Raw genomic sequence first — 144,179 nt, forward strand, 5'->3', positions numbered from 1 at the left:
ACAAATTGTGACCCGGAAGAGATTTTATATTCTCCTGGGACAGCTGATGAAAAAAATAGAGCGATTCTGGGAAAAACTAGACGGGTGGCAACTTCAGCATGATAGGACGTGCGCGCTCCCGCCGACGAAAATCAGTTTCTGGCAGATGATCACTTTTTGGCACCACACCGGTAACCAAATAACCGAACCAGGTTCACTACTGTTTGATGTAGTATCGTTTGTAATTAAACTGGGTCATAATCTTGCTTCCATTGTGTTATTTTTATTAATAACACGTCGTATATATTCACACCATTATTACAGTTTATCCAACTCCCGTTGGTCCCGGAGTTCACGCGAGTTCACCGTTGGCTTCCTTGACAACGGCCATAGCAACGGCACAAGTGTTTCGTTAAGGAGCTTCGTTATGATAACTTTGCACAACTACCGACATGAGTTCACCCAAGAAGAGAAGTAAAATCGATAGTTTAGTATTTTCACTACCACATCCACAGGTAAGCTTAGAAAACATAACATTCAAATATCGTTAGAGAAGCCAGGAAATGTCTATCCCGTTTAACCGACTGTGTTTGTGTGCCTAGTTAAGCTAACTTTTTCAGTTGGAAGTAAAATGTTGGCGCTTGACAATAAAACAGTTAGCGTCTTGCTTATATTACTTTTATATTGCCATTTTCCAGCTTGTTAAAGTTGCATATGGTTTTGGTCCAAACACCTCTCTATTTAGATGTGAAAATATGAAAATATAAATATAAATATAAATGTCAAAATAATGGCAAACTCCACTGTACAGGTCTACGGAAGACAGCCCTGGATGGAAACAAAACCTTCATTCTCGCCGTATCCCCCACTCACACAGAGACCCCAAGGAACTGAAGCAGCTGAGAAGAGTGGGTTTTAAAACTGAATTCACACAGAAGAGTATTCTATACTTCTTTATTTTAACCAAGGAAATTCTGTTTGAACTGCTGTGTGTGTGTGTGTGTGTGTGTGTTGAAGGAGATGGGCTCACTGAAGGGGCAGACAGCAGACCAGGTCAAAGTTACAGGGGTCAGAACCTGCTCCAGAGCAGAAAGGCCTCCAAGCACATCAGCAGTATTCGCACACAGCTCGGCAAAGAGCACAAAAATCTACGTGAAACTATGGTTAAATTCATATGGTGAGTTTCACAGTTTTTTCTAAGCTTAATTGCTGTCATTGTTTATGTTTCAATTCCTGTTTAATTCATTTCATGTCATTTGTGTCCTCTGTATTGTTCAGAACGATAGGAAGGACATAACTAACCAACTGACTAACTTACTAACTACTTAACCACTGCCATATGAATTTGAAATTGTACCTGTTTCTAATTGAATTGTTTTTATATCTTTTATATATGTAATCTTTAGTTTTATATCTTGTCATATTTTGTATTTTTACGTCATTTTAAACTGTTACTCAACATCATTGTAAATGAGGGCCACCCTTTATGATCTTCAAGTTTCAGTGACGGTAATTTATAGATCCTACCTGTGTGAAGCACAAGGAGCTCAGTGAGATGATGGTCACTAGCCATAGGTTTGGGTTTAAGTGTCACATTTTGACAATTTTCTCCCTCTTTAGCCCCCAGGAGGAGGATGAGGGGGATGATGATGGCAACCCTCCACCACGCAGCACTCCAAAATTTACAGTAAAGAATAACAGTGAAAAGCAATACACACTTGACACCACATATTATATGACATGCCCTCTTTTGTTGCGCAAGTTCCCATAATAAAGACATTGTGCCGTCGTTCTTTTACATAAGCTTTTCAAGACATTTGATATTGTAGCCTGTAAATTGCTGTGTTGTTTTGTGTGTGGTCTCACTGGCTGCAGTTACTAGATATGTTTCCTTCTTTGTGCTTAGTGCAGAGTTTTTAATGTATTTGTAATTCTAGCCAGTGGTAAGACCACACAATTAAACTAGGTGCATTGTTTTGACACACAGCATGGTAAATGAAATCAGCACTGGAATATTTACACACTGACTCATATGCTCTTCTAAAATGGAAGCTCACTGTCAATGAGGTCCTGAATGCAGTTATTTTTCTGTCACCAAATAATAAAATTGTTTGTTTTAAATGTTCTTACAGCCACTGAAAATGTTTTGTTATATTCTGTTTCATCAGAAATATAACTACTTCATCCAGAAAGGGTTAGACCTGAAGGATGTGGCTCCTCTGGAGGATTCCTGTCTGAAGAATATTAAGGGGATGATCCCCTGCCACCTGAGGAGCCTGAATGCGTCATTGGAGCTGTTGGTTGATCAAATAAAGGAGGACTATTTGTTCAGCATGAAGACAGCAATCTGTGTGTATTTTTTGTATTGGCTTTTAATAGATGCAAACATATAACATACATGCATGCATTTTACCTTTAAAATACACACTGTAGGCATTGAAAACATTTATGCATACAGAAATGTATAAATTACAAGGTTCTTCTTGATATTATAATTTAAATGAGTGAATTAAGTATTTTGAACATGTTCTATAGTATTAACACTGTTTCCCAAAAGGATCTGGTAATTTATTATGAATAAAAAATAGGGTAATGAAATATTTCTTGCTTAACAGGTTTTGTTTGTGATTGCAGTGAAATATACATTCAAAGATTCACGGGAAACTAATGAGGACAAAGTGGAGGATCTGCCCCCTCACAGACTTGAGTAAGTTAGCAGGACATGATGGAGAATGTTTCATGTTTCTCATGTCATAGAGAGTCCTTGTCTTCCTTTGTACGAGGAAAACCTGAGTGTCAGTGAAACATTTCTGGAAGCCTTTCAGATTATGAATTAACACATTAAGAAGTTTGTTCGTCACAGTACTTTTCTTATTTTTCCCTGTCAGAGTGGAGGTAGTGCCAAAACCATGGAACAAAGCCTTTGTCCATGCACGAAAGAGGATGAGAGATAAGCTTCACTCAATCAACCCAACTATGCTTCAGGTTCTACACCTTTGGCATGTCCATTACAAGTAAGTTGGCTGTGATACATCTGTTTGTTTATGTACTTAATGCTTTTTTTAGTGCCGCACTGAAGGCTTCCGCAGCTTCTTACCTTCATCGTTGACACAATAGGTAAACATTTATGACTTAAACAACCCGAATAACCACCAGGTGACATGGATCCCCACCAGACTGCAGAACATCTACTTACCTTCATTATTTACACATACATAAATAGTTATACATTCATGAAAAATGTTTTTCCAAAATGTATTTTTTACAAATACCTGCAGCTGCCTTAACTGCATTGACTCGGACAGATTAAAGATGAAATAAACATAACAAAGTGCTCATTAAAAGAATATGGTGATTTTTGTCAAATTTGTGCCACTACCACACCATCCTAAGTCCCCCCTGAAATAAAGTTGTTGTACTAGATCCATGTTTGACCATCATCTTACCCTCCTGGGTGACCTGCTTGCAGAAATCTCCGTCTGATAGATGTGGAGGAGTTCCACAGCAGAGAGGAGTCCATGGAGCTCTCTGTGTTTCAGCAGATTGTCAACAGACATGTTGACAATGCCAGAGGAATCCTTCTCAGAAAGTGAGTCCATGTCAAACCAGGCACCTGCTCTCAGCGAAATATCAACCAGAATCTGATTTTTTTGTTTTTGTGGATTTCATTCACAGATGTAAGGGATGTGCTTTGAATAGAGCCCAGGAGTGCAGAGAAGCATACATTAATCTTGAACGAGCTATTAAAAAAATCCATGCAGTATGATATTGCCCTTATGTAGTAACATCAAACGGTAGCCCTAAGAAGGACATCGCTATTTTTGCGATTTTACAGCCACATGTATAAGAATGTTACTAAATGTAATGGTATAATGAGCTTGCATTCCCTGAACTTAAACCATCAAATGCAGTACCAACTCTGCATCAGCATAGACGTTTTAATTGAGGCTCCCCACATATTTCAAACTTCACTTGAGTCTTGTCTAATAAAACCAAGTGTGTTGGGCAAAATGGGTGGTTCCTAAGGCCTGGATCATTGTTTCCTTCCTAAATGTTGCCTCTTTAGAAACTTGAAATCACCAGCCATTATGGTAACAATGGTATGATTGATGTGGATCAACCGTACTAGTCTGATGAATGAATTAGAAAGCATAAAACTTCAAGTACAATAGTACATTTTATTTCTTGCAAAGAAAATATTCATATTTTATTTCTTCCCAGGAAGGGTGGCTGGAGCTTGAAAATATTCGTCTTTTACTAAAGACGGGCATTGCAGAAAGGTTTGGGAACCTACTGTCCAAACCATCAAGCCACTTATTGTAGTGAACTCCTATGCCCCAGTTCCCCCCTTGGGAACAGCAAAGTTTAAATTTCCTATTTTATCATTTGACAATTTAATGTATGCCTCTGTGGTTTGAGTATTAACTGTTGAACTTTAATTGTTAACTGCTGAATTTAATTTATGTTGTTTTGCTGTTTTCTACACCAGTTGGCTTCCTGAAGTGCAAAATATCTATTACCAGGGCTGCAGGCGCAAGCTGGTGCCTACCTCCAGCAACATGCCAAAGCTATTGTCTTTCTTCAACTGTGCGGCTGCGCTGATGACATCCAAGCTGCAGAACCTTGCAATAGACTCAATGAGCGACTATACACACCTCATTTCCCCTGATGCGGTAGGAGAAAGTGTAAAAATGCCGGCTAGACAAATGCATAAACAGGTGGACACTTTTAATTGTGATTTTTTTCTGTCTTGTGTAGCGTTCAGAGCGGGCCTGTGAACACCCAGGCTTCGTATTGCATCTGATCCTGGAGGACAAGGAGATCAATTTTGAGCCCAGTCTCAAACTGTATGAGGAGGTCCTCCTTAATGTCTACGAGTTCATGCTCAGTTCTATCAGCATGGTACCTCGTGTGGAAACCAAACTGTTTCCTGAGTGGGTAAGATGTGTGTGTTTTGGTTTTGGTTTGTACATGCTGGTTAGTTAGATACAACTAGCTGAAATTAATTTTCTGAGTCTAATATAGTCCTACACTTAATCTTACCTTAGCTAGTTTTACCTAATAAATGTGAAACTAACTGTGTTAAAAAATTACAGTAAGTGAAGAGCTTAGATCCCTTGATTTTTCAACTGAGTATGCTACGCATGTTTCTTTCATCATACTTGTCCACCTTTATGTCATTTGTCAGTGTTTTTGAGTACAGTGAGAATTCATTGACAAGCTCATTGCTGTCCCGTGTGGCTCTTTGGGAAAAGCAGATTGGAACAGTCTCAACCATTAACCCACTGCAGCGACAATGGGTGTTTGTTGTCTAATTGCCATAGAAGGAAGGAATGAGTAAATTCTGGCTTGACCCAGCATATTATGGCAGAGAAGATGCCACGCATACCTTAGATTCAGGTTCTGTCATGTTTTCAAACAGTATATCATGTCTCTCATACAGTGGATGTGAGAGTCACAAACAGGGCAACACTAGAAATACATTTAATTTTCTGTACAAGACAATCCCCCTGCCTGTGCCTTTAAAATCTCATGTTGTTTTTGATTATATTTTACATGCAACACAGAGACAACACAAATTCTTATCACAGCTTCATATTTAGGAAGTGTTCTGATGCTGAATCTCAATGGGTGGTTGATTTTACCTGCAGTATGTTGTCTGGATGGATACCTTATTCTACATTTTGATATCACACTTGCTAATCCTGGCATTTCATCCATCATCTACCTTGACCACTCAACAAAAAACAAGTTTTCTGCTTGGATCAGTACCCCTCTTTTTGTATTCTTAGCCAGGTTCCACGTTTGGGAACACCCTGAAGCCCATCATCCTGCCAGAGATCCTGCAGGCCCAGCAGGAAGAAGTGCGCAGGGTGTTCTGGGCTGAGTGTGTCAGGCCCAAGGAATATGTCCACGAGTATGATAAATATGCCACACTGGTATCCAGGCAGGCAGAGGAAGATGTGGAGCAGTTCCTCAGTGAGCAGCATTCCTTCCAGGAAATCTTGGGAGAGGTGTTGCACTACCAGCAGCTTGCTGACCAAATCCAGTACACAGCATGCAAGGTACTTAGTCAGCAGGTTAGATTGAATGATTAGAATAGGTGCAATTTGACTAAAATTAGACCAAACATCTAACAAATCCTGAAAACCTAAACAATCAAAAAAATCTCAAGAGCTACAATTGATGTTTTCTAGACTCTATGTTTGTTTCAAAATCATTTCTTAAATGATGTGAAGTGATTGTGTTACTGATCAGTACTTTGGGCTCTAGGTGGTACGTCTTGGCATGTTCGAGGTTCAGTCACATGAGCTTATCAACTCTCTCGTCAAACGTGCTCAAGAGCTTCAACAGAAACTGGTGAATCGGATGCTAAAGGACCATCGGGAAATCAACGACAAGTCAGTTGGTTCACCGTTTTTCACTTTTTCTGTCCCCATCCATTTAAAAATGTCAAAATGCAACTGAAGCAAGCTATCATTTAAAATAAACCTGACAAGGATTAACAGAACGTATCTTTGATATGTACTGCTGAGATATGCAAGTAGAGGTTGCAGAGTCGATGAAATAAACATTGTGCAGGTCAAAGAGAATATGCGGTGGTACCCTTTTTGGTTTTAGGCCCACTGCTGTATTATCCCCTTCCAGTGGTCCTACATAGCTGAAGTTGTGCCATAAAAAGTAAATCTGTGTAACCCTTTGTAAATGCCACTAAACTCCTCTCACAGGCTCTGTAATGAATTTGAGAAGATTGCAGTGAAGGCACTGAGCACACCGCCTGACACGCAGACACTGATTGAGCTCAAGGTAACTACCCCAAATTCATGACAAACAGACCAGCCTGTTATGGTGTGCTATGTACGACTTAATGTCATTCACAGCCCTGTCCGCAAAACAACTAGACATGGCTTAACACATCCAGGAATCAGTAATAATAGATGAGAATTTTAATTTTAATTTGTGCTACAAGGTGCTTAATGTTAAGGGCTCATGGGTTAACTTAAACTTAAACACTTGTTTACTAGATAAGGAAGTCATAACTTAGTTTGTTGTTGCCCTGTAACCCCATCCAGGCCTTCATGAGTAAGGTGGAGGCCAATGAGATGCTCCTGTTGGAGCAAAGATTGGCAGACTCCAACACACAGCTGTGTTACCTGATGGACTTTGTCACCCTCTCACCATTGGACATGGAGCTCCACACAAAGACCATCAAGTGGCTTCAGCGCATGCCTTCCATCTTTAAGGAAAACCAACAGATCATTTCTGAAAAGACAGAGCAATATCAGAGGGATCTTAAGGTTTGTGCTTCTACTGTATATGTCAATCTAATGACCCACTGATCTGTAGACTGGAATCTGAATGACCCTTTGCATCAGAACTGAAGAACTAAATTGTTCATGTGAATGTAAAATGCTTTTCTGTATTCCAGATGTGCCGTGATCTTTTTGTGGAAGAACTGGAGAGCTACAGTTTACAAGTAGATGAGTTTACCTCGTACGGTGAGCTGACGGATCTCAGCACGTATTTGAAGAAATCCCAGGCTCTCAATGCAAAATTGGAGTTAGCCATGGAAAAGGTACATAAGGATTTCAATGCTTAAAAATATAGGAGTAAAGAAAAAGGGTGTCAGTCAGCCAATATGGCAGTAAATCATGCCTAGGAACTTATTTAAACTAAAACCTTTCATAGCCAGTGCAGAAGGGCCCTTTACACAGATGTGCACATTCCCCTTTTTGTGATATGATTCAAGGTTGAGAATTAATTGGTGGTCATGCTTCTGAATGAAAGACTTATATTCATTGTACAGTGGAATATTGCATTTTATTTGAAGTTGTATAACAGTGTATGCTGTCAAATATTTAACCACTAGAGGGCAGGATTGGCTTTAAATGTGTTCAAGGACAGGCGTTGTAAGAAGTTACATCAGGTGTTTGTTATCCATACATGATTAATTTACTCATCCATTAATCTCTTCTTTGTATGTCTTAATCTTTCGTCCATCTGTCATCCCACCTTTGCTTCTCTTCCAACCTTTCTGCTACTCTGGGAAGATTAATGATTTCAACATAGAGGAAGAGGCCTATGGCTGGTCTGTTTCCCAGTACCCAGAGCGCAAGAAGATCCATGACAAGCTCACACCCTTCCTGCGCCTCTATGAGACAGCCACTGATTTCCAGAACCAGTACGAGCAGTGGCTCAATGGACCGCTCTCAGGTGTGAACCCAGACAAGGTACCAAAATTTTGATTATCATACCAATAAGTATTTTACAATGAGAAGGACATATATTATCCTCATCATGCTGTTATACAAGCCCTGTCTATACAGTCCAAGTCCATACACGTACATTCAATTTCTAATGAGTTATGGTAAGATGTAATATGTAGTAGGTGTAAGATAATGAAAGCCAGTCTTGACCTTGATAATAAGCCAGGTTCATGGGGAGGACCTTAGGAATGCTGGGTATCTGGTGATTTCATATGTGGCCGTAGGGCCATTCATCCAGTCACAGGGAAGTCCTGAAAAAATGCTAATGTGCTGGAAAACTATATAAAACTAGACTCTACCGACGGAATGTTTTAAATTTGCTAGTGATGAAAGTTTAGTGTACAAAATCTTCATCAACAAGGCAGTTCTAAGACATAAGTCTAAAGACCTGTTTAAATAGGCATAAAGAGGCATCAAAAGAAACACAATACAAGCTAAAAATATTGTACTGTATTTTTTTTTTTTTTAAGTAAGATGAAATCAAAGAAAGAGAAAGAGAGTAAGAGGTAAACGTACAGTACAGTTACAGGGCAGTGTATAATTTTATTACTATTAAAGATATATCATAATGGGAAGTAGGCAATATCAGGGCTATTAATAATGCCATCATCTGCCTTCATATTAACATTGCTGATATGAAAAAGCTTATGGTACTTATTCTTGTATTTATACTTTTCTTCATTTATACGACTGTTGCTCCCCTCTCCGTCAGCCTTCATTCTCCAAGCAGACAGTAGCCTCCTTAAAATAATCACTCAGGTATTTTCAGTTGTTGGATGAGAGCCCGTAGCTATAGAGGGGTCGCTTCAGAGCAAAGTTCCACACAAACTTCACTTTTATTGCTGTCAGCATCGACTGCATTTTAAAGACTAAGCACTTCCTCCATCTCCATACCCAGCTGCTATCACTACTGCTATAACTGTCACTATTACCTCTTTGACTGCAGCCATTGCAACTAACCACCCCACTCATTTAAGCAAATACTCAAATACTCTGTTTTAGTTATTTAAATAGCAAATTGGGCTCTTACTGCAGTGCTCATATGTCTTTTTCTATAATAGTTTCTATTAAAATTACTGAGGTCATTCCGTGTCAAAATCCATTCTCTAATCTAGGTGGAAGGAGATGTTGGGAACTACTGGCGTACTTTGTACAAGCTGGAGAAAGGCTTCAGTGATGTTCCTAATGCACTAAGCATTGCCACCACCATGAAGACTAAGGTGGAGGAGTTCAAGGAGCACATTCCTATGGTGCAGGTAAGTCTTTTAACTGCGATTAGATATTTATAGGAGTTGAAATAACACACTCAATTACTTTGTCCTTCCATCATACTCAATAAATATCAATTAAAATGGGAATGTCTGTCCACTACATTATTTAAGTCTCTTGTGCTACTCCTCCCTCATAGGTATTGTGCAACCCAGGCTTACGTGAACGCCACTGGGATGCCATGTCGGAGGCGGCTGGTGTCTCCCTGCAGCCAGCTGATGGTCAGGCCTGTGTGGCTAACTTCATATCCATGCAACTTGACCAGCACCTGAGCAGCTTTGAAGGCATCAGCGAGGCAGCCAGCAAGGAGTACTCTTTGGAGAAGGCCATGGAGAAGATGGCCAGCGAGTGGGGTGACATGGAGTTCGTGCTCCTGGCGTACCGAGAGACAGGCACCTCCATCCTATCATCTGTGGATGATGTGCAGATGCTGTTGGACGACCACATTGTGAAGACACAAACCATGAGGGGCTCACCATTCATTAAGCCTTTCGAGGTGGAGATACAGTAAGAGATGAGGAGATTTGCTTAAGAATTATTTTCTTAGCTTCTTTAAAAAAATAGATTCTGTAATGTTATTAAGTGTGTACACATGGTAGGACTAATTTGTTATTGTGTCAAGTTAATGATGAATTCTGATATTTATAAAACTCGGCCCTATGTTTGTATATTTGGTGTATAAATGAGTTTTGGAATTTAACCAGTAGGTGCAGAGCAATGAACATAATGTATTCCTTGTGGGCAACTTTGACCATCAGAGTGCGTCCACTAAAAGGTATTTTTTGCCAGATTGTTATTCTAAGTGACAGGTTTATATAAATTATTCCTACAGAGACGGACTGTCTCTACTAAAGAGAAAACTCCTCTTTGTTCGAAGCAAAAAGAAAAAATAAACAAACAAATAACAACACAGATTTTTATATTTAGAAGCTGATAGTGAGTTAATCACTTCTGTCCAGAAGGACTTGGCCTGCTGGAAAATCCTGCAGCAGTCATGCCAGCAAAGATAAGAGGAGCTTTTTTTAATGTTTGGAAGGGGTAATATAAAGTTTATGTAAAAGTTTTAATTGCATGATTCTGAATCTTACTGACTTAGATATTACTAAAGAGTTTTATCTTGCAGGGGTGAGTGATATCCCTATGTTGGCTCATAATGGGTCTCAGCTGGAGCATTAATAATTGTAGAATAGTGAATCAACAAACTAAACCGACATGATACCTCTGACTGAAGCTACACAACCTGAATTGTTTGTCTGTCTCAGACTTGTAGTGAAAATATTCTTTGTGAAACTTGGAAAACAACGGTTTCACTCAAGCACACTGTATAATTCTTTCATTTCTATTCAGTTTTTTTTATCTGTATCTCAGTTCAGCAAATGATAACATTTTCCCATCCACTATAACTTGTGATATTATTGCAATATTATGTTGCTCCCAGGCACAGTTTGACACAGGATTCCCTGCAGCTTTTAAAAATGCAATGTGCCATATTTGGCAGGATGCCAAAGCAGTTATTGTAACATTTTTTGTACTATCGCATGAGAACTTTATAATGCAATTATCTAACTTTGTGGGTGGGCGAGGATGATATCATAACGTGGATAAAGAAATGTTTTTTTAGCGTATTCAGAGCCGGTCGCAACTGTTTTTATACTGTATGTCTTCAATACAGATCAGATAATGTTTGGCATTTAAGGCAAGATAATGTTAAAAACATATCTAGGATTCCAAAACCCCTTTACCTTAGAGTGGTGATAATTTGTAGTGATTCGCTCCAGGTTTATTATCCCTCCAAACAAAAGCTCCAAAAAGGGAATATTTTGTAAATGTAGGTAACAATTTTTGTCTTTTCACTTTAATATAGTCATGTTGTCTTGTAGGGAATGGGAAGGCAAGTTGCTGCTCCTCCAAGAGATCCTGGATGAATGGTTAAAGGTGCAGTCCACTTGGCTTTACCTGGAGCCCATCTTCAGCTCCCCAGACATCATGACTCAGATGCCTGAAGAGGGACGTCGTTTCACAACTGTTGACAAAACCTGGAGGGAAACCATGAAACAAGTTTCCCTGGTAAGTTGTTAGACTGAATTTGCTTTTGTTATGTTTGATTTTGTTCCTTAATGATGTTATTATTGTAGCAGGATGCGATAATGGTTAGGAAGACTATCTATAATACATGAAGATTTCTTTGAAGGGGCATTAGTCAAAAAAAATTGCCCCCTTCTTTGGTGGATCAATAGACTATCATGTCACATATCACTTTTGGCTGACCTTTTGTTCAAAGACTCATTCCACACAGTGTAACAGGTTGTAAAATCACTTAGCTTTAAAATCCTGCAAGTAGGCAGTGGACAGAACAAACAAAATGCCATAAGCAAGGAAAATTTTCTTGCAGTAATATGATCAGAGAAAAAAAAAATCATAACTATTGATGTTTTATTTAGAGACAATTAATGATTGTACTAGGTAGTGTTAGGATTGTCAGCCTCTTTTACGCAGTTTTGTTTCTCAAATCAGATGCAATCATCTTGCCCTCCAAACAATAACACTTATTTCAGCGTTACTCCACGGACTGTTGCTCTATGGCTCTGATGCGCTTTTATCACTATGGATTTGAGTAACACAAAGACCCTTTGAAAACCAATAGCAGCAGGCAGAGTGGCCGGACTGAGACGCATCTGTAGAGATCTGATTTAGAGCTCATATTAAATCACCTCCAAATGTGGTTCTGGATTTGATTTGCTAAAATCACAGTGTGTATTTGCTATTTTTTGCTCCTAAATTCAATCTGGATATAATCTGGATATACCAAAAACATTATAATGTTTTATGATATTAATACATTTATAAGGAGTGCAATGGTGTCACTGTCAAGGCTTTTCACCCAGAAAAAATAAATACCCTTATTGAATAAACAAACTATAAAGTCTGAATCTAAGTAGTTAGGATGTACTCAAACATTTTTCAACACCAACTCAAGTAAATTGTTCCCACAGTAATAGAGTGGAGAGTTAGAGGAGCACATCATGACATACTTCCCCTAAACCCAAATACTCAGCTACTTAAAATCTTGGTTGAACAGGGACACATTCAATGGATCCAGTACACACTGCCATTTCCTACAGAATGGCTGCTGTATTTTTTATCATTTCTTCATAACTAGAGTGATATTGATCCTCCATAACTATACCACGTTTCAGTAATGCACCATTAACCAACAGTTGGAAATATTTATGTACTGCAAGCCTGATCAGTAGGTTTACCGGACATGTCAGCAAAAAGCTGGTTTTAATGTTCGTGTTAGGGCACTGTGGAAAACAAAAATCAAACATAATATCATGACTGGCATTTTTTGGCATATGCTAGACTGAAAAACATACAAAGAGATTATAATGTCACCTCACCAAGAACCACATCGTAAAACTGTTGGTGGGAAACACAATTCCTCTGCAGTGATTGTGTTGTGTTTATAACTATGTTTAACACTGCGTCACAACTTACTGGACACAGTTCAAGCCTGGTATATCAAGGAGTAGTGTACTAATAATAATAGAATGACAGAATGAAAATTTTGAAGACAATAGAAGCTGACTAGCTCGGGCAAAACCAACCTAAACAAACTAACATGCACAATTGTGAGAGTGACAACAGAGAATTAGATACAGAAGAGAGCAAGAGGCTCGCAAGTATATAGTAAAAGCAGAAGGGAATCTTAAGACTGAGATAAGGAGGGCAAGACAGTGCAGGCTGAAGAGGGAATCACCAGGAAAAGGATAGAGAACTGGAAAGAAACAACAGAACGAGGATAAAAAGTCAGTGTTGCACCAGCATCCTCAAAGAGTTTCCAAAGGGTAATTGGCGTCCTCAGTAGACCTGAAATGAGACACATCAATTTCAGGCAGTGTCCTCCAGAAAGCCCAGCCTGACTGCACCATCAAATAGAAATTATGGATTTTGTCTGGAAGAGGCAGGGCTACACTGAGCCACAAAGAAAATGAGGTCACCAAGGGACAGGGAGCCTACACACACAGATGCGCATGCGTATTGTCTAGTCCACTGTGAGTTGTGTACACTCTGTTATGAAGAAAGTTGGCACAAATGTTGGTATAGAAGCTTTTACACTTGCATTTTGCTCACACCTTTTCAGGAAAATAGGGCACCATTTCTTTTTTTAGGCTTTTTTCAGTGAAGTGATCACTTTACTGTATGTTTGTTTGGAAATCATTCTTACATAACGCTAATGTTGACAAGGGCCGCCAGAATCTACAAAAAAGAAGTTATTTGTAGCAGCTTTAATAAAAGTCATATAAATGTCAGACAACATTTAGATGCTGTTACTTAGGTCCCCTGTCAAACATGGATCCTTTTGTTGAGTGATCGGTAGACACACCAAACACACTAAGAACACTTTTATATTGATGTGCATCCATTTTTTTAATCAATGCAAAAAAAAAAAAAAATGCTTTGTCACAAGCATTTTTCTGTTTGTGTGTATTTGTGTGTGTGTGTGTGTGTGTGTGTGTGTTTGTAGGGCAGGGAGACAGACTGATATTGCTGATGATGGAAAGAAAAAAAATATTATTATGTGTATTATTGTAATTTCAATATTGAAAGAAATTATTTCAGTCTCCCACTCATCTGTACACAGTTAGTCTGCCACAAAGGTTACATTCCTTTGTGCGCTTTTTTATTAAATTGCAGATCTTTAAGTCACTGCAAAGTGCAGGAAACACAACATACTTATATAATATTACATATAAACACAACTTTCTTTCTCTTTTTCTTTCTCTCAGTCTTCTTTCCTGTCTTTCATAATGTCATCTCTATAGAAAACTATAGTATCTCAGCAGTCTGTATAGCACCTGACTAAAGAGTGTGCTGTGGTTACAAGACTGGTTGATATTGTTTGCGAGAAATGTAAACAAGAAAACTGACTTCTTCTTCTTCCTTTTTTTTTTTAAAGTACAAGTTTAAGTACAGATCATTTTTCTCCTCATTTTGCAACCAACACACTAGCTGGAGTTACATGGACATGTTTCTTCGACATGAAATCCATCTGATTAGAGATTCTAACTTAACTATGGAGCGAAAACAAAGTGTGCTGAGATTTACATGCCCCAGATAATTTAATCAGAATTGTGAAGCTTACAGTCTGCTTATAGCTTATGGACACAGAAAATAGACAAGGCTGCCACAGTGACAGTTTCTGTTCCTGAAGCAATGTCACCTTAAGTTAGCCCCTATGTAAGGTGAACATGCACAGACAGAATATATTTATTCAAACTAGAGAGAAATGATGGAAGTGGGCATGTGAAGGTTTTTTATTCCCTTATATTATCCTGGTTTATGCCCCCCTTCTTGATCTGATTGATCCTAACTAGCCTAATCTAGATGAATGTTCAGCCTCTTCCAAATGAGCTACTACTGTGGCATTTTTTTCTTATTGGGCTATTGCTCTAATTGTTAGTGGAATATTAAGGTTCATGTAAATGCAGTTACTGAATGGTTACCAATATGGACATAACTGTGACCACCAGTGATGATTGTTAAGTATTCTCCTCATTGTCATCATTTGTTTCTCTAAATGAGAATATCCCTAACGTAGCTGCTCCCCAGGATAAAATTGTGATTTTCACTTTGCCCTTCTTCTGTAATCATGCTTATCTTGCAGAATCTAATGATTCCAATTCACCATGCCATGTAGGGCAGTTACAGAATGAACACCCCTCTGTGTTCGCTCACACTGCATCAAAATCTGACAAAGAATACATCCCTTCATTTCGTCCATAGCATCTGTCAGCAGGGCATGAAATTGGAATCATCTCACCTCCATACTACCAAAGAACAGTGTGAGCAAGAAAGCAGGCTACAGTGCAGCCCTCAGATCACATCGGGGTCTTTGTTGGGGTTGTTGTCATCAGATCAACCACTGGGAGCTGCTCAAGATCCACTGATCTTCCAGTACCTCCCAGCTTCCTGTCTTAACTCCCTTTTCCCCCACTTTTCCCCTATTGCTCCCTGCTTTAAGGTGTCATTTATCTACCATTGCATGCACAATTGCAGATAAAAATACGGCAATATCAGTTTAAAAGAATTATTTCTATGATCCTGCTTCCTCTCAACGTCACAGCATACCACACCAATGCCCCTCTAATGAGCTGTGGAAGGGAGAAACAACATCGACCATCTGAGCTCATACGGATGATGACTGACATATTGTTTACTAGTAGACTGATGGGTTCACACAGTAACAGCACTGTAATAATCAGGCAAAAGAATAGCTCACTTAAAATTACTCTCACACTCGTGCAGACATAATACTCTGCTTTGTCCTGGGTGTGAAGCGTGTGTAACATGAGAACAATGAAAAATATTTTCTTTAGATTTTGTTTTCGCCGCATAGATAACAGACTTGCTTCATATCTTCTGGGGACAGTGCTTGTCGCCCATTGAAGCCATCTGTTTTGTGCATGAAAACCACATTATCACACATAATACATGCATTAGAACATTGTTATCCCTTCAGCGTGCTCATGAATAGCTTCCCGCTGGCACACTGAATATAAAAATAGCCCTCTTATTACTTTCACTCTTAGAGAATGGGCCAAAATCACAAGACTGATGAAATCTTTGAAAAGCCAGGATCACAGTTCATCAATCAGACACCCTCAGCTTGTATAATTGGATGATCCACTGAAATGCAGTCAAGGCTTTTTATCATTTTATTTAGTGTCAGTAACTGTTTTTTTTCAGGCATACTATTGCAGCATTAATATGATTCAAATGGTTTTAATGTCTGTTCATTATTTCTATCATATGATGAGCCCATATTAGAAAAAGCTCCTTTGACAAGAACCAACAACCACTGCCTCAACCTGAGTCACCCTGAGAAATCAATACGAAATCATGAGAGATCAAAAAATTATTAACTTATTCGAGAAACTCTTTGTGATTCTGCTTTTGAAGAGAACTTCAAAACAGATAAATAGTTTCATTCAGTGGCCTAGGCCTCTTTTTAATGGACAGTGACCTCTTATCCGATACAAAACAGAAGTGTTGCAATGCACGAATGTACATCCTCCTCTTTGCTGCTTTTCCAGCAGTATTGATTGTAGATTTTTTCAGAGCATCTGCTAATGTAGAATTATTTGTATTACACACACAGCCCAACACCGAATATCTGCTGTGTCAGTTGCTTTTGTATTACTAGCATCGATGGTGTAATTTGGCGATATCATATCTAATAGCTTGTATTGTCATGTTATTTGTATGTAGATGGTATCATGTAAACATTTCACCTTGCATATCATTAGAAGATGTGAAAGCTCTTGGATGGAGTTACAAAGCAAAAACAGACTTGAGGTTAATTTAGCACATCAGACAAAGATGAAAGCATCCTGTCCTTTTGTAGGTGAGCTCTTCAACTATATCAGCTGTTTCACTTATGGTTAAGTGTATCCATTTTCAAAAAGGTAAAAACCATGCTGACAAGTGTTGCATCCTTTAGAAGAGTGTTGTTACCCCTTGCAGGGTGAAATAGCCAACTGGGTTAATGAGGATTTAAAACTCTAAAGTTTCCTGTTTTCAACATCTCAACCTTCCATTTCTGTCCAGAGTTGTTTGTAATAAGGCAGAGATAGCATGCTCGCATGTAACTGTTTTTTTTTTTTTCACTTTTGTTCCCACCGTCTCTGTGTTCTGCTCCTTCCTGCATTTATTTCATTCAATTCGGAGGGTGATATCAGACTTTACGCTTCATTTCAGCATCGCCAACATTTTCATACGAGCAGGTTCAGGCATTCACTGTCCAACCTTGAAGATTAGATAGAGTTTTTATTTAGGCACTTCCTGGGGGTGACAGTTCGAGAGGATATTGAATTAGTGTACAGATGGGATGCTATCAGAGCTGAAATATTTCATAGGTGCCAGACAGGCCTCAGGTGAAATCTCTATTACCATCCCATCATAGATTTTTTTTTTTTTTTTTTACGGCCGCTGTGTGACAAGTGGGCCTTACTGTGGAACACAAAAATGGATGTTGCTAAAGGAAGATAGTGCAGTGTTTTAGTGTTACCTGCAAGGCAGTGGGTGACAACTGCTGACAACACTGCATTTGCTGGAAAAATATGAATACATCAACCTTTTGTCATATGTTTCCTTAATAAAGTTCACTACATTGCTAACACTAAAAATGTGCCTGATACAATGGAGTTAAAGTTAGTTTGTAATTGGGAAAGAAACTGTCAGCTGCTTTGTAATTGGTGATGTCATTTGAGTGGAAAGTGAGTGCAATAAGATTGCTGCGTTCTTTCAGATATCATGGCCTTGACTGATCCATTAGAAAAAGCTTTACAATCCAGAGAGACAAAGGAAACTCAGCTTTAGGTATTTGATAGCTGTTTGTGCCAGTTTACCACTGCCAAACCAGAGATCATATACTGAGAACTTGATATGAGATTTATCAGCTAACAGGAATGTTGCTGTTGTTCACTGAGAACCTTCATCAACATCTAACAACATGGACGTTATTGTTGACAATGAAATAGCCAATGTTGTTGAAAGTATATTGAAAGTACTTAACCCAAAGTGAATAATTGGTTAAACACTGTTCCCACCTATCTGTGACAGGACAAGCATGTGTTGGCCGTGATAGCCATCGACAAGATGCTGGAGAGGCTAAAAAAGTCCAACGAGCTTCTGGAGATGATCCTCAAAGGTCTCAATAACTACCTGGAGAAGAAGCGTCTCTATTTCCCACGGTTCTTCTTTCTGTCCAATGAAGAGCTGCTAGAAATCCTCTCTGAGACCAAAGACCCCACAAGGTAAACAGCTTAAACATGCAGGCATTATGGTGCACACAGCCATAAATATGTAATGTGTTATAATTATCTGTGATAACAATTAACAGCATCAGTGGATATCTGTGTATGTAGAAAAAAAAATACCTAACATTATTCAGCTCACTAATACGCCTTAACAAACCTCCAAAGTGGTTCTCCAGTCCTCAGTGATGACCAAACCTTGTCTCAGTTCACCCAGAGCATTTGCTTAATAATGAATGTAATTCCACACAAAAGATGTTCCAGCCTCTTGCTCGCTTCATGCCATTTCTATTTCTCTTTACGTTTCTGCTCTGCAATTCCTCTGTTCTCTCTTTCACTTCTGGGAGTTGTCATCACATCAGTGCAGATGCACACAATCATGAGCTCCTCTGTAAAGACGGGATTTCTTCAGTCGGCTGGGGAGGGCAGTGTAATGACGGGAAAGTGCTAGTTTGATTTTTTTTTTTTTTATACACTGGTTGCTGAATGTTACGCAACACTGACAAAGGGCTTGCTTTTATTACAGGATATAAAGGAGGCAAAGCACAAAAAAGTTGTAATGTTTTCACATCAGAATACTTGTTCCTATTTCCTGTTTTCCCTGAATGTTTTTTGCACAGTGAGTATAGCAACAGAAACATAGAGATGTGAACCCGTATAGAAGCTAGGAAAGACTGTTTACTGTGTGACATTTAAGAAGGGTTGGTAACAATAAGAAGGGCCTCGGAGGACATTGCACTTAAGTTGCAGTCACATTACTCAGGACCACTTCATGGGGCTGACAGTTGGAGAGGATATTTTTATTAAGAAGATATATTATATAGGATATATCACAGATCCTCCTTAGATATATAATATATACGAATTTTATAATATATAGAATGTCAGATTCCTTTGTAATGTATTTTGTTGAGTTGTATACTTGAGTTATAAAAGTTTCCAACAATGTTCAAACCCAGAAAAATCCACAAGTTTACTCATGGTAGTTAAAAACATGGCCTTGTCTGTGAACATTTGTCAGAAAGATTTTCATCAGCAATGGTGGTTGTTTGTGTGCTCAACACCAGCAAAGCAAGTTCGACTGCAGGATCATTTGTGTTTGTACGAGTTACTTGTGCAAGTGATTCTTCGCCCCAAACAGCCAGATTACTAACTGAACATTGGCTATAAGCTAGCATGCAATGGCCCAGACATAGGGTGTGTATGTGTCTGTCTGTGTGTTTTAATTCAGGTGAATTCAGCACTCACCAGAGACTTCTAACTCCGTCTCTCCTTCTCTCCTCTTCTCGGAAATGCAGTTTGTCTTATAAAGTACATTTCCCCTCCTGCTTTAGTCAGCCGTCACCATAACAGAACATAAGAACACAATAATGGAGGTCAGCTAGGTGGGTCACTGCTGCAGTCAGGTTTATCAGCAGGAGTGAAGATAAAGCCGCTTTTTAATCCGGAAATTTCAAAAGTAATCTCTGAGCTCTCCTCCCGTCAGTAAACGGCTCCAGCTCAGGCAGAGTCTGATGTAAAAACTCTAGGGGTCTATTCCTCCAGAAGGTGTGGCTCTGCACTTGCCTCCCTCCTCAAGCTGGCTGACTTTAAGCAGCTGTAAGACTGATAAAAATAATTTGAGACCTTGTAAATAGTAGTTTACCAAAGTAGTATGGACTCAAATGAGTTGTAGCTTTGAGACAAAGTCCTTCTTCTCATGCTTAATGTCAGCATGTCTTTAATGTTATTTGTGCATTGCCAAGAGTTTTCATTGTTCATTTTCAAAAACATAATTTCACAGGAGGGGGACAGGCATTCAAACTGGGCGCATCATTACTCTTTTATATCATAAATGCAAATTTTTACATCATTATCTGCAAAAATCAGCATGTACACTCATTTTAGATTTGGACTAATAAACTACCCTCACTCTAGGGGTAACATACCCAATAAAAACTCTGTAGAAGATATGTAGAATTTTAATGTAATTGTGGCATCTTTCAAACTATTGTTTTATTTCTATTCAGTTTTATTTTATTTTTGTAGTAGTTTCAATTGAATACAAGTCTTCATCAGAAAAATTGCAACAGCAACATCAGTAGTCACCCGTTATGGTTTACGCTGGATTCATTCATATACAGTTCTGCTGTGCTCTCAGATACATTTGTTTGTACACAGTCACATACTTGTGTGCATTTAGTGTGAGTAAAGTTTGGATGGGACCAGTGAATTAAGCTGCATTGGTTTAATTGAGTACAATAAATTAGCAAAATGTCCACACTGTCACTTTCCAGTTCAGTGTTATTCAGTTGGATCAGATATACTGTAGTGTTCACAAATACCTGATTCAGTTTTCTTCCCTTGCTCTCCTCCAGGGTCCAGCCACATCTGAAGAAGTGCTTTGAAGGCATTGCTAATGTAGTATTCACCGACGTGCTGGACATCACCCACATGAAAAGCAGTGAGGGTGAGGTGGTGCAGCTGCTGGATATCATTTCCACCTCCAAAGCCAGGGGTCAGGTGGAGAAATGGCTTCTGGAACTTGAGAATGGCATGATTGCCTCGCTGCATAAGGTGATGTGTGGATTATTAATGATTGTTATCTTTAAAGCTTCTTTATTCTCCCATGTTCAAATAGGATTAGACGCACTCAACTCAACATTTGACACCAAAACTGAACTCTGAGATTCAAGGGCTTTCCCCTATGCTTATTATTCTATTCCGTGATACATGTGGGACCATGGGAGTTAAATCCTCTGTTGCTGCTGGGTCCATTGTAGGTAATTGGGGAGGCAATTGAGGCATACCCCAAAGAGTTGAGGAATGACTGGGTGCGTGCTTGGCCAGGCCAGACGGTGCTCTGCGTCTCACAGGTCTACTGGACGAAGGACATTCATGAAGCCATCATTTCGGGACAGAAGGTGATCAACTACTTATTGTATACGATGACATGCAAATTGTGTTTTCTCAATCGTGTTTGGGTAAGGTCCATTTTCATATTATTTTGTTGCCATACATAAGCTCACTTCAGTTTAGCCCCAGTTGTGTGTCTGATGTACAGAACAGTGTACACAGACATACAAGCCATAGTGATCTGTTTTCCTTAAAAATAAATGAGTGTCTTGGAAGAACCCAGAAAACTCAGAAGTTGAAAAGCAAGCGAGCAAGCCAGCATGCTTTTCTGAAACTCATCATCAAACAGTATGCTCTCAAGTTCCATGTTGTCTGTATCAAATCTGTAACCATGGCGACGCATGATGTGAAGTATGTCATGTCAGACACAATGCGTTAGACTGCCTGAAAGATTTAAAAGGTTGTCAAGATGAGGTCAAGAATGTCTGATCACTTTTGGATAAACTCCATGACAAACAGATTACCTTTCAATCAGTGTGCTACTTACAATAAAGACTCCAGATTCCAGTTGGCACTTTCTACAAGCTGTTATCCAATTCAAAACAGTCCAGCTTTAAACACAGAGTAGGTACGGGACTCGCTGGTCTGAATGAGGATTACAAACTGTTTTCAATCTGTCACATCAAATGAACTGCACCAATATCTCATAAACTGACACATCTTTTTTATGCTGCCATAACCAGTTGTGGTTTCCAAACCTCTTTGAATCACAGGTTATATGTACTGTATTTTTGAAATAGCCTCCAAACACAAGTTTTTACATTTCCCTCATAAGATGAAGATCATGCCCAGTCAGCGATAGCTCTGATAAAAGAAGGAAAAGTATGGTGTTCATCTCTTGGACAGCTTGACAGTGATCGACGTAATAGTTGTTTGCAGGCATCAAACGTGTGACCTTCATAGATGGGGTCTTGATAGCATATTCCCTGTCTTGATAAAATCCAGCATGCTCTATCTTCTGTTTAATCATGCTTCTCTCCCTCAGGCGTTAGATGCCTACCTGGAGCAGAACAACAAACAGATTGACGACATTGTGGCACTCGTACGAGGCAAGCTCTCCAAGCAGAACCGGGTGACCCTCGGAGCCCTTGTTGTGCTGGACGTCCATGCCAGGGACGTGCTCGCCACACTGGTGCAAAAGGGGATCAGTGACGAGAATGACTTTGAGTGGCTTAGTCAACTGCGCTACTACTGGGTGGTATGTAATAGAGGAATGGGTTGTTTGGGGATTCATTTCAACTGTCTGATTGACTTCTGAACTCTGCATCACACTTGTGCAGGAAAACCACCTCCAGACCAAGATGATCAATGCTGGTTTACCTTATGGTTATGAATACCTGGGCAACACTCCACGTCTGGTCATTACCCCACTCACTGACCGCTGCTACCGGTAAAGATACTATACAAGACCACTCAACAAATGTATTTTTCAGGATGCTTGTAGCTACTTCAAAACAATCACTGCTTCACTTCGCTAATTAATAACTGTCCCTGTATTGCAGTTTAAAATCCACCCTCATTGCAGTATACGAAAATATAAGGTTCCAGTGATTTTTATCACTCAAAAGCTCAACCAGATTCCACAATATTGCTTCCCTGCAGTGAAGCTTGCAGTCACTTCAACATCTCATAAAGTTTTTTGACAGCAAGCTAGAGTGGACAGATGTCTATTTTGATAGATAGAAATATATGTACATAGCACAGTGAGGAGACACATAAAACACTGACAGGACATAAGGTATTCATTAGCCTTCTCTTGTCCATTCCTCCTTTTTCAGCACTTTGTTTGGTGCCCTCCACCTACATTTGGGAGGGGCCCCTGAGGGCCCAGCTGGCACGGGAAAAACTGAGACAACCAAAGACTTGGCCAAAGCTGTGGCCAAGCAGTGTGTAGTCTTCAACTGCTCTGATGGACTGGACTACATCGCTCTGGGCAAGTTCTTTAAAGTGGGTAAAACTCTTTCACTATGAGTCAGAATTACTAGAATTTTCTCACTGCTTGCTCTGCAAACTTTATCTCTCACACACAGCTGTGACTGAACACATCAGCAAAAGCCGATACACACTGTTTCCTACACAGTAGAGAAACCAAGCATGTAGAAGAAATAGTTTACTAAGCAGATATTCACTCTTCAGATGGAAGTGTGCCAGAACAGATACTTCTACTATAGAATATACCAGTAGTCTCACTATCAACACATCAAGGAGTCCCATGCTTTAATGTCACTGTATACAAAACACAACAATGTATACTTAATAATACATGGTAATACCATAGTAAAAGTGTGTTTGCCGACCATTATGCATCAAATACACTATATACGCAATAAATGTAGTATATGTAATATATGCCACACCTATTTTGTGTCAAAAAATGTTTTTGTTAACACTGAAATTGCCTACACCTTACTGAAATGTCCTCCCACTTGCCACTCAAACAGTTGTGTTCATGTGTGTCTGTGTGCGTGTTACCAGGGCCTTTTGTCGTGTGGAGCTTGGGCCTGCTTTGATGAGTTTAATCGCATTGACTTGGAGGTGCTGTCTGTGGTGGCTCAACAGATTCTCACTATACAGCGAGGTTTGTGCTGTTATTTTTTTATATATCATTTTTGACTTCTCTGCTTTTTTTTCTCCTTTGATCTTTGCATAAGCATTCAGTATACCGGAAACAATTTTGGCATATTCTCACTAGTAAAAAAAAAAAAGAAAAGAAAAGAAGCAGGTTTATGACTACAAAGAGATGCAACACAGAGCCGAGGCAGTTTGTGAAGGCTGGCCAGCCGAACTTCAAGCATAGCTTTGTTCAACGCAGCACAACAGTGTGTCCTGTGCTACAGGCGTTGAATGACTTGCACCATAAGATGCAAGAGCCAAAGGGAATACAGATGTTTCTTTGCTCAAAACTAAAGCTGGAAAATACTAATAGGTTTCTGTTACTTAACTTGAATCAAAAATGTGTTGTGTGAAGTGTGATGTAAAGGTTACAAAGCCATCTCAAGCAAATTTTGGATTTGGGGCAAAATTAAATGGACTTGAAACTGCTTATCTGACCTAAGCAGCAGTTTGTGACAAATTTAAAAGCCAAGTCTATCGTCTGGATTTGTCATCTATTGAAATGGTGTACACTTGTGTATCTACATAGTATCTATGGATATAATCCCCTGAGTGTGCTCATTACAAAAAAGTGACCAAAGTACAAGTTAAAAAAAACACTGTATCTAACTGCCTCTGTGTGTCCAGGGATTGCTGCCCACGCTGAGATGCTGATGTTTGAAGGGACAGAGCTAAAACTGGACCCCTCCTGTGCTGTGTTCATTACTATGAATCCCGGGTACGCTGGTCGCTCTGAGCTACCAGACAACCTCAAGGTAGACTCAGTTTCTCAGCCATTCATTTCTATCTAAATGTCCAAACAATGAGTCACATTCACATGACTGTGAGGAGTTTAAATCACAGCATTGAGCTCAAAACATAGTCTTCAAATTTTACTGATGTAAGCTGTGGTTTTCGACGTAAAAATGTAAAATGTTTTGGAACTAAAAACTGTCTCCTTCACCAGGCTCTGTTCAGGACTGTGGCTATGATGGTTCCGGACTATGCAATGATCGCGGAGATTGTGCTCTACTCGTGCGGATTTGTGACTGCGCGGCCCCTGTCTGTGAAAATTGTAGCCACTTATCGACTCTGTTCTGAGCAGCTTTCCTCGCAGCATCACTATGACTATGGGATGAGAGCTGTCAAGTCTGTGTTGACTGCAGCTGGAAACCTCAAGGTATCTCAATACTGATTCATTATAATATGATAGGATGGAATTTTTGGTTGATTTACTGAAACACTTGACCTGATATATACTTTACATATTATATCTTTCAGTGTGTTTGATATTGACTGAGCACAGACACTAAGCCTGTTTCCTTTTTTAATTTTAAAGCCCACTCTCAGAGTACAGGGGTGTCATTAAGACACTGACTACCTCTTTGCAGTGATTTTACAGTGACATTTGTCTTCATTTAGGTCTGCAATTCAACCACTTCTTATTACATTTCTGTTATGGGGATTTTTTACTTGTATTTTCTCATCTTCTCATCATTTTCTCCTCTTTGGGTGTGTTGAACCACAGCTTGCTTTTCCAGAGGAGAATGAAGACACCCTGTTGCTGAGATCTATTATCGACGTCAATCTACCCAAGTTCCTGGACCATGATCTGAAGCTGTTTGAGGTGCGACAGAGTTGAGCTCCTCCTGTCTTGATTAATGGAGCGATACACATCAAGTGATGTCTGCCCATGTTAATTCCAGTCAGTTCATTTGGAACCATGACACTCAAGGACAATTTAAGTCTGTTTAAGTCACAAAGGTTCACTGGATTGTGTGTGTGTGTGTGTGTGTGTGTGTGTGTGCCAGTTTCTGAAAATGTGTGTGATCAAGGTGAAACTGTGTATGCATGGGAATAAGGTTGTGTTTAAAACTGTGTTAAAGTATTTGTGTTTACTCATTCAGCTCAATCTTCTCCTTTACTATCCCCCATCTACTCTACCTTTCCATCTCAGGGTATCACCTCTGACCTCTTCCCGGGGGTCCAGCTCCCAAAACGAGACTACCGTGTCCTGCTGGAGGCCATCGAGGAAAACTGCCAGCGTATGAACCTGCAAGTCACCGATTTCTTTATTGAGAAAATCTTGCAGATCTATGAGATGATGATTGTGAGGCATGGTTTCATGCTGGTGGGTGAGCCCTTTGGAGGCAAGACCAGTGCCTATCGTGTGCTGGCAGCAGCCCTTCACGACGTCTGTGAAAAGGTATGATACCCTGGGCTGTAGAGGAAAATGACCACTGTGTTCTTCATCTGTTGACGATAACAATTAAGACATCAAATCTTGGTATTCAAACTGTGGTATTTGGCAACATTTTGAAAGAATAGTGAATAAATCAATTGCAATAAAAGTGGAGAAAAATTGGATGTTGAGCTGTATGTCAGCATACTCTGTTCCATGTCTCCTTGCATGGTACTTATTCTTGATCAATAACTGTTCTACACTACTTTGTTTCTATTCGTTGCGTTCCCGTAGTTGTCCTTGAGATCCAACTTATTTATAATCCTCTTGTCAGGTATTAACTTGGTCAATTTGTCAGGAATCGCCATTTTCAGGTGGTTAACCAAGCATTTTTTAATTGTATTTTATTACAAATTTTGTTGGGGTCTCCTGAGTCCTTGGGACATGAAATTGCTTAGTCAGTAAAATAAAATTTTAAAAAATGATAGAAACCTTCATGTCAAGTAAAAATATGCATTACACTCAATATCCAAGGCTTATCTGAGTTACATGTTTGTCCCAAGTAAACACATCCATCCAATTTGTCAGAGCTGTAGTCTTTGTTTAGTAGTTATCGATCTCACGGTGAAGAGCAGAACTGGCTTGTTGTATTTACATGGCTGAGAGGGCTGAGAGGCATCCCACCAAGGAGACAGATGAAGGCCTGCTGATGGAACGCCTGGGAATGCCACATTTATCATCGTCATTCTTGTTGCTGCACATCCACTGATCATGTCCAACCCTCCCTCCCCTTCCTCTCCTTTTCTGTTGTTTTTTTTCTTTTTATTCTTCAGCAGCTCACTATACTCATTGTTTTTAACTCAAAGTGACACCTTGTCTGAAAAGCTGTTTGTTGCAGTTTTTGCTTCCTTTTCCTCCATTAGCAGAAGTCCTGTCATATGGACACTAATCTTCAAGCGATTCAGTCGTGCCAAAGACAAGTTTGTCAAATTAGTGGCCCGTCATGCTCATTTCTGCAGTTTTTTTTAATTTATACACTATATGTGTGTATCTATTTTTTGTGCATCCCATTCTTGAGTTTATGATATCTATGTGTCTTCTTTATGTCTGTTTCCGCACCAGGGTTTGATGGATGAGAACCAGGTGCAGATCACAGTAATCAATCCTAAATCCATCACTATGGGCCAGCTGTATGGGCAGTTTGACCCCGTCTCTCACGAGTGGTCTGACGGCATTCTCGCGGTTAGCTACAGATCCTTTGCTGCTTCTCAGGTACGATGACTGCTCAGAGTAGACTGTATTGGTTTAAACTTTTTGAGGATCAACACAAGGAAAATAACACACTCTTGTATAACTTGTGAGGACCAAGTTGATTGAACGATACAGATGTGCAGGGTTAGTCACACACCATCTGTTCTTCTTTGTGAAACAAAGCACCTGAAGTCCAACATAATTGCACATTATTCATCCATGTTGATATATGTGGTAAGATTTACATATTTATGAAATATGTCACGCTGCACAAACTCCTGTATGGAGCCAACTGAGCATAGGAACTATGGGAGCCCTAACATCACATGTTGGCTCCCACTGCTTTTGATCTGCTTAATACTGTGTATATTCATGTGGACCAGTGTTTTTTTATGCAAATCCTGTGGGGGAGACTGTGTAAAGTTGATTAATCATCTCCAATGGAAGAAAAGAAAATGGTGTCTCATTCAGAAATACAAAAACCAAGACCAGACCGCATGGCGTACTTTGAAATCGTCTTTAGGTTTTATTGAAGCATCTGTATTGAATGTCACCAAAGCAAAATCTTCAGAGCCATGTTATGTGTTATGTTATGTATCAAAACAAGCTCTAGTTTTTATATTTTGTCTCATATTCTTGATACTCACAGACACATTTAATGAATGTCTTTCTATTGAAAATTACTTACGTAGTAAACAAACACAAAGCAAAAATACTGTTTTTTTTTTTGTTTGTTTTGTGTAATTTAACATGCCTTACAGACAGTTTAGAAGTGTGGTTCACTGGAACTACGTTTGAATTGTGTCCTGTCAGTCAGTCAGAATTAGACAGTGCTTTGTGTTGAATTGATATACAACAAATGTTAACAGTCCTCTGGGTTTGTTATGGTGGAACTTAAATCTGAAAACCTTCTAGGTGTTTATCAGAGAGGCTCCCTCAGTCATGATGGAAGGTGGGTAATCCACATCATTTATCCTCATGGAGATACCACACCTCCTGGTGAATGAGGACATGGCTGAGGAGCCGAGCTAGGAAGGTGACTTACTTTTGGGATCCTCTGAGCAATTTTTCAAGGTCATGGATTGAGTCTGTGATGAGGATTCCTCTCTGTGATTATACAGGCAGACACATATACACACACAGCCCTTCTGAGATGTAAAACACAGGCAGATACTGTACTGTTTGTAGTCACTTTTCACAAATTTGCCAACCAATACTATGCTTCATAATACTTGCATTTTAAACATTTTTTGTATCCACAAATCTCATCGTCTTGGATTATTAAACACACAACCTTCTCCTGAAACTGTTGTGCACAGCAAATGGCTCCCCCCACAACAGTATTGACTGATGCACTTTTTCCACATGTCAGAACAGTCGGGACTTTGTTTTGGTGAAGGAAGTTTAGCTTTAGAAGAAGCTTTAGAGTAATATTAACATTTTATAAAGATGTTTCTCAGAGGAACATGCAGTGCGATGTCTATCATGCTGTTCAGCATCAGCTGGACGACAGTCAGACGGGTTTCTTTTTGATGTAAGCTTCCAGCATTTTAAATATATGTCATACTGAGCTTCTGACATTAGATCTTTAAACTTCTGTATGATGTTCTGCTGTTTACACTTCTGATCCTCAGTCATCTGCATTTTGTTTACTTAACAAAAACTTAATCTTAGCCCCATTAACATAAGAGTTTTCTTATTCTGATTACCAAAGGCATTAGCTGAATTTACCACCATTGTTAGGATGACATTGCAGTGACTGTTTCTATCCCTTTTTCTGTATCGGAATGATGTCGATGTGTTTTTGTTCCCATATTTGAATGATGCTGTGAAAAATGAGCACACTGAACAGTTTCAGAAGAAAATGATTTGGGTATAAATGGCCTCTATATTACGGACATTGAAGCTACAATTAAAGTTTATTGTAACTGGAATTGTAGCATTTGTTTACCCTAGAGAAGAGGTGAAATGGTCGGAGGATCTAGAATAAGTATCATCATGTTTCAGTGTGTTTCAGTTCAAATCCACTTAGTGCTGGATGCTCAGTTAACTTGTTACTATGTGACTGGAATTGTTGTACAGAGGTATCAGTTGTTAGCTATCCTGACCTTATCAAGTCATGTGTCCTATTCAAATTTGATCCACTTCTATGAAAATTACCATTATCCGTCAAATAATGGTATATCAACGTAATGACAGTAAGTGATACGTAATATCAGCATAGATCACAGGCTTTAAAACCAATCCTGTCTCTATGGAAACAGGCATTTGAAGCAACGTTGTGCCACTAGATAAGGCAAAAAATATCTCTGTCTCAGCTACTTTGTGCTGCTGCTCAAAATAGACATTCAAGCTACCTACAGTACTTGTAAAGCAGCACTGAGATGACAGTAGAATTATTCTGTTCCTTGAAGCCATGTGCTACCTCCATAACAAGTAATTGAGAAAACTGCTGCTGCACTTCCTCCTATGGCTTCAAACCTTCAAGCAAGTTATACTTGAGACGCACTAGGATGTGCCCAGAGATTCAACATGCTCAAATGTTTCATGTTATAGGGAGCTGTGCAGCCAGAAGATGAGACTTAGATTCATTATTGTCTCCTCAGTCTCAGTTTACGAGTTTAGGATGGATTGTTGTACAATAGGCATGACATTCCAATTAATTTCAAGCTGGTGGAAAGAAAGGCTGCAGTGACAGGGTAAACAAAAGAAACATTCTGCTGTCTTGTTAAATTTAGATCTTTAATAACTCTCTTTCATTCATACACACACACTCACACACACGGACAGTGATTTACTGATGGCAGTGGGTGCACATCATAACGGAAAATCATTTGTTTGCCGTATTCTCAAATTGTTTCCAAATGAACTTGTCATTTTAAAAACTGTGTTGGTATATAAAGTTGTCATTGTACAAATTGTTTTTTTGTCAATGAATAAGGAGTGTGAGGAGTGATTATGACAGCCGAGGCAGTACATACTGATGCAATGAAAATAGAAAACAAGAACAAGGCTGGTCTTAATTCAGTTTCAAAAAACTCATTTTCCTCCTCTGGGTAGAAGTCTCTCTTTGTTTTGCATCTTTTTTTTCCTGCATCGCATTTTACTAAACTAATTCTTTGTGTGCTAATCTGGAGTCAGCAGCAGTGTAGTGTATTAAACTCACTGCATATACACAGTGCAATTTTCGTGCTTTTTTTTTTTTTTTTTTCAGTGCCAACGCTCTCTGTCAGATCATTACATTACGGCGTACTCACTTTCCTCTCAAGTACCAGATGGCCCCAGCTCAGGCATCTCCATTTGTTTATATTTCAACAAATCAATTTAAAGCACAGCCCTTGCCAGTCCATTTAACTGGGGAATAGACTCTTGTTGTCATCCCCCATTATGACAGTGTAGGTGTTAATTTCATTCATTTAGCAAAGATTCTTCACTAGCATTATAATGCACAGGAGATGTTTCGTGACCTTGAAAGTAAGCACACAGATTTCTGTCAGAGGGAAGGTAATGGAAACAGTATGTGCATACGATTAAAGGATACTGGCACTGTCTTCATAAACCAAGTGGTATAATGTCAGTTCTTTTTGTGCACTTTTAAGCCCCCCTTCTAAACTTTAAAGCTCCTTGAATACTTAAGATATTTAGCATATTTTAGTTTGTCTTTTCCTTGAAGTAAAAATCCTTCTCCTCAGAGTTTAAAAGTGTTTATCTGTCAGACTGTTTTTCTGCCTCCTTACATCCATACATTCCACCTTCCATCTGTCAAGCTGCCTCGTCATCAATTATTACACAGTTTTACACTTATAGCTATATTTGTTTGATAGGGAATGTGTATTTCCCTTTTGGTTAGGTAGAATAAAGAATGTAGTAGGTAACCAATGTGGTCAATGTGGTGACTGTTTCTGACCTTTCTTGAGATGTAATTGTGCCATAAAGTGTGCTGAAAATGTGTCTTCAGCGTGTGAGCAAGCATATTTCTTTCTCCTCGCAGAGCCCCGACAGAAAATGGCTCATCTTTGACGGCCCAGTGGACGCAGTGTGGATTGAGAATATGAACACAGTGCTTGACGACAACAAGAAGCTGTGTCTGATGAGCGGTGAGATCATTCAGATGTCGCCACAAATGAGCCTCATCTTTGAGCCCATGGACCTGGAGGTGGCATCGCCAGCCACAGTGAGAAACACCTTCACTTTGATTTAGGGTTGGAGAGGCTGGAAAATGTATTGTTATTTAGAATGGTACATTTCTCTCTACACAGATGGCAGTTTATCTTCTGCAACTGGTTTTGAGCACATTCTTTTTTAAGAATAGCCCATCGCTCTCTAACCAACATCACCTCATCATCCTTCCAATGACACACAAATGCCCTTCATGCCTGTCTTTATTGCATGCTTTCTTGAGTATTCTTTCTAAATGGTCATGCCCTGGTGCTGTCTGCTTTCACTGTCTGTTATCTACCTGAATAGAGTAGAATTTGTCAAAAAACGGAACAACTGTACAAAACCTTTGTGGGTTTTATTTCCTTGGGTCTGCCTTTTGAGATCATATTTAGTCTTTGATTTTTATTAATGTGTCTAAAGTGTGTGTCTAAATGGCTATAATGAATGCTATTAATCACAGACAAACACAAGGAAGTACTCTGTTCAAGAGTCTATTAGTATATTTTTGATTGACCTCAAAATATCTTCGTGCATTTAACCGTTCCAGGACTTCATGTCCTACCAGAGTGAAATCACATAACTACTTTTTCCCTTTTTCTCTGATTGCATTCCCCACTGAGGCCATGTGAAATGTTTTGCAGGTCGTGTTTTTGCTCAAGGAGATAACCAACAAATTATAAATGCAGTCAGTCATAAAACTTTAAAACTTGCAAACAAAAACATCACAGGCTTTGAAATAAATTGCGATTCCTTGTATAGATCTAGAGAATACGTTAAAAAAAAAAAAAACATTGAAAAAAAAATTGTACCTCTCCTTATGGTCCTTTGTTGTGAGGCAGTAACAAAAGCGCTCGATTTCAATACATAGATGCCTTGAGAGAATACCTTTGCATCTCCCTGGCTCTATGTGTTTATTAAGCAGACTTCAATTTTTTATTCTCTGTAGCCTGCCAGCTGTTCCTTTCAACATACTGAATGCAGAGGCATCAACATTTTTTGTGATCACAGCGAACTCCCCCTACTTTGTGCAGGGTCCCTTTTGTGCACTGTTAATCTCTCCTTCTCTTCCTTTCCTTCATTTTTCCTTTCTCACTGTCTTTTTTTTGTCTATGAAAGTTACTAACCCTACCCTTTATATACTCTTTTAAAGACACACTCTTTTCTTTCACTATTTCATATCTGCATGCCTCTTAGCTACTGCTCATACATTATGTCTTCACCGTACTCAGCTTATCTTTCCTCTTTTCTTCTAACTTTACCGCCACTGAAGCTATTGCTTGGGTGGGTTTCGAAGCTATGGGATCTAATTTAAAAGCTTCTCTATAGTAAAAGGTAGTAATCTAGCTATCGGATTGCCATTAAATATGGTATCACATATGCAGGAAACTTGTATACAGTATGCACTAGTTTAAAGGATATGATATGAACTATTTGGATGAAGTCCATAAATATAAAGATAAAATTAAGGCTCCAAACCACCACAATTCTAATTTGTCTTATTGATAATGGTGATGATATCTTAATAATCATTAATAGAGATCATCACACTGCACTGGGCATAGTATCCTTATAAATTGGTTGTTCTTTGAGTACCACTGGTTCAGATGTGTGTTTTAAGATGTGATGTGTGTTTATGGCAGGTGTCTCGCTGTGGTATGATCTACATGGAGCCTCATATGCTTGGTTGGAGGCCCTTCTTACTGTCCTGGCTCAATACCCTGCCCACTACAGTCAACGAAGTGCACAGAGACCTCATCACTGCCCTTTTTGATCGCATAGTGCCTGCCTGCTTACAGCTCATTCGAAAGGCCACCAAGGTGCTAAACCATCCTCAGTTAATACAGTGTACTTCCCTGATGGAGTTGGTTGGCAAATAGAATAATTGTCTTTCCTTGAATAAGGGAATTTTTCACTGTGTCTCTACAGTATGAGGATGTTTCTTTGGTTATTGATATTATGTCTGTGTGTTTCTTCCTGCATGTTTTAGCAGAAAAGTTGACTTTTAAATAGTTCCATTTTAGTTTAGCTTCTCTTTTTCTTGCAGCACTGTCTCTTGATTGACAAGTTTAGTCAACTGTGCGAACCTTCTAATGAGTTCTGAGTGCAGCACTGTACTCAGACATCACTTCTCCTCGAGTTTTGATGTGTTTTTATTTCTCTTCCACTGCTCTCAGGAGCTGTCGCCGACCTCTGACACCAATCTAGTCAAGTCCCTGATGAATCTGATGGACTGTATGATGGATGAGTTTCATGATGAAGCAAAGATGAAGAGCATGAACGAAAACGATATTTGCTCCTGGTTGGAGGTTTGTGAACACACCCACTGCTACTATTGCTCGTGCTACGAATAATTATTATTGTTTAATTAACAATGATAAGTTATTCATTGAATATGTTAAACCACAGGTGGTTACAGCAACATAAATGCCCATTATGGGTTATTAGACAGCATTAATGTGTTAATTAAGGTTTATTAAGCCCAGTGTTCTGGAAGCATCCTGCCAGGTACAATATACACACATAACATAACCAAGCCTCTGTTTCTGAGGTCTGAGTATCAAACATCTACTTGCATAATGCAACAACAAAGCAAACGTACAACAGTTGAACCACAATAGCTTAGAAACACTAATAGAAATGATAGAATGATAGAGATGATAGAAATCACCAATTTGTTACCATTTCATCTTCTGTCAAAAAGTTGCACTTGAACACACAGTAAAGACTCTAGCTGACCATTTATTCTGTGCGTGTATGAGAGGAAATAAGTAGTAAGAACTCTAAACAGTGTTGTTATATGCTCAGAATACAAATCGAGAATATTTCTGGTTTAAAAGAATTGCAATGTCAAGTTTTGTTTTCCCCACTGATGTTGTAAGCCTGTGGTTTTGCTTGTGAGTGCAGAAAACCGTGGTGGAGACAAAAAAGGCTTACATAAGTGAGAAACTGCTCTAAATGGGTAAAATGACCGGTTTACTTGACTGGATAGCAAGAGAAAAGAGACAAGAGCCACTGGTGCCAGATACACTGCAAAACTACAGAGGACACTGACCAAATTTGACAACATATTGACGGACCAGTCTCCCCTGTTTTGACCTAGTATGGTAGTGAAAACAGGCAAACTTTCTACGTTCTGTTTTTCCTTCTCATCAGTTCCCAAATTCTGCAAATGCCTTTATCACAGCCTAGTTAGAGCAAATGTTGTAACACATGTATGACATGATCAAATTGTGTGGTACAAGTAATCTGTAGCTGTAAAGTGCAATTGAATAACAACAGTTCCAACTTATTTATTTGTCTATTTGGATGGATCCCCATTAGCCACTAATATGGTAGAGGCTTTTCTTCCTGGGATCCACACAAGTGCAAATTACATGGTAATATAAAACAACTAAAAATCCAAGACACAAAGAAACAAACAAAAAACAATAATAAAACAATAAAACTTCTAATGACAAAAACAATAACACAGTACCCACATTGTCTCTATAGTCAGTGACATATTTGATACAGTTTGTAAAGCAAAGGTAATGAAATGAAATAAACATAAAACATGACCAGAAATGTCTCTCACTAATGATCATATATTCAGTAATTAGTAAAACCCACCCTGTTTAAAGGGCAGCTGGTGTTCTGTTGCATTAGATATTTCATCCAAACTTTTTAAAAACAGTTTTACTTGTTAACTTTTAATGTCTGATGGTAAGGTATTCTATAGTTTCATCCTTTTGTACATGACAGTAAATCTCCCTCATTAGTTTTTGAGACAGGAAGTAAAAAACAGCCTCCTTATGCCTCTCTGTTATCAAAGTTATGGGCCTTCCTGGTATAGTGTTAATATTTAAGAGGGATCATTTTACATCTGTAGCTTGATTGAGTGATGTTCAGCGTAAGACATTCTGCTGTTAGTTCTGTATTCCCTCATGAAATACATGAGTTCACAGCTCAAGTTGTGAACTGAAAACAATAGAATCTATCCAATGCACAGCCAAACTCTTTGTTTAACCAAACAGTAAACCCAGATATAGCAGCCCCCAAAAAGCCTGCCCCTTTCTCTCTTTTACATACTGTATCGAACAAGTCTGCCTCCGAACAGGCCCACAAAGCGTGGAAAAGTTTTAGCAGATGAGTGCTTTTTCTGCCCCCCTGCATGAGTTCCAATCGATTTTTTTTGGTCCTGAATCCTGTCTTTTGAAAGCACTGCTATTATCCCCCTGTGGCACACTGCACTGATGAATGCCTTTCAACCTCTTTCTCCCATGTTTCTCAGCCATTCATTATCAAAGTGTTGAATTAATCAGCCTTTAAACAGCAGGCGCTATCATGAGGCTGCTAAGCTGATGATAGCTCATGAGGCCATTGGAATTTTCAATGCCTACAGGATTCCTGTTGTTTTTCCCAACAAAGACATCTGTGCTCCGTGGATTCTGGTGTTTGCCTCATAGAATAACATGTGTACTGTACATTTGAATCAGTTCAATGATTTTAATCTTGTCTGTGCAATGAGAATGTTGACAAACTATCTCTATTAAGATACTTTTATGAGAGTATCTATTTAGTAACCTGATAACTGGATACTCAGCAATAATCTAGAAACACTTTACTGAACATAAATGTCTATATTGTAGGAACAGATTGTAAAATATAATGAATAACAGAATGTACAAAAAAATGCAGCTGTAAAGTAGGTGATTTTATGTTACCTTTAAAAAAAAAACACCTAAAACATTAATTGTATCATGTGTTACAAGGTCCATGTTTATCCAGTTATAATATTCTACTTAAGCAGCCAGTGTGAAGCATTAATGCCTTCATCCAACTAACAATTTGACCCACAAAAGCAATAAAGGCTGTCCTTATTTTTTTTTTCTTTTACGCAGGGCATCTTTGTGTTCTGCCTGGTGTGGTCTGTAGGTTCCAGCTGTGATGATATCGGCCGAAACAAGTTTGATGCTGTGGTTAGGGAGCTACTGAATAGCTCTCTAAGTGAAGAAACCCGAGCCTGCCATGGCATCCTGGCCACTGTAGAGGCTCCAGCTAAACAGCTCACAGTGCCACTGCCCACTGATGGAACAGTGTACCAATATCGCTTCATTAAAGAGGTACGGCTGCTTCTGATAATTGTTAAGTGGAAAGAACTGCGCTGCATTTTTATACCTCCACGGCGGCGATATCTGTGGCCGAAGGTGTAATGTAATTCGAGCTGTCAATCCATACATCCGTCCATCCGTCTCATTCTTGTGAACGCAATATCTCAAGAAAGCCTTTAGGGAAATTCTTCAAATGTGGTTGGAAAGATGAACTGATTAGATGTTGGTGGTCAGAGGTCAGTGTAAATTGGCACGAAAACCAAATATATCCCTGTCATAAAAAAGAATACGAATGATTATGCCATGCTATACAGTATTTTTTGACCCCAATAAATGACAAAACCATTTATGGTCTTGACAGAGTTACATACTGTTATTTCATTTTTCTTTTTCCACAGAGAGCAAAAGAGGCATGCTCATTATTTATCTTTGTGTGACCTTTATTGTGTCTCGCTTCAGTCTCAGTCACACAGCACCACCTGCACCTAATTATTTGCCAGTTAACTCGTATTTTGTTTTAATTATGTGATGGAAAATTCAGTTTCATATCAGTGTTACATACCTGTTCCCCCATCTAAGGAGATTTGAGATATTTTGTAAATGTGTTTTGGAAATGTGTTGAAAGTCCACTGTAACGTTTTCAAACCCCCAAAGGTTTTAGAGAGAAAATAACCTGGAATTGATCTAAACTGTGTGACATGTATGCATTGCATTTATTAGAAATTATCCAGGCTATATTGAATATAAAATGGGTTTGGTCAAGATAATCTCTTATTTTACAACTTCATTAGAGGGAAGGAGTTAGTATGGATTTAACAAAGAAGTCTGGCTATACAAGACTATTATGGATTTCTCTTTAGTATCAACGGCTGAGGGATGGTCGATGCCACATCTAGCTTCAAAGCCATATACCAAATATACATCATGTTGATATTTTGTAGGCTATTGAGGGAAAAGGTCATATAAGATTAGAGACCTTTTATGTACAAATACCTGAATGGTCTGTCTCTCACAGTGTAGGCAAATCCATGTGGGTGCTCCGTTTTGTCATACTTTAACATCTACAGCCAAAAACTAGATATTATGTGTCCACTTGATATGTTTTGTTTGAGTAGAAGCACAATTAATTTTCATATCTTAAATGCAACTCCTAGTCCTTTTTTTATCCCTCTGCAGGGCCCAGGCAGGTGGGAGCTCTGGACAGATGAGCTAAAGACTGCTCCCCCCATATACAAGGACATGCAGTTCAATGAGATCATCGTGCCCACTGAGAACACAGTGCGCTACATGGCACTGATGGAGCTCCTCGTCACCCACCAGAAGCCCGCTATATTCATCGGTCCCACTGGTACCGGCAAGAGTGTCTATATTACAGTGAGTCATCTGCTTTCTATTATTTTATTAATGTGACATTTGGAAAGCACTTTAGTATTGAGCAGTGTTGAGCAGAAATGAATTTTAGGATAGAATGATGCAGATACACCACATCCAGCAGATTTAATCGACCACGGCTATTTAAAGGTCATATTAATATCATTTTTAACTAAATTAATCTTTTTTTTTTAAGAGTACGTTTATAGAGCTTGGAGAAAGGTGGAGAATAATAGTGTCTGTTTCCCTCAAAAACCATTATGATTGTGAATTAAAAGTTTTAATCAGGTCCAAAGTGATTGTTTTGTTTATCTCTGTGTAAGAATTCTGACAGTTGTTTCCAGCTGATAAAAAGGTTGCTAACAATATCATAACGCCAATGGTGTTGGTATAAGTTTGCACTAAGCATACCGTACTGCTTTAATGTTAGCTAGCTAGCGTAACTATTATAAAATCATGCTTGTTTCTGTGGCTGATATCTATGAGTGAGTACAAAAGGGGCCTGTCAGGCCTTGGTGGAGGTGTGCGCTCTACTAAATGCCGTTCTACAACATTTGTTGTAACACCATTTTTGCGTGTCATGATTATTTTTTTTAAGGTTCAGACAATCCACAGTAATTACTGAAATAGTATAAAAAGGTACTTTGCAGAGTTTAGTTTTTTGCAAAAAATCATTTGGTGTATCCGTAAGGCAACATGTATTTTCTTCCTCACTAAAATTACTTTTTAGATATTCCTAAACCTTCATTGTTACATGTATATGTGCTAGCCTGCAGTGTTCTATATTTTGACGTTTGCTAGCATATTACTATGCTTCATGGTGCATTTACCATCACCATTGATCATCGAAATAGCAGGAAACCTTCGGCATGAATGTGAATCATGCTGCCTGTATCCCCATGCATGTGAGTCCCAAGATACAAACTAAACTGGGACCCATTCATCATAACATTGCCCACTGTGCTACATGTGGTCTAAAACCTCCACAGGGTCCCTTTAATTTGCTTGAGCTAAATTGGTCTTTTTTAAATTTCTCCGTTCGTCTTTTTTTCTGCCCATCGTCTGCTCTCCAGGGGAATTGGGGATTGGACTTCAAGCAATTTTTATTAGCAGAAATGATTATTTTCATAACCAGAAAAACACTGTCATTCTGTTGGTTGAGTGAACATTTGTTTCCAAGCAGTGTAGTCCCAGCCTCAGGAAACTTAAGCAAGTGCTCCTGACACACAAATTATTTGGAGGCAACACAGCCACAGACACCAGGTGTGAAACAGCCACCTTGGAGGAATACTGAGTATCTCTCCGCAGACCTTCAGCTATTTATATCAAGGACTAATCCCCCCTCCTTCCCATTGCTTCATTAGTTCCTCCATTAGTGTGCTCAAACTTGAGACTCTGGGGTGAATAGAGATCATCTCACTGGGGAGCCTGCCTGTGTGGTGGAGCAGCCCTGTCCCGTGCAACCAGCAGACCGTGGCTGAATCCCAAATCTGGCAGGAGTGATAAAGGAGCACCAGCTACTCAGACTATAAGAATGTGACTGGCACGATGCCCGCACCAATACCATCAGACATCTGTACACAAGGCTCCTTCACCTGCCTCAGTGGACTCTTGAGTGAGACAGACAGAAGCTGTGCCACTGGTTTATAATTTAGTCAAGAGGATGATGATGCACTACGGCTGCAGCATGTGATCATTCTCATCACAAGCCCCCTTTAATTATGCAGGTCATTACCCACATGATTTCACAATTGTGTAAGAGCACTGTGATCACGCTAATACACATGTGCACAAAGGAAGCATGAGGACTCACCACATACGGTACATAATAAAATACCATGAAAATAGATCAAATCCTTATAAAAGACATCAAATCACCCGTGACAACGTTCTCTGTTCTACGTTCTCTGCTCATAGAAACACAAAAGGCCAGTTGTCCAAAAGGCCATCTTATCAAAATGACCTTTTATGAAAGCCTCTTAAAGCTTTTAGTGAAATGCCCTTTTGTAAACCTTCATGCAAAATCAAAAACTCATTGATTTTACCCTTTTGACCTGCAGAACATTACTTTAGATATTTCCTCAGAGGACAGTTAGCCCCCTACTTCATTTCACAGTCATTTTCAGCGATTAACTTAGATCCAGCTTTTATCTAATGAAATTCCAGCTAAATGCCACATTTAATTAGATTATAAAGCTTATCACAACCATTTTTCGGGATCAAATACGAAATTGTCATTTTATGTGTACTCTACCTGTACAGGCTATATTTGGCTTGCTGATACAGAACAGAGAGTGAAATTACTTTGAAGCGTTTTCAACCAAATGTACATTTTCTATTTGTCAAGTATGCAATTATCAAACTTGCTTGAAGTCCCCATGATTTTTCTAAATATCCCCATAAATACATACATACAGTCGATTAATTGTATCGTACAACAACAGTGTGTACTTCATTAGTAAATCTTTATACAAACTGTGTAAATATTCCATTTATTGTCATACAGTGCTTTTTTTCAGAGTGTCTCTTTTCCTGAGAGATTTGGTGATAATCTTTGTTTGTATTTCTAATATCTCTTGCCCAGGACTTCCTATTGAATCAGCTGCAGAAGGATGTGTACAGCCCATTATTTATCAACTTTTCAGCTCAGACCACAGCTGCTCAGACTCAGAACATTATTATGTCCAAGCTAGATAAGCGGCGCAAAGGAGTGTTCGGTCCTCCATTGGGAAAGAAAATGGTACGGCCTCTTTCTTGTGTTCATTAGATGTTTTATCTTGGAATGGCTTGTTTGTATTTCAGTTTTCACTGTGGTGAGTCACTAAAATGCTGTCAGTTGTAATGATTTGTTGTCCTTTTTTAAAGCAAGCATTATTTTATTCTTATGTGTAAAAACATGTTTTTTTTTACAAAAAGACTATAGTTTTAATTATGTTGTGGCATTATCAGTTTTTCATCTTGTGTTCTAATGTCATACTTTGTCAGGTGATATTTGTGGACGACGTGAACATGCCAGCCAGGGAGGTTTATGGTGCCCAGCCCCCTGTGGAGCTGCTGCGTCAGTGGCTGGACCACTGGAACTGGTATGACACGAAGGACTGCTCCATGATCAACTTGGTGGATATCCAGGTCATTTGCGCCATGGGACCACCTGGTGAGTAGCAACTGTGGTTTTATCAGAAGTATATTGTCAAAGCAGTTATAATGAATCAGAGCCCTAGATTGGTTGATGGACTGCAGATGTTTAGGTGGGTAGAGCGAATACTTTCTTTTACTCTAAACGGCTGCTGAGGTGTTGTCAAGTCAGTGTCACAAACCACTACCTGCTGTTTTGTGGAGCTCCTCACTGCCTTAAGCTGCTCACAGATAGCAAGTGTTTACCACTTCCACCTCCACGACAACCACTGCCGGTGTAAATGTGAGACCATCCCTGTCCACTGAGGCAGCTGGCAGCGACAGCTGTCGGAGAAAGAGGCTGGGTGCCACACTCAGGTGCCAACACAGCTACAGTATTTGCTCCTGATGCCTGTGCTGACAGTTGTTCAGCTTTTCTAAGCTGCTGCCCAGTATAGCCATGGCAGCCACTGAACCCACACCAGGGAAAACAATGGAGGAACCCATTTTTACTGGTGTCCAAGTATATTGAATTACAAATGTAAACGTGTGTGTTGAATTGAGACCAGTGCTATGTCCTGGTAACTCCAACATCAATGAACCATAGAGCTAGCAAGTACTGTTTACTCCACAGAGAATGCCCCCTTTGTGGACTCTGTTGACTGAGATTCAGACTTAGATCAAATCATGATTGGATTCCCTGTGTGCTATGCCATTGGGGGACATATTGTTGATCTTGAAAATGTGTGAGCAAATTCTGAACCCTAGTTACCCTTTTAAATGTACATCACTATGAACATGAGAGCAACATGTAGTTTATTTTGTCATCTAAAATGATGTGGTTCTCTTAATATAATGATGCATTCCAAATCTGAAATAATAATAGTGTTTAATATAAAAAAATAGACAAGAACAGAATAGCTCAATTGTTTGTTTGTTTTTTTTTGCTCACAAAAAGACATACAGTAGAAATAAGTTATACAAAAAAGGTACACTGACTCATAGTGTTAGAGTAACAGAAACAGTTCAGTGGAGGCATACCTACAGTATGAGGAATGTTATCTGTGACCTGCTTGTATTTCAGGTGGAGGGAGGAACCCTGTCACCCCTCGGTACCTGCGCCACTTCAACATGATCACCATTAATGATTTTGACGAGAAGACTATGTATACAATCTTCTCCAGGATCACAGACTGGCATTTCACGATTAGGTATGTTTATAACCAGGGATCTATATATCATCCATTAAGCTACTCTGGTGCACATAAACTGCATCAATTTCAGTCTTTGGTAAATTATATTAGAACTACAACTTTTTAAGGACCCGGGATAGTATCCCACCACTTTTATCAACACAATGAATTCTAAATTAACCAAACAAAGATTCAAATATTGTCTCTAAAAATGCCATTGTTGTAAAGTAAGATTTTAATGTATTATTCCACTTTAGAAGAGAAATAATTATATTATTATAACTGACTGGCGACTTTGAGTTAGGAGGATACATTGTTCTAGACATGAGTTTCTGTTTCAGTAATCACAGAACTAAATATGTTCTTTTTCCTCCCCTCTCATGACACTGCTACAGTGTTTACCTAAGAGACCTTAAGTCCGGAAGCAATTCAATTTATTGGATTGGTTTCAAATCTATCCAACCACTCCTGCAAACAGGAGTATCACCTGCATTCTAAGAAGATATCATTTTAACACTTTGACATATACTGGTGTTTTGGAAATTCAGTGTTAATGCATTAATATGATAGAAAAGTATCCTTGATCATACATGTTTTATTTGTTTAACATATACATGTTTCACTGATATATTTTTCAATAAACTGTGGGAAATATGTTGGAATGGAGTCTTAACAATCATTCCACCATTTTGTCAACAGGTTTACTTTTCCCAAGCCATTTGCAGCTCTGACCTCTCAGATTGTTAACAGTACCATGTCAGTGTACAAAGAGTCCACCAAGAACCTGCTACCAACCCCTACAAAGTCCCATTACTTGTTCAATCTGCGCGATGTCTCTCGTGTCATTCAGGGCATCTGCCTGTCGCGGCCAGAGACTGCAGATGAACCATCTGTCATCAAACGCCTCTTGGTGCATGAGGTATTGTTCTACACAACAACAGTGAAAAATACCTGACAGCTATGTAACTAAATCAGAAACATGCAAATGCAAAATAAATATCATAATGCTGGTGAGAAGATTCCTTTGTACTTTTCACTCAAACTCACACTTTCCTTGTCTTGTTGATCCTCAGGTCCTGAGGGTTTACTATGATCGACTGGTTCAGGATGCGGATCGTGCCTGGCTCGTGAGCCATTTACAGGTGGTGTCTCAGAATCACATGGAGGAGGACTTCCATCAGCTCTTTCAACATCTAGACCAGGACTGTGATGGAAATGTCACTGAGGATGACCTGCGCAGCCTTATGTTCTGTGACTTTCACGACCCCAAGGGTGAGGACCACACCTACAGAGAGGTGCACAACCTCGACCAGCTCCGACAAGTGGTGGAGTCTCACCTGGAGGAGTTCAACAACATCAGCAAAGCACCTATGAATCTAGTGCTCTTCCGTTTTGCCATTGAACACGTGTGCCGTATTTCCCGCATCCTAAAGCAGCCAAGTGGTCACGCCTTGCTGGTTGGCGTGGGTGGGAGTGGGCGCCAGTCTCTCACCCGTTTGGCTGCCTACATGGCTGAGGCAGAGCTTTTCCAGGTGGAAATCTCCAAGACCTACGGCACCACAGAGTGGCATGACGACCTGAAGCTTATCATGAGGAAGTCTACACAGGGTGAAGCTCATGGAGTTTTCCTTTTCACAGACACTCAAATCAAAACGGAGTCTTTCCTTGAGGACATTGGCAACCTACTCAACACTGGTGAGGTAAAGTATATTGGGGGGGGTCCTGCATTGATGTGTGAGTCGAGGTATGGATAACATGTACAAACTGATCCGAAGATGGATTAATTGAATAGAGATAAATCGGTGCAAATGTGTTCCGTTTAACAAAGCCAGCACCCAAAAACAGACCAATCTATTGACTTTTGTTTCCAGGTGCCTAACCTGTTTGCAGTTGATGAGAAGCAGGAAATCTGTGAGCGAATGCGTGTGTTGGACCGGCAACGTGACCGTGACAAGCAGACGGATGGCAGCCCTTTGTCCCTCTTCAACATGTTTGTGGAGCGCTGTCGCACACAGCTGCATGTGGTGTTGGCCATGAGTCCCATTGGAGACGCGTTTAGGAACCGTTTGAGACGTTTCCCCGCCCTCATTAACTGCTGCACCATTAACTGGTTCCAGGTGTGTGTGTGCACCGTATGTTATATGAGTTCTGATGTGCTGTTGGTCACACCTATAGATGCCACAGGTAGTTAATCAAATGATGAGGACGATATACAGTGCATTATCACAGGTGATGAATATGAAATTTGTAAGGAAAGATGTATACAGTCTGTGGTTTTTCATTTCAACCCACAACATCATGTGGGATTGATCTCCCAAATCCTTATCCACGCTTCCGTCAGTAAAAGTTTATGACATTAACAGAAAACTGTAGTAGAGATTAAAGTACACTTCATACACAGCAGCAGTACAGCATATTTCCTTCCTTATCAGACCTGGCCCGAGGATGCCCTGCAGGCTGTGGCCTGTCGCTTCCTGGAGGATGTTGAGATGACGGATGAGTCCCGAGAAGGCTGCATCAACATGTGCAAGAGCTTCCACACGTCAACCATAGAACTATCAGCTCGCTTTTTGTCTGAGTTGCAGCGCCACAACTATGTCACACCAACCTCATACCTGGAACTCATTTCCACCTTCAAGGCCCTGCTGGAGACTAAAAGAGCGTAAGATTTAAGATATACTGTAAGGGGACATTGGAATTTTAGCTGTTGTTTAATGTTTTGTTACTTCCTGTAGCAATAAAGGACTTTAGATACAAAAAAACGTGTTTCCATTTGTAGGACTAATCTGTTTCTGTCTTTGTCTTTTGCCCAGTGAGGTTATGAAGCTAAAACGCCGATACGAGGTTGGCCTCGAGAAGCTAGAGTCAGCAGCAGACCAGGTGGCCACTATGCAAGTTGAGCTGGAGGCTCTACAGCCACAGCTGCTTGTTGCCAGCAAGGAGGTAGATGAGATGATGGTGGTGATTGAGCACGAATCTGTTGAAGTGGCTGAGACAGAGAAGGTGGTGAAGGTGGACGAGGCTGTAGCCAACGAACAAGCCATGGGTGCCAAGGCCATCAAGGATGAGTGTGATGCTGACTTGGCCATAGCCATGCCTATCCTTGAGGCTGCCCTCACTGCCTTGGATACGCTCACCACTCAGGTAAAAGGAGCAGCATGTTATATGGCAACATCAGGCTCAAATGTCAGGTGTACTGGAATAGAATTGTGAAGAGGGCATATAAAGATGTGTTTTTTTATGTACAGGATATCACAGTGGTGAAGTCCATGAAATGCCCACCTACAGCTGTCAAGCTTGTGATGGAGGCAATTTGCATTCTCAAAGGCGTCAAGCCAGATCGTGTGCCTGACCCCTCAGGCACTGGTAAAAAAGTGGAGGATTTCTGGCCCCCGGCCAAAAAGCTGCTGGGAGACATGAAGTTTCTTCAAGGCCTCCACGAGTACGACAAAGACAACATTCCACCAAATCTCATTGCCATCATCCGCAACAAGTACATAACCAACCCAGACTTTGTACCAGAGAAGATTCGAACCGCATCCCGTGCAGCCGAAGGCTTGTGTAGCTGGGTTTGTGCCATGGATAAGTATGACACGTAAGTAATGTGTTTTTCCTCCTGTGTTATCAGTTATAAAAATTGATGCAGATTCACAAAGGTTGAGAGAGTTTTTCATCAGTCTGAGTGAATAACATGAAGCTTGGTTATTGGTGACTTCAAAGGAATAATCACTTTCCTGGTGCAAGTGTGATTAATATAACGGGCCAAATCAAGATGCAAGTCATTTAAAGGGAAATGTTCACATCATTATTGTTCTGACAGTCCTAAATGTTACCCACATGTATAGCTAAAGGTTGTCATTAATATCCAGTGTAGGCTCACAAGAATCTAATTTACGCTAACAGTTAATAGAAAGCACTGTGTTTCATATTGATGCTGCTCTTACACGGTCAACTACAATGAGCATGCTAATAACATCACATAGCATAAAGGCTATCATATTAAATCATATGCAATTTATCATATAAAAGCCATCAGCTCATCCAACTCCTTCAAGAATCTGCACTATCTAAGACAAACCTTATCCTGAAGGTTATTACATCCTTCTCCTGTGTGAAATGCTTCTTGTGTCTCTCAGAGTGGCCAAGGTGGTGGCTCCAAAGAAGGAGAAGCTGGCACAGGCTGAGGGGGAGCTGAAGGTGGCCATGGAGAGCCTCCACAAAAAGCAGGCTGCCCTCAAAGAAGTCCAAGATAAACTTGCAAAGCTTCAGGAGACTTTGGAGGCTAACAAAAACAAGAAGGCTGAGCTAGAGAATCAGGTTTGTCCTTTTTATCTCAGTTTAGTTTATTATGTTGTAGATAGTTAAAAATTCTGTTTAATAGTTTTCCTTGTCTGAGTTTGAAGAAAGAAAAAAACATTTCACCTGTGTAATGTAAGAAAACATTTGTGTAACTACAGCTCCAATTGAAACATGATAACAAAAAGGATGATGTGCCACTGCCATGCAAAAATACAACCTGTTGAGGTTAATGATAGACCTTCAACTACTACCGAAATACACAAAGTTGCTCTGATCAGCAGGAAATTCATTCTTTTCCTTGATCTGGGACGGCAGCCACAGTGCAACAAATGTTTGCTATCCTCCTCCGATCATATCCTCCAGGTGGATCTTTGCAGTAAGAAGCTGGAGCGAGCAGAGCAGCTTATTGGAGGCCTGGGTGGAGAAAAGACACGCTGGAGCGAAATGGCCTTCAATCTGGGAGAGCTCTACAATAACCTGACTGGGGACATCCTTATCTCAGCGGGCATTGTGGCTTACCTGGGAGCCTTTACGTCCAGCTACAGACAGGTAAGCTGATGGAGGAGGTGCACGCTTGGAAACTGATAGTAACAGAATATGACCTAAGTGAAATGAGGTACATGATATTGATATCAATGGTCCACACTTGGTGAATGTACAACACTGTGTTTTCCCTATATTTCTACCTGTGTTTGTAAAGTCTGTTCACAGAGACATAGCTGCTATATTTCCAGTTAACAATGTTTTGTTTTGAGAATAATGAGTTGTTTCTATTAAGCACTCTGTAACCAATGCAAATCCCAACACTGTTTTTAGGCCAATAAAGGCCAAATGCTTGCGATCACTTTGGTGGGAAGTAAACACTCTGGAGGTCCCCAGACACTTTGCTTTTCCCCTGTGCTGAGCCTCACATGTCTTGGAAACCAAGCCAGTGTTTAAAGGTCATCTTTGGCACACAGAGGGCCATTGTGATGCTGGAAAAAAGAATTCAGTGGAATGAATGTGTTATGCTTTGTTTCAAAGCCACTCTCTTTAAATCTGACTACATATGCCTCGTTATTGTTTTTAATGATCGTTTTACATGAGTCTTTAAAGTTGAAATGTTCATAGGTAGTCAGGTGAAAATGAAGTCATTACCAGTGAATGTACTCCTCTGCAGGATCAGACAGAGGAGTGGATGAATCTTTGTAAGAACAGGGAGATCCCGTGCTCCCCCAACATGTCTCTGATGAACTCTCTGGGGGATCCGGTCAAGATTCGTTCATGGACCATCGCTGGCCTGCCATCAGACAGCTTCTCCATAGATAACGGTATCATAATCTCGTGAGTATTAAAGACAATCTCTGCAGAGGAAAGTGCATCAGTATTTGCTTTGCACTCAGATTTCAGATGTCTCAAGCAGTATTTGCTTTGTACTCAGATTTCAGATGTCTCAAGCAACATTTTGCTGCCTCTGATCTGATGTACATTTTCCTACTTAACTTATATTTGTATATTTTAACCCGAAGTGGCTTGCTGAGCATGAATGATTTCACCAAAGCTTCTGATTTTGTGTTGCTCACTGTGCGCAAGGAATGGATTCCTAGGTGCTCCTGTGTGCAACTGTCTGTTTTTGACAGTAAGCATACGTGGACCACGTACTACAATTAAAGGATTGCGATTCCATCGCCCACAAGTATGACGGGACTTTGTAACCTCTACTAAACTTAGCTTTAACTTAGCTTTAATCTTAAGGAGCCATAAAAAAGTGGAATATCGAAAGGCATCTGCTTGTTTGTGTAAACGACGCGGCAACATTGCTTTTTAATCACAATACTATGGCCCCTGGTGTGCCACCCAACTGTGAGCTGTCTAACTGTGCTCCGAGTGAATGTTCACCCCCTCTGTACATCTCAATTCTTGTCCTCCAACAAGCCCTCCTGCTGCTGTGATGTCTCATCCTCCTCTGACGAGGCAGCACTATTTGATCCGGCACTACTGTGTGTGATTGTGTGTGTGTGTGTGTGTGTGTGTGTGTGTGTGTGTGTGTGTTTGTGTGTGTGTGTGTGTGTGCGTGTGTGTGTTTGTAGTAATGCCAGGCGGTGGCCTCTGATGATTGATCCCCAGGGCCAGGCCAACAAGTGGGTGAAAAACATGGAGAAAGCCAATAGCCTGCATATCATTAAACTGAGTGATGCTGACTTTGTACGCACTCTGGAGAACTGCATCCAGTTTGGCACGCCAGGTAAGCACAAGTATTTCTCTGGTTTGATGCCTCTGCTTTTGCTGTCTTGTCTGTGTCTGTGTATGTGCGTGCCCGTCTGTGTGTGTGTGTGTGTGTGTGTGTGTGTGTGTGTGTGTGTGTGTGTGTGTGTGTGTGTGTGTGTATGTGTGTGTGTGTATGTGTGTGCCTCACCCACATTGTTGCAGTTCCTGTCACTGCCTGCCGAGGTCTCTCTTCACCACAGGGACTGATAATAGCTAAGCATGGGCTGTGTTTTTCCTTTGTTCTCTTTTCTGCAGTGGGAGAATTCATAAAAACACATTTCTGAGTGAGATGTTTCAATGAACCTTCGTGACTATTAGTATGGCAGACTGCATACAAAATCCCAGAAGAAATCAGTTATGTTTGTCTGACCATATTGACATGTGTAGGGAGATGTGGCTGTTTTTTGTGCTTTTTTTCAGTGTGACTATACTTATGTCTTATGGGATTTTAAGAGGGTATGAGAGGGAACAGCAAGAGATGAGTTAGAGTAAGACACAGGCAGAGGCAGCTTTATAGCCATTAAAAAGACATCTAAATAATGACCCATCTCAGCCAGCCACTGGCTCTTTGCTTACTGGCAGACTACAAGGCTTACAGTTCAGAGACTAGCATGTCCTTGCAGGGTGCAAAATACTCCCCAGAGGATACTGTTCCACCCTCCACAAACAATCCTCCATACTTCCCAGTTTTATGGTTTCTTGTCACTGGTATTGCAGCCTGTAATCCTGGCTATGTGCTAGTGGTTGAATGTATGTCTCCCTGTCTAATCTCTTGATAGGCTAGGCTTTATTATGTGATGCAAGTTTCTGTTTAATCCGCTGAGATAATTGCAATATCGGTGTGATAATGCAGAACGAAATGATGTGGAGAAGGGTGACCTGATTTGATTCCCTATCTTGTGAGAGAAAGTTCATCAGCTGTCACTGGCACTGAACGTTGTATAAAAACTTAGTTACCAGACCACCTCCAGGCATAATGTCAATTATAGATGTGCTAATGTTCTTAACACGAGAACAGCATTATCATACTTAATGTGAAGGTAGAAATGAATAATGATGTCATGGGAACAAGGCATCTGTAACCGGTAATGCTTCACTTGATTCACTGATTTCTTGGTTTTGGGCACGAGTGCACACAAGTTTCTAGGTCTGGCATGGAAGTTAAATGTCGAGTGCTAATCTCAGGGAGCTGAAATATGCTGAGGGTGTAAGCCCTTACAAGTTTTAATGTAATGAAGTTTGTAAGGGATGCATTAGTTCAACTAAAGTAAGTTGGTGTGAAAGGTAGTTTGTGTGCAGGCTTTCATTGAAGGGAAATGTCTCTGACAGCTCCAGCAAAGATATTAATTACCAGTATTTGATTTAAAAAGAACTTTTAAAGAAACATTTTGAAGTGTTTTCTTGAGGCAGGATTATGTACACAATGACAGGAAGTAAAAGGGACAAATTAAGACAAGCCAAATAATTATATTAGATGCTAAGAAAAGCCACTTTGTAAATACATTATGAGCTGAACTGGTGCTAAATGAAAGTTTAATAATGATCCAGGAACCAGCACAGCAACAGCAGGATCACCCCTTAGTTATTAGCCTAGATGCAAAAGCTAAAAAATACCCTCATTTAGTGATTTTTTAAAAATTTTTTTATCAATAGTCAAGTACAGGTATCAATAGTACTAAAACCAGTGCTGCAGTGTTTGGTAAGGTTTGAATGATTCGGGAAACAATGCTATGTCTTGATTTGTAATCCTGCTGCCGAACTTTGTCTCATTTGAAGATGTGCAAATGACTCAACTGTTAATGCAGATAGTGGTTGAACTTGACAGCACCAAAATGTGATTGCTTGTAAATGTGTGTTTTTAAATAAAAGCCCTAAAAATAGTTGGCTAACCTGGTAAGAAAATATCGATAAGGACTGAATGATTTCTTTCAGTGCTGCTGGAGAATGTTGGTGAGGAGCTGGACCCTATCCTGGAGCCCCTGCTGCTGAGACAGACCTTTAAACAGGGTGGTGCCATGTGTATCCGCCTGGGAGACTCTACCATTGAATATGCTCCCGACTTCCGCTTCTACATTACTACCAAGCTGCGCAACCCACACTACCTGCCTGAGACCTCTGTTAAGGTGCTGTAGTGGTAAACTGCCTCAGGCGCTGCTATATTTTTTAGTATCCCACTACACTTCCACTGGCTTCACATTATAGAAACACATTTCATTATTAACATGGAAAATAGACTGAGTCCAAGCTTTTCTGCTGCATTCAAAGGGTCACATTTGACACTGTCTTGGCCTATCACAAATTAACAAGTCAGCTGGCTACAGTTTGACAAAGGAGATAGGGTAATGGACCTGTTCACTCTTTATTTGTGTGTTTGAAGCCCTATAAAGCAACCTGCAACCTCCATCCACACCTACATCAGTCACACACTAACAAACATAGTCAGTATGACACGCATGAGCCTGCACACGCCTTTTATGTGACAGTGTAATTAGAGCAGTTTTAACTGTTTGCAGCAGGTGTTAGTTGCATTGTTATGAGCCCTTTGTAGTCCTCCATGCGTCCTCTACTCACCACTTGACTGGAGCGAGGAGCTAAGGATAGATGAATCTTCCACAACAAAGCTGCTGCCAGAACAGAAGGGAATAATAGAACACATGTTCTCACCGGAACCAACACCGACATCTGCATTCACATCACCATCACACCTAATAGCAACAGTCAACCCGGTTTGTTATGTCCTGATTGTTATTAATCTAGGTAATAGATCATGGGGTGCTGTACGTTCCGTTGGTACCACAAAAATTTCATTTTTCACTTCATTATGGAACAGGTCTTTTCTGGACCCACATCATGGGTGGTGATTTGTTGCCAGTCAGTTTTCACTTTTGAATCTTAATGACTTTGGTCTGACTTTTTCCTCAGTGCCTAATGGCAATTTGGCAATCAAGCACTGGCATCTAGTCAAAACATTAAATTGTATTGGTATGTTCAAAATATAATTAGATAGCGATAATGAATATTTAAAATGGTTTCAATGCCTATTCTATGCTCTATGTATCTATGCACCACTACTAGCTGCATTTTATCGCTCTCCAGTTCTGTGTCAACGCTAAATTGTACAATGCTTTTTCACTAGTTTGTTTATAATATGGTACCTGCAAAACTAAAAAGCAGGTTGGTTCTAACACTGAATAATTATTTAGACATATTTTTTTTTTCCTACAAATAGATGAGCCCTACTTTCCTTTGTAAGTTCCCACATATTCTTTCATACCGCTCAAATAGCACATTTTTACCCCAGAAACACAAAGATTCATGATTCTTTGCGTCCACCTCCCCTATGGAATACAGTCTCCAATGAAAAAAAAAGAAATTGCAAGAAAAGAAGCATTAAAGGAAATTGCATTACAGAATTACAGTGAGGCACGGGGTTGGAGAGCACTACTGAAGATCACATTTCAGGCATCTATTTGCAGGGGCCCTGCTCCTTATGAGCAGCTATTAGATACATTCAACTCATTTTTCACAACTGGCTCAATCTTTTTTTCTTTTCTTTTTTTTTTGCCTACAGTACAGTACACTATGAGGCGTCCATTATTCCCATTAAGCCCTATTTGAAATGCAATACTTTCAAATACAAGAGGGCAAGCATCTAGAAAACCAGCCCTTAAGGAGCTCAAGGGACGGAGGGAAGCGAAGGAGGGGGGTGTATGTGTGAAAAGGACAAACGGGAGATTTATATGGGCTCTGAGTCTTTACCACCAGCTGAGTGGGTCCGCAGCATCAATAGAAATGGAATTAGGCCCCGGAGAAGTGCACTCGTTTATTAGGGCAGAGAGTAGATAGCAGATATAGGCTTTTAACCTCCGAGTAAGTGCAGAGCAGAATGACTAAGGCTGTGGTAAAAGAAACACTCCTTCACTTCTAGCTGCAACACTTTTCACATAGAAGAAAAAGAAATAAATGCATCCCACCTGTACTTTGCCAAGGCCGGAGTGGTTATTGGAATTGATTGGATGGAGGAGGCTCATGGAGAGGCACTGTTGCCAAGATGATCAACACTGTGCTGCAAAGTACCTCACTTAATTGTCTGAGAACAAGGGTGGTATGAGACACCGCCACCCTGAAACATACACACTCATTTGTACATTAACTGTAGAGCTGCAATGATTAGTTGATTAGTTGATCAAAAGTAAATTAATCAGTAATTATATTGATAAACTGTTAATTTTTATTAATCAAAAATCCCAAGCTTCTTAAATGTAAATATTAACAGTTTTTCTTCAAAGATTAATTGATCAATCTGAAAATGATCAGCAGATAATTTTTTGATGAAAAGTAGTTGCAGCCCTAGTTTTAAATGTATGCCTGTGTATTTCTTCTTGTGCCCTGCAGGTTACTCTTCTGAACTTTATGATCACACCAGAGGGCATCCAGGATCAGCTGCTAGGCATTGTGGTCGCCCGGGAAAGGCCTGACCTAGAGGAGGAGAAACAGGCTCTTATCCTGCAGGGAGCCGAGAATAAAAGGTAGAGTGGTGCGCACCAGCTTCAGGTATGTGTTAATGATGTAAAATGTATCCAGCCTCTTGGTGCAAACTTGTCCTTTGCATTTCATCATCGTCAGACAACTGAAGGAGATTGAGGACAAAATCTTAGAGGTGCTCTCCTCCTCTGAGGGAAACATCCTGGAGGATGAGACGGCTGTCAAGATCCTCTCCTGCTCCAAAGTACTTGCCAATGAAATCACAGAAAAGCAGGCGGTGGCTGAGGTGACGGAGCAGAAGATTGATGAGACGCGCATGGGCTACACCCCCATCGCTGTGCATTCAGCCATCTTGTTCTTCTCTATCGCTGACCTGGCCAACATCGAGCCCATGTACCAGTACTCCCTCACCTGGTTTATTAACCTCTTCATCAGCTCCATCGACAACTCAGATAAGAGTGACAACTTGGAGCAGAGGTGAGCGGGGCTGAAAAATGCCTAGTCCAATGAATGTTCCCAGAAGTCACTTAAGCAGGTCATCAAACAATATCTTGGATGTTTCTTTCCACTTGAAGAAACAGATTTGACTTGTAAATGATTTGAAAACAATGAATGTAAGACCAGTAGTGGTGCATGAGTGTGGGTGATTTTGTGTGATGTTTGGTTTGGAATGACATTACTAAAATGCTATCATATGTATCTTCTTTAGGCTGCAGATCCTGAAAGACCACTTTACCTACTCACTATATGTCAATGTGTGTCGCTCACTGTTTGAGAAGGACAAGCTGCTCTTTTCCTTCTGCCTCAGTGTCAATCTGCTCATGCACAACAAGCTGGTAGGATGACACACACACTTCACCCACGCACAGGTTTACAGCAAGTCACTTAAAAACGTGTGTTTGAGAACACATTCAATATTGTTGTTCAGTTGGTGTGTTAGTTTGTGGTTAGCTAATCAAACACAGATTTTTCACGGTCCTCTCTGTGATTGCTTTAAACTATTTGTATTTTGTATTTTTAATGTGCATAGGATTTTTAACCAAATGGTCAGGCTATGTGTTAACCCTTCAATAGCTGCATGATAGTGATTAATGTCACAGGTGGATGAGGGTGAGTGGCGCTTTCTTCTGACGGGAGGCGTGGGCCTGGACAACCCTCACGCCAATCCCTGCACCTGGCTCCCCAAGAAGTCGTGGGATGAGCTTTGCCGCTTGGATGAACTCAAGTGTTTCAAGGGTCTGCGTCTTGACGTGGCTCCCCTCAGGAACGAGTGGAAGAAGGTCTATGACAGCCAAGTGAGTGTCATCAAGTAGGCTGTCTGGTGTGGGTGTCGTTTCTGTGTTGGTGATGATGATGGAATGATTGGTGCGGTTATGTAGCAGAGAACTGGGGGTTAATGCCCACATTTAAAATCAGCATGAACAGAAAGATGCCATTAAATAAAAATACCCAAGAGAAACAGAGGGAGAAAAAAGTCTATGAATTTTACAAAAATGCATATTTGGGAGATGTCTTACTGTAGAAACTATAAATGTGTTGATTCCATCTTAAATGTGGCTGTGCTTAGCAGTTTAAACTGAGTCACGTAAGTCCACTGCCCATAAGACCACCAGAATATTTGGACTCTGTAGGTTTCACCAGACGTAAGTCTATAGCTCAAATGGTAAAGATATTTAGGGTTTTTCCCAGATATATTGTCAACACAGTATATTTAAACACTAAGGCCTATACATACAATCCTAGGCAGAACTACTTGGCAACAGCTTGAGGTATTGTTTGCCTTTGAAGAGAGTAAACCTTACATCAGTGCCACCGTGTGTGTTGTGCACCGCTAGGATTTAACAGGCAAGATGTAATGACCATTTCAAAGTGTGCCCAATCAGATTATGGCTGACTCATGAGGTTAAATGTGGAGAAAACACTTATCACTAATGACGTATTGGTGTTGAGCACTGAACACTGAACCTAACTCAGTGGCAGCCATAGGTCAGACTGCTTGTCATTTAGGCTAAGATTCTAACAGAAGTTGTTTGTCGCTTTCCTGGAGTGTGGATCAGAGAAAAAAATATTTTTGTGGAATGCAGACAAGCATCAGCAGTGTTTGTAAGGTGTGAGAGGAACAGGAACAAGGACAGAGTGAACAGGTTCAACCTATTTACCTGTGGGTTTTGCGCATGAACCACACGCGCGCTTCGCCCATTCTGCAGCTCAGCAGGAAAGCTCATTCGGATCGCACAGCACTCATGCATATATTATACTAACAATTAAATGCTGGACATGTTGTTTCTGTTTTTCTTTTCTTACTTTATTGATGATGATATGTTCTGGTTTCTTTCTTGTGACAAATATACTTATTGTAAGTCACTTCGGACAAAAGCGTCTGCTAAATGCTCTAAATGTAAATGTAGCTCATGGCTAGCCTGGTTGCATGACAACTTCAGTACATATCTCTGTAACACATAATGTCAGAACTGTTCTGCTGATAATTTTAGTTGATTTTGTTTTAAATATTTAACACAAACATCATAAATATTGCACCTTTAAATTGAGTATAGATAAGTGGGAAAGGAAGAAAAAGAGTGGGAGGAAAATAATTTGCCTGACGCACACAGACACCTTCCCTCCATCTTTGAATGATAAATAATCTAAAATTGAAGTTTTATCCAATTACGTCTTTTTTGTACCTGTTGTGCTCGTCACATCTATGCAATCTAGACGCAAGAGCAGCTGTTTAATCAACGTGTGTGTGCACGCAAACAAACATGCGTGCAGCACACATGCTTGTCTCATTGATGACACACACATGCACAATGACACACACACACAACCTTTGATTTATAATCAACAGAATCAGCCACAACACTTCTGTCTAATTAAATCGAGTTTGTTCCAGTTGTGGAATTCACATTTATTCAATCTTGATGCAAGAACAGCTGTTCAATCAAGCACACAGGCACTCAGGCTCACACACACGAACACACCACTGCACACACAGAGAATCCCCAGGAGATCCTAAATAGGTGTATCCGTCTCAAAGCACCTGCCAACACACATAGCCAGAAGTCTCTCGATAAACAGCCTGGGGAAAATAATTCCAAAAGTTCCGGCTACCATTGCTCATTTCCTCTGGTACACTTGTTCCACAAATTAATCAAACATTTTGGTCTGACCCAGTACCCAGTGGTTTTTCAGTTTCCCCACCTCTTTCTTCTTCTTCTTTTTTTCCTTTTCTACAGTCTTTGCTTGTTCATACATATTTATTTATCTCCCCGCATTACTCTCCTCCCCATTCACATTACAGATTGCCCCTCTTTTGCTTAATTACATTGCTTAATCTTGCAACAGCTCGATACAATGCAACCCGACCCCGGAACTTTCCCCATCCTCTCCAAGGAAAGCTGACAAAAAGGCACTCAGCTGCATGTTAGCTGAGGTAACCTAATGAGGGACAAGCCTCCTTCACTGATGAATAAAAATGACAGAATTTGAAACAGCATTAAAATCTATCAATTAATCATCTGTGTGGCTTTTTTACTTTATTGTGCTGTCAGACAGTCCCTTTAGTGTCAGCATTTTCATTTGGGCTAAGGCAACAGAATAACGACATGACAACAAGCATGGAAGACATGAAACCTGATCATCTTCAAATATATAGTTTAATATTACGAAGCTGATAGATTTCAATACTATAGATAAGCAAATGTACTCTGTATGATGATTGTCAATTTTTATACCACATTGTTCCTTTGAACCGGTATATCGCTGCAACCCTAGAGGAATCTGAAGTAACTCAGTCTGAATTCAGGATGGCCTGTGTTGTGCATATCTGCAGAACCCCCATCAGACTCCCTTCCCTGAGAAATGGCAGGAGAAGCTGACCCAGTTTCAGAGGATGCTGGTGGTCCGTTGCCTGAGACCGGACAAGGTCAGTTCATATGCTGTTGACAATATGATATTATGAGGATATTGAGTTGTAACTTGTATCATATTTTCAGGAGGATACATCAGGTTGTAAGGACTACCTCACTGTGCACACATTAAACACACTCCATTTATGTTGCCCTCAGGTTATTCCCATGGTGCAGGAATTTGTCTCCAACAGTTTGGGTCGCCCCTTCATCGAGGCGCCACCCTTCAACCTGAGTAAGGCCTTCGTTGATAGCCACTGCTGTGCCCCCCTCATCTTCATTCTCTCCCCCGGATCTGACCCCATGGCTGCATTGCTCAAGTTCGGAGATGAAAAGGTACGGAGACACCTGGGAAATTCAGCAGCTTTGAAGCCTGCTGTGTGTACAAACTCAAAATGAAAGCAGAAATTGAATCCTCCTGATATCCCAGGCTCCCACACACATCTTAAAAGCACTGGAAATGTTTTTTGTCTCCTATCTGGTCAAAAAGCAGCTACATAAGTGTGTGTGTGTGTGTGTGTGTACCTCTGTTCTTATCCCGTAGGGCTTTACAGGTAACAAGCTGACCTCGCTCTCTCTGGGCCAAGGCCAGGGTCCTATTGCTATGCGTATGATTGAGACAGCCATTAAAGAGGGCACCTGGGTGGTTCTGCAGAACTGCCACTTAGCCACCTCGTGGATGTCGACACTGGAGAGAGTCTGTGAGGTCAGAACACGCACTTAGGCTTTCCACTCACCACAGGAGAACAGCCCTAATGCAGGTATTTGAATATTTTTTTCACTTGTGGCTGTGTGCAGGAGCTGAACCTAGACACGACACACCCGGACTTCAGGCTGTGGCTGACGAGCTACCCATCTCCCACCTTCCCAGTTGCGGTGCTTCAAAATGGGGTGAAGATGACCAATGAGGCTCCGAAAGGCCTGCGCGCCAACATTGCACGCTCCTTCCTCATGGACCCCATCTCTGACCCGGAGTTTTTTGGCAGCTGCAGCAAGCCGGTCAGTGTGTGCTTGCATGTCTCTTGTGTGTGCCTAGATATCTTGCTGTGCATATTTATCATACCTACAACAGTGGGTGTCCTGAGCTCCTTTGTGTCTGCTATCACCCCTACTGTGTATTTCAGAGTGTTTGTTTTAGCTGTGTTCATCTAATTATTTACCAAAGATCACGCCTTCCATTTATGCTTATCCACCTGCCAGGCAGTGTTCAAGAAGCTACTATATGGCTTGTGTTTCTTCCACGCCCTGATCCAAGAGAGGAGAAAGTTTGGACCTATAGGCTGGAACATTCCTTACGAGTTCAATGAGACCGACCTCCGGATCTCTGTAAAGCAGCTACACATGTTCCTTGAACAATACCAGGTAGTTAATTTTTAAGTTTCTTTCCACTAACTGATGATTTATCGTATTGTTCTCCTGTAATTCAGTTAAAATAAGTTATGAGTAACCTTATAAGATCCTTTCTCCAGTCACAAAATACATATTGTTATATATATATGTATGTATATATATATATATATATATATATATATATATATATATATATATATATATATATATATATATATATATGTATGTATATATATATATATATATATATATATATATACACACACACAGTAGATGCACTCCCGTGAACTGACTTCATGGAATAAAACTCTAAAACTGTCACATACAGATGCCAACAACACCATCCGCACCCACATATATATTTTCAACATCTAAGCCCATAATAGAAATTCTGGCTTTTACAAGTGGGCTCCTCTTCACTCAAGTATCAGCTTTCATGAGCTATATTCAAAAACCCTCTTGACATTTTTCCACAAACAGATAGCACTCCAAACCTCCACTATTCCCTGTTTCCCTGCTGCAGCTGAGAAAAAGTGGCAGGGAATAAACTACTGAGGGGATTTTTTTTGAACGGAGTGACATTTTCATCTTGTAACCAAGTGTCGCCCACTGAATTTGTAAGTGGAAGCCTCCTCCAGAAAATGCCACAGTGGCCACAGCCCCACCCTTTCACCTCCTACTATGTCAGTTTCCATTCCAAGTCAGTGTCATAAAGTGAATTTCAGCCAGGTGCACACAATACAAGAAGAAGATTAAACACATACATTGAAATCCCGCAGTTCCTATTTAAATGTGCAACCCTAACCTAACGCATTGTTCCTGTTCAAAATGCATGAGTTCTTGTTTCCCCGCAGGAAGTGCCATTTGATGCCATCCGCTACATGACTGGCGAGTGTAACTATGGAGGCCGTGTGACGGATGACTGGGACAGAAGGACCCTGCGCACCATCCTCTCTAACTTCTACACCTCGAAAGTCACCGAGGACCCTGATTACAAGTTTGATCCCAGTGGGCTCTACTATGCACCGGCTGAGGAAGACGTAAGAAAAATCCCAAAAAATAGCTTTAAATCTTTTCGAACTCTGCTCTTAGAATTTCAATTTTATCATTAGATTTGCAGATTTATAGAGATAAGAAAATGCCAAATATAAATACCAGGGAGAATTAGTTGAAGGAAGTGTTTTTGGATGCAAATCACAGTCACATTTAAAAGGTTACAGTTTTACCACAAGGAGGAGCTGCTGAACATGAAGTAGTTCTTTAACCTTAATATCACTAAAGAAAGGCAAGGGTTTATTTTTAATTTTATATATTACAGTAACTTGATTTGTTTTTTCAATCCTGTAATAACAAGCCTAAACTTCCTTATTCGAAGTGTTTATTCTACACAAACTAAATATTCTGCCTGTGTGATCACGATCACCACATGCACAGCTCTAGCTACTTTTATGGAAGAGCTGTTTTTGTCTATTCACAGTAGACTGACCTTTTTGAGATGTCATACATCTCAGCATAGAGATGTTACGCAGCATGTTATTTAAATATAAATATTGAAAGTCTTCTTTAAAATGCCGTCCAACACAGTGGTTGAGAGAGCAGAACTGAGAATGTTTCCTTGACCACGTACCCATCAGTGCCTTAAAAACTCAAGAAAAGTGAAAGCCACTTTAATGTGCTTGTTTTTAAACCAAGTATATCACAGGACTCACTGTTGCTCAGCACTGTCGTTGAGCTACCTTTAAAAAGTCATTAGGAGATAAAATGTGTGTAACAAGGCACAGCAGGCAGCCACCATCAGTGTGAGTTGATGTATTTGTTAACACAAGTGCAATCTATGGCGCGCTCCATTTTATTTGGCATTTTGTTCTCCAGTGCTGCACCCCCCTCCAACCACATCTTTTATTCATGAAGTCACATTTACATAGTCATTATAATAAATGTCAGCAATCTAAGGAGCCGACTTGTTTTTCAATGAGTGTTATTACTCGAGATGTTTCCTGATGTTGCGTTGAAAATTGTCCTTTCCCTTCACTCTCCCTCTGTTTCCTGCCTCTCTGTTTTGCAGTACAATAGCTACATAGAATACACCAAGTCGCTGCCGCTCAACCCGTCGCCGGAGATTTTCGGCATGAACGCCAACGCAGATATCACCAAAGATCAGGCTGAGACGCAACTACTGTTTGACAGCATCTTGCTCACACAGGTAAACACACATGGATGTAGCGATGGAGAGTAACTACATAAATTTACAAGTCATGCACTGAAGTACAGTTTTGTCTTTTTTTCTTCAGTATCTCTATTCCACTCCACTGCATTTCAGAGGGAAATTATTAGCCATGTATATTTTGAAGCGGATACTACTACTACTACTACTACTACTACTACTACTGTTACTAGGCAATACAGACAAACTCACCGACAAACATTTATTTGAGCCATTGTAACTTTATACTTTGGGAACATGATGAATAAACAACAGAAATATACAAAAATGTGAATGTTACTTCAAAGCTATTCACACCGGCAGTGATGTGAATTTGATTGACAGTGTTTTTTCGTATGCGATTTTGCTACACAGGTATATTATCACGTTTAAATTAAGCTTACCACTAAGCAGGGACTGGTAGACAAACAGTGCCAGCTTACAAAGCTATGAGAGGGCCATGGGCACTCCAGACGACTATGATGTATCAATACGCTAAAACACAAAAGTTACAAACAATCTGATCGCAGCAGCTACAGATCAGCTCTCATGTTCCGCAAGGTAAAATGACTGTTTTTATCAAAGCAGTCTGGTGGATTTGACTCCACAGATATAACAGCTTCAGCTCCCTGTTGGTGAATCCAACAGTTACTGCAGTCTGCCTGTGCACAGAGCAATCGATGTCACTCATCCCAAGTCACCGTCGTCATATTGTCTTCATGATTTTTCATATATTACAAGCTGATGACAAACATAAACAATCAACAGGTTGTGACATGAGTTTTGACGTGACGTCTGTCTTGCACAGGATTGGTTGGTTGATGAATACTACTGCTCAAACTAATGAAGACAGAAGGCCAGGATTTCATGCAGTATTGTGTCTCTCTGCCATTAAATGACCTGGATATTTATATCCGTGAATAAATTAAAAAAATGTCAGACATGAAACAGCAGCGTGGCATGGATACAGCGGGGAAACAAAAGAGAGCACTGATTTTCAGCCCCAGCTGCTTTGGGTCGCTTCCCAAAATAATCTGCCCCGTCTTGGCCCAAATCCCAGATGCTCAGGTGGAGTGTCGCCACTCAGCTGGTACCTTTTTCAAATTGTCGACAGCATGCATCACACTCTCGCCCAGCACATGCATAACATGCACACAACAAAACAACAACACCAAACAAATAAGTAAACACATTAACACACACGCACCGAGGCAGTGACAGGCACTGTTTGACATAGACGCACACAGCATCAACATGCTTCCCATAAGTTTCCACTGACTTTTATAACTATCTTCGCCAGCCTTAAATATTTTATTGCCCTCCATCAAAATGTACTATGCAACATTAATTAAAGAGAAAAACTATGAATAAATATTTCAGTTGTTTGTGGAGAGACTCCTCAAAGAACAATAAAAATCTCTCTTATTACGATGTCTTCCTTTGACACTGCAAAGACTCACAGTGGCTTTGGCGGAGCTGTGTGATCCCACATCATTATATCTCAGCTCTGCAGAGTTAGACTAGGTTAGCTTGTTGAGGATTATATCTTAACTCTTCCCGGCTCCAGTCAATGTCGGCTGCGAATCAAATCTAACAGATTTCAAGTCAAGACCTACTTGGAGAAAACATAAGAGCAGCTTCTCCTGCAAAGTGGAGAGAGTTTTTTTTACATATCCATGTATCCATTTATTCTTTTTTTTATTTTAAGATATGGAGCGGCGCTTCTCATTTAACAAAGGTTTCTCACCCTGCTGAAACTTGTCTAAACTCCAGTGGGAATTAAACTTGATGTTAAATAAGTGCAAGTGAGCTACATACACAACAACATCACACTCTTGGTGTATGTGTTGCTGTGTGCACACTCTGTATGGATCCTAAACAGTCTAATTCCCCTGATTTAATTTCTGAAAGATACCAATATACAGCATGCTGTCACAAACACTAAGAGTATGTTCAGACAGCCACAGACCTGGCTTTCTGCAAACAAATAGAAAATCATTTCCACAGGCATTGCCACTCCAAGCTAAAATTAGAGCTCAATGGAGTCTGGCATTTATTCATATAAACTCCTTTCAACAAGATTAATAATGGCTTCAGTCATGTGTGGACTTTATTAGCATCTAATACGTTCTCATCAGTCTCAATGACCGATAAACAGGGAGAGGCTTCAAATGGAATGAAAAAGCTATTTGTCATTCCCGTACTGTAACCCCAATGCCATTAGCCAATGATTATCCATTACCGCTGGCTGGTGACTGAGCATCAAATAGGTAAATGGTGCAAGTTGAGCCGAGAGGAAGGCGGAAGAATCACAGATTAGAGTGAGTGATTATCAGCATGAACGATTATCAGAATTGTTGATAAGATTGTGTCAGATTTCTGTGTGTGTGTGTGTGTGTGTGTGTGTGTGTGTGTGTGTGGGGGGGGGGGGGGGGGTTGGTGTGAAGCCTACCATCTTATGAGGCCCTGTGTGTGTGTGTGTGTGTGTGTGTGTGTGTGTGTGTGTCAGAGGGATCCCAATAAATATATGCATAGGATCTCATCGTCACTTGGAGCAGTATTCTAGCCAGAGAAATGTCAAATTTAGAAAAGGAAAATTAAATTAAGATTTAAATCGCATGACTGATATTCTGTGTCATTCCACAGCATATATCTAAAGACGGTGAAATATAAGCAAAGACAAGTCAGAAGTCACAACCTCTTAAAATCAGGGTCTTTCAGGGACCAAATTAGCGCCAGTGCAAAAGACTCCTTAAAAGGGAATACATAATTTGACAAGTCAAAGGACAGCAAAAGATAATTTCTCCCCAAAAAACGATGAACTGTCACACCGATCTGAGCCACAAGTCCTGCCTCCGCTTCTCATCCATCCTCTGTCGCTCTGTGTCTCTGATCAGTCCCGCTCGTCGGGCGGAGACGCCAAATCCTCAGATGACATGGTCTTTGATGTGGCAGCTGACATCCTGAGCAAGCTGCCGGCAGACTTCGACTTGGAGGCAGTGATGAGGCGCTTCCCCACCAGCTACAATCAGAGCATGAACACAGTGCTGGTGCAGGAGATGGGCCGCTTCAACAACCTGCTCAGCACCATCCGAGACTCCTGTGTCAACATTCAGAAGGCCATTAAGGTGAGCGGGAGGAGCTGGTAGAGGTGACCACATGTGAGATTCATGTTCATGTTAACAGTAGTTGTTAAGTCTTGAACTCAATCTTGGTCCTGTTCCCAAGGATCATCGTTGTTTGGATATTTATAGCGTGATGTACGGCCAAATGCACTGTAATTATACTAAATTTGTTTGTTTTAGATACACAGTAAGGCCAAATGATGAATCATCATTGATTTTACATTTCTGTACAGTGAAAGCAATATTGCATTAGAGGAGGCACACCTCTGCTGAATGATTACAGTGGAAACTCCGGTAATACATCTTCAGAAATCAGATACCGTAAGCGCTCTGCACAACGCTCCAAGTGCACTAATCTAACACCATAATATTCTATTACAAGGAAACACTCGGACAGTAATTGTGAAAGTTTAGGGCAATTAACCATTGTACAGAACTGCTTCCTCCTGAAAATCTATGTACAGTCTGTTGCTTTATTTTGTATCGTGCAAGCTCTGCTATTAGATTATGCACCAGAAAAAGTTATAAACCACTGAGCTGTAAAAAAAAAAAGAAAAAAAGAAACTGATACTTTACAGAGATGTGGTCGACCCTGTGGGAATGACGAGTATGAAGCAGCCACCTAAACTTCTAATTCATCAACTCGCACTCCTGACCTTCTCTCGGAAAGTGCTCTTTTCTGCTGTAGCAGAGAAAAGAACTGAGCTCACTTTGCAGACATTTAATCATACTGCTTTCTTTGGCAGAGGCCATAGACAGAACCAAATAATCTACATCAGGCTGCAACAAATGATTATTGTCATTAGCGATTATTCCGCTTATTATTACCAGCAGTGAGTGCATCAGCTGGACATGTATTCACTTTGTGAATCTGTTTGTGTGTGTCATCACATAACCCTAATACAGAAGTGATTTGGAGTATTTTTTATATACATATGATATGGTGTGACCCTGTCGCAAGATGGTCTCTTGTTTTAATCATGAATTGTTTAATCGTTAAGTTTAGTTTGAAAATTCTCATCTCATTTTCCCAGAACCCAAAGTGACGTCTTCAGATTGCTTATTCGCTGACTGTTTGCAGGAACTAGCTATTTTTTTATGTTGGTGTTTTTGAAAGGTTTAATTGATTATCAAAACAGCAACTTTCTAAACTAAACTAAACGCTGCAGCTCTAATCTACAGCCCTACCAGCGCCGCTTTGAGGCTGTTCCAAAGCACAGCAAAGCTTTAGGCTAACAGCTAACCTGTTAACTGACAATGGCATACTGACTGCATTTATATAGCACTTTTCTTATCTCACCAGCCACTCAAACCACATTTCATTCAGCATACAAGCATGAATACACTGGTGGCGCTGACTGCTCAGAAGCACAGTCACACACTGTTAGAGCAACCACCGGGAGCAGCTCGGGGGATGTTGAATGCAGCCACAGACCCTCCAATTGGTGGAAGACGTTGTTAACATGACAACGATCAGCAGGTATCATGTAATCATTAGATCATCTTCGGTCAGGTGTCATACCAAGATCTTTAGAGTTACATTCATGCTCTCTGCATCATGAATATCGGCCCCAAATCTGATGTTAATCCATGTGATAGTCCTCATTAAATTTAAGTCTGAACCAGAGAGGTGGTCCAGCCAGCTGAAAATGGCCACCCCCAGAGCCATGTCGTTAGCATATCATAAAAATATGAACGTGTTTGTGATGTCAGATTTCTAAAGGAATAGTTTTAAACTTTAGTGGTTTTGCAGTCAGTGGATTCATGAAGAAGGAAAAAGGAGGGTGATAGTTGACAGTAACCACCACAGCTGCACGTGATGAGCTAAGACTCTCAGCAATTAGGCAGACTCCTGAATATATTTATTTTAAAGTCTTGATATCATTTTAATCAGTGTGTTTTTAAAATTGCTAGCAAAAGATGCTTAAAGAAATGAAACTGTCTTTTTAGACCATAACATCCTCAAGCAAAAATAAAATCAGCGACTTTGTATTTCCAAACGTTTGGAGCTTTGGTAGGTGCCAGGACACTGCCAACAATTACACCACATTAGAGTAAGACTGCAATTATTTGGCTCATAAAATGAGTTCATGTAATCTGAACACAGTATGTACGTAAGCGAATACGTGTAGAATCACACTCCTAATTAAACCACATTCAAAAAGGTATAAAAACTAAAACACAAGTGTGCATCTTTTTATTCAATTTAGTAAACAAACTTCAGACACACTCCCTCTCCTCCTGAGACGCACCAGTCTCAGGGGACTGAAGTGGAGAGAGCATCGAGAGTCAGGAAGGGGAATGAGCACATCAGCTTTCATACTGGTATCAAAAGCCCCCTGCAGAGCGATAAGGGTTGCCATTATGTGGCTGTCTGTCACCTTTCTCCAGAGAGGTTTATAAGCGACAAGCTTGAATATCTCTGATATTCAATTCAGTGTTAGAAAAGCGCTTTAGCAACTTCACATTCTCAAATAGCGACGGTGTTAATCAGTCGTTTGTGGGTGAATATTTGCAGTTGCATGTGTATGAGTGTTTGTGTGTGTGTTCCTGTGCAGGGGCTGGTGGTGATGTCTGCAGAGCTGGAGGAGGTGGTTAGCAGCATCTTGACGGGTCGTATCCCCGGCATGTGGATGAAGAAGTCCTACCCCAGCCTCAAACCGCTGGGGAGCTACGTTAATGACTTCCTGGAGCGTCTCAAGTTCTTACAGGTGCTGAAACCAGCTACAAGGCTCAAAATCAGATGCTGAGAAGTGAAATAAGTTTTTTGGGGTTTGACATCACTACTGAGTGAAAAAGCCTTTGGGAGTACAAGAACAAATCACTCTCTGATCATTTGTCAATACAGGAAACCTCCTGTGGCAGAACTAAATAATTAGGAGCATATGAAAAACTAAAAGTATTTTATGATCCCACAATTGAAGCACATAGACAAACTAAAATAAAATAGTAGACACACATTCAGATGATTAAGGTGACCATAACCATTAATTAACCGTAAGTTCTGGATGAGACAGTCAGTTGTTTATAGGTCAGCCCAACTTACATAAAAATATAAGCAAAAAACTTGAAAGTAGGGGATGGAATGCCCAATATCCACTTCTTGGACAATAAATAACAAACAAATGCCTCCTAAAGCACCAGGGAAATAAAATGCAAAACTAAAGGTGTATAGGGGCTTAGATTTCAAGGGGTTCTCACATATACACACTTCCCTCACTTTAAGTGATGTGGGCAGCCAAGAAAACCCAACAGGGCCTCAATAGACCAGAGTTTCTGACTGCCAGTCTGAGGGGACTGAGGTTCACGTCAGGTCAGGGACAGATTCAGAATGAGAGTGAGAGCCATTGGTGTGCTATTCCCCACCTCTCTTATGCCTTCACAAAAAGGGCATCAACACACCGTGATTGGCTGGGAGGGAAATGCCTCAAGCTGGAGTCAGTCTCCTCCAGTCCCCTGCAATTAGTCACAAGGGAAAATCAGCCCCAAACAAAGAAAAATAACAAGTCTCGAACAGTTGGACTGCTGCAACATTAAAGCGATGCACATTTCACATAGTGGTGATTTAAGAATGTCAAGAATGTTCCCATTAAAGGGCAATTCTGGCATTTTTAAACCTGAGCCTCATGTTTACATGTTTTTTAGCGTGTAAATGATTCATATTAAACAAAAGCTTTGGGCCAACTGCAACCAGCAAAGTCACGTCCATCAAGAGTGCTTGTTTTTTTTGCCACTGACAGGCTGAAGTGTCTTACAGAAATGATTCCTATGGGGACAGACCTTTTTGTTAAACAATAGTGCACATTTTGTTACCAGAAAACACAAATAATCGTTCAAGGAGAAGTCTGACTCTGAGGTGAGTTGTTACTGTTGTTCCCAAATGAAGACTGTCAAAATCAGTGAAAATGTCGGTCCTGATTTGGAAATGAATTCTGGCTGGCAGTTCCTCCTGGAGAAAGTCCAGACTCCTCTCTTAAACTCCTTCCACCGTCGTCTTTCTGCCACACATCTCCCCTTTTCCTTGACTTTTGTTTCTGTTTACAAAATGCAATGTTCTAACAGATGAGGTCTATCTCTGTAGGAATGATTTCCATAATCAGACATCAGAGTCAGACACTCAGAATAACAACCTCAGTCTAATGTAGTGAGTTTGACAAGTTGCCTCAGCAGATTACACTGCAGCCCTGATGCTGCCAACTGAGGCGATCTGCTGGACTGATCCCAAACACTTTATCAAACAAGAATCCTTTACACACCAAAATGTCAAATACAAGGCACAGGTTTGAAAATATCAGACTTCCCCTCAAAGGCTGGGCAGTAGGCAGGCTTTCTCACATAAAACAAAAGCCGATATAAAATCTCTTTGAGAGTGATTGAGTTGCCGGAATCATCTGGATCTACCACAGTGCTTCTTGTCATACACTCTCTCCCTGGAACAACGTTTGGCCCCTCAGAGATGAGGAGCTGGTGTCACATGTTAAGTTAGCGCCCGCTGTACCCTCTAAAACGACCTGAAACGCCGCCTTAAGCTGTGTCATTCTTCAGTTGCATAAGACCACATCAATCAATAACACATTGGAGTTAGAGGAGATCTAGAAATGCCTTTCAACTGTGGGCAGATCTGAGGCAAGAAACACATGCAGACACACGAGCTACTGTATCATGTGAGTCTGCAAAAGTGACCTTGATCACCTAACAGTCAGTTCCCATGGGGGAGAGGTACTGTATCCCTCCTGTTCATCGTTACTCGTGGAATGAAAAGAATGCCTGTGACTCCCCCACAGGGTGAGCCGAAAAGTCACGGGTTTCTTGTCTGACACAGCTCGCTTCCTTTAGCACAATACCTCGAGATTTTAGGGAAACTTGTTTGCTGTTTTTACTGCTGCTGGGAGAAAAACATCTCAGCGTGTTCTATAGAAGTATTCAGATCGAGTAGCACACTGTGAAAAACACTCCACTACAAGTTAAAACGTGTAAGATCAGATGTAGAGATGTAAAATGATGCTATAGAGCATTATAATGGCAGTTTTGAAGACAGATTTAAAGGTACGTATGCAAGAAATAAGCATATTTATGCTCAATGTGGATCGACAAGTTAATAGATAAAACAATACTGTAAAAAGGGATGGTCTAGCTTGAACTTTTGTTTAGTGAAATGTGCTTTAGCTACATAGTTCTAGCTTCAAATCATTGGGAACGCAGCAGGTTCTGCTAGAAACAACTAAACTGAACTAAACTGTGATGAACTTGGCTGCAACATCACACATTTTACAAAGGCGTTTCATTCCTCCCTCCTAACTTATAAAAATGGACTGGCATGGTTGTGGGTAAGTGGGTACTTTAATCCACATGCTGTGGCCTGTGGATTAGAGTACTAATTCCTCCTGGACAGAAGTGATTAACTCAGTATCTGCATCTATCTATATAAATCTCTCTGCTCGTCCTGTTTGTCTGTTTGCTGGGGTCCAGGGCTGCACAGCTTGACTTCCGAAAAAAAGGCAAACCGTTTTAATCTGCAGAGAGAGTGATTCTGTTGAGCTGTAAGGCTCATAAGTATATTTGTTTTGGCTGTGTTCATGGTAGCGTTGGCTCATTTTTTGTTTTTTGTTCATCCGTGCATTTTTACACATATCATGGATTAACCCCGTACAGTCATGGTCTTCTTTGACCTGCTGTGTTTTCAGGACTGGGACGATAAGGGGACGCCTGCTGTGTTCTGGGTGTCGGGATTCTTCTTCACTCAGGCCTTCCTCACAGGCAGCCAGCAGAACTACGCCAGGAAACACACCGTCCCCATTGACCTGCTCGGCTTCGACTTCCAGGTCCTGGATGACAAACAATACAAACATCCCCCTGAGGACGGTAGGATACTAAGTGGGGTTGGTGGAGAAGACAGAGTGAGATAGGGTGGTAGTTAAATTGTAAAAGCAGAGCATAAGGACGGCTTTTGATTGGTTAAATGTCCAGGAGTATAGAAGAAGAAGGAAAGACTCAGAAAGAGATTAAAAGCAAGTGTTTTTTTAAGCGCAAGTGAAATGAGCGGTGGGTGTGAGAAGAAACAAAACCTGACATTAGTCTGACGGAATATAAGCGAGTAAGTTGAAGCAAATCCTCGCCGCGTCTCGTCTGCATGCCGGCCTGCGTCAGCCCCTCGCTGTGCCTCCAGCGCTGCTCTGAGATTCTCAGTCTAACTCTCACATAATGCCTCACCCTCAATCAGTCCCCAGCTGGAGCCTCATCACAATAACACAGCCTACAGTTCACTGCCAGGCTCCAAATCTCACAGTGTGTTTGTGCATGTGTGTGTGTGTGTGTTACTGATTGTCAGCTATCTCCGAATCTAGCCCCCCCCAGGCTATTAATAGGACAGCTCACATGCCTTTCTGAAAAGACAGTGACGGAGCACAGAGGTGCGTTCAGCTTGGTCCATAAAGGTTTTACGGGTTCTGGAAGAGCCAGCAGACACGGTAGTCACGGGACAGAAGGTTCTGGTGATGCTAATTTCTCTGTACCGCTAATTGTCTCTGTGTTGTGTGCGTGACACTCAGGGGTGTACATCAGAGGGCTGTTCCTCGACGGCGCCCGCTGGGACAGACACACCAAACTTCTCGCTGAGTCGCACCCCAAAGTGCTGCACGATCCCATGCCTGTGGTGAGGAGCACACACACTGTACACACACACTGTACACACACACTGTACACACACACTGTACACACAGGTATCAGGTGCAGATATTTGTTTTGTTTTGCCGTGACATGAAGATGTAGCGAGGGATGTTTGAATCCAACTCTCCTCAAGAGGACTGAAGAAACTGTTGTATCTTCCTAAAATCAGCTTCCAGCAGTCCGTGCAGCTGGGTTTCATTTTTGTGGGCATTTTTGTATTTTGCCATTTTTCATGGACATATTCAGCAAACTGCAAGAGGACAGTGATGGCATTCTCTTGAGTCCTGCTTGGTTCGTTGTATGTCCAACCTACCTGAAATGTAGTTGTGAAGGTGTATTTTTGTATTTTTTGTTCTTTTATGTTGACAATTAATATTATTATTATTTTTTTTTTTTAATGAAAATATTTATAAAGATAATAAGTTCTTAGTCCCGAGAACGCTGTGCAAATTTTCATGTGAATTTTTATGCGTCTTCACAGTGAATCAACTTTTCATCGCTCTTTATGTAGTGTTGATACGAGCCAACTCCTCCTGTCTTTTTCAAGCATGCTAATCTGTTAAATCAGCTGCTGTAGATGAGTTGAGTTTGCTGTTGGCCGTGTTTTTCCCGAGCAGATGCACCGGGATGTATTTTTATTGAAAGTCGGGCACGCTGACTTGGAAATATTGACTTCCGACTTGCAGGGGATTGCAGCATAAGCTCTGGGTGAATGTGTCTTGCTGAAATGCACCCTGGGAGTCGTGCTTTTGTACTTTTTAAAAAAAATTTTTATCACAGAACCAGATATTTTGAACACAGTTGTTAATCTTTTCTACTCACAATTCAACCAGGAGAGCTGTAGAAGTAATCATGTTAAACTGAACGCAGATAAATACTGAGTGGGCGCCTTCAGTTAAATAGCTGAACAAGTCTGAGATCCAGGATTTGATTTTTAAGGTCTGGAACCAGGTGACCTACAAATACTGATGAGAAACAGGCGATGAAACACCTCACGGTCCATTCAGCAGATGTTCTGGAGCTTTTAATGTCATCACTTCTCATCCGTGTCGGCTTTCACTCAAAGTTACATTTTTTTACAACTCATGCGTGGATAGCAAGTACACAAAAAAATATATATTTTGAATATCTATAGTTCTGATTAAACAAACGTGATATCGTTAAAACTCCAGACCAGCTGACAATCAGCTGTTTCTGAGGTCAGGAATGAACTCTCAGTTTTCATCCTCAGATGAAGCACGAATCCTCTGCAGGGTTTGATTTCTGTACAAGTTACATGACGTTCAGATGATGAATTCTCTTGTATGATTTGAACTGGAATAAAAGTTGACGAGTTCATCTGTTTGTCTAAAAGTTCAGGTTTTAGTCTTCGTCTTCCGGGAGAACTCTAGTTAACGATCAGTCGGGATCTGAGCTCTTTTTTACTTATTAAAAATTTTTCAAGGCAGCACATTTTTTTTTGTGTGAAAGTACAAATATGCAGAGAGAAATGTGTGGTTTTACATTTTCTATATTGTTCGGGTGTGACTCCTCATTACTATCAAGCCTTGGTGTAAGATAACTTGGAAGTGTATGGTGGGAAAAAAAAAAAGAAATCACTGCAGGCAACAAGGCAATAAAAAATAGTTGCATAACATTTTCTTACATAAAGTTGGAGGGAGGAGGTTTATTGATTCTGCTGCTGCGAATCCCTCTGGGTGTGAAACGAGACGAGAGATAATATCTGTTCATGTATCAAATTATGAAAATGGGGCAGATTCCATCATTATTCAGCCTGTAAACTCCTGCGAGGCGGCAGCTTTCCTTCTCCTCTCTCATCAGAGACCGATACTGCGAGTCTCGGAGGAGCGAGCGAACAACAAGCGTCATCCTGTCGCTGCAGCTGCACCCAGGAGGACGTTTCCAGCTCCTTGTTCTCTGGACCTGATACCGAGCAGCAGCAGCAGCATTCAGCCTGCAGGAAGCCCGGCTCCTTTTGCTCTCTCATCCTTTTTATTAATTAACCGAGCTTGATACGGTGTATGAAAGCAGACTGACAGAGTGATGGAGAAGCGGCGCCGGTGGCAGAGAGCAGCGACTGATCAAGTTTTTTCTTTTTTTTTTCCCTCCCTTTTATTCTTCTCTCCCTCTGTTCTCTCGTCTCCACAATACATCCAGCGACTATGAATAATGCACAAGACTTTTTTAATATTCAGACATTTCAGGGCAAGTTATTAACAGAATCAGTTTTTGACAAGAGCAGAACTTAATTAAAAATGTGTTTATTATTTGTGGTGGTGGGGGAGGGGGATCACAACAGAGGCTGGCTTTGAAATGCAAATCCTAACAGAGACGGCCGTTATGGAACCACATGAGTACTTTTCTGGCTGCGGCTCGACAAACTGTTTTTGTTTTTTCTTTTAAAGATGTTTTCTCTCTCTCTCTCTCTTTTTTTTCGAGTGGCCCAGTTTATCCCCTTTTGCTAAACCCAGACTTCTTAATAGCCCAGAGGGGACGACTGCTCGTTAACGCTATTGTTTTATAAGTTTACGTCCCCACACTTCCAATTAGTAAGATAACGTTTGGATAAAATATGTGAGAGATTCGGGTTAGTTTCCTGCTGAGTTTCATGTTGAGCCTTCTGTCCTGACTTCTGAAGCTTAAAGGAAACGTTCACCCAAATATTAAAACTAAGTAATCTACTCAGCTCCATGCAGAAGGAACGTCAGGGGACGTTTCACAGAAGGAAGATATAGGTGGAGTAGATGTGGACTTGTTTTAAAACGTATTAAAACAAACTGACCGAACATAAAATGGCTCCATACGTTTCATCTGGAAGCCCTCGTTGTTCACACCCTCAATTCAAGCTTGTGTGTCTTCTTCTGAATGGTGTAAAGTCTTTTGAAATAAATTCAGATTCGAATGTTGGATCTCTGAGCTTCCAGACATTCATGTTGCAAAACATCTCCATCTTCTTCAGTTGCTCCAGGAGGATGCCGTCAGTGTGTCGCTCCAGAAAAACCTGACTTTTTATCGCTCTGACTACATGAATGACAGAATTTTAATTTTTGGGTGAACTGTTACTTTAAACACACTCCTATCAGTGTGTTTCTTTCACCACAGCTTCGCCCATCATCATGAATTTTTCATCTAATCAAGACTGTTCACTCTGGTGGGCGTCAGCAGAGGCGTACACAGTTTCACTGCCAGCTTAATTATTCCACTCGTCAAATGTTCTGAATGTGAAAAAGCTTCTGAACGACAGTGACTGTCTGCTAAAGAAGCGAGCGGAGGGCAAATGGTGGCAGCTTCAGATTTAATAACTGCTCTCTCTCTCTCTCTCTCTCTCTCTCTCTCTCTCTCTCTCTCTGTCAGATGTGGCTGAAGCCCATCAAGCGACAGGACATCCCGCAGAGGATGTGTTACCTGTCGCCCGTCTACAAGACCAGCGAGCGCCGCGGCACCCTGTCCACCACCGGCCACTCCACCAACTACGTCATCGCCATGACGCTCGACACCGACGTGGCCGCTGAGCACTGGATCAGACGAGGGGTGGCTCTGCTCTGCCAGCTCAGCTCATAGTTGATTTTGTTTGACGTTTAATTAAAAGACAGAGGCTGAAGTAGTCTCTCTGTCGCGTTGCACATAACTATCCAGCAAATCCAACAATCCGACACTGAGCACAAGTTCTTTCATGTTGATTTACTTGATTGTATGTAACCTTAAAAGGTTAAATATGTTTTCTTACTGTCGTGCCATTTATCCATCGAGATCTGAGATTTAGACGTAAACACAGTACAGATTTCATTCTTCTGTCGCCGACTTTACGTTGTGGTAAATCACCTTCCTCTGCTCCAGGAAAGGTTTACAAATAAAAAAAAAAATCTCCATGGATCAAATTCAACAGTTTGTCCAGCCATTACTGACCATGTTTGGGGTTGGAGGAGTCTCATTGACAGAAATGTTTTGCTGCAATACCACCGAGCAGCTCCACAGTTTCCAGGTCTAAATAGTAGATGTGTGGCAGTGACGTTAGCAGCTTCATGTTGAGGCTAGGTGGCTACGCTAACTAACTCGAAGGTGACCGAGTCATGATTTCTACAAACAGACATTACTGTTGAGTTTTTTCAATTATATTTGTTATGTTTTAGTGTTATTTAGTTCCCTTCTATTCAATAGAAGGCCGGCATCTCCACAGCTGATAAACTCACAAAACAAACGAGGAAAATAGTCACGTCCGCACATTACAGCAGCCACACATTTCTGATAATTGAATTCACCATGTTGTACTTTATTTCAGGCTTGATTGCAGAGTTACACTGAGACCACGCTGAGACTTCCATTATGCACAGCTACTGAGCTCTGACAGCTCCTCCAGCAGCCGCGGTGCCGCAGAAACTCGGCAGAACCTTACGCATCTATTTGGTTTCTAAATGTATGCATCGCTCACTGAGCCTTCACATTTATTTAAGAATCAACTTAGCTAAACCTGCTGATGTGGGAGCAGAAACTGAGGCAGGAGACGAGCAGAGCAGCCAGAGGCAGAAGAACATTACTGATGGATGTGTTCTGCTGCTGTGGTTTCGCAGCTGTACACCAGCTTGTCTCGGTAACATTATGCCAGAACCATCAGAGATCAGGAGTCCAGGAACTTTTCAGAGTTTATTTTCCTTTTGTAATGGGGGGGGGGGAGATGCACAGACAGGCAAACAGTGAGGATGTCACATTTTGCATTTTATATCCAGATTACTAAACAAATATACATACAACAAAGCAAAAATAATCATGGACCTTCATTTAACAGACAGTCTTTGCCTCATAAACAGTGAAGAAACGTGTTCTTTGGGGCATAGTGTCATCAAGTGTCACCAAGTCTTACAGCTCAGTTCTGATTTAAACTCTACAAAGAATACAACTTAAAAGAGAAATACTGTTTTTTTTTTAAAAAAAAAGGAGCCAGAATCTTTTAAAAGAAACAACCAAAAAAAACAAACACAATCCTCTGAATATTGTAGGAAACAACTGAATTCATGTCAAGTAAGACAGAAAATGATGAACTTGTTGTTCAAAGAAAAATACATTCAGGTCTCGTTAAACAGTGTGTGCACCGGCATTAAATATGAACAAGAGATTAAATAATAAAATGCCAGGAAAAAAAAAGGAAAAGGAAAGAAGATTTACGAGCTCTCGCAGCTGCTTGGTTAGAAACACCCGGTGCACTACACCCCAAAGACTTTCTCATGATCTTCACATAGTTCATTCAAAAAAAAAGTAACAAAGGCTGTCAGTATTTTAACTTTGCAGAACAAAGAATGAAAAACAAATTTACACTCGACACAACGTCTGTACCGTTTTCCACTCATGCTTCATGCATGATTCACCCAGTTAAGACAAAGACGATGGATGTCACACAGTGACAGGATAAATGAAGCCACACATGATCTCTGTGTGCTCCAGCAGCTGAAGCTAGGCGAGCTAGCTTAGCATGTGAGCTGCAGAACAGCCAGTGGAATGTCAGGGTGGGAGGGGGGGCGGAGGGGACAGGATGGGAGTGACGATGCATGGGGCAGTATCAAGCACCAGCCACTGAAAAATCCACACTCAGGCCAGTTTTTGGCACAATCAGCAGTGTGATTTCAACATATCATAACAGATAATAATCATTATAGTCTTACGGTTTAATAACTCCATTATAAGTGCAGGGAATGCCGTCGTTTGAAAGCACAGTTTATCGTTCTGTTGTCTTTTGCCTAGTCTGTCTCAGATTGTCAGGAAGTTAGTAAGTTCCTTTACAGAAGTACTTTGAAAACTATTATTTAACAGGAACAATTAGCTTTTAGCTGCTCACTGACACTACTGACGCTATAAAGACCTCCTGTATTTACAGTACAATAAAAATAATGAGACAACTCAACCTCCTAGTGTGTTTAAAAACGTCCACAGGTGGCGGCGCGGTTGGACAAAAGCACCTTTAAGGAACTCAAAGAGGCACCCTAAATAAATCTAGTAAACTACAACACTTTTTTGATAAGTTTGACAAGTTTTTTTTCTGGATTCACATTTTGAAGATTCTAACAAGGATGTGTCTCCTCTGGCTACAGATTGTCAAACTCTTAAAATAATAATAATAAAAAAAAAGGTTTGTGAGACATTTTTGAAACATCTAGTCTCTAAACAAAAACACGGAGGAGTCTTAAATACTATTTTTTTCTTTTGGCAGCTGTGTTAGATATCACTATGAAAATAACATTAAAAAATTAAAAAAATATCAAATTAGACGATTAAACACAACTTTGATGAGTAAATAAAGTTGTAAAAAAAAAAACAAAAAACAAAGAAACACTGAGTTCGAGGAACACGTTTCTGTTTTCGACGTGGTCTGCAGGTGAAGCGAGGAGGAGCCGGCAGTGTCGATTCCCGATGTAGCAGCTAGCTAAACTGAGTTCTGGCGGTGTGACGGTTACGCGGTGCGGCTGCGACGGCGCTCCAGTGGCCAGGGCTTGGCACAGAGAGACACACGCGAGACGTCTGATACGCACAGCGCGATGACACTGAAAGTTGATGGTAGATGCGGGGTGGAACACACGCCACAGATGTACGAGGCATGGATGATGGGACACAGCACAGAGCGGATCGGAGATGGAGCGGTGGGGTACGACGACGACGACACTCTAACAACAGGTGATGATGCATAGGCGGCGAGCTGCTGGGCTGTGACAGCTGCATCTCTGCAGGAACACACCTCCCGCACCACCTTCCCATCTACAGCTCTCTCTCTCTCTCTTTTTTTTTGTCTTTAAAGACGTTTAGTGTTTATTGGTTCAGAGAGGAGGAGGTGCTCTCTGGTAGGAGCGCAGCCTCGCTCTTCTTCTCCTTGTGTCGCAGGGAGCAGACAGATCGGAGCTGACAGAGGAGAGCTGACAGAGGAGCAGAGTGTGAACATCACTGGCAGAGTCATGAGATATGCATAAGCTACCGCGGCTTGTTTGGAATGGAGGCATGGGCCGTGAACAAGACTCACATCGCATGCAAGACTGGGCCGTTACATCGCAAACAAAGCATGTTAAGGCCAAGAAGAACAATATTAACACATCCAGCTCTCCCCTTCTCCCCTCTCGCGTCCTCCACTAGAAGCCAAAATCGAAAACGATTTGGTCTTCGAAGATGGCGATGAGCAGCATGATGCCGAACCCGGTCAGCATGCCCAGGTTCTGCAGGACGAAGTGTCCCAGCTGGCAGCGTTTGTGGTCCTCGCTGTCCCCGTGGAGCATTTCTGGCAGCTATGAAAGACACAAAAGTAACCGGTTGGGATCAGAAGACAAGACTTTCCTGGAATTAGCATTGCAGATCTGGAGAGGAGAGGGAGGAGAGGGAGGAGAGGGGGGAGACGTCTCAGGGCCCACGTGGGAGAGGAGACAGTGAAAGTTAAAGCTGATGTTGTTGAGGGACAATTATCACTCTGGGGCTGCTGAGTGCCAACTTACCATATCCACCAGAGCTACATAAAGGAACATGCCAGCTGTGATGGCGAAGATCCAGCTCGTGACATTGTGCGTGTACTGGCCCACAGCTGTGCCAATCAGCATGCCGACGTAGGCCATGAGGGCGGACAGCAGATTGTAGACAATGGCCTGCTTCACAGACATCCCGGCTTTCAGCAGCACCGCAAAGTCACCTGTCAGCCAGAAGAGACACACACACACACACACACACACACAAAACACACTCAATTACAGCTTTCCCCATCCATCCTCTCACTCTGACGCACAGGATCCAACACACTCCAAGAATAATTCACCTAAAACACAGACTCTAATTCTACAGAGAGGCGATGTCACGCCCCCTCCAACAGAAGACACTTGATAACCACTCCAGGGACATGATGTACAGTTGTGAATGGAGAGACACAAAACTGTTGTGATCTCTTTTTGCCAGTTTGTCATAAAATGAATTAAATACGTCTGCTGAAGTTTGTGATCAGAAAGATGACACACTGAATGGCTGCTTGACTCACAAATGACTAACTCTCCTTCAGCTATATTGAAATCTTCAGTTATTCTAGACTTTTTTTAAAAAGTTTTTGTTCTTTACAACAACCAAGACTTTCATACATCACATATGTGATTCATGGCACAATTCAAACATCATTCTGTTGTGTCAACGTAGTGTTCATCATGTATTCAGTGTAGTTTAGTCAGAAAGACTCTTCCCAGTCCCTCACAGGAACTCATGCTGTGACCAAACAGCTTCATGATGATGAAACTTAAAAAACACTTCCAGGAGGTCGTGACTAATCATGATGATAATAACACTCCGCCTCCAAGCTAACACTCATCACGCCTTTCCCATCAACAAACTTGTGCGTGTGTGTGTGGGAAAGTCCATGAGAGCTGTACACTCACTGCTACTACTAGCGCCTGAGTGGGAGTGTCCAGGACTCGCTCTTTAATCTAATCAGACTTTAACTTATTTAATTTATCAACGTAGAATCGACATGATTTCCAACTTTCCATTACATGCGACACTTCGTCTGATGAAAGTGTAGGTCAGTGTTTTCGGCACATCATTTCATTTGAGTGCAGTCTCTGTTGTGAATGATTCTGCTCATCAACAAGCTGTTTATGCATGTGACAGGAAGTGACGTACAGCAGCAGCAGGTCCAGTCTGTGTTTACAGTCTGCAGAGTGACACGCTGCCCTGTGAACACGTCGCTGAGCGGCTCGACACGTTTTGTTTTTTTTTTTGATGAGGTGAACTTGCTCGAAGCAAACTCCCACCATGCATCCTGCCAACGCGTTCTGTCTTGAAGCAGGTGAACTCTTTCCAAGAAATATGTCTTTAACTCCCATCCTGATACACTTATGATTACATATGCACGCTGTAGCCTCTCTACCCTCTTCAATCATTGCCGGGCCAAATGCGGGAAGAGGCCCAAGTCTCAGCGGAAATGCCCTGGATTTGGAGAGAGAGATGAATACTGAAAAGGGGGTGGCCTACATTTCCTGCGCCGTGTAACAAGCGGCCTCTTTTCCTTACTAATTACCACAATGAATATATTACCACTTCTCTCTCATCCATCAATCAAACCCGGAGAAGAAGGCGGGGGGAGTTAAAGAGAGACAGTCCACACACACCTCACTTAAAAGTGCTTTTTTTTTTTCTCTCCCCCTCTTCAACTTACTCCGGCACTTCCTGCCTCCCCGGTTCCAAACCGTCAGACACTCAGACACGCCTGCCGCCGCCTCATCTACTGCAATTAACACACCCATCACTGCCAATTAGCTTCACTCTGGGTGGTTAAAGAACCCTCATAATCATCATCTTTGCCATCCAGCTGCCAGTCGGGGGATGGCTTTTGTTTTGAAGAGGAGCTGTGAGGTGCACTCATCAAACTGCTGGGTTTGTCTGACAAGCGGCTCGACAGGGGTGAAGGCACTGCAGCAAGTGGCTCCTGAAGAACGGGCGCCGAATCAACAGGAAATGTGAAATTACACGGGGAGAGACTGATCTTGAAAATCGTCCTCGTGCTGCAGTTAGCCATCTGGAAACTTGAGTGGAAATAGCAATAAAAAGGACAGAAATGCTGGATAAGATTCAAAGCTTCTGGGCGCCTTGAAGCCCCGAGACACAACTGAATGAAACCGCTAAATGTTGAACATCACAGGTTTTAGTTTCAGCCTTCACACAGACGCTTTCAACACATTTTGCCTTTTTCCCTCATCTCAACAAAACAACAACAATAGCACAGGAAGCTGTGAGTCAACACAAGAGGGAGCAGGCAGGCAAACGAAGGCTATTACTCACCGCTTCACACTCTGCCGTAATTGACACCACTCTATTCATCAAGCACACAAACGAGGCATGGAAGCCGCACGGTGGCAAGACACATCATTAGTACTGATCTGCTGCTGGATGGCCCCATTGTCTGTCTTCTTCACCCCGCTCCCGCCACCTTTTTGCTCTCACTATAAACAAACTGGCAGAGGAGAGAGCTGCGAGAGAGAAGAGAGCAACACTACTCTGAATGAAAAATGTTCACAGTCGCTGAATCAAAAGTGTCCTCGGAGACATCAGATCTGAATGCAAATGAACGCAGCGGCAGCTGTACCGTCTTTTGAGTCTGACTCTACTGAACAATGTGCACCAGGTACGGTACATCATCTCGCTGCTGTCACACAAAAAGACATTAATCTAGAAAAAAAAAAAAAAGGTGAATTTTGTGTGAGCGAAGAGAGGAGCGATGATTACTGACACCGCTGTGTTTGTAACGGGCTCCTAGGGACCGAGGGTCGTGAGACCAACTCGGATTAAAGTTTCGGTTCGAGTAAGAGAAGGAGCTGTTTTGCATGAGACGCTGTTGACGTTGTCATTATGTGAGTCACTCTGCGAAGCCCCTCACAAAGCAGCTTTGTTCAACTTGTTGAGTAAATGGAGAGTGCAGTGTCTACTGTGTAATGAGAAAATAACTTGTTTTGTTTAGTTTTCTTTTCTTTTTTTTTCACATCTCGGTGCAAACGACTTACCAAGTTCATGAGGTAATTCGTGGCAGAAAACAGCCACAGATGTGCTGATGCCTCCTGTCAGGTTCGCACTGAACGCTGCACCTGGAGAGACAAAAAGTTCAGGAAATGTCAGCGAGTGAAAAAAAAAGGCATTTTGACATTTTGTGAAATATGATTGGCTAGGCACTGTGACTTCCTGGAGTCTAATCCAGGAGAAAGTCACTGCAGCTGGGTGGTTATTGTCCTTTCGCACAGGACAAAAAAGACAAACACCCACTAACATCTGGCTTTTGTCTTTAATGTGAACGGGTGCAATCGGCTTTTACTCCCACATCATATCTCAGCAGTAGTCACAGGTGTTTATTTGCTCCACTGTGATGGAAACACAGCACTCAGGTGGACACGCCAGCTTCACCCCCGTCAGGCACGACGGTCTGACGTGTGTTGAAGCAAACGACGCCGGCTTTTTTTTGACGTTTCCATCCATCTCATTGTTCAGTTGGTGCCAACATTTTAAGAGTCAACTCAAGTAGAAGATATTTTAAAAAGTAAGTGTTGTAACACTGTCAGCGGCTTCTGTGTCGCTACCCGATCTCTGCTGTCAGCTGCCTGCTCGGTGCTGCACATGTATAACTCAAAACTGAAATCAGAGCGGTGAGATGTCTCACTCCGTAGCTACGTTCATCATCAGCTCTGGTAAAAAAAACAAAAAAAAACGATGCGTCTAATTCAGAATGTAAAACAAGTTGAATTCCTTCTGGATGTAGTCTGAGGAGGTACATGATCAGTTCCCACTTCTGGGCAGAAGTCGTATTAGTCACACACACAACACTCCATAAAACCACACTGTGTTCACTAGTATGTAAGTTATGTCTTCATCGCAGAGGTCCTAACAGTAACTCTTACCTATAGCCAGGCCGTCGCTGAAGTTGTGCATGCCGTCGCCCATGATGACCATCCAGGCGATGCTGGCTATACCAGCGTCCTTCATCTCCTGGTCCGAGTGGCAGTTCCCACCGTGAGAGTGGCCGTGCGAGTGTCCGTGCTTCTTGACTTTGCGTCCGTTCTCTTTCGTGGGTGACGGCTGGTCTGGTCGGGGTTTTGTGGGTGCCAGTGGCGTCTTGTTGGTGGGCGAGTCGGGCGTCTGGAGCTCCGTCAGCTGCGTGTCGTTGTGCCCGTTGTCGCAGGAGACGGCGGTGCTGTCGTGGTCTGGAGGAGAGAGCAGATGTTAAGGTGACCGCCACAAAAACAAAGTGCTGTAAAGACTGTTATGGTTTCTTACCTTCGCTGAGAGGCTTCAGGTGCAGCCACTCTGCATCTGAGCGACGGTTTAACTTGTGATCCGACAGCTTCCTGCCAATCTTGCCCTCCTCGCTCGACTTCTTCATGCCCTGTGAGCAGAGACAGTGTTATGATTTCTGTCACCACCAGAACCAAACTGATCCAAACAGCACCTATCGCTTGATCAAGTTTATTTTACCCCGTGGTCTTTGTAGTGCTTAAACATGCCGATACAGTGTTCAATGATGAAGAGGAGGTAGATGCCGGCCAGCGCCGTGAGCCCCTTCCACACTCCATCAAACTTTTCTACCAGATCGACGTCATTGCTTGCCGCAGGTTCGCCGTGGTCGTGGTGTCCTTGAGACTGCAGACAGGGAGTGAGGAAGGAGGATCGCACATTCATCAGAACATGGATTTTATTTCCTAGAGTCACACAGATCAAATCCCTGAGGCCTCGTCTGGCTGATAAAGAACAGAACGAGCAGAGGATGGTTGATGATCACTGACACTTCCTGTGTGACCGCTCACAGATCGACCCGGTGTGTTCAGACAGATGAAGTGAACTGGGTCAGCAGTCGCATGTGATGACATGAGTATGAACACTGATGTCTGAAGGATGTTAAGATACATACTTTGGAATCTATGATTAGAAGAGAGCCTTTGTGTTTAAGTTCCCTTTGACTGGAATAATCTGCCTGTAAACAGTCGATCCACATCATCTTTCATCAGTTCTTTTAATTGAAATGTATACATACCAACCCTGATTTGTTTTCAAGGCTCTACAAAAAGTTTTTTAACCCACCGAACACAGATTGTGTCCTGGATGTCTGGTGTACTCACGTGAGGCAGTAGATGGAGGAGGGCGTCGCCGCTGAGCGTGCCCACTGCCAGCGCCACCAGGAAGGTGAGCAGGAACTTGAAGCAGGATTGGTTGAGGATGGGTACGAGCACCACACCCAGCAGAGACAGCAGGCTGATGATGGTGATGGACACGAAACCCCACAGCCAAACCCACACTGGAGAAAGAGACGGAGAGAGGCATTATTATTTACTCTGCATTCGCTGCACCGCGAGGGTCAGGAGCCACATCCACTGTTCTGGAGATGTAGTGTGGCTGTTCAGCTGTGAAAAGACAGAAGAACGGACCTGTACGGTCGGTTCAGAAGCTGTCACGCTAAACAGCCACAGCTTTACTGTCAGCCTGCCCCTGACGGAAGGTATTTCTCCCATCCTGTCTGTTCACATATGATGGAATCCTCCAGAGGTTTTCAATCCGTGTGTCCTTGTGATGACACATGACGCCTAAAGCGAAAAATGTGAAGTGACATTTCAGCAGAATTTTGCCCGCCTCATTTTTCATTCAAGGCCACGGACGAGACACATGAAGCAGAAGAGGAGAAAGTCGGAAAGGTACACTATCATTTAAACTGTCAGTCCAGCTGTCAGCGCAGGACGCGTTTCAAAACTGCACAACATTGAGCGAGAAAAACTTTGTTTGTGGCGGAGGACAAAGTCTTTAATGTTGTATGAAATTCAATGTCACACCACAGCTGGTGGTGTGTTTGCTAAAGCGACGCCGGGTCCCTCACTGCTGACATTCAGCTGTAGGACGTCTATTGACTAAAACGCAGTGTGCATGTAATGCACATCTTCCAGGCTATTGAGCGCATTCAGTGAGGCATTCAAGGAATGCTCCAGAAATACAGCACAGAAAGGTGAAGCACATGTCACTTCCTCACAGATTTAGCAGGTTATTTTGGTCAGGAGTTCCCAAACTTTTTCATGTCAGACACTCAATCTGAGGAGAGTGTCTTAAGGAATCTCCACAAATTATTCTTTAGTTTTGTGTCTGAAGAAAAAAAAAAATCTTCACAGTCAAACAATGATCACGCTAAATTGCAACTGATTAAAAAAAAGGCCGACCCCTCGTTCTTTCTATGTTCGAGTATGTTCAAGTATTGCTGAGCTGATCAAAAAACAAACTAGTCAACTATTATCAAAATAGTTGCCAACTAATGAGGTTGTTTATCAAGCACAAACATCGAACATTTGCTGGTTCAATTAACTGCTTTTTATATTTTCATGAGAATCTTTGGATTTTAACCAGCTGTTTGGACACAGGACGCTATTTTTACAGACCAAAAGATTTATCTAGAAAATAATCCCCAGACTAATCAATCAGCAGAAATAATCTACTTTCCATAAAACACACCTATAAATGTATATTCACATACACTGGACATGTCTGTGACTACAGAAACAGGAAGTGTGTCTACTCTTTGATTGGTTGCGTTATGTTGATTTCATTAAAACATTGTCAGCAAATGTTTTTTGTCTCTCTTTTCGATCACTGTTTCGTCAAGGTCCGTCTGTGTCTTGCTAAATATGAACAACACCCGCTCCATCAATCAAGTATTATTTGCCCGAAGATTACGACCCATTACGAGGTAGTTGACCATCACTTAACACCCAATATATCTAATCATATTGCAAACTATCAGGAACCGATGAAGCTTAACTCATATAAACAAAGAAGCGAAGATGCCACCGAGCCAGAAGGAAAAATGACTAATAACAGTAAAATCACAGTGGCAGAGACGCTTCCTCCTCTAATCGGCCCCAGGTGGTGTCTCTTCTGAAGAGATGATCTGAAACATGTCTTTTGCCTGACAGAGCGGTCTTTGGAGAGACTGAATCAAGCTGTTACTGTCCCATTACCCAGCTGTAGGATTGAAAAACATTCCAAAAAAAGTCTGTCCCCCGGCAGCCGACTCTCCATCCAGAAAACGGGAGGCTGGAGATCCTCCGGCGGGAAATATCTGCAGAGAGAGGCCCTGATGCTCAAGAGCCGATTATGCAGCCACTTGGCATTATTAGCTTTTGGGGAAGCTTTCTACTCAAACCCTGACTCTTGCTGCAGGTTTACATGCACCCTCAAAGAATCTCAGACATTCGTGGGTTTTAATGATGTTGCTCTTCGCCGTTAAATTTCCCATAGGTGTTAAAGAAGTGTTTCACCGTTGGGAAGACTGGGAAAATGGTCTTTTCTTAAAACTAGGCTATAATTCTCTCTACTGCACAGACTGGTGCTACTGGCTCCAGAAAGCAGAAAACAAGATCTGTGGTTTTTCCTTTTGTTTGGTGAGTGACACACTGCGAGCTGGATGTTTGGCTCGTCTGTTTTAGAACAGGTAACAAAATGGCAGCCAGTTTTCTGAAGAATCCACCAACACAGTCTTCATGTCAGGTTATTTGATTATATTAAATACATAACATGATAAGGCATAACAAAAAAGAAAAATTAGAAAGTTAGAAATATCCAAGATCACATTTATTATACGTACATCTTTTTGTACGTTTATATGTACATTTTCTGTTTCTTTGCATTATTTTTTAAATGCATTTCTATGTTTTTATTGGACTATTGTCCACTGATTTATCCTTTTTCCTGTAATCTCTGTCGTATGAGCCTGATGGTCTTTTTTTTAATCATCTGATTTTATCTAATCTTAGTGTGTGCAAATAAAATAAAATAAGTAAAATATTATCTAACATATATCTAAGTTGGTATTAACCAATTTGTGATGTTGACTGTTAAATAATAAATCATGTGTTTGTAAATCTTGGTGTTTTTGCATTTACTTTGGACATTAATGCTTTAATACTCTTTGAATAATGTGTAATTTAATGTGATTTTCTGTCCCAGTATCAATATCTAATAAAAAAGAAACCTCTGATGTGCTTTCGTAACACTGATGAAAATGATGGACCATGAACTGTGTCTCTGTTTGTTACTTAGTTACGCAACTGAATAATGATCAAAATCTCAAGAAGCTGAATTCACTTGATAAAAGGTTCACTGTGAGGAGTCTAATCATTAGACAGGACAAACTGGGCGGACTGAATGAATTCTCTCACCACAGATGAAAATGTCTTTAATCACACTCACCTTCTCCTTTTATTGTTACCACCATTTCCAATGTGCCTTACAGAAATAAAGGTGCTTCAGCTGACTGCTTTCTTATTTGTCTCTTCAAGCGGAACATGGTGTAACCCTGAGAGGCGACTGTATATCAGACTGACAGTACTTTTACTGCAGGTCCTTCACACTCACGCAGCTCATCTACTTCTCTATCTCATTACCCTTATGCAGTTTTTTTTTTTTTTATTTTGTGTGCGTGTGTGTGTGTGTGTGTGTGTGGAGACGTCGAGGTGTGCGGGGGGTTGCGGCGGGGCGACGGAAAGTGTAGATAAGGGAAGAGAACAGACGAGAAGGAGACCCACTGGTCTGTGTCTTCTGTCCAATTACGCATCTCCTGTGAGCCATGGCTCAGAAAAATGGCCCAGGGTATTGCTTGGGCTCTCCTAATTGGCACGGTGCAAAAAGAGAAGGGAGTGGGGACCAGAGAGAAACCAACTGCAAATTTTCTGAGCTCCCCCACGGATGCCGGCGGGAGGTAAATGAGAGGTAGCGTCGTGGCGTGTGGCGAGGCCTATGGTTGAGTCTTGGTGCGCCATTACAGACAGTCTAGCGCCTCTAGTTTTGCACTAATGAGGAGCCATTCTTGCCCTTTTGACTTGTTCGTGCTGTCTTCCTCGCTGTCATTACCATTTTTATGAGTGTTTTCAGTGGTGGCACTCTGCCGCCTCAGGCGCACGTGACACAGGTGTCTCCAGAGGGGAGTGTGTGTTTAATAATTAAAGATTTAAGAGGGCATACAGTTTGGGAATTCCTCCAATCTCATGGTTGAACTTCAGTGCTGCTTTGACAGTGTTATTCCACGCTGAAGTTCACGAGAGCAGCGATATCTTCTGCTTTCCATTAAAATGGCACTTGTTACCTCTAATTAAAAATAAATCCAGCTTTTGCTGAACATCTGCTGACCCCACGGTTGCCATGTTGTCCGTTGTTTACGGTGACAGCTCCAAGACCTCTGCGCCTACTGTGCATAACTTGACTACAAAAACTCAAATCTGATCCGGCGGCAGGTAACACGAGGACAAGTGAATATACCAGGTGAAAATGCAGCGTAATCAGATTGATTATGATGTGGTGCTCATGCTGCATTTTCTATTCCTATAGATTTACATTTACATTACCCACTAATGCACACACAGAGCACCATAACGGCTGAAAAAGCAGCCTTTTCTGTAGGTTTATTACTGCTCGGGGTTTGATTTGTAGCAATCCTTTATGGCTTTATTTCATGACCTGTAACTCATTAACTTTAAAGCACTGTGATTTTATGATTTGCATTCTCATAAACCTGGAAACACAGAGAGCTCCCAGAGCAGGGCTTAACATTGACCTTCATTTTTTATAGCTGATCTTTCAGCCTCTTTCTGGGTTTTTTTCCTCTCTGTATATAATTACTTCGGGGATTTGGAACACGAGGTGAAAGAAGACAAATAAAGACGAAAGATGATATGAAGAACATAAGTAAGATGAGTCCACAAATAGAGTCTCTTTTTTTTTGCACCAAATTGACCTTACACAATAGCACCGCTCGTTTGGCGCCATGGCAACCAAAATTAGCTAATAACGGGGACACAATCTGGCACAGACACAAATCATCCTACATTCATCACGAGTGTTGCAGGTAGGTGAGTGAACGATCCTGATTTGGAGCATCAATCAGATGATGTGGTGGTGGTGTGATACGGTGACTTGGCTGCTTATTCCTTCAAACTTTCTCCCACTAAATATGCCAAAAAAAATAATAATAATAATAATAAATTATCTCTTCCTGGGTGGCTCAAAGCACTTTTCATGCCAGATTGACTTTCCCACAAAATATTCAGCTCTCTTAATACATTCATTGCCCATCAACTCCCACTGATGGCCATTAGTTATGCATACGCTCACTGGGGACGAGTGATTGACTGATAGAATTAATCAATTAAGGATTTATGCTAAATACTTTCTGCATCCACAATTCTGTCTAAAAATAACCAATTTATTTTACCATTCATTAAATTGATGATAACTAGGATAAGCCCTCTTCTTAAGCTAGGCGGAAGAAGTGTAATGAATTAAGACGCCATTACAATCCAAGGTGGATGCATTTAACTACAGTTAACCTGACAAAAGCGGAAGTTTAAAGGTTAAATCTATTATAATTAGAGGTCTAATATAGCAACATGCACATACCTGCTATGTAAAGACTTTTGATTTGAGACTGTATTTCATTTAACAATGTTTTCTTTGGTCACACATCTTCACAACCATGACATTTGATCAAGGTTGATCAAGGTGATGACAGAGAAGGTTAGTAACAACAAAAAAGCTGCCATTTTCAAGTACAGCAACACACGCACCTGTTATCTACATGAGCTTCAAATAACTATTTATGCTTCCAACACATGCAGAAAGTGAGCAAAACAACTCTTAACTGTATTATTAACATGGCTGCAGAAGAACAGTCACGCTCCACTTCTGAAACGTTGATGTTACATGGAGCCCTCACATCAAAAACCGAGAGGTTCCCATTTAGAAGCACATTTTTCTGTATGTCTATGTAACTACACCACACTTCTGAAACATTATAACTGGCCGTGAAAAACTAGAACTACAGGGAAACTAACCAAACTAACCCTAACCCTAAGGCTAAAATAAAACAAAAGAAATGCCTGAAAATTATTAAAGTAGCATAACCCTGCAGTGCAACTGTCAATTGAGCCATGAGTAAGTCATTTAGTTAGAGTGCTCCTGCAGAGCTGCAAAGTAGTGAAGTGTAAAAGTGTACAGCATGAAAAAAAAGTAATATCCTGGGAAATGGCATGCAGGGGTTTTAACAACCCTTTGTGACTCTAAATAAAAGTTTAACATGTTATTGCACCTCGACAAGTCTGACTTCATATTTGGCAAAGTGTTAATTGATCGAAGAGCATCAATAAAAAAGAAAAAACACATTCCTGATAGTGCTAATTCTCTAACTTCTCTAAACCAGCTGTCTTAAAGCCGTTAGATCTTATGCCTTCCTCATTTCTCAAGAAAAGTTAATGAAGCGATGGTGTTGCAAAAACACATGAAGCTTGAGGTTAGTCAGCCACGGCATATTCACTGGGTCTGAGGGTCTCGGCTCTCAAATTACTTGAAGAAACTTGCACGGATTTTCAGCACTCTGTTTAAACTAATGTCAGGGTTGAAATAACGCTCTGGTGAGTGTTCACTGCTGCTCCAGAAGGCAGAAAATGAGAAGAAAAAACTGCCCTATCAATGAAATGAAAATGAGAATGAGAAGATGGGGCAAGATTGGTGGGTATACCCAGGGGATGATGGTTATTACTCCTGGATCACTTCAATTATCATCACTATAAAATATGGCTTAATTAGGTCAAATAAACATTACATTCTGCAGGCTTGACACTCCTCCCCAACAGAGCAGCTTCAGGTTATAGATCCTGATAGAATCACATTTTAAACCCCAGTGGTTTCACACTTCTGATGATAGCGGTTTCCTCTGGCTGATGGCACCAGATACTCTCACAGCTGACTTTTATTTCTTTCACAGACCAAATTCTTATCACGTCACTTTATACAGTATGCTGCTCTAGCACCAGTTGTTTCCTGGTGTTTTTCATTTTGTATTCATGGGTCCTGACGACGAACTAATGATCTACTGAACAATCATGCCGGTTGGATCCAAATGTGATTATGTACTGACGGGTGTTGAAGGTTCTGTTTCTTAATTTATTGTATAAATACAGATAGTTTTGACTTGGTTTGAACCCAATTATTGGTATGAAGACAGCACAACTTTCCAAGACTGAACAATGGCAATATTAAAGCCAGGGGTACCCGAACATTTCCCCTGGACTTGATGTTGATTGCACATTGTATTGGTTATAGAATAATGACACAAACTGTGTTTAAATTGGTTCCGTATAAACTTCACTCTCATGGGCCAAAGTGAACCTTATGCAGGGCCAACATTAGGCAGCCCTGATCTTAGCACTGTATTTCTGTTGCTCTGCTCTGGAGGGAGGTATTGATCTTTAAAAGCCATATGGAGCGTAAAAAATCTGAAATCTCCTGTACATCAGGATGTTGATCAGCAGTGACAGAGCAGGCAGCACAGCTAGTGTTTGCTTCCACGTCAAGTAGGTGTGGAACAAAATAAAACAAAGCTGTGCAGAAACATCAGAAGAAGCGTGACCGATGCGTCTCTAAAACAACCCTGTGGTTTGCTTACAACGCATCCATGATGATGCACAGAGCCGACTGTAAAGCACAAGAGGCCATGTGATGCAAACTGAGACACATAAACTGAATGCAGAGTATACATGTCCAAAGAAAGCTAAATATCTGCATATCCCACATGTCTACAACATCAACCTGACGGACATAAAGTTGGCTCTGGAGTAAAAACCCTGACTGGGGTCTCATGTGCTGCAGCCTTTGCTCTTGGTGGTGTGGAGGTTGACGCTAGCAAAAATGATCATATTACAAGTCTTTTGAGTCAAAATGTTACTCGGCTCTTACCGGAACTGACAGACGGCAAAGCTTCCTGCTCCACATCCATCTGGTGGTAATGGCGTATGCAGACACGACTATCTATCTGGTAGAGCAGAGCAGGACACAGGTAGACGAACTGGCTGGGGGAGATGGGAGCATCGGGATTCAGGCCGTAGTAGCCGAGGAGCTGAGTCAGGTTCAAACACTGGAAGGAGACAGAGCACATTCAGTATGAGGAGACTGTAAACTTGACTTTTCTTCTGTGTGAGTAACTCTTTTTAAAATCGCTTGTAACAGAAATATGCCAAGTCAACCACATGAAGTTAACAAAGGAAAAATGTCTTGCTGCCACATTTTAACCCTGCATGGGTGGAGTGTTTGATCCTCGTTAGACAGATTGTGTGTCAAGTTATCACTTGTACAGTTCAGGATTTTTTGACACTTACAGTATTGACTAATAAACTTCTCGCTCTCAAAGCAAAGCCAATGATTTCTGGGTGTTTTGGTTCTAAGAACAACATCCATTGAAGTGATGTGTCAAAGGGGACCAGAAAGACTCTAAAAATACTTCAGTAGTGATAGGATTATAAAAAGCTAATTTTTTATTAAACCCAACAAATCAAAAATAACTTTGTAAGCACAAGAAGACAGAATCTCCACAATTTTGTGTACATGAACAAACTTCTACATTCGACCACAACGGAAGCTGATACTTGATCCGAGCAGGAAAAAGAGAGAGACGTTTGGTGCTGGAGAAAAGTGCATGTTTACAAATTAATACAATCAATGCTTTGAGGTGGCTACTGTGATCTAACTGAGGTTAGATCAAAACAAAGCACATTATTTCATCCTGTTATTAATCATCATGAAATGAAATGAAATTTCACACTGACTTATTTTTTGGTCTACTTCTTTGACTCCATTCACATTGTAATTACCATTTAGTCATTAAATAATGGCCATTAACAAATACCTATAGGCAAAATTTTCATTTCAAAATAAAAGTTGGCAACTGCTCAGAATTAAGTTAGCATAACAGAAAAAAACAGTATATTTCTGGGAATTATCAGATAACTGCCAGTGCTATGGTTTTCTTCATAATTGAAACATAAATTCAGGAAAGTGGCGCTTCTCAAAGCAGACATCAGACTGTGAGTGCAGACAAAGTCCTACCTCCTCGTGCTGATGAGCCAATCCTCTTGGATGTCCAGGCGCGACTTGGGTTCGCAAAGTGGGAGTGGCAGGCCCTTCTGGTGCTTCTCTTTTATGTTTATGAGAATGGCTGTGATCATGACCGTGATCATGATCATGACCGTGATCATGATCATGATCGTGATCGTGATCATGATCGTGATCGTGACTGTGTTCAGACTGATGTTCATGGTCATCAGACGGAGGTGTGAGAGAAGTTGCTCTGTTTCGCCCTCTTTGTCCTCGGATCCTGCCGGGCTTTCTCTGCTTCTTGAGCAGACTCTCTGTGGTGGCAGGAGCGGACGGGGGCTCCTGAGGGACTCGGGATGGCTCCAACTGGGGAGAGGGCTGCTGGTCTGGGTTGATGGGAGGAATGCCTGTGACTGTCTGCAGTCCATGGACATGATTGTGTTGGTGATCGGCGTGGTCGTGATCAGCGTGGTCGTGATCACTGTGGTCGCGATCAGCGTGGTCGTGATCAGCGTGGTCGTGATCAGCGTGGTCGTGATCACTGTGTCCGTGATCAGCGCGATCGTGATCACTGTGTCCGTGATCAGCGTGGTCGTGATCAGCGTGGCCGTGATCATCGTGAGGTTGAGCAGATGGGTCCTTACTGTCAGAGTGAACCTGTACCTGCTCATGTTTGTGCTCTTTGTCATGTGCGTGATCATGATCATGTGTGTCCTGCACATTTCCATCAGAATGTTCATGGTAACTATCGTCTACTTTGGCTTGATCATGATCTTCTGCGTCATGACCATGCTTGAGGTCATGGTCATGGTCATGGTCATGGTCATGTCCTGTAGATGCACCAGTAGCTGGACCGGCAGCAGAAGTCTGGTTGCACGGTGTGGGAGCTGCTTCTTTATGTGGATGCCTGTGGTGTGGATGGTCATGATCATGCCCATGCCCGTGACCATGGCTATGGCTTTTGTTGGTGGGTGAATGTGAGTGAAGGCCATCCTTCACATCAAGCAGGTCTAGGTGAGCTACGTGATCATGACCCAGATCCTCGTGATCCACATCTACCACCTTCACTTCGCCCAGACCCAAGCTGTACAGCAGACTCTGAAATCCCTGGAAATCCAGCCGGCCCTTCTGGCCATATCGCTTGAACAGCTCGTGGATGTAATAGCGCTGCTCCTCTTCTAGAGAGTGCCCTTGAGAACCGCTGGAGTCCGGAGACAAAGTGGCTCCTTTCACGTATGGAGCCTCAGAAATCTGCAGGTCGCTGTGGGTGTGGTTGTGGTCGTTATGGTGGTGTCCACCGTGCTGATGGCTGTGCCCTTCTCCATGGCAGTGGTTGCACTGATGGAAGAGGAAGGTGAGCACACACAGGAAACAGAACTTGGTGTGCACCTGGACTCGCATTGTCCCCTCACTTCTGGTCCCCTGCCGAAACAAGAAAGTAACAGATTCAGAGTCGGGTCCCTTTTTGTTCTCAAACTATTACATTTCGCAACATTTATCTTGGTGGGAAAGATGTTAGGAGCCAATATTTCAATAATTACTGTGATTTATTCAGTGGAATTAAAATTAGACAGTCAGAAAAAAAACAGTTGGAAAAAACAGCTTAAGCAATAAAGTAAACATGTGTTCTCGAGTTTGTGTTCCAGATTAGCACTCCAATAAATAAGAATTATCATTTACAAATGTTTTATAAATGAAAGCAGGTTTCTGGAGGATTGTTGTCCTGGCTTCCATAGTCACATTGTAGGGCAGATGTGTCTTGCACGATATCTCCAAACACAGTGTTACGATCATGATGGCAAAAGACTGAGGTGCCTATGTAAATTTTTGATGGTCAAATACGACAACAGCAACTCTGACTTTTTATCAGGTTTGGTGTGTTTATGAGATGTGTGACACAAGTAAAATGTCTGATTTATAAACTGATCGCTCTAAATGCTCTGCTGCTTAGAATATCAACATATTGCGTTGGACTGAATTCTCACAATATCTATATTTATCATATATTGAACTTAATTTCAGTGTGACAAACGTGTGCAAAATCAATAAAATACAGAAATGTATCTCCAATGCAATGTGTTCCACTGTTACATATTAAAAACAGAACTTTTTGCCATTTGTCAAATTCATAGTTTGTTTACTTTAATAACACCTGATTAATGGTGAGAGGGAAACCAGATACATGTATGGACATAAAATCCAACATCTGCACCAGATTATTCACAGAATATCATCATATATGTATTATTAACACAAAATCAAAATCATAATTTTTAAACACCCATAATTCAGACAGCAGAACAGAGTAAATTAATGATTTAAATGATTAAATCATTTCAGTTAAATTAAACTTAAAGTCAAGATACAACAACAGTGAATGGACCCAAGGTGAAATCTATGTAAACTGATCCGATTAATGACTCTCTGTGTTGTTAATTAAGATCAGTGATCAATATTCACCTTAAAAAGCCTGATCACGTCTTCCCCAGTAATGATGCACAGACAGTGCCACACTCTCAGCAATAGTTCAAATATAATGAGCATTAAAACACATAAAGATTCAGGGTAATTAGCTTTCACACATACATACTGTGACTCTCAAACCACCTCAGCTGCTACCTTTAGCTTAGCATCAAAGGTCCACTAACTGAACCAGGGAGCCTTCTGGACCACAATAAACTCTCTACAGAGAACTGTATAACAAATTGCTTGTTTTCCCCACTCTCAAAAGCCTGAAGCAGCAATATCATTCCAGTCAAATGATCCTCATAAGGTCTCTTGTGAAGCCTGTGGGTGGTTGATGCGTGAGGGGTGGGGGTGGAGCCGGGAGTGGAGAGGAGTAAAGAGCGGTCAGATGAGGAATACTGTATAATGGTTGGTAAGATGGCACGCTGCAGAGACCAGTCTCACACACACACACGGTAACACACAAACACACAGGTCTTTGGAAGCCAGCTTGTTAGCAAAGTTTATACTACTTTTACAGCCTGCGCATCATAAGGGAATAGCGTTGTGCTGTGAAGACCATAGATACTGGGCTAAATGTTAAAAACAAAGAGGGTGATAGATCCTCCGCACAGTTATCGAGGCTACCAAACAACAGATTGCACACTGTAGGCTTGTGGGAGCAACAACAACAAAATACAGCACAATATAACTACATAGATTTCTTTCTGGATGCCCACATGAAGCAAGAAATCGCTAAAAAAATAATAATAACTCAGAAGAGAGCATAGGGTATAGAAGTAACACAGAAGAGTCTTTTTTAAAAACAACATGTTATGTTTACAATGGGCTGCTGTTGCTCTGTCTGTTGGCAATGTGTGTAACAATCTGCCAAACTAAAATGATTAATAAGTATGAGTATGTATCTTCATCAAGGTCCAGCAGTCTATTTTAATTCAATCAACCCTAATCCAATACCAAACTCGACGGTCCTGTATCACTCTAGATTTTAAACCCATAGCTGCGTAACCATAACTTAAGTTCACCAGATCTAGGATCTCATAGATAACAGCCACCTAAATACTGTGTTGTTTTTGATCAGGGTCCATGCAGGGGATGCTGGGAAATTACTGAAAATGTCAAATAACAGCCATTCTTGCAAAGATAAACAAAGTGATAGATCTGCGTTTATATAGATCTGCACCAAAAGTCGGGGTCTATTCTCGCACGAGATCCATCCTCCAGTCACATTTTGTGGGGAAAACTGTAAATAATGCTCATCACCAATTTCTCAGAGATCGAACTGGGATCAACATAACATTCAAACCCCCCCAAAAAAACGTCATTTACTATCATAAGCAACACAGAAAAGCAGCAAAGCCTTACAGTTAAGAAGCTGGAACCTGCAAATGTTTGACAATTTTGCTTTAAATGTGACTAAAAACAAACTAATAAAAATGAATCTTATCAATTAATGGTCTAATTGCTACAGCTTTACCTACATCCCACTAGGTCTGGATGATATGGCCATCTTGGGTTGATATAAAGACTAAGTGGGTAAAGAAAGTATAACAAGTACAACAGTCTCGCAAGTCCAGAAAATATCATCTCTTTACTGTCATGCAGCCTTTCAAGCCAGGAAAAGACATTTCGATATTGATATATTGCCCAGCCCTACATCCCTCTAAAATTATTTACAAAGAATTTGCTTTAAAAGTCTTGGCTTAACAAAAAAAACCTTTAAATTCTCCTTGATTAAATGATCAATGTGCAGACAACATCAACAGCTTATCAGCAAAATAACTGTTATAAACTTCCTTCTTCCATTGCACAAGGCCAGGACTATGTGTCAAAGTAGTATTTAACATCAGCCTGAAAGTACCCAATATAATTTTATATGATTCAGATACATTTCTCATGGAAACATAGTAAAGGGTTTTTCTTGGTACTGGAGTTAAAAAGCAGCCGAATTAGACCCAACACATGCGCTTTTACAACGAGTCCACCATGAGCCAAACCACACGCCGCAATTTAAAAGCTTCCAAAGGCCATTCAAACAAATATTTTCAAACCATACCAAGTTAAATTGGTTACTTAACACGGACTTCATTCTGCCAATGGAAGCGAGGCTACTTACCGCTGTGTGCCCTTGAATGACTGGTGTGTGAAATTTCGTTTGGCCAAGGACTGAATGAAGGCGTTCTGACTCAGGCTGCAGACGTTAAGTGTGGTTACAAGCCTACTTGAGGACAGTGTTTATAAATATGAGACAGCAGTGACCTATGAACCTTGCAGCAGATAGGCTGGGGGAAAAGCAGGACCTATCTTTAAGAGCTGCAACAGAGCCTGCTGTGTTTTCCTGATTGGTGTCTTTGTTGTGTTTGCTCTTTGAGGGAAACAAGAGAATCTCTGTTTGGTATGTTAACGTTTAAGTGTCCAATCTAAAAAGGTAGGCATTACAAATTCAGTCTAAGTGAATCCAGACTTTTTTGTCTCCAGATTAAGATCATTAACTTATTTTCAGCAAATGTTTACAAGTTAATATTCTAATAAATGAAAATAAAGCATCTAGAGAGCTGTGCAAACAACATACACTCCAGGTTTGTTTCTATTAAATGGGTATTGTTGTAGAACACATTACATGAATTACTTTCTTTTTTAGCAACTTGTATCAATCATTAACAATAAATGGGAGAGTAAACACAAATGGATCCAAGTGGAGTTTTACTGAAACACAGGTCAACACGATGTCATCAGCAAAGTTTGCTTATTTTTTTCAATCATATCATTCCACTTTGTTTGATTGCCCTGCAGTGGGTCTACACCCCTCCAGGGGGGGTCTGCTCTTTGCCCTTGATAAGCACTGACGTCATCACACTTTGGAAAGTCAATAATCCTGTCATCGCATTGTGGATTACAACGACATGGTCAACTCACCGTAATACGTTTTCCTCCGTCTTGGCCCCCAGTCCTGATGCTAGTGTGTGTGGGGGATGTTCAAACTCTTCTGAAATGTGCACTCTGCAAAAAAGATTAAAGAGGGGTGTTTTGTTTTTTTTGTTTTTTTAGTATTCCATTTAGCAAGTATTCCACTTACATGACAAAATGTTATCTGTAGCAGTGCTCATGCTGTCATAAGTGAAGAGTGATAAGAAAACTTCTCTGTCAGTGGCTAAAGATGTGAAACTATCAATGTATGGATGCAGTCCACACTGGATACTAAACTAATCTAATCAACTGAAGTTGGGTTCATGGACAAGGATTGTTTGAGATTGCTTTTGTACACTATTGGGCTTTCATTAACTTTCTATGAACACCCTTCTTTTGTTACAGCCTACTAAATGGAATCATAAATGCACAGGAGCCATGATACTGGAGAAAAAAACAGACAAATATCTTTTAACATTAAGGCAATGACAGTTGACAGTGACAAGCATGACAAACTTGACAGTTGGTGGTCTCTAAACAAAGAATACATATAAATTACAAGCCTAAATACTCCCACTGTCATATTTTCTAACCTAAGTTTTGGGGTTTTGGAGTGTTAAGCTCCGATGAAGCACTGTGCTGCAAACATACTGTGCTGATCTTAGAGAGGCAATCATTACCACCTTCTTAATGTTGAGGAAAGTTGTATTGAAAGTTGCATACTTTATTAGTTTTTCATAACTGTGAGACAGAGTAGGGGGGTTTAAATATCCTTTTGTTTTTTTACTTTGCAGCCATCATAAAAAAATACAATGAATATTTCAAATATTGTGTATTAGAGTCGTGTACAAACAACTAAACTCAACTCCCAGAGAAAACTGGGCGTATTGTTTTTCTCTGGCACTGAGTTGTTTCTATATTAAAGCTACATAATGACACATAAAACTTTGTATGCTTTAAAACAAAAATAACAACCTCTTTGAAAAAGATATCATGATCTGAATGTTAATCAGTTTAATTATAGTATAAGACTACTACATGAGCATGAATGTTTTGGCTTAAAATGACCAAGTAACCAGGTTAAAATACTCTAAAACTTTAACAAACACAACTTAAATGTTAAACTATAAATACAAAAGTTATGAGAAAGTCCTATTTATGTCGTTACTGCATGTGAGAAAAAATATTTTCCCTTTTTACAGGTTGTTCAGGAAATAACAGGAGTCTTGTTATTTCGCTCAAGGAGCAAAAAACTGACTTTGGCCCCTAAGCTGCCTCATATGATTCTCACACGACCAACACATCCGCCTCATATCAGCATAAAGCCGCTGTCAGCAGGGAAACTGAAAACAGGAAGGAAACATAACAATCTCCTGCAGTATTCAAGAAAATGACCATAAAAAACATGTTTTCTGTTGCAAAACAATTCCACTTTTGTAACAAAAATTTGCCATTTGATTATAAGATTATAAGCATTTTTGCCACTGTTCCTGGCCTTTATATGCACTCTCAGAACTGTATCAAGAAAAGCATAACCCACACAAAATTTGGTACCATGTTCAGTAGAGTTTTGAATAATATCCTTTGACAGAGTGGTGTCAGAGTAGATCTGCTGCAGCAGAAAAGTTACCATTTCACACGAAGTTAAACCGTGAGCATAAGCAGAGTGTTGACAAAGATGAAATTGCAAATTGAATCAAAAGAAAGTTGCAAAATAAAGAAAAGTTTCCTATTTGTGTTAAATGGCAACATTTATTCTGGTGATTCTGTTGCTTTCAAATGCATTGGGGATGTTACGAGCATTTCCAGGTGTTATTGTATTTTGTCCGCACAACATTTCTTTGTTGGCTTTTTTAAAACTTTTTTGTAACCTTTCGGAAGAGAAATACAACCATGCAGTTTTAGTAAAAATGTAAGATATATATATAAATGGCTAACATCTCTTATGCATGCCATTTTGGTGTTTTTTTTGTTTGTTTGTTTTTTAATAAATGGTGCAATGCTCTCAATCCTGCTTTGTTGTTTGTTTGTTTACTAGGCAACCTCACTGTCTCTACTGTGAAAAGTAATATACCAGAATGTCTCTTTTCTGAGAGTAAGAACAGAAACTTGCCTTCATGGCTTCCAAAGTGTATTAAAACTGTAGATAATAGTGAAATAACTATAACTTCCCTATAATGCATGTGAAGCCGGGGAACTATACAGCCAAAAATTGCAAGAAATGGTGACGACACAATTGTGATCGAGTCAGAGGACAAATATGTCAGAGTGGAGGTTTTCTTAGTAGGGCCTGAGGTGCATAAGAGAGGGCAGATGTCCGCTGCCACATGGACCCAACTCACAGCAGATGGTCTCTGAAACTCAGGGCATCATGATCTGCTGTTGTATTTTCCAATGTAGGGAAGTGAAAGACAGACACCTGAGTTCATGCAACATGTCTCTGTTGACAGCTATTACAGACAGCTTTAAAAAAAACAGATGTTTTCAGCTTAACCATCAGTATTTTAGAGACATTACCAACCCCTTCAGACAAAACATTACGTTGTTACAGCTTAGCCCAACTGTACAGAAGAAGCACTAGCGCAGATCTTTGTCGTTACACAGACAACCATCCATTTTAGCTGCAAAACAAAAACAGCCATCACTGTAGTCATTTGGACAGTCACACTAGCAATCAAGAGTAGCTATTCTGTGAAATTTGTCATAAGCTGTGCGGTAGGTAGGTCCACTGCAAATCTGCTGACTCAAGAACCTGTTGAAAGCCTGTGAACAGCCAGCCTGATAACAGCAGTCATTATCAGTGTGGTAGTAGGTAGAGACATATGTTTAGTCCGATTAGATTCCAACACACTCATCATCGAATCAATATGAAGACAAAGAACGACCAAGAAAAGTCAAACCAGACTTTTGGCTTCTCCAAACTAGGGCTGCATCGAACGAGTATTTCTAGTGTTGATTCATGTGTCGGTTATTTTCACCATTAATCGATTAATTATTTGGTCCAAAAAATGTCAGAAATTGGTGAAAAAAAAAAAACACAAGTCACACTAAAGAGGCTGGAATCAAGGAATTTTGTCTCTTTTTTAAATCTATATCATTTCTCAAACAGATTAATCAATTAACGAAATAGTTTTGCGACTTATTCAATAGTTTGAATACCCAATTATCATTGTAGCTTTACTCCAAACTCTCTTAAATGTCCATGTGACTGTCCTGGGTCAGCTCCAATCTTTTGAGACAACAAGACACCACATAATTCAGGCAATACCCTCCATCTCTTTGTGGTATGGACTTAGGCTGTGGGCTACCATGACACATGCAGGTGCAAATACATAAAAACATGCCACAACATCCCTCAGCTTCTTACTGAATAAAAAAAACATGACTACTACAACAAGTTCACGTTTAGTATGTTGAAGCCACTGAGTCGTTAGGACAACACTGTGGATGGATGCGGATGATGCTGTACATAGTGCTGAATTTAGACTGGCGAGACGCAGGTGTGTGCCTGATGCTCCGTGGCCTGGAAACATGTTCATCATAGTGCAAAAAAAAAAGACCGCGAGGCTCGACGCAACACAGACAGTTGTTAGCTAAATACTAAGCTGTGCTCATATCAAAAGAAATAACACCTTGGCAACACTCAAGAGTGATGCTTCTTACCTCAAGTCACAAATAAGCCAGAGAGGGATGGGAGTCACTCCACACCAATAAGAAATGTTCATGCCAGCACTAACCTAAGTAACAGGTTGAATGTTTTGAGGCTTTGGAGTCGAGTGACTTAACTAATTTGTACAGGGCGGAGGGGAGGCACAGGGAGGGAAATGTGTGTCTGCATGTTTGAGCAGTCAGGGAGTCTCAGATCAACCACCTGACCAGCTACTTATGCTGTGTGCTATCGGTAATACTGTGTGCACATTTTAGCGACGAGTCGGCAACTTAAAATGCATAGAATACATCAAAATGTCCAGCCACATGTTATCCCTAATCATGTTGTTCTCCTTTAAAAAAAAAAAAACCCATCCGCAGCAAGTTTGCTGAAAGACTTGGAGCTTATCCACCTCATGTCAGCGCTGATCTGAACTGATCCTTGTCCTACAGAGGTATGTGCTCCGTCTAGGTTATGGCTTAAACGTTGGCGAGACTGAGAACAATACATTTGTACAATAATATAGACTGCACTCGAACTAAACTGCAATGGTGCTCGTCAATAAAGTCCAATAGCAAAACAGCTGCAGATAGAATTTATGCATTATTAGATATAAAATATCTGATAATAAATGTACCCAAGTATCAAAAGTACAAGTAAAAGTAGATTATACATACAGTATTATTACATGCATATACTGAATACTTTGAATCGGATATTCTGCATCACTCTGAGTTTCAGAATCAGAGTTTTTTTTAAATGATTGAATTAATTAACCTGCTATACTCTGTCTCTCATTCAACATGCAATCTGAAATGTAACCAGTAACTAAAGTTATCAAGTGGCATACAAAGTACAACAGTTCCCTCCAATATTTAGTAGAGTGAAAGTATAAAGCAGCAGAAAATGGAAATACTTCAGTAAAGTACAAGTATCTCAAACAGTGTTTATGTACAATACTTGAAGATCTTTACTTAATGCCAAATATATAGTTACATTTGTTCTTATTTTTTGTGCTGACAAAATGCAGGTAAGTGGAAGTATAAAAGTAGTAAATGTGAGTAAATGTTCTTTGTTGCGTTCCATCACTAACACAGATTCTCCAGCATGACTCAAAATGCCCCGTCTACATAAAAGACTATCTTAAACAGCAGGTGTGTGGGAATGGTGTTCCATGTGCTGCAGAGTGTGGACACAGCACTAAAACAAACAGAGCCAGGCCTATGTTTACAGAATTCTTATTAAAAACCTGCAGCTGGCAGCAACAGTAAGGTTCACCTCGGCCTTGTACTGTATCAAGGTAGGGTTACATGAAAAAGTAAAACAACTTCAGAGGCTTTTAACAATCCTCCTACCACAGGGTTCCTATACATTTTACACCGGTTCAAATTCAAGCACTTTTCAAGGTGGCTTTTTCAAGCTTTTCCATGATCTTACACTCAAGGTAAATAACATGTTTATACACATGTATATGATCAAAACAAATCAAGTAATGATAGTCTTCTAAAGAGGGTTGATGAATTAAAGGAAAACCACATTTCAAAATGTGTTGCCTGTGTGTAGGTAGACTTTATATCATGTGTAACTGCACTGAGCCAACATAAAACAATTTATTATGAAAGTAATACAGTTAGAATCTTCACAAATGTCAACATCAACGTTGCAATGTGCTCATGTGCAATAGGGGAATCACAAGAGAAGCCTGTCTGATGTAATATACAACATTTACTCTGATGTAAACGTGCTTGAATACATGGGAGATTGTTGAATCATCAATCACAGTCATTCTTGATAAATCTATCAAACAGAGCAGGGCCTGCTTTGGTTGTCTTAAAACTTCCAGCAACTATACGAACCATGTAACCTGTAAGCCCCTGCGGACACTGGCATGAAACTGAGCCACAAATGTTTGAGAAGAAATCACTTAATTCAACAAAAGATGCAAATGAAACTGTATAATGAGGTGCCAACATGCTCAGGCTTTAAAAATGCCTCACCTGTCTGTCAACACACTTTGCATCCTATACCATCTTTTTTTATTTTTTATTTTATTTTTAAACTTTATTTTTTCACGTTTTTTTACACAAAACTTAGGTAGCATCCGTATAATGGACAGAATTAGGTATGGCTACAACAAGATGTGGCTAAGTAGTACAAATGCTTGCCAAGTTGTGCCCCTATAAACACAGAAGAGACATCAGAAAGAGAAAGAAAAAGCAAAGCATATGCACATATACTGTACGTCTAAACACGTGTTATCTCGAGTGCACCCGTTCACTTACAACCATATGACTAAGTAAACAACTACATATTCATATACCAATGCACACCTACATATGAACACTCGTGAACATAACATGGGGGAACCATGGGTTGCGAGTAGGTCATATGTCACAAACATTACAGCAGTATGGTCATAGTCGTTCTTAAAACCAGGATATACGTAGCATTAAGGTTGATTATCACCTCTTCTTGTAATATAAGTGCTCCATTTTTCCCAGAGGGCATCACCTTTGTCCCTTTGTAATCTGAGACTAAACGTCAGTAGTTCCATTATTTGGATGTCTTTAATTATGGCTTCCCACTGATTAACTGTGGGAGGTTCTGTATTGAGCCATCTTCTTGTTATGGCTTTTTTGCTGGCAGCCATGAAGATTTTTAGGAGGTATCTGTCTTTTTTTGGTAATTCTGTGTCCATATTACCCAGGTAGAATGATAAAAAAGTGAAATTAAAATTATACTGCAAGACCTCACTGATAGTACTTTCAACTCCTTGCCAGAAGGATCTAAGCATGGTGCAACTCCAGAATATATGTGTATGATCTGCCATACTGTGTCCACATCCTCTCCAGCAAGTAGGTTGTTGTCCTGTCTGTTTAGACTTTTGCTTTGGTGTTATGAAGAATCGGATGCAGTTTTTCCAGGAAAAATCCCTCCATAGTTGTGAGGCTGTAGTGGTAATTTGTGTGTTAATTACATTCGTCCAGTCTTCAGAAGTAATTACGATTCCCGACTCATTTTCCCATTTCGCCTTAATATAATTTGTTGAATGACCTCTTAATTCAGCTATGTGTCTATATAGTTCGCCAATTATCTTTCTGAACAGTTTTGTGTTATAGGCTTTGATAAACATTTTGGTAATACCTGATATATCTTCCTGTATTAGTCCTTTAATGTTCGTGTCAAAGTAGTGCCGGAGTTGAAGGTACCTATAAAAATCCTGCCGGGCTAGGCCGAATTTATCTGATATGGACTTGAAGTCTATGAATTCCTGGTTTTCAACTAATTGGCATAATGTGGAGAGTCCTTTTCTCGCCCATTGAGTAAAGCCTCCATCATTCATACCAGGTTTGAAATCTGGGTCATGGGTTGGCCACATTAAAATTCGAATTTCTTTCTGGATATTAAGTTGTTTCACCATGCCAATCCAGATTTCTATAGAAAATCTAACCCATTGGCTCTGGATATCATGTTTTTTAGCCTCTATTAGGCTTCCTAGTAGACTCTGTATAGGCCTGTCTGACAGTGATAGCTCTACATCTTTCCATTTTGCGCAGTAGTCTTTATTGCACCAGAGCAGCAGGGGTCTTATTTGTGCTGCTAAATAGTAATCTTTGAGCCTCGGTAAGCCCATCCCCCCACTATACTTTGGCAGCTGTAAAGTTTTGTATCTCACCCTGGGACCTTTTCCATTCCAGATGAAACGGGATATCATCTTATCCCACTCTCTAAATTGACTATCAGGGATACAAACAGGTAAGGATTGAAACAGATAGAGTAATCTGGGTAAAATGTTTGCTTTTATTGTCATAATTCTGTTACCAAGATCTAGGGGCAGAGAGGCCCATCTGTCTAGATCTTCCTTTAAATGTGAATTTATTCTTACATAATTTTCATAGAACAACTGTGTTATATCCTTGGTCAATTTAACGCCTAAATATTTAATAGAGGTTGAGTCCCAGTTAAAACTGTACTTATTTTTTAGTTCTATTGATGGGACGAAATTGAACGTCAGGGCTTGTGTTTTATCAACATTAAGGGAGTAGCCTGACAGACTTCCATATGCCTGCAGGAAATCCATTAATCTTGGAATTCCTGACTCTGGGTTCTTTAGGCTGACCAGCACGTCATCCGCATAAAGACATATTTTGTATTCTATACCTTTTATTGTGATGCCCTCTAGGTCAGGATTCTGTCTTACGGCTTGTGCAAGAGGTTCAATGAAGAGGTTAAAGAGCAGTGGGCTGGCTGGGCAGCCCTGACGACAACCGCGTTGCAGGTGGATAGTTTCTGACAGGCCTCCATTTACTTTGATTCTGGCTACGGGGGATGTATATAGTGTTTTGATGCCTTTAATGAACTTCTCATGGAAGCCTAATTTTGCCATGACTGCATGAAGAAATTCCCACCCCACGGAATCAAATGCCTTTTCCGCATCCATACTAAGCAGAATAGCTCCAATTTTTTCCCTTTCTATCTGTTCAATGGTGTGAAGGGTTCTCCTTATGTTGTCCTGTGTTTGTCTACATTTAATAAATCCAGTTTGATCTTCGTCTATCAAAAAAGGGATCACCTCCTCCAATCTTTTAGTTAAAATAGTTGCATATAATTTATAATCTTGATTTAAAACACTGATAGGTCTATAAGAGCCACATTCTTTCGGGTCCTTGCCCTCTTTTGGAATCACAGAGATGGTAGCTTCCCTCCAGGATGGGGGGATGACTCCCTCCCTCAGGGTGTAATTGAAGCTTTTATGTAGTATTGGTATTAATTGTTCCCTCAGTGATTTATACCATTCTCCTGGAAATCCGTCAGTCCCTGGAGACTTAGAAGACTTCAGGGAGGAGATCGCCTTGTCAATTTCTTCGGGTGATATTTCTTTTGTTAATTTTCCATTTTGCAATTTCCCCAAGGAGGGCAGATCCAGTTGGCTCAGAAACTCTTCTACTTTAGCAGGTTCGAATGGTGTGGGTTGAGTATACAGGTTCTGGTAAAAATTTTCAAATGCTTTCTGTATTCCCTCTAGTTTGTATATAACTTTTTTAGTGGCAGGATCCCTAATCCTATAGACTGTGTTTTCTGATTGCTGTTTTCGCAGCCTCCATGCTAACAGCTTGGATGCTTTCGAGCCTGCCTCGTAGTATCTCTGTTTTGTAAACCTGAGATTTTTCTCTATTTCATCACAGTAAATCTTGTCTATTTCTTGTTTGAGTGGTCTCATCTGTAGAAGTAATTGTGGATCTTTATTTTTGCTGTGTTTCTGTTCCAGTTCTGTTAGTTGATTCTGCAGGTTTAACAGTTTTTGAGTTTTCATTTTTTTTATGAATGCAGATTCTGATATAATTTTCCCCCGCAGGACTGCTTTGGCAGCATCCCACAGCATCACTGGGTTCACATTGCCATCATCATTGTCCTCCAAATATGTTTTTAATTCTATCTTTATTTTCTCTTTAAACTCAGGGTTGTTTAACATGCTTACATTTAATCTCCATGTTGTCACTTTGGGTTTAGTATCTAGATGTAATTTCAGGTGGACACTAGAGTGGTCTGATATATCTCTCTGGTTTATCTCACACTCCTTTAACCTGTGCCTCTCTGAATTATGGACAAGTAGGTAGTCAATCCTTGAATATGCATTGTGACGATTTGAATAGAAAGTATACTGCCTATCTCGATGATGGAAATCCCTCCAAACGTCTATCAAGCCCAGGTCTTGGATTCTCCTTTTAATCCATCTCTCAGTAGGAGTGATTTTCCTTGGTTCAAAATTACATTAAGGTCTCCTGCACAAATCAAGACTCCAGCAGATTGGAACGCTATTAAATCGAATATTGTCTTATAAAATGTTTTGTTGCTGCCTGGGGGCGCATATACGTTCAACAGGGTCATGTCCTTATCATCTAATTTGCCCTTTACCATTATGAACCTACCCTCCCTGTCTTTGGTCTCCGACTGGAATTCAAAATGAACCTTGTTTGGTATCAAAATAGCCACGCCCCTCTTGCGTCCTGCTTTAAAAGATGAATAGTAAGTATGTTTAAAACCCATATTCTTTATCTTTTCATGCTCCTGGTCCGTTAGATGGGTTTCTTGCCAAAATATAATGTGTGCCTTTTCCCTTTTTATTTTGGATATTGCTTTACTTCTCTTGACAGGAGTCGACAAACCATTGACATTTAGGGTGATAACCTTAAATTCTTTGTTACTCAGCTATAGACCAGTATTCTCCTGGACACTCACTCGCTTCCCCTGAAAACAAAAAATAAGAACCATGAACAGTCATAACAGAACAGTCAAGACCGTAAAACGTTACGGTGAACAAGAAAGGGTCTTCCATAGAAGAGGTAATCCCTGGACCTCTTGTGTAGGGGGGTGTTGCAGCCGCCGAGTTGCGGGGCCCCCTCGGGTTGTTTGAGTGGGTGGCTGTCATTCAAACACCACAGACCGACTGCCCTATTCTGAAACTAAAGTGATACAGAAGTCTTGGCCCATAAACATCAAAGAAAGTATTCTGTATTATGTAAAGGCGCACTGCGTGCAAAATAAACACTAATTTGGTGTTATAGGTTCATAATAACAACATAATTACTGGCATAGTAATAATAATAAGAGTGGCATTCAATGAAAAATCTACACACATTGAGAAAGAAGAGAAAAAAAAAAAAAAAAGCCCAATAGTGTACTTAACTTAGGTTACTCTACCCTTAACTATGACTTGAAATATTGCATACGTGCGCCTTAATCGTTGAACACTCAATTGTGACTCACCATTAGGGAGAGGCAACGCTATTCAGAATGGCTGAGGAATATAGCCTACCGTCTCTGTCCAACAATAAGTAATAAAGATGAAAACATCACGGTACAGGAAAGCTGGAGTTATGATGGGGTAATGTAGGTCAACTAGTCCTCAGCCTCTGTGTCAGTCCCCCGATGAAACTCGCGGAGCTTGTCCCGGATCCTCTGCTGATATTCCCTGCCGTCTCTGTGTCTTTTCACCTGTTGCCAGCTGAAGTGGGGACGTGGCATTTCCCCCGTTCTGCCCTCGGGTCTCGGAGGGATCGGGAATCCCTTTGCTCGTAGGTCGTCCCCGGCTTGATCCGCGTTATCATACGTTACTGTCCCTGAGTCCAGAAAGACGCGCATTTTTGCCATCGGTGTACGGAACTTGATTCCCTTCTCTTTCAATACTTTCTTAATCGGCAGGTATTCCCTCCTTTTCTCCATTACAGCTGTTGCGTAGTCATGGTCGAAAAAAACCCTGTTGCCATCAACCATGATGGTTTTTTTCCACGCCGCGCTGATAATCCGCTCTTTGGTTGAATATTTCAGGAATTTAACGATTGTTGATCTCGGGGGGGCATTGTCGGCTGGTTTGGGGCCGAGAGCTCTGTGTGCACGTTCAATACCAAGTTCGTTTGGGCCGGTGCCCTCGCCCAGTTCAGTTTGAATGAGGTTCTCCACGAAGCGGATCATTGAGGTGCCCTCGGCTCCTTCTTTTATGCCGTAGATCCTTATGTTGTTGCGGCGGGAATGGCCTTCGAGTTCGGTTAGTTTTGAGTTCGAGTTGCGTCCTCTGCATCTGGTTTAAAGTTTCATTCACTTCAATACTGAACGTCTCCACCTCTCCTACCCGGTGCTCTGCTTCCCCCAGTCTCTGTGACACCACTTCAATTTTCTTCACGGTCTCCTCCATCTTCAGATTAATATCCGATCTCATTTCACCAAGTTGTTTTTTAATATCCTCTTGAATGTTGCTCTGGAAGCCTGTGAACTGTTTTGAGATGTTGTTTTCCAGTTCAGACGTCGCGTTAGCCATGGCTTCACTTATGACGTTACGGATGGAGGCTAACGAGACCGCACCTAGCGTAGCCTCCTCGTCACTACAGCCTGCATATTCCACCTCAGTTTCCTTTTTTTGGCTTCTCGTCGACCTGCTGGGGCCACGTTCTTCTCCCCCCGACATTTGTTTATATTTCTGAGCTCCTGTTAAGTAAATCTCCTGTATTAATTGGGGGTTTGCGGCAGTGCGGTCGGGAGCAATGTTCTCACGCAGCCATTTCCACCCTCATGCGACCGGAAGTCCCGCATCCTATACCATCTTGTCTCAGCCAATATAAAACATTTTACAACAAATTTCAACAATTGAGAAAGCTACAATTTCAAGCAGTTTTGAACACATTATCTAAATTTCAAGCGTTTTCTTACCCTTGAAAATCATTTCTGAAAACGTTTTCATGGATTTCCAGCACCTATATTAATCCCCATTACCTTTAAGCCTGAGGACACTGAGGAGGAACCATGAGACAAATGTTTATGATTAAGTGGCCAACACAGTCAGGCTTAAGGGGTGTTACACTACTTGTTACAGATTTTGGATCACCCCTCTTCCGAGTTTCTTTACAGTTACCAGGTACTGTATCTTAATTTGAAAAGACTTAGATTTGACGTTGCTTTATTAATTGTCATTGGTTGTATGAGAAGGAAAAAAAAAAACCCTCCCTTGATAGCATGAGATTCAGGCTACACTGTAATATCAGCGGACAAATTGCCAGAGGCCATTTTTGGCAAATTATACTGCAAGAGATGTCTTACTCATAGAGGCTGTAAATAATATTTAACCACATCACTCATAGCAATCATAGGGTAATTTAGGGCTTGTTTAATTACATAAGTGGATGAGAGGTCATTTTTGGATTTAAGAGTTGATTTCAGCAACAGTCTGGCTCAGTGTAATGCTCTCATACGTGTGTGCTTTGTCCTCAGTGGACTCCAAACAACAGGAAACTCAAGGAACCTTGGGCAGCTTGCAATCTAGCTCCAAGCCGAGATATGATGGGTGCATGTTTGCATTTTCTTTCTTTGTATCCCAGTGTAATCCAAAAAGTTAGCAACAAACCCATTTTGTAAACAGTTACATATATAAGCCCTGGTTTTCTGTCCACATACAGTAAGCTTACTTAAGATGGTTAAGCAAGCAAAGGCGAGACAAAAACACAATTTCACAAACAGCATTCGAGACTGTGTGTATGTCATATGGGAGACAAAATTGGTTGCATTGTGATACACAGAACAGACAAACTCATGAGATCCCATTTGTGACAAAGTCGAGTCTCTGTTCGGTTTTCCAGCACCTCCCTGCATCTCGGTCATCAATCATTGTAAGTAATCATGCAACTGAACTTGTTGGAATGTAGCTCTGATTAACTTTGGAGGCTGTTTGCTACTCTACAGAAGAGGCATTTTATTTAATCATTTAGGGGATCATGTGTATTGCATTACGAAAGCAACACTTGATCATTGAGCCCTTTAAGCATTTTAAAATGTACAATGACACAATGGAAGTCTGTACAAAATATACCTAAAGTACACTTTCAGGCTGTGTGTTGCAATCATAAGAGGTAGTGGGATGTTGTGGTTGGAAATAAGGTTTCGTAACACAGCTGAACATTTTACGGGGAACTTCCCTGATGTCGCACAGAAGGGACAGTTTAGTAGTCATGTTGGTGACAACTCGGACTAGATACATACTGCACATGCAGTATCTCTGTGACAGTGTTTATCTTCTACTCCGTTTGACCAAAGATGAAAATAGCAGTGGTATACTAGTTTTAAAGTTTAATGCAGTATTAAAAGTGACTGTTGTACATCTGCTAATCAAAGATATTAAGTTTCACCATGTTAGTATTTGAAAAAAAAATATATTTATCAGATACTTATATATACACTATTTACATCTGTCAGGACATAACATTTAGTAAAATGTAAAAGTGTATTTTGGCTGTGGTATTAAACGTGATGGTTATTATAATGTATATACAAGCTGATCGAAGGTATTTTAATTTACCATGTTAGTATCTTAAGTATTATATAACTAAATCAAGTTTTTATATATACACACACACACACACACTATTTACATCTGTCAGGGCATAACATTTTGTAAAATTATAAATTGCCTGCCCAACTTAAAAATACTATTATCAACTGATAATAAAAACAATGTCATATTGAAAACCATGATACCATTAAACCACATTTTAAAGATAGCAATGGTGAAACAAAGTAATGACAAAATCCTCAGATTACAACTTCTTAAATGTGAAAATTTCTCTCTTATTGTACAGAATATCTTTGGGTTGTGGACAAAGCAACACTTTTGATTTCATCATGGGAAACAGTTGAGTACTTTTTGTTGCCGATACTTCTGAAAGCAGGAAAAGTATTTTACTGTGTAGAATTTCCATGTTTACTTATAAATAAATAAATAAATAAATAAAAAAAAATAAATCTGTGTAGTTCCTCCATCACTGCTAATTGCCTACCAAAACATTTCCTCATGTGGATTCTAAATCAAGCTCTTCCTCAGTGATTTGTTTATAGTGACATGTGCCATGTTAGAACTGCACTGAATACTCATCAATATATGAATATTACCATGAGGTAAATGTCACATTTACATACGACCACAAGCAGCCGCTACACATGCTGTGTCCGCCGAATGAGCTCGATCAAATGTGCCATTTTATGTAAATATTATTTTAAAAAAAAAAACAAAAAAAACAAATTACATATCAAGCCAATTCAATCAGATGACTGGGTCTCGCTTTAGGCATATTGTATTTAGCTTTCAGATTAAAGTCGAGAAACGTATGCCGCCCATCACTAACTACTCAATGGGAGGGGGCTTGGACACCGCACGTGGTGCGCATAATGAAACACTGATTAGGCTCCATCGTCATTGAAACGTGCCCACCAAACGGCAGCTTTTAAAAACAGACAAAGCGATTTAAAACACCAGTAATTAACTAGTCGCCAATACCCAAATCCGTCTCCTTACACCACCCGAGGCGCAACGCTCAAAGCCGCCCAACCCGTCTGTTTGGTTAACAGTCGCCCCGTTCGGACATGGTAATACTAACGCCAGCCCGTAAACGAAGCAACAATTCAACCAGCTAACGTTAGCTAGCAGAGGACTCGGAGGAAATTAGCTCACAGCCGACAAAGAGCAACCGTTTACACATGCTGTCTCAAATAACGCCATAAACGTTCAGAAACAGCGGTTAGTAACATCTAACACGTTGCGGCAAAAACGCTGCTCGGGTCCATGTTGTGGGAGTGAATGATAACAAATGGGTTTTTTATATAGTTACCTCACTCGAGTGCCGTGTGCATTTCCTCTCCGCTCGGTACTAAAAAAAAAAAAAGAAATGCGCCGTCTGCTTTACGTCAACGGGCGAAGGGCCTGGCATTCACCAACGGCTGGCGCGCACTTTATGTAGACTTCCAGAAGGGGCGGGCCCAGAGTCTACGCAATCTGCGCAACGGGTTAGAAGAGGAAAGCGCTGACGATTCTCTCCGCCACATTGTGGCTATCATATGACCTCCTCCGGAAATGATTTTTCACACAGACGGCAGTGAGCGAGCGGCACGACAGCGAGCAGACACCGTCATCCGAATACACACACACACACACACACACACACACACACACACACACACACACACACACACACACACGTACACTATAATTATAAGTCATATCCTGTCTGTGCGTTTTCATTGCAGCTCTTCATATAAGTCCAGGAAGATGAGGTTGCTCTCACGTCAAACGTTGATCACTGTGTCATCACATGTCTCTTAAAAATAGAGAAGCAATTTCTTAGTTTCTTCCCTTATTTATTTTAATGTGGTTCATTGCTCATTTTCTGCATGAAGAAAGTTATCAATTACATGTAGTGGAGTAAAAGTACAATATTTGGGAGTATAAAGTAGCAGCACCTCAAAATTGTAAAAAGTACAGTGCTTGAGCAAATGTACTTCTAGTAAAAAAGTGCTATATTTGCCTCCAATATTTAGTGTAGTGGAAGTATAAAGTAGCAAGATATGAAAATACAAGTACCTCACAAGTGTACCTTGCTACAGTACTTGAGTATATGTACATACATTCCATCACTGAATTAATAAATTAATGTCAATAAATCCATGAGATAGAGGAGAGAAGAGATGAATATGCAAGTCGAAACCAGCTGAATCCTTTTTTTTTGCAGGTTCCTCATTCGCTTACCAAATGTTTGAACTAACACACACTAAACAGCTTGTTTAGTAGTGTGTGGACATTTAAAGGTGCGCTCTGTAGAATTTGTAATCAGAAGAGAAAGATTTTTATTGACAGATAAAAAATTTTAGTCCTACACAAACTAAATAAACAAACTTTCCTTGCTTCATGACTGAATAAACTGAACGAACAAACTGACCTTTAAGGACAACACACTTTCACACTGGTTTACTTTGTTTATATTTGGCGGACCCTGCCACCTTTCTAGCTTCAAACAGTGCTCAGGGGACCTTATTTTCCTCCGAGAACAGCCTGTTTATTCACTTGTGGAAAAATAAATATTTCTGACTTTGTGTTATGGAAATGAGCACAGGCAGACCGTGACTGGATTAGCACTGTGGCATGCAGGGCATGTGACCTGAGCAGAGTAGTAGTTGAGGACAGGCATTATGTCCTCAGTATTGTGTCTGTAAAATGCAGACAGACCTTTTTTAATAAAAACACATACTTAATCATAAACATTTAATGGCAATTTCAAACATAATTACAAAATTGAACATTAAAATTCACAGTCCACCAGAGGGCCATGGCTCACACTTTGGGAATCACGGCTGCATCCTGAGCTCGACTATACAAAAACATCCTCCTGTATTTTGCCAGCAAAGCATGTTTGTGTAAACAGTCAATGCCTTAAGGGTTCACCAGCTCTGTGCTGCTGGTTTTATCACTGACCTCTCCGCCTGGCCTCATATATATTTACACTGGACTTTTTATGCAGTCTTTGCGAGCAATCAATAACTTCAAACACGGCGCTCCAAGCAATCCATCAGGAGATGGTCTGAAATTTCATGTCTTACCATATTGCAGTAGGGAAAAGGCTCTGGACCAGTGACCTTCACTGTGTCTAAGTGTGTGTGTGTGTGTGTGTGTGTGTGTGTGTGTGTGTGTGTGTGTGTGTGTGTGCAGGTGAGTGTGAGACGCTTGGATGCTCAGAGCGGACGCACAGCTAATTTCTGTCGGCCTTACACCACCTGGGTCCACTTCCCGGCTCCTCCTCGCTGCAGGTTCCCCCCCCGATCTCGTGTCGGCTGTCTCTCCTGAACACAGAGAGATTAATATCAAGTGATTGGCAGCCATGTTCTCACTTAGCGCTCCGGTCATGGCGCCCCGGGGTCTCTGCCAGTCGTAAAGCAATAGTAGAAGTGCCATTGTGGCTTTCACTGTCATTTAGCCAGTACCCAGCCCCAGCAGACAGAGGATGAAAAGTGCCAACGGCCGCCTTGAATTATGAGCTCCACTCAGCCCCAGCCATATATACAACCCAGCACAGGGAGCCATTTCCTGCTGAAATGCCTCTTGCTGCAGATTACTGAGGTAATATTTCCTGCACTGCAACTAGAGCGGTTATGGTCCGCAGGCAATCTACCTGACGCAGCTCTCGCCTGCGATTCTCCGACTGGCATGAAAGACGAGGCGCTGGCTCGTGGTGATATTGCTCTTTTTTATCACATGCTGGTTAAAAAGGTGAGGTGATTTTTAATGAGGACAACAAGTATAACTTTTCACATGAGTCGGAGGCCATGAGGGCTTGAATGGCCATCATGTGCGTAATCACAGGCACAAGTGAAATAGTTCATTCGTGTCATATCCCCTATTATAAACCCACATTACTGAAGTCAAGTTGAGGTCGTCCATCTTGAATGCGCCTTTACAGTTGATGGAAATCGGGCATTGGGAATATGCAGTCTGGATCCTGTGTGTGTGTGTTTGTGTGTGTGTGTGTGCGCGCGCGCTTGCTCCTGGCTGACATTTTGCTGATACAGAGCAATATTGGCACCCCAGCAGACCCACTGGTGTTCTGTCCTGGAGGGCAGCCAACCCAGAAAGAAAAAGAGAGAAAGAGTGAGAGAGGCTGAGAGAGAGAGAAGGAGAGAGGGAGAGAGGGAGAGACGGCAAGTGACAAGTTTTACATATCAGCTCATTAGCCACCTGTAAACCCCATCTAATGAGCACTCATGGATTTTTCATTCCCTTTAATTGGGTAGAGGTTGGAGAAAGGCGAGTGCACTTGCTTGTTTCCCCTCAGGTTTGTTGTACTTGCCAAAGCTCTAACGCAGTCTCACACACACACACACACACACACACACACACACACACACACACACACACACACTATTCCCATAGCCAACCAACATCCTCCCTCTCCAACTAACACAACCTGGATCGATGTATGGAGAAAGAGAGGGCCGAACACGCTCCATTACGCGTGCCGTTGCTCCATATGAACACATATTGACAATTTGGATTGACTGCCTTACAGTATTAATGATCAATACTTCCTATATTTTTTTGCTGTCCTTTTCATTTTTGCAAACATTTAGAAATAAATATTTTTTTGATTTTTAATAATACTTATTTACACTTTCAATATCACATTTAATCAAATCGACTGAGAATATACAAAACGATTTGAAGACAATAGAAAGTTGAACACAAACATGAGTTCATCTGTTCCTGTTGCCAGGCAGAGTAGAGACCCAGTGGATCTAATATGACACTTGCCAAAGAAAGGTCTGTCGTGTGTATTGGGTTTGTGCAGATGCTCTCTTTCTATTTAGTATAATAAACGACAACTCTTTGGGGCTAATGTGCAAAGCAAGGCAGGCTGGTAGCTTTCCAGGTCAGGAAAATAGGTTTCTAAGCAACGACTATTGCTAGGTGCAGAGCAGGAACTGCTCAAGATCCACGGTTCAAAATAAGTGCCAGACGAAAAATCTGGCAATGGGCATGGGATGATATATTCACGTCATGATTATCTTGGCTAAAGTAACTGCTAATCAAGAACTTTTAAAATGGCACTAAGACATCCTGGAAGCCCTTTACCTTACACTTTGTTGAGATAAAAACCTAATTACTGCATCACAGAGACATTTATTAAGTTAAAATCAAACAATATTAAGTCGGTAAGATCCCAGATGCATGTCGCTCTCATTCTTTAGTTTGGAATCCATCTTATTTCCACACATCCTGTTTAACGTTCCTGTGGGGGGATATAGTGGGCAAAACAAACTCTGAGCCAAACCAGGTGTTGGATTTGTTTTTCCAGTGCCTGGAAAGATGCAGGCTCCCCCTTGTAGCAATTCAAAATAAATCATAAATCAATAAAGGAATGTAAGTTATTGTGCTGGACAGCTTTCTCTAGTCACCAATATTCACAGTGATGACAACATGATCAACTTATCCTAAGTGTTTGTATCGTGACCTGCAACTAAATCTTATATCCTCCCATCGATAGCTGGCGACTTGGCAAACCACGAATAAATTCCAACTTTACATTTTCTTTATGTTCAGTTTTCAGTGTTATGCCGTGACAATGCTGTGCCTATGCTTTAGTTCAGGTTTAGGTACAAAAAAACACATGGTTATGGTTTGGAAAAGATCATGTTTTGTCTTAAAATACCTGCTTTGGTCGTTACAAAAACACCTCGAAAACATCCCGACCTCTGTCAAAAACATCCTGCGGTTTCATGCCTTCCAGCGCTGAAACACACCCTGCTCCACCAGCTGTTATGCCACCACCCTCCCCTTTCACCTCCTGAGATGAAAGAAAAGCTTATTTACCTGTAATGTGCACACGATACGATACATAATGTAGAGGAAAACGCAAAGGTATTCTATATCTATATACTGGAGTGTGGGCCGGAAAAGATGGGTGATCCTTCAGCAGATTCACATTCCGGAGACACTGATGAGAAAGCACACTTCACTCTATGAGTAATACATTCTTTGCATGACCTTGTTCTGGATTAACCTGTTGTGGGTTAATAGAACAACAATGCCTCCTCCCAGAGCTCTTTAGATATCTCTGTTTGCAGGTTTTCTGCTGAATTCGAGCAGCCCAGTCACAAGTGCTGTTAAAGGTCACTGTTGAATGAAGATCTGCAAGACAGATCATGATGCATTTTCAGCGTTGGATGAATTACATAAACGGGGATTTAATATCCTACTTTGCCTTCTCCGTGTTATCAACACTGTGAGCACCAGGTCATTGATAATGTGTCCGTCCTCACCCGCTGTTGTAACGAGTCAGCACGGAATATTTTTGAACATTTGCATCAAAGACGGTGACATTTCAGCCCTGTTTTCCTTCATGGCAAACCTTATTCACAGAAACAACTTGTATTATATGGAATTAGATTTGGGTTCGTCTGGAGAAATGCTAGCTACACTCATCCTCTTTGTTCCTGGCATATATTACAGCCCGTCGTCATGAGAATTACGACAACTTGTTGACTATGAAAGCAGTTTATTTTGAGCATTAATTACTTTTCTAGTTAGGTGGTGACCTCCAGTGGCTGTAGTAATTATTAGGGTGGCAAAGGAGCAAGTCAGGCAAAAAGTTCAGGGAGGATATCGTGGATGGTGGTCAGGTAAAACTTCATCCATATGAGACTGCTGTTGGTACTCAGCATCTACTTTATGTTACAATTGAAGTCACTGACAATCATCCGATCCAGTCGAATGATCTCGTATCAGGTGTGAATATACACAACGTTATGAGCAGCGTGTAAGCTAATCAACACATGCAGCAGCGATAGGATTTATTGGTTTTGGTGATAATGAACACATTTATTTTTAATCCCTAACAGACATGGGCATATTTCACGTATAGGAAAAAAAAGGAGGCGTCTCATTAACCGAACGAGCATGAATGAGCTTAAGTTCACTGAAACGTACTGACGTCTGATTACCATAGAATACACGAGCAGGTAAAGAAGGTGAGAAGTGTTTTTTTTGCTGAAGTGGACTTGGAGCTGCAGAGTTTGTGTTCATGTCACAGTCGCAAAGTAGTCAATTTATGATCTGCACTTGTCTATACCTGTGTGTTTTTATTATTTTTTTTTTATCATACAGTCATCATCTGCTCTGCACCTAACTTGCATTAACCTCGATACTAAACGTCTCTGGAGCCACCATGGAGATTACTGTCTGATGTTATTATGTAAATATATTCCTCTTCCCTTCTTTTTTTTCTTTTTTTTTTTGCCTGCCATGAAGACACACATTCAATCATTCTAAATCACGGTGATACAATGGACAAAATTAGACGGCGCACCCGATGTCTGCTTTAATTATCTGTTAAGTGAAATATCAATATTCATGAAGGCTTTGGATGGATGCGTTAATTACAGATATTATCCTTGTGTGGTTGATTGATAAACTGTTTTTTTTTTTGTTTTTTTTTCCGGATCTGCAGCTTCTATTTGTGTGTGCGTAGATTGGAAGTTCTTATAATATCGGTGGTATCAAATCTAATATCCATATGTTCAAAGTTTTAGGGTTTCATTTCATTTTGTTTTTTTATTCCTCGCCTGTCACTGATGGCTCTCATGTACAACAGAGACAGAACAAGTGAGACAAGTGCCTTTCACTTGAGTACAGAGCTTTCATCATCTTTGAAAACCCCCGACTGGTGAAACTACATCTTCAAACAAAAAAAGGGGAAAAAAAGTCTCGACACCCTCTCTTTTCTGATTAGGATAAACTACACGAGCAGGTACTGAAGGTATATGAAGTGTTGTTCGCTGCTCTTTCGCATAGAGCCAGAGACGATTTCTGTACGAGATCAAGCGCTCGCAATAAAAGAACACGATTCTTTCAAGCCGAATCCCGTCCTTCTCCGAGCACAGAGGAGTGCTTTTGATTCCTGACAGCGCTGACATTTTCTTAAATTCAGCCGCGGCTCCTCCTGTCAATAAGTTGCTATTTCTCCCTCTCTGAGATCTTACGTGGGGGAAAAGAATCGGGCATGTTCAAAGGCTCCCCGCGGAGAAAACATCATTTCAAAAGGTGCTGGAAATCTCGTGTCTACAGACCGGAGCCAATCAGAGGAAGCTGCATTTTATTTGCTTTTAATGACGTGACAAAGATGAAGTGAAGCATTTGATGATGTTGCACTCTCTATTATGCTCTGCAAGAAGAGAGCGTGCTGTGCTTATTGTCGAACGTGCGGATTTTACACTTGTAACACCGATATTACAGCCCAAGTCCCTGGAACATTTGGATGTTCTGCTGCAGTGCATGTAATATTGTTTTGTGTTGCAGGATTCCTCATGCGGTAAACCATCTTATTCCCAACCCCACTGGAGACGTACATTCTTACAAATGTAGTAATAGTTAAGAATTAATGCACTAATTTCATAGTAAAATTCTCTCTCTGACTCAGCTATCAACATCTCGCATAAGTGGAGCATTAAATCCCCAAATAATTCAGGGAAAGACAAGACGTGGTGACAACAGACAAGGAAGGCACTTTTCTAAACCCACGTTATAAAGTGCTTAGATAAAGACCATCCATAATCTTATTATTGTCCCTGCACAAAGTTCTGCTGTGTTAAGACGGCTGTCAAGGTCGAGTTCAGCTTTGAAAGTTCGTTTTGAGCCCATCACCCACTTTCATCTGGCCAATGAGACATGTTTTGTGCTGCTAGGCTGCCTGTCTACATTGTGTGTGGCTCTGTTTCTTTTGTGTGAAAAGAGAAAAAAAAAGAAGAAAAAGAAAAAAAATGTATTTGTGAGAGAGTCATTTCAAAGCAAGAATATGACTGAAAGTCTTGAGTGCTCAGGAACTTCAAACAAAGTATGATGGAGGTGCTCTCTGGTAGCGAACACTGAAGTTCACAAAAGAGAAAAATCAAAGGCACTCATGTGGCAAACAGGTAAAAAAAAAAAGCCTTTCTAAGGATGCAACTTCATCCTGAGCTTCTCAGAAACACTGATACGGCCTTGTGCTGCTATGTGAGGGCAGCTACACAGCTTATATTAAACCATGCTTTAACAAGGTCAGGAATTTCAGTATATGATAGCTTTTTTAAAAAAACCAAACATTTTAGCCAGTAAAGTGCCTTAGAATTTTCTATTTTAAGAAGATAACCTTGGAGAAAAAACAAAACAAATGGTTGGTTTCTCAAATAGAGCAGAGCAGTACTAACATGTGCATTGGCCAGCTTCATTGTAATAGTTTCCAGCAGTGAATAACAAATAATATAGTGAACATCTTCTGCTGCACTGCCATTATTGGGATGTCAGACTGTCCTCTTATTATAAATGTCAGCATCAGTTGTTTCAGCAAATAAATGGCAACCAAATAGTGACAAACGTTAATGTTAAAATGATGAATCTCTGTGGCTAAAACATGTAATTACAATCTAGTCTAATCTGAAATGACGCACAGGGACCCAAAATAAGACCTTTTCCCATAAGCTTACAGTGTGAAAGCTGTCAAAGCTGTACGACTGTGGAAACATTATTATTTTATTAGCATCACAATCCGGAATTTCATCATCATTAGGATAGTGCAGAAGCACCTCACGATTAAATCATTTCATAGGCATGTATGTAGTTCTCGTTAGACGTCCGCAGTCTGAAAAGGCGTTGGACTTTAACACAGTTGTCTGCTGTTGTTCCCCTAACCAAGTCACTCTGTGGTCAAACCTGACCGAACAGATCAGGAAACGCTCACACGTGTCACTCAACAACATATTTCCCCATTTAACGCTGAGGACTTGTTGCATGAACAGATGAAGCAGCCGTCAGAAACTTTAACCACATCAGTTTAGTTGACATTTGTTCACCACCGCTTTTTATTTCACAGATTTCACAGATTTCGAGTTTCTCCGCTCTAACCCCCCCCTTCACTCTTTTCCGTCTCCGGCACTAATTTTTTTTGACACCTACCTAGATCTGGTTTCTTGGGAGATCACAGGGAAAAATTTATGAGAGCTGTCACTCAGATGAAGCTTTCGGTCTGGGTGTCATTCTTTATCCCCTATCCAATAGCTGTCTTTCTTTCATTCCTTCGTCTTTGTTTTTTTTTTTTTTCCGTACCGCACATACTTTCTTTCTTGTTCCCTTTCTTGTCCATCCCTCTTCATCTGCAGCATGCCCACAGACAAAAATCTCACTCAGTCACTGCGTGCGATGTGCAGATCAGATCAAAAACACGCTGAAGTTTTTGTTTTATTGCTGACACAAAAAAAAATGTTCATGTATGTGAAACAGACATTTTCCCCTTATGGTCTTTCTTATCTTCCACATACGGCCGTCATGACAAGCGAGACAGATCGCAGCTCGCACACTGTGACACAAATAAAAGCCGACACTTTTATTCCACTCGCATGTGATTTCTTCTTTTCACATTTCTTCTTTTCACATCCTCTGTACATGCAGCGCTGCCAAAGCACAATACCACAGTCTTCTATATGTGCAGCGTAGCAATTCAAAAGGTGATTTGATATATACAGATTTTATTACACTAGCCAATCATTAGCATAATTTTACGAGTTTTCCGTCACATTTGTTACGGAAACTGTTCGCGAGTTGGCTGCGCCGTGCCTTTACCCTGACATCCCAAATCCGTTTTGCCACGTGCTGTCACGATCCATCAGCTTAATCCGAGAGATCGCGATCGTACTCTGCCACGAGCATCGACGCTGTTATTCAATAAGAAGGCCATGTTTCATCCTTCATCTGTCACGGAACCAGCCAGAGAAAAGTGTAAAGGGACCGAAGCTTCTTCTTCATCCCTGACACAGGCGGCAACTCAGGAGACCTGCCGCTCATGGATCTGTACGCACGAAGTCACGGGAATGTAAATGATTCTTTTAAAGGTTAAAGGTCAATGTCTTGAAACTCATGCTTCTTTTAACACATGAGAGAGTACGTCAAATAAATGGCATTGGAGATGAGGGGGGATTTTTTCTGAGATGGATGGAAATGATTAACCCAGTAGGGACATACATCCAGGAGATACTACAGGACACAAAATGAAGCAGCTTTCTGATTGGATAAAAAAAAAAAAAAAAAACCATTGTGCAGCTACATCCTAGAATACAGATTATTTTTATATCAGCCAACAGAGAAATATAACTTTTTCTGATTTTTTTTTTTTTTTCCCTATTTGGTTATTTTTCATGAATATCCTCTCCTTTCATAAAAAGAAAAAAGAATCTGATCATTTGTATTGCTTTGGACATGTTAGTCTCATTAATCTCACGCCAATAAAATACACATTTACATTCATTTTAGGAAATACTTTCTTTACAAGAGTTGGATGACGCCACATGAAGCTGATGTAGGTTACAACCCAGACGCCTGGTGTTGGCAATGGAAGTTTCTGGAAAGCCACTGATATGATGAAAATCTATATTTCTTAGTGATATGTTTGACAGTGCTGTTGTTATGTTCGGGTTAGTTTTAGACACAAAAAACATTTGGTTAGGGTCAGGAGCAGAGATCCTGTTTTGGCTTAAAATACCTGGTTTTGTCGTTACAAACACAACCAAAAATTGTCCTGAGGTCTCCTTAAAAATATCCACTGGTTTCGTGATTACTATCATTGTATATCGTTCTGTCTCATGAAAATACAAAACAGTGGTTTCAACCTTGAACAGTGGTCACGGGCTCGGCAGCCTTGACGACTGTGACTCCACCACCATCCCCATTTGAGATCAACAGGATATGAAACATTGTAGAAATGTTAATATGGTACATTTGATACACACAGAAACGTTACTATCAACATCTTATCCAGGAGACTGGACACCAGTACATCTGGTTTATCTGTCTTTTCTTGGTTTCATTGTGTTTCATTGTGTCTTACTCTCAGCAATCACAAGACTCCAGCAAATTCACTGCACCTCGTTGAGAATCATTCCCCCCAAAAGTCAATCGTACACTTTTACAGGTTACCATGTTAAATTGTAATCTTTTACAGGTCACCTTTGGACAGAGCTGGACAGGCTGTTTCCCCCCTGTTACTACTCTAAATGCTTAGCTAAGCTAACTGGCTCCAGACTTTAGCTTCATACTTAGCTGACAGACAAAACAGCAAATATCACCATTGCCTTGAAGGTTCTCCGAGCAGTTGTTGACCTCTAGCAGTGCTATGGAGCAGTTTTTTTTGTCCAGGTGGGTGATTCTTGCGAAGGGTGTCACACTCTTCCACTGGTCTGCAGGTGGCAGTGATGCACCAAAGTTTGCAGCAATGGCCCAACAAAGTCTTCTTTTGTGCGAGCTTTGTTGGACAATGCAAGTTTCAAATCAGCTGTGCAAATGTTTTATGATGAGGTAATACATCACTCATATTTGTTAGATGCCACACAGAGCGACATATTGGCGATGTGATGAAAGCCTCTCTTTAGTCCTTCAGTTTCCAACCAGGACAGAGGATTTGAGATCAGGCTGAACTCAGGACTACTTTAAACCATGTCTGAGAAACAATTTCTGATAATTTGGTTTTAAAGCTCTCTTTATTTTAGTGCCAGGCCTAATCCCTGTCTTGGAAATTGGCCCAAAACTAGAACAGAGGAAGCCAAAGAGAGTTCACATTGTGATTTGCATGCTGGCCCTGAGCAGCAGCTTTAGTTGGCTTACGCCTAAAGCGGCCTGTGCCTGAAGATCCTCCTCTGAAAGGTCTGCTGCATAACAGTTGGGAGAGGCAAAATAATAAAACAAAAACTTGCTTTAAAAGTCCTTAAGCACGATGCAGAGTTTCCCTAGTGTTTCATGATGTCCGATGACATTTAGATAGGAGGCAAAGGTCTCTCTGTTCGAGTTCATTAATAAAGTCTAAAACACACAGTGAAGGGAGATAACTCGGAGTTATTCCTCCTAAAGGTCAAGTGGATCTCATGCAATTACCGAGTGACGGGACAAATCTAGAGTGTGCCAGAATTCACTGAGGGAAAATAAGATAAGAGGCCCTTATACTCCATGTTACTGTGCAGGAGCCTATAAACAACATCTTCTGTTGATTAGCTGCATCCCAGTTGTTCATGCTAAAGCTGCACAGGGTTCAAAACTAACTAAACGTCCTCTAAAAAGGGGCTGTTTTTGTTACCAGGTCGAGGTTGTTGTTCATGTCTGACAACATGACGCAGAGGATCCCTACAAAGATCGACCTTTTTTGATCAGGAGTAAAACAGCCACCACGTTCACTCTCACCAAATCCACCAGCCTCCATTTAGAAAAACTGTCATTTTAATCATCCTCAAACACAAAACTTCACTTAAACATAATAGAACTCACTAAAACCATCTTGGTTTGACTTTCTGCTGTTCCAACTATCACAACAAAACCCTTCATTTACCCTGGTCGGTGTGAAAACACCAGGAGAGGAGCGAGAGGGAGAACGGACATCAGAGAGGCAGCGGGACAAAACAGCGTGAGCGCGGTGAGCTGAAGCAAACTTTGATTTGAGACGGGAGATGTTACATCGCTGAATATTTTTCTTTTTTATTACCTCTGTGGACCGGAGCAGACATACAGATATACTTTCAGACTCACGCAGGCAGACGCTCGCACCATCACCGGCCAATTTACAGCACATCAATACGACTTGCCATTTAAAAGTTCAATATTAAGCGAAGGGTCTTTATATGTGCTGAGCCTCTCACTGGTTTCTCTTGCAGACTCGCCTGAATGTGCTGTGTGACCTAAATGATTATTCTGTTGTGCTGTTGGAAAAAGAAAAAAAGCAGCAGACGGCGCGAAGGAAAATAGAGCGATTTATTATGCAGCCGTCCCAGGGTCACGAGTACGAACTTCATAACAAGTGAACACTTAATTTATGATCTGCGTCTATTTATGGGGAACCTTCTTGTAATCCCTCACTATAATCTTGTTGAATCTGAACTCAAGTCTGCCTCGGTCTTTGTCTGGATCGCTAGCTTTCATTCTTTCTTTCTTTCTCGCTCTCATTATCTGCCATCCGCCAAGAACAGTCTGGCGTCGGAGCACGGAGAACTTTTCTAGCAGTCATCTCACACCGTGGGACTTGCATCGCAAATTGTGACACCTCCAGCACAGATGTGACAGTGCGACGGTGAGTCAGTGGCCCTGACATTAAAGCAGCGCTGTTATTAAAATGAATGTGCTATTGTTTAATGGGGAACAGATCTCTATGACCCGATGGAAACACTTACCAGTCTTTCTTTATCAATAGAAAAGGAACTTGCCCAGCAACCATCACCTCTAGCTCTTCCCGACATGCTCTGTGTTCTCGGCTCTCCCTACAAAACACACCTTTTGTTTTGAACCAGAAAAGAAAAAAAGACTGTTGTGAATGAGGATATATCACAGGATGCAGATGCAGAAGATTTTTTTGGTGAGCGGCGCAGTAATGAACTCTTTTTTTTTTACTGGAACGCTGACAGGTCTCATCTCATTCTCCTTGGAGAAGCTTGCCGCGTGCTCTGGCAGGCGTTTGCAGGTCGTCCTCCCAGACGCAAGGACGGAAACAAAACAAAAAAAAACACATTCTGAAAATGACATTCACTGATCTAACTCTGGATCGTTTCTAGCTCTGTGTGCAGAAAGAATAATCAGCTTATAAGCAGCTCAACTGACGGCTGTTCTTTCTTTGTCTTACATGAGAAGGAGGAGGGGATGGACGTGGAGTTACAGGCAAGCAGGCTGCCAAGCCAGTGACCACGGTTCAAGACTGTGTTTTCATCACGTTTTCCACCGGTGAGGAGATCTTGGGAAAATTTCCAGCTGTGTTTGTGGCAACAAAAGTGGGTGTTTTTGACGAGAATCCAGGACATGTGTTAACTCAAGCCATGTTTGTTTGATAGATAAAACAGATCTGATACAGTTAATACGCCAGCCTGCTTCTTAAACATATCAAAGAGTTAATTTACTGAACATAAGTCTGGATCTTTGCTCCTCCGTGTGTTAAGAAGCCGTCCCTGCTAAGTGGAACATCAACACCTGCTGCTGACTGCACCGAAGCAGTGAGCACAGGTAGAACAGTCCCCCAAGCAGGTGTAAAAACAGAGGATCTGCCTCATATTCAGGACTCAAAGTCATCTTTTTTAATGTTTTTGCTGTATGAGAAATCTTCCCCGTCGCCTCAAACCCCTGCACACTTAAGTGGGAACAATTTCCCACTCTAGCGGGAACAATTCAATTCATTTTTATTTCATTTCGGAGTTGACACTAGTCTGTTGTTGCAATCGAAAAAATTTTAGGTCACAGCACAGGGCTGGAGGGATGAAATATTTAGCCTACTTGTTCTTGCTTCACTCTGTTATACATTATTTATTCATTCTGGCCCAAAATGGTTTCCTGACTTAAAAATCTGCACAGAAAAGAGCTGCGTCCCGAAGGGCCAAAACACATTGTAGGTTAGAGAAACCTTCTCTCCCCCGCCGCCTCGCTCCCCTTCACACGCTGGAACTTTTACTTTGCCAACACATGTTTATAAGCCTGCATAATAAATGGAGAATATCTCTGTCAGGAATTAAAGTTTATCAAGTTTGAGACACTTGTTTCATGTTCTGCCACATAAATGAAGAGCTGCGAGCTTTGGGGATGTTATATATATCCTGTGCTGGACGAGTCAGTGAACCATTAATAATTCACAACACGTTCTCACTCGCGACTCGTCAAATACGGCAGATTGGTCAAGTGACGCTCTACCTTCCCCTCGAGTGTCAGCTTTCCAGGTGAGGGGCTTCCAGGCAAAAAAACAACTGGGCCAGATCCAGCCCAGGAGAATAGGAATGAATTGGCCCAGATTTGGACCAGTTCTGGTTTATTCGCTTCACTCTAGGATGATATGTGGCCATGGTACAGACGAGAGCAGCCACCAGAACCACCTCGCCCCGCCTAGGCTGAAAACAAACGCTCTGCATGTGCTGGTGCCAGATTGAAGACGACCAGCAGAGACTTTGCTTAAAGCTGCTGTGATGCATTTTTCACAAACAATATAAAATCCCAAAGGTTATTGTTCTGTTTACTTCCCAACAGAACAAAGGACAGTAAAAGAGGAGATCGGAGGCTTTAGGTCACCCGCAGAGAGGATGAACATGGTAAACAGGGAGATCCAGCCAGTCGATACGCGTCATCATCACAGGTCAGTTAAAGATGTTACTGTGTTAATGACAGGTGTGCCGATTGTGTCTGCAGATCTAAGTGAATCAAAAGAGAGCAGGTATAAAGTTGCAACTACAGTTTGTACTGTTTAAAATAAGGCCCGACCATAAAACACCTGCTTTTTAAATGGAATTTGGTTTACCAATCTGTCCACCACTCGACAGACCGCCAGGACCAGAGGCTGTTTTCATGTGAATTATACACATGAATTGAGCTGACCTGCCTCCAGCTAATGAACCTTGTAAACAGTATAAAGTAACGTTGGAACTGGAGCTAAACTGACCTGTTCTCACCTCCTCTCAGCTCGGAGTCAACGGTCGCAGAATGAAGCACAAATGGCTGTCAAAACACACGAATTAAGGTAGTTGTGCTTTGTCAGATTCGCCCACTTTGATGGAGGCTTGGACTGAAAGGATGCTCACTACGTCTTTAAATCTTTCGATATAATGATGCAGAACGTGGCTCGACTATTGTGAAACATGACTGTTTTGCCTGCCTCGCCATCAGATCTGAGCTCCTAATAGCTTCAAATCCATATGGTATTGTTATTTTATGCTAATAAATTGGCAGAGGCCCCAGAATTTGGCGGCTGTTTTCACTCAGAAGGGAGGCGGACGACATGACTCATCTATGGCCTGACCGTGGCTCAGATCTGGCAAGCAGCGATGGACCGCCAAAGAGCCATATGTGGTGCCGGATTAACTTGTCTGGTACAGTTACGCCATCTGGGATTAACTTTGCTAAACTGTATTGTCTCCAGCATCATATTCATCCCGTTAAGGGTTTGTTGGAGTTTGTATGATGAGAGCACGAGCTGCCATCCTCATTCATCAACGTCTGGGACAGAACATGTTGAGTTTGTGTACATTTGTAACGCTCTTTTTGACTTCACTTTCTTTTTTGGGCGCATCAGATCATTTTATTAGCAAAAACCTGCCATGACAATGAAGTTTAATAGGTGAGTCGACTGTCTTATAGATAGGGAGGTGATTGATTCAGACCTGCGTCATTCAGGCTGTGAGGAATGGCCAGGAAGATGAGATTACACTAAATAAGAGACAAGACGCTGAGCAAAGTAAAAACACAATGAATCTGCACTCTGGGAATAATAAATGTGGCGCTACTCAAATACAGCTCATCTGTCAAGAAAAATAATATTGGCTCCAGAAAGATAACAAAAAAAAAAAAAAAACGGGCTGAAGACATTAAAGATGAGCGCTCGCACAGTTGTCATCAGATCCTGGTGCAGGAGCTGAGACGTGTTTCATGTGCGGAGCAGAGGACGGAGCTCTGATGCATGTTTAAGTCGACAAACTGACAGCCGAGTCTTCAAACGGGACCGTGACGAGAAAGCGGTGACACACCCAGAGAATTTTTTAGCATTTTTCTGAGCTTTGTTAAAAGTCAAATCGGCTTAAGTAAGCGATTGCGGGCTTACCATTAGTCGTGGAGCGAGGGGTGTTTGTTGGAAGCCGCTGATGTGTTTGCTCAGAAATTAAACGAAACAAGGCAAACGATGGCAGTTTGAGTCGGCTGAACGATAGAGAGACTGAGGAACACGTCTCAGGAGGCTATTACCATCTCTTACTCAGACCAGACAGAGAAGAGGAAGACACGGAAAACAAAATTAAACACACCAATCTTTGTTAAAATGTGCGTCTTTGAAAAATAATCTGATTTATATAGAAGTCGACGTGCTGTCAGTCGACGGCTCCTCTTTCTCACGGTCTGTCACTTTTCTCGCTCAGTGTTGAAATTGTGTTGAAAACCAGAGATAATCCATTTTCAGATGACAAGAATATCAGAGACTGGAAACGTTAAGAGGGCTGAAGTCCCGACGTCACATCCGCGCTGGCCCTTTGTAACTCGGTGCAATCTCTTGTTCAGCATCTATTCACGTGTCTTTTAGAAAAAATAATAGCTGTTTCTGGGGTTTTACCAGACGTATTAGAGGATGAATGAGTAACTACAGCAGCATTTGTTAGAATATCGACTGCATCTTTACTTGGTTCAGTGCAACACTTCCTCGTACCTGAAGGACTGAGTAGGTATTTTGCCAGTGACTCACAAACCGACACATATCACAGTTTCAAAAACAACATCACCACTGGCATTCGGTTAGGCACATATGTGCGCTACCTTACACGTTATATACATTAGATATCTAATGGGACACAGGCAGCTGTCTCTTGGATCAATGTACTCACTGTTACATGCCAGCTGACTTCCTCCTCTGCTGCTGTAATTACTCCTACAGCCACTAGAGGTCGCTGCCTGACAATAAATGTAAACATCGGTCGTAATAAGCGGCTTTCACAGCTGACCGAAGTGGTCTTTTTTACTAATGAGGATGAGCTGCTTGTGTCCATGTCCTTAATATCCAACACGTGCTTCATACCATCATATCTAGATGTGTCTCTACTGGAAAGGACACAGTTAATGGCCAACAGCAGAGCAGGTGTGTTTGCTTATAAGAAACTTTCAGCTCCCTGGTCATCCAGCCAACAGGCACCTTATTTAAATGTTTTATTAGTAAAACGAAACAGTATTGTATAGATAACTCCACATCTAAACTTTGTTAATCCACCGATTCTGGGGAGATATCTATATTTTTGACTGATATACTGTTACTGTTATTTATTGGAAGTAGAGGTAAGATCGGGCCTAAAAAATCCAGCCCGACCCGACCCAGGCCCGCAGGCATTAAAGCCCGACCCAGCCCGAGCCCGACCAATTAACTTGATTTGCAGGCCCGAGCCCGAAGCAAACCCGAAATTTCAAGATTACGTTCACGAAATGTCCGCAAAGCCGTGCGCAAATCGTGCTCTTGCTCTGCGCCTCCTGTTTAGTAGTAGTTATATAGCAATTACCTTACAGCGCCGCCTTCTCTGTTTTATCCAAATTATTTATTTACAACAAGTATTCCTTAGTTTAGTATCCACACATCGTTTTAGTATACATTTTTATAAACATATATTTATTAAAAAAAAAGTCAGCGAGAGAGAAGCCCGAGCCCGACCCGACCCGAACGTAATGATTGACATTTTAGGCCCGACCCGACCCGAATTTCGGGCCGGGTCGGGCTCGGGCTCGGGCTCGGGCTCGGGCTAAAGATCTTACCTCTAATTGGAAGTGGTGTTCGATAAATCCTTCTGAGTGACAGAAATGTAAAGTAAGGAACAGTGTTTTAGTTTACTTAGAGATTTTTCCCACTTCTGCGACAGAAGTTTCATTGCTGCTCTCTACAAACTTTGACGCACCGTATGACATTGAGTCCTCTCACATTAACACCTGCCTGCTCTTAAAGATTCTGTCGGTGTTTTGGTCAATTAACATAGAGTATAATTAAATTTAAATTGCTAACCTCCAAATTATTTTCCCATTAATTCCTCCGTCGTTATCAGAAAGTTGTTTTTTCTTTTTTCTTTTTTTTTTTAAAGGATGAATCTCTTAATGGGTGTTGATTACCTTCGACCGAGCGCAGGAGAAGAGTGGCGGCGGCGGCGGCGGCGGCGTGTGTGAGAGCGACTCGAGAGTTGTTTTAAGTTTTTCCAGCATGAGAGACCGCCGTGATGTTTATTCATGCCTCCTGCCGCCGTGCTATTGTTTTGCAGGTCACCCCCCCCCATCTGCCAAATATGAGACGCCTCCAAAATCGGCAGTGCGGGGAGAGGACTCGACTCTCAACCCTCATTAATAGTCGAAAGCGGTGGCACCATCTAATTATGAAGCTCATCCATCAACTGTAACAAGGGCTGTCATCGATATTTAGTTGGGCATAAAAGCCGGCGCGCTCTGCTTTATATGCTAAGCGAGACGCCACAAAGAATTTGCAAGTTCCCAATCTTGACACTAATGGCTTTCCGTAATTTGATGAATGATGTATTAAACCGAGGTGGGAACCTTGGAGAACTGCAGGAACGAGCTGGGAGACACAAACAAAAGTCACCGCCCGTGATTTACTTGAGAAACTCCTGACCCACGCGGAGGAAGCAGGGAGGCGAGGAGGCGGCGCGCCGTCACCTCGCCTCCCTCCGGGTGAGCTGCGCAGGGACTCGGGTGTCGGCGTTGTTTTTTTTTTTTTTTTTTTTACCGCGGCTGAGCTGTCATTTGGAATGCAAAGGCCAGTTCTGTCTCTCGTTAATTAACAGCTCTTAATTATAATGAGTCGACTGATCAGCCATGCATATCAGCACGAAGAGAGGAGAGGATGGATGACACTTGATGCTATCAGTTATTGCTCTTTGAACCTCAACGCACAGCAGTTAAACAGCTGTATCTATAATGAGCGCTGTGAGCAAACACCGCGCGCACAATTTTCTCTGCAGATAAACTGGTAATAACCGCGATATTAATGATTACACAACAAAAAGGGATGAATCATTCCGAATGATGGGATTAATGCTCCCATTATTCGGTTCTTTACGTCGTCTCCGGCTCATTCGTGTGCTGATCTAAACAGAAACCGGGATTTGTGTTTTGCCGCGGCGAGCTTTGTTTCTCGCACGAGATAACATGCACCGCCAACCAACACGTGCACATTGAAATTCCTCCTCACAGGGCTGCAATTTTTCCCACTAATGAAGCCATTATTTTGCCTGTATCAAATTTGGTAGTGTGAGGTTAATGGCTTCATTAGGCAACAAATCGCCATCCAGGGCCTGTGTAATGCACTTTGCCGGTCCTGTCTCAGCCATATTTCATCGTTTGCCATCTATGAAAGTATTAAATTACGGAGAAACAGATTAGTCCATGCTAACAACATGGAATACTTTTATTGCAGAATGCGATTCAGTGCAACAATTTATAATAACAACTGGGTTTGTGCTGATAATTCAGCACCCTGTGGGCAGAGTGCCAGCACTGATACGTGTCTGAGGTCTGAGAGAGAGGGAAGAAAAAAGCCTCATTGTCCTCCAGCTTGGTCTTTCTGAGCCACAAGGACTCGGTCAAAAGCCCTTCAACGTAGAAATGTCTCTTTTTAAAAAAAAAACCCACCTCTCTGGTGAAAAGAACTCGGCTTCCTGAGCTGATCATTCGGAAAAGTGTCGTCCTCTTGTAAGAAAACGATTTATATCATCACTCAGGATTATTCTTGACAGTTAAAAACTACACAAAAACACAAAAATCTATGAATTTGAACCTGTGTAATGATTTAAAGTCTTCGCAGACACAGTTAAAGCAGCAATAATTGAACAAGCAGTGAATGCAACATTAATGAGCAGCAAGGGCGTCTTCAACATGTGCAGTTCCAGGCAGTGTAACGGAGGGATCATAGGTGATCAGAGTATAAATGTTTATGTGTTGTCACAGATCACATCTGTTATCTAAAGAACAATAACAGCTTTCCCGCAGGCCTTTGTTAGTGCCCATATCTGTACATACTGAGTTAAAATTGTGTCGTGATGTCACACCAGAATCAGCAGCAGCCGGTTTTACATGAACTGCTGACGGAGAGCAAAGTGTCACATTCACTCCTCCTCATTAGTGAGTTAACATTTCTCGTCGCGTGCTGTTTAATTAAATTCAAACTCAGAATCTTAACATCGACAATGTGAGCGGGTCAGTTTGTTTATTCATTCATGCAAACAGAAAGGGTTTGTTTATTAACTTAGTTAAGTTGTGTGCATAAAGAGAAATAGTCAGTGGAGCTCTTTCTCCTCTGAATCAATTTCTTCTCCCAAAAACTACGTAGTGCACCTTTAACAGATGACAGGAACAAAACCAGTAGGTCACCTTATTTACACGTCCAGGGGTGCATGATCACGGCTTGCACACACATTTTCCCATATACTTTTAATTACCAATGTAACAGTGTCTCATAGTTTCTTCCTCTCCTGTGTTGCTGTGTATTTTTTATTTTTGCTTATGCTTCGAATCCCAACAGAGTGGAAGCAAATAAATAAAATACATGAAGTCCTAAATTCTAATCACCAAGTGTAAAAAGAAAAAAGCCAATTACAACATGTATTACGGATATATTTAATATATTCATTCATTTCATATTCACGTGCCAAAATGTTACACTGTTGGGTTGTGTGCAGAATAAACACGTCATATTTAGTAGAACATAAAAATGTGCCTTGGAGTAAGTCCAGTATATTTACCTCTGAAATGCTAAAAGTAGCAGAAAATATGAATAAGTCCGCTGTTGTCATATTCTATTTACTCATTCATCGCGGGGTGCCAGGTGTCAGCTCAGAGCAGCGTGCAATCATTCCACAGAGTTTTAAAAACAATTATGGTGTGCTTTTGAAACATGGACACGAGCCCGCGATACGTCTCTCCGTAAACATGTGCAGCCATGCTCGCAAAATGCACGATTTAACAGGCGGCGGCTCACAGCTAACTCTGTGTGCGGCCGCGATGTTTAATTCATGCCCGTGTGTGTTTGACTGATTCCATTCCAGGTAAGTCCGTGGCAACCGCCGGCACTATAATGGAGTTGGAGGGGGTCCTGTGGCAATAAAAATCATAATTAAATGACAGACAGAGGCCACACTGAGCAAATAACAGTAAAGCTGGTTGAGTCAAGTGCCGAGCGTCGCCTCAAGAGTCCAGAAGTCTTGAAGTTGTAATGTTATCTGAAATGAAACAGTGCTGTAAAATCAGGGGAATCAGAGACAAAATGAATCGTGTAAAACGCTCTTGAATCAATCATGCTAGCAGTCTCTCTTTGTCTATTGATCTACAATGTATAAGTCAGATATAGTTTGACCTGGAGGGCGACGAGCTGTCTCCACCTTGTTGTGACGAGGATGGACGGACGGAACATCTGGGATGGAAATAAGTGCTCATCTTTGCAACCCGATCACCAGAATACATCTTAGGTTTAGGCGCAAGGTGCCTGTTCTGATTGCCACGATCATGGATGGCATGAGAAAATAACAGATTTTGACGCTGCAAAAAAAAAAGGTGGAAATATCCCCAGGTCTCTCAAAGAAACACCAGATTTTGTAGCCAAAAAATTAACAGCTTGAAATACCCCCAAGTGTCCGTACGAATTATACACATGTGAGCCGAAGCCAGCCAAAATAAATGTTTTTGATGCATTTCCAACCACGCTTAGTTACTTTTTAAAACATCTGGATATAGAAATGTAAACCTGACAATGAAAATCATCAGAATAAATGTCGGCACTGTGCGCTTCTGCAAACCGCTGATTTGTTCAAAATTCACATTTCTTCATGTTGAAACTTTTTGTTTCATTTGGTTGAATCTTCAACCGTGTGACAACGCTGTGCTCAGGCTCTGGTTAGGTTTAGGTGCAGAAGCAACTTGGTTAGGTTTAGAACAAGATCATGTCTTGGCTTAAAATTGGGTTACTGTTAGTGTTATGTTGTGTTTTGGTTGCCCCAAGGTCTCCTTAAAAATATCCAGCGGTTTCACACTCACAATTGTTGGTGCGGTCATTGGCTTGGCATCCTTCTCGACTGTAACTCCACGTGTAACGGTGTACGCTGTACGTCAGAAACGTTTAATTCTGGTGACCAGGCTTCAAAACCAACTGGCTACTTCATTTTACCGTCATCCTCAAACCCCAAATATATTAATTGATTTGCAGTAATTAAATCTCATAATATCCTGAGGCAGCTCAGACACACACTATCCTGAGGGATCACAGGAGAGGGACGCTGATCTCATGGTTTCATTTGCATTCTTATAAAATGTGTCATTACTAAAAACTTAAAAAAGAGGTTTTAAAATAGGACACTGGCCCTTTCACAGTACAGTTCCTGGTTTTAAAATCTGGTCCAACTGAATTTGTAATTGAGTCTCGTGCACTTTTATAAACTCTCTTCCCGTCTGTGAGGTGACGTCAGTACAGTCTGTAAATCCTGGGTGTGGAAGACGAGTAGATAGACATACCTGCTAAATCTTTCATCTGTTGTTTTCTCATTACCGTTTCACAAATTAACAAAACTGTTTCTCCTGCGAAATGTTTGAACTGTATTTTCAGAGAGAGGAAGAAGGAGTGTCAGTGAACTTGAAACACACAAAGGTTGAAATATAATCTCTGAAACTTTGAAAGCGGGCTCGTTTGTAATTACACCCCGACCTCCTTTTAGATGATGATTGTAAAAACGTGACGATGTACAAACTAGAGTGATTTCAGATTACGGCCTGAAAGACAAAACAGAGCGTTTGTGTTTTTTTTTTACAAGAGTTTATTCTCACAGTTTCCTTCTGACCTGTGCTGCTTATTTTCTTTTGATTCATCCACAGCAGGAAGCCGCAGAGAGATAAATATTACCACCTCTACTCAAGGGAATTATAAAACTTAAACACCAGGATAATTTTTTCCCCGTTCAGCACGACGATGGTAATATTTACGCATTCACATCATGATGAAGCGTCCACAGAGAAGTATTTTTACCAGCCTATTTCGGTAGCTGGAACCAAAAACAGTGACAGATGTGGAACTAATATTAAAAATTTCCCCCCAAGTGCCCGAGCGTCATGATTACACACTGGTGCAGAAAAAACTTGTGTGCCTACATTAACTGGCGTTAGTCACACGTCTTTTTTTTTTTTTTACCTTTCGGGTGATGTTCCACCTAAAATTAGATTAAACTTGTGTGTGTTTGATGGATAATTTTATTACACGTGATTAGAGATTTGAGACATCCGAGCCCAGCTGTAGTCGCGATGAGCGTAAATGATTGACTTCAAAAAGTTATGCGTGCAACACAAGACCACAAACAGGGTGTGTGTGTGTGTGTGTGTGTGTGTGTGTGTGTGTGTGTGTGTGTGTGTGCGGACTGATTGATGGATCGTGTTGCCAGCTCTGGAGAGCGCAGCAGAGATCTCTGTCAGTGGAGCTATTAGATGTTCCGATCAGAGGGGCTGTCATGTTGGCTCATTTGCAGTCTGCTTCACTGAAGCAGCAAATAAACAGAGTGAATATACGCGGGGGGGGTGGACAAAATAATAGGAACACCTGAAGCTTTGGCAGCCCCTTTAAGGAGAAGCTACATTGTTCCCTGCGTTAATTTAGCAATAAAGGCCCTAAATACTGTGTCGCTGGTTATAAAGAGTCTCTCTGGGGCAGAAACAAGAAGTTGCATTTGCAGCGACAGTCAGGGTTTACTTACATACCAACCAGAGAGGCTGCTGGGACGTTAGCAGGGTCAGGGTTCAGTTAGAGTTCACTGAATCTGCTCACGGTAAACCAAATCAAATCTAATCCTTCTCAAATTCAATAACAACTCAAAAATAAATAAATAACTCATCTTCTGCCCTAATTAAAACCGAAACCTGAGTCCCATTCTTCTAACATACTCACACAGTGTTTTTTTATGAAATGAATAAATAATAATTTATCTCTCTTTTTTTTTCTTTTTCGTAATGAAATATTCATCGTGCTTTGAGCGTAATAAGTCTGGATGTGTAGCTGAGTTGAAACGCAGTTCAGAATGGAACCAATCAACCAAACCTGTACTGTAGAGAGAGAGAGGGGGGAAAAATGAAGGCAGACAGACGGATTTATCGATAGATAATGTTGCACAAATAACAACAAGAAGACAGAGAACAAGAAGTACATCAAAAAGAATAAGATGAACATGAACAAGAAGAAATAACAATAATAAAAGAGTATGGTGTGTTATTGATTTTATATTCATTCACTACTTATTTTGCCAAAAAAGCTGCAAACAACTTTGTCCTGTCCTGACACTTTCATTTTCAGACTTACTGGATCCCGTCGCTTTCAATAAATATGACAAAGGACAGAACGAACACAAACCCTTCATTTGTGTCTCTGTGGCGCATTTTTTTTTTTAAAGTTATTTTTTGGACTTTGTAAGGTTTTATTGACAGTACAGCTGAAGACTAGACAGGAAACAGGATGAGAGAGAGAGTGGGTCGATGTTGATGAAGGTTCTCAGTTATCCAGGTCAATCTAAGTGCTGTTTCGTAACCAGCTGGACTTGTTTCAGTGTCTTGAAGACATTTCACTTCTCATACAAGAGGCTTGTTTACTTCTGACTAAGTGGAGGGGAGTTGCAGGCTTTTAAACCCTGTGTGGGAGTGTCCTTACAGAGTCGTTAAGGCCACTTGTGGATCATTGGTCTATAACTGTATCTATCTAAAAGCATACAAAAAGAACAGAATAAGATCTAATATACATTTTTAATAACGTTTCCTTTGTATGGCAGGTGGCAGCCAGCGTAAAGGTGCAAGGATCTATTATCACGTGTGTGCAGTCAACATAATGTTAATAATTTCTTTTGCTGATGTGTTAAAGCAGCGAGTTGTGTGTGTGAATGCATTGTGTTTGCGGATTCCTTTAGGAACACAGAAACTTCTTCAGCCACATGTTGATCGCCGCCCGGGGAACAGCAAACACTCAAACTCATCACATTCTCGACTTCCTCGCGTTGTTGTCACATTACCTGGTTCTTGTCCAGGTAAAATGATGAATGAGAGCTTCGGTTAGCTTTTGCAGCTAATGTTGTCACGCTTGCCTCCTTCTCCTTAGCCAAAGTTGATACACTTGACTCTCTTGATTCATGTCCCCGGGGGGGCTCACAGTAATGATCTCCTCCGAGGCCACGATACGACTGCAGACGAGAGATTACGGAGGGAAAAAAAAGCTCAAATCGATGGATAATGAATACTAATCAATCACATGGTGGGGAAGGTGGGAGTATGTGGCAACAGGGAGAGCTCTCTTGGTCTCTGGCATCTGTTTGATTAATGTCTCGTCTGGCGGTGCGCGGTGACCGGGACTCCCATAATGCATTGCAGACCGCTGTCTGGAGACTTTTCCTCAACCCTCAATCCCCCAAACCCTCTCCATCCCCTCGTAGCTGTGTGCGATGATGTCTCCCAGCTGACCGCTGCAGTAATGTGACCATTAATAGTGTTGCCATGGCGATTAATCACAAACCCTGACCGACTCGAAAGCTCCGTCTGAAACAATAGATTTATTTATTTATTTTTTTTTTTGATGGGGGGGGAGGGGGGTGTCACTTTTTCGTCGCACATCTTCACGCCACCTGTGCAACGACGCCATTAAAAAAAACGATAATTGAAATCAATAAATCCGCTTCAATCCAAAGCTTTAAATCTCCCCAGACTCCGAGCGGTGTTCTCGTTACATGTTGCGTGTCTCCTGCAAGAGTTTAACGAATGAGCTGAGGTGCAAAACGACAGATAAGAGGAACCTTAATTGGATCTCTGTGGGGAATTGGACCGGCGCAGCAGCGGCAGTAATGGGATTCATGGGGGGAAAAAAAAAAACAGACAAAGATTAAAAAAAATTAAAAAAACCACACACAACTGGATTTATATAAACAATAAAAAAATGAAAGAAACAATAAAAAAATGTAGAGTGTGCAACTGTTTGGCTCTGTAAAATATGCTCATGTCAGATTACACGTTACAGCGATGACGATGTGTGGGGAGACGTATTAAAATGCATGAACTTCGCTCATTAAACAACGATTTACAACGGCGCATAAAAATGTTGCTAGCAGACATAAATACACATTTTATAGAATGTCAGATGAAAATACAGAGGAGTACAGTAGATCAGCTGGGGAGAAGGAACGCTCTTCATCATGAGAGAAAATCATCACCGTGGGGTTTCACAACAATGTTCTCTTTTCCCGCAATCAATAAGTTTCATGTTCGGTTAATATTGACGGATCAGTTGGTGACGAATGACAGTTCAAGCTTCTCAGATGTGGAGATCTGCAGCTCTCCCTTGAGCGGCAAGACACAAATTATTCTTTGTTCTTGTGCGAAATGTGCCACAAATGACACGTTTGTCAGTTGAAACCTCGTGGAGTCGGTCCTGTTTGTAAGCAAGCTAAACAAAAATTCACCAACTCTCCTTTCACGTGACTTCAGCTGATAATACGCTTCATATCAGCCTTGTCGTAACTTTCACCTCTTTAAATACTTGTTCGATGCTGAGCCGGCAGCCATGTTGGCCTTTGTGAGGTATATTGTAGTTAGACGATGTTGTTTCACGCAAAACTTTCCCTTCACCATCTACATGACAAACTGAGACTCTTTCAAATTATATGACATGAGTAATAATTTGAGTAAACATGCCACACTTAAGACCCTCATGAGTCCCTGTAGGAGATATTCAATAATATTCAATTCAAATGGGATGCTCATCCATCAAACATGTTTTTCTCTGAAACAAAGTCCTTAAAAAAAACACAGACTAAGATTGAATATCTGGGTAAATTGTGATTGCTAACAATTAAGGGATTGGGTTCATATTCAGGGCCGATACTGATGTTTAAAATAACCATCGGGCTGCTTTTTTTGTGATTGTTGTTGTTATTCATTCTTCCATAAGTGCCAGGGAACCATAGAAATCCTCACGTTTGATAAAATATTTGAGCTGTTTTCTTTGACAGATCAAATCTTTGATCGAGCAAATTCTAGAAACAACCTTCAATGTAAACTCCTTCCACATGAAGAAATATTTTCGCCTGCTCTTGATAAGATTTTTTTCAGTTTATTACTTTAACTGATGGCTGTCACATCACGTGCCAGCACAAAATCTATGGGGACACACACAACCCATGAACGCCGGCCGCTGCCATCCGTCACGATGAATATTGACCGACGCCGATGTTTCGCCAATAAACTGTATTGTTGCATCCCTTCCGATCATGAGAAATGATGACGGACACTTCCCCCTATCTTCTGACGTCTATAGATCAGACGATGATCAATTAATACAGAAACTATTGGCTTGAGCGTGCGCAACATCTTCATCTCGAAGAAATCCCACCGCAGGCTTCAGGAGTTTGGTCCTCACGACCTCAGCTCCTTTTTATTCAGATAAAGACGACCAACATTCAGAAAAACTGCCTTTATACCTCACTCCAGACAAGCATAATCAATAATGGCAGCACTTACTGTCAAAACAAGCTCCTAGACTTATTTTGGGGCTCGGGGGAAATTTGTTTAAAGTATCTTTATAAAAAAATTAAGTTTTAGCCTTGAGCCCAAAATGGCTGAATATAAAATTATTGAAATTGTGAGTATAGATCTTTGCGAGTGGTCTTTATTGCCTTCCCCCTGCTCCTCGGAGGCCACAACAAGTGCACACGAGCAAAGCCTGGATTAGCGGGTAATGGCTGGCATCAATATGACTGTAATGTCATTTCGTGATGCATCCCGGTCGTTACCGGCCCGGCAAAGAGTGGTCCTCGGCTCGCCGTAATGACCGGGATGTCAGGAAAACAAATGTTATTACGCGGCAGTATTAAATATAGCTGTTATTTCTGTGACAGAAGTGGGAGAAGAGAGCAGTCAGCTGATTTTCTAATCTGTTTCTTTCAGTCAGGCGGAAGCTCGCCACTCGCCGTGTGTCTTCAGCTGCACACAAATATTTCACTTATGCAAAGAAACGGCTCCTTTCTTTGGATCTTATTGAAGCCGGATTGAGTCATTCTTTAGCCGTCACAAAAAAAAAAAAAACGTAGCCAAATGTGATTCTTGTTCATAGATTTTTCTTTGTATTTCCGTATTGTGCGGAATGCAAATGTGCTCACAGAAAAAAAGATGGGTCGTTATGAGCCGGAGCTGAGGGGGTAGCGCCTCTTTGTTAGAGGTAACTGTGGGAGATGAAGTTGGAATAACTGGGGTCTGCAGTCAATAGCAGATCTCGCTGCGTGCGCTCACGACCCCGGAGCTGAAAATATCTCCGCCAAGAATGACGAGGGTAATTTTAAGTTCTGCAGCGGAAAGAGGATCAGCCTGTATTTGTATTTATAAGCCACCAGGGTGTAATGTTTTCTAACGGTGCCTGAACTGAAGAGGTGTTCTCCGTATCAGTCCTTTCTTAAATCAGTCTTTTTTTTATTTTCTTTTAGTAATAATGGAATTTGTTGCTTTTATGTGATACCTTCTTGGTAACAGTTTCTATGAAGCCCATCTCTATAATGCATTACAGAGAAACACAGACATGGATCAGGAATATTAGAATCATTACTACAGTTATGCAGGAGAAATGCTATTGATGTTAATGTTATTGTAAGTCTGACCCTTTATTATCTGGAGTAGGCACTTGAAAATCTATAAGAAATTACGGAAGCCTTGAGGGGAAATTGAGAAAACACAAGTGTGGTCTAAGTTATTTTCTCCCGTGTTTTTTTCTTAGTTCCTTAATCATATTCCATCTGTGACAGCATGTGAAAAGAAACATTTCACAAAAATAAATAAATAAATAATAATAATATGTGAGGATAAAAAACAAATCAAGAGGAAAACATTTATTTCCCTTTGTTGTAAGACTCAATCTGACCACATGGGGCTGACGTACACGACTAAATGTCAACTTAATGGTAACAGCTGTTCTTTTATTTCTGTGAGGAGAAAAATACAACACTGAAGTAGAAACACTGATACGCAGGCATTTACTGACACAGTTTCACAGTGCAGAGCGACGGACGCCGCAGCATAACAGAGCACCAACCTAATGAGAACGGAGAACAAAAGACGGGAGCTGCATCCAAAGGAAATAATGAGACAGCCAGGGAGTGTGGAGTGAAGTCAGCGGACTCCTGCGCTCCTCGTTGTCTCTCCATCATTTCATCACATGTGTCCTGCTGGATTCTTGTTGTTGCACCAGCGTTCTGGACGGATTTCATCTCTTGCAATAAACAGATTTATAAATAATAATTGTTGTTTGGATTATTATTTTTTTTTTTTTAAAGATGACAAACATTGTTTTATCTAAAGAAGAAAAAAAAACTACAGTGGTGGCCAACAAGCTCATACTGTGAGTTAGAATCCAGTGTCATTATCACGTAGTTTTTTGGCACCTCGTTAATCTTCCCATCTCTAATCGAGGATACGTCGGATTAAAAGTTGCAAACGGCCCCGGTGGAGAAGCCTTGCCAAATGGGTGAAATCATGGACACCTACAGCGAGAAGAGGGAGGGGCTTCCCCTTTCTTTTGCACGCACCAGTGCGCCGAGCTGAACAGCCAATCAGAGATCAGAGTGAGCTCCCCTCCAGACAGGCTCTGCTGCCAGCTCTAAATGCTTAATCGACCAAAAGTCACCGACGACGTCCGACAAGCACAAGCAGTGCACTGCCACAACAAGTCGGGCCACAGACGACCAACACCATGTTGTCAGGTATTATAAAGGTGGTTTCTCTCCTGTGTTTATGACGGGTGATCTGGTGGACAATAAAAATGTTTTGCCAGGACTAGCTTCTTACTGTGGTGTCCATGATTTTGCCCATTTTGCAAGGTCTCTCCTTATTTTTCAACCTAGGGGGGAAAAAAAACAAAAAACAAAACATTTGTCAGGATTCTGTCTATAAAAAGGTGTGAGAAAAATGTCATGCGTGGAACTAAGAGATTTTTTTTTTAACCAGGAGAAAAAAAAACTGTATGTGTGGAACCAATACGATACCAATACAACACAAGACTACTCCATGTCCTTAACAGGATAAAAGCATTGACATTTCTGGGAAATTACCCTTATAAAGAAATTTCTCTTTCACTAGGAAAAAAAAAAAAAAAACATCTTGTGAACATGTTTTCGCCCTTCGGATTCACACATGAATAAAAAATTATCAGCATAGAAAATATTTTTATTTCTGGTTTCACAGATGGAAAAAAAAGGAATCCAGACAAAACATTTTTGTTTTTTCTCACAGATTTAAAAATAAGGAGACGTTTTGCCAAATGGATGAAATCGTATACCACAGAGAGAAGATCGACGGGCTTCCTCTGTCTTTTTTCTGTTCTCAGCCAGTCAGAGTGACTGGACCGACCAGTGCACAGCCACAACAACAAGGGCCACAGCTGCTCAACACCATCTTATCACTTTCATTACACATCAGTCGGACTTCTGAATCCTCAAACTTACTAATTATTTCAGGGGTTATGTGACAATATCTGAGATTTTCAGACCCCACCACCACTCTGTCCCTTCACACTTCATTCTATTCTCTGTCTTTTGCTGATATAATGGTGCTTTTATCCGCTTAGTTGTTCACAGTACGAGCGGCACTCAGATGCCTTCAGAAGGTCAGACTGCACAGCCCTCCCCCGCCACCGTCCTTCATCATGTCTGGTGCTTTTACTGCCCTTTTTTTAAAAAAAAAGATTGTCTCACAACTTGTTATTAACATGGACATCGTCTCTCTGGGAGCTCTGGAGGATTTAGGGTAATGAGGGAAATTGGCCTGCAGTGTCCTCCAGCTCAGCTCATCCTCCATCAGTGCTGCTCGAGATGTCTGGCTCTCTGTGTAATGAGAAATTTAGCAGAGGAGCAGGAGCAACGTCTCAATCTGTCCTTCTCGCCGCCGCGCGAATTATGTCAATATTACTGTTGACGCAGGTGGAGGAGCACGTTTTTTGTCCTCATGTTCCATATGTTAAATATATATTTAGCTGCAGTCCAGCTGTACAGTAAATGAAGCTGGAGGTGTAATATCTTTTAATCCATGATTCACACAGGCATGTTGATTAAAGGCGCTGGTGTTTATTGCTTACAGCAGGTGTGGTCGCACAGAGGAGTGTTATTGTCCCACATAGGCGTTTTCTCTGGTGGGCACGCTGACCAGCTGGACGTTTGAACGTCTTTCTCACCTGCAAGGACGGACAAACTTCGTCCTCCTGATGATGCCCAGCGAGGGGACGTGTGAAAACTCGATGCCTCTAGTCCAAAATGACGAGAAAAAAAAAACGAGCAGAAATAAAACATTGTGTGTCAATATTGAGTGAAACATGTTGAGGCCAGAACAAAAACCAGGTTATTAGCATGTACTTGTGCTGAGACGCATCGATCAGCGTGACCTTCATTGTGTTTGAAAACACTCTCCTGTAAATGGACAGGCGCGTTTGATCCTCACAACTTGAACTTTTACATCGCCATCCGTGTGTTAATCAATAACACAGCAAAGCGGTAGCTGCTCGCTGATTACAAGCCGGTGCAGAGAAGTATATCGGCTTTAAAGATAATACTCATTATCAACAGTCTTTCAAGTCTGTATTGATATTAACAGACTGAATATTTTGACTGTTCAAATGAACTAGATTTAGTCAGCAGAGCTCAAAAACAGAACTAAAAGGTTCCTCAGTGTGGGCAGACAACCCCTGCAGTCGTATTTAGCTTTAAACCCTCTCTAAGACGAGTACAACCAGGTATTTACTGAAACATGATGACTCACTTCTGGGTTTCAGGACTCGTTCCTGCGACACACCATTGCTGAGTTTAAACAGAAAAATCTACCTCTGGCCCAAATCTTTACCGTAGCAAAGACGTCTTTTTCTCTGGATGAAAACGAAATTTGCAGCCAACATCCGTCAAAATCGTCTTTTTAA

General features: G+C 41.0%; 2 protein-coding genes across 3 annotated transcripts; one reads left to right on the plus strand and one right to left on the minus strand.

Annotated features, from left to right (window-relative positions):
• Positions 1-332: 332 nt before the first annotated feature.
• Positions 333-74,349, plus strand: dnah7 (dynein, axonemal, heavy chain 7). Its single transcript, XM_037108632.1, has 66 exons — positions 333-494; positions 791-887; positions 997-1,156; positions 1,600-1,666; positions 2,148-2,328; positions 2,614-2,686; positions 2,868-2,993; positions 3,449-3,568; positions 4,469-4,652; positions 4,738-4,917; positions 5,772-6,044; positions 6,253-6,380; positions 6,708-6,786; positions 7,053-7,277; positions 7,409-7,555; positions 8,031-8,210; positions 9,362-9,502; positions 9,655-10,022; positions 11,396-11,582; positions 18,141-18,334; positions 20,692-20,890; positions 21,097-21,237; positions 22,215-22,427; positions 22,510-22,619; positions 23,008-23,176; positions 23,705-23,807; positions 24,470-24,597; positions 24,789-25,001; positions 25,350-25,448; positions 25,779-26,027; positions 27,126-27,275; positions 31,246-31,428; positions 33,056-33,232; positions 33,590-33,721; positions 36,296-36,517; positions 37,682-37,879; positions 40,461-40,616; positions 40,862-41,030; positions 42,075-42,201; positions 42,883-43,102; positions 43,257-43,883; positions 44,055-44,300; positions 44,616-44,845; positions 44,997-45,327; positions 45,432-45,778; positions 46,320-46,500; positions 46,846-47,031; positions 47,642-47,805; positions 48,552-48,706; positions 50,662-50,852; positions 53,125-53,258; positions 53,356-53,691; positions 53,924-54,050; positions 54,315-54,509; positions 57,047-57,139; positions 57,282-57,458; positions 57,667-57,828; positions 57,921-58,121; positions 58,323-58,484; positions 59,327-59,512; positions 60,538-60,675; positions 63,573-63,803; positions 66,359-66,511; positions 69,485-69,662; positions 70,349-70,452; positions 73,821-74,349. Exons 1-66 carry the CDS (start codon positions 432-434, stop codon positions 74,025-74,027), a joined length of 11,973 nt encoding a protein of 3,990 aa, XP_036964527.1. The 5' UTR covers positions 333-431; the 3' UTR covers positions 74,028-74,349.
• Positions 74,350-74,715: 366 nt separating this feature from the next.
• slc39a10 (solute carrier family 39 member 10) lies at positions 74,716-112,239 on the minus strand. Of its 2 annotated transcripts, none has more exons than XM_037108633.1 (11): positions 112,020-112,233; positions 97,230-97,313; positions 91,860-93,269; positions 90,714-90,891; positions 83,069-83,244; positions 82,428-82,592; positions 82,230-82,338; positions 81,854-82,156; positions 80,969-81,049; positions 77,930-78,120; positions 74,716-77,725 (listed from the first exon to the last, which is right to left on the minus strand). In XM_037108633.1, the coding sequence occupies exons 3-11, from the start codon at positions 93,246-93,248 to the stop codon at positions 77,573-77,575; spliced, it is 2,745 nt and encodes a 914-aa protein (XP_036964528.1). In that variant the 5' UTR covers positions 93,249-93,269; positions 97,230-97,313; positions 112,020-112,233; the 3' UTR covers positions 74,716-77,572. The 2 variants fall into 2 exon arrangements, 1 of the variants encoding a protein (XP_036964528.1); XR_005076751.1 differs by lacking the exon at positions 74,716-77,725 and adding an exon at positions 80,250-80,437 and having other exon boundaries at positions 77,984-78,120; positions 112,020-112,239.
• Positions 112,240-144,179: the final 31,940 nt, after the last annotated feature.

The sequence above is a fragment of the Acanthopagrus latus genome, chromosome 9 (genome assembly GCF_904848185.1).
Source record: "Acanthopagrus latus isolate v.2019 chromosome 9, fAcaLat1.1, whole genome shotgun sequence".
Lineage (NCBI taxonomy): Eukaryota > Metazoa > Chordata > Actinopteri > Spariformes > Sparidae > Acanthopagrus > Acanthopagrus latus.

What these genes read in the sequence shown, in the direction of transcription:
- dnah7 (XM_037108632.1), top strand. Translation starts at nt 432, where the DNA reads ATGAGTTCACCCAAGAAGAGAAGTAAAATCGATAGTTTAGTATTTTCA. An exon ending in CTCCATTGGGAAAGAAAATG is followed by an intron (nt 40,617 to 40,861) that starts GTACGGCCTCTT and finishes ATACTTTGTCAG; the next exon opens with GTGATATTTGTGGACGACGT. An exon ending in TGTTCCTTGAACAATACCAG is followed by an intron (nt 58,485 to 59,326) that starts GTAGTTAATTTT and finishes GTTTCCCCGCAG; the next exon opens with GAAGTGCCATTTGATGCCAT.
- slc39a10 (XM_037108633.1), bottom strand. Translation starts at nt 93,248, where the DNA reads ATGCGAGTCCAGGTGCACACCAAGTTCTGTTTCCTGTGTGTGCTCACC. An exon ending in AGCACTACAAAGACCACGGG is followed by an intron (nt 82,339 to 82,427) that starts GTAAAATAAACT and finishes CTCTGCTCACAG; the next exon opens with GGCATGAAGAAGTCGAGCGA. An exon ending in CGAATTACCTCATGAACTTG is followed by an intron (nt 78,121 to 80,968) that starts GTAAGTCGTTTG and finishes TCTGGCTGACAG; the next exon opens with GTGACTTTGCGGTGCTGCTG.